General features: G+C 41.2%; 3 protein-coding genes across 3 annotated transcripts; 1 reads left to right on the forward strand and 2 right to left on the reverse strand.

Annotated features, from left to right (window-relative positions):
• The first annotated feature begins 5,018 nt into the window (after nt 1–5,018).
• Nucleotides 5,019–43,799, forward strand: INTS6 (integrator complex subunit 6). The gene is made up of 18 exons (XM_058824154.1): nt 5,019–5,387; nt 5,637–5,714; nt 6,439–6,588; nt 21,658–21,747; nt 28,750–28,933; nt 29,893–30,018; nt 30,844–30,998; nt 33,753–33,905; nt 34,042–34,174; nt 34,674–34,768; nt 35,161–35,271; nt 36,856–37,071; nt 37,180–37,306; nt 38,572–38,714; nt 39,283–39,517; nt 40,255–40,626; nt 41,075–41,168; nt 43,248–43,799. The coding sequence occupies exons 1-18, from the start codon at nt 5,277–5,279 to the stop codon at nt 43,339–43,341; spliced, it is 2,667 nt and encodes an 888-aa protein (XP_058680137.1). The 5' UTR covers nt 5,019–5,276; the 3' UTR covers nt 43,342–43,799.
• A 1,566-nt stretch (nt 43,800–45,365) lies between these two features.
• SERPINE3 (serpin family E member 3) lies at nt 45,366–61,649 on the reverse strand. The gene is made up of 8 exons (XM_058800386.1): nt 61,391–61,649; nt 58,499–58,726; nt 57,660–57,857; nt 52,772–52,970; nt 51,622–51,722; nt 49,496–49,582; nt 47,440–47,523; nt 45,366–45,409 (listed from the first exon to the last, which is right to left on the reverse strand). The coding sequence occupies exons 1-8, from the start codon at nt 61,647–61,649 to the stop codon at nt 45,366–45,368; spliced, it is 1,200 nt and encodes a 399-aa protein (XP_058656369.1).
• A 25,110-nt stretch (nt 61,650–86,759) lies between these two features.
• Nucleotides 86,760–124,021, reverse strand: FAM124A (family with sequence similarity 124 member A). Its single transcript, XM_058800409.1, has 4 exons — nt 123,963–124,021; nt 112,642–112,673; nt 96,488–97,227; nt 86,760–87,557 (listed from the first exon to the last, which is right to left on the reverse strand). Exons 1-4 carry the CDS (start codon nt 124,019–124,021, stop codon nt 86,760–86,762), a joined length of 1,629 nt encoding a protein of 542 aa, XP_058656392.1.
• Between the last annotated feature and the right edge of the window lie 20,158 nt (nt 124,022–144,179).

Below are 144,179 nucleotides of genomic sequence, written 5' to 3' on the forward strand. Positions count from 1 at the left end.
AGTACCTACACTCAGTCAGCACAGGTAGCAAACAAGCTCTATCAAACTCCTGTTGTACCCATTTCCTTGCATTTCCACATTAACTGTTCTTCCCCTGGATGGTACACCGTTCTTCACTGTGGTTCCCACTCCCAAGCCAGGAAGCAGCAAGGGATTTGGATGACTACAGGGATGGTGGAGAATACAAAAATCCCTAGGAAGCTTCAAAGGCTATCCTCTGGGTTTCCCAATGGATGGACAACGAAAAAGAGGCTGTCTTTGAAGATGGGCCAAGAGAAGCCAGAATGCCACTTCTTTTAGAGGTCATTGTTCTGCAGGGAGATGTGCTTTTACTGTGTTCTGGTGTTAGGGAACCCAAAGTACAGGCTTCTAAAAGGTGCTAGTATCAAAGGAAGGCAGCTGCCTCTGCAAATCTTGGAAAAATAGGCATCCTGATTCAAGTCTTAAAATACACATTAAAAAAGTTTTCTGTTTACCTAGGCTACCTGAATTATAACATTAAATCAGTTTATCTTTGGTAAGGATTTCAGGAAGAGGAAAAAAAATTGGGTCAAACTCCCCTGCATTGAAACCACTAAAAAACCCCAACAGAATAAAACAAAACCCCCCAACAATGTATGCTGCTATGTATGCAAGACAAGTAAGCAATAAAATTTTATTTGTAGCATAAAGCAAGTGAGTTGAATGCACAGAGCATGGCCAAAGAAAGACTTAAAAAAACAGAGGACACAAGTATAAAAAGATAAATTGAAACTCAGAATGTTGTATAAAGAGATATGTTTTAATGATATGCAGTAGAATTAAATTAGGAAATGGAAAATGTAACTGCTGAATATGGGGGGAAGCATTTAATAATGACAATCTAAAAAGCTACAGAACTGTATTCTAAAGGAAGCTCCAAAAAATTTCCCTGTACCATTACGACCTGGGCCGATTAGGATCTGGAAATTTTCTTTGTGAAAATAATTCCATATTGTGGAGAATGACAATTGAAAAAAAGGTTAAACTATCAGTTTTAGTTCTCAGACCTCTTTGAAGGTGATTAACACAGCACCTTCCATTCAAGCCTGAAGTTTAGGACAAAATAAGGTCAACACAATGTGATAATTCAACAAAAAATCTCAAAAAGATCAACTTGGAGAAGAAGCTACTTAAGGAAAAAACAGTAACAGCAAATGATAGAAAAATGCTCTTCAGCTTTTTTCAAATGATGGAGGTTTTTAGGTATATTTTTACACTTATATTTGATTTTTGGTTTATTGACTTAGCATGCAAATGTAAAGTAAATCTGCACCTTCCATACTACCTTATTTGTCCCCAAATGGACAAGACCTATTCTCTGAAGATGAGACAACAAATATTCTTATACATATATATTCATGCTTCCTCATGGATGTACAAGAAATACAAACCTGTGTGGAAGCAGGTGGAATCTTTTGCATCACAAGGACAGCAAGAGTATTCCTCCAGCCAGAAGCTTGCTGAAATCATTCATCTTGACTCGGGAGCAAAGGTAGAACTGGCTTATTTGGACTTGTGCATGAGGTGTCACTTTGCCCAACATATTAAAAAAGTTAAAGATGCATCTATTTTCAGTGGCAGCCTCACTGTCTCTCTCTGCTCAGCTGTGTCAGCTCTGGGAGTAATGAGCATAAGCACTAATATCACTAGGGTTTGTTCCTTTGCAGCCATTCTCCCACACAGATTTATAAATGCGACTCTAATGGCAGTATCAGCCATTATGACTCTCACATCAAGAGACTGATGCACACTTAAGGCTTGGGTTGATTACCTGTCTTTGAAAGAATCTCTCTCAGTATTAATCAAATTGGCCTGCTCCCAGCAGCAAAGTAGCAATGCCTACCACATACAACACACACCCAGCTGTGATTCTGCCCTATAGTAGACTTAATATGGATCTAATGTAAGATGCATAGGAATGGGAAGGACTGAATGCTCCAAATGGCCTCAAAGATAACAGCATTAAGCATATAGAAAAGTACAGTAAATTAGTTTCTTTGTATAAATACCAGTGGAACTGTGTATAAGTTTTTTTCTGTGTGATTCTTCTACCAGTGACAATTATCAGGGCTGAGGGAACACGAGGTAGAGTGCAGCCAGCTGCTTTGGTCTCACTTTCCTCTTGTACTGGCAAGATAGTTACAGCATGCCTACAGCTTGCAATTTTCAAAGTTGACTCAGAACCCATGCTGGTTTATAACTGACTCTACCACCATGAATGGACATGGCTTTTTTGCTAATCTCTCTTCATTTACCGGCAACAAAACATAAAAATGCCAAATGGCCTTCTAGGATTTATGCAACGTCTTCATGGTTCCAGCTGCCTCTCACCATGACATTTTCTTGGTATGACAACGACTCTAAAATGCCTCTTTTCCAGCACTTTGGAGAAGGAACCATTCCAGAAGTTTCCCATTTTTCAGGCGTTCCCCAAGCAGATGCATGATGTTTTACACATAAAAGTGATGATGATTTTATTAGGATGGCCAGTGAAATATCAGCAACATACAAACAGAGAGAATATGGCATGTCTGAACAATGTGCATATCTCAGAAATTTAAAAGGAAGCCAATTAAAGGCCATCATGACACACTCAGTCAACATTACTCCCAAATGAAATTACTAATCCCAAGGTGTGATTTGCTTAAGCAGCACTGCAGCCTACAACTTGAATCCCACCACCTTAGGGAGACTGGCTGCTTAGAAGCTGCAGAAGGTACCTTTAACTTTCTTTGGAGACCTGAGGGGACAGAAGGTGTCCCAGAACATCTCTGTGGAGAGAAAACGACGGTGAACCAAGCCTCTCTGATAGTTCAAATGTTTTACTGCGTAAGAGGGACTGGCATGCAGCTGGGATTCCAGGGTAACCCAGCAATGTGGCCTCTGTGGACCTGCTGGTTATCTCCCTCTGACAGGAGGGATTCAGATTAAACAGCAGAACCTGTACCAGAACAGCCTTGCTGCAGGTCATGAGACCCAGCACCACTGCTAGAGGTCTAATAGTGAACTGCTGGAAAGATACAAGCAGCTCGAGGGCCACTGGGTACACATGAGCTGGGCCACTCTCACCAACAGCAGCATGATCCACAGCGAGAAATAATCATAGTAAAAGAAGTTACTGCCAGAGTTGCTGTATTTTGATCAGCACCAATTCCACAGATTCCTTCCCAGCTCTCCCAGAGTCCTTAAGATTGAAAATATTTTAATAGCCTTGAATAGTAAATGGGGCTGAAAGGAAGTGTCCTTGATTTCACCCCAAAGCCTAAGAAAGGAAGGCACAGGTCACAGGTGCAGCACCAACAGGAAAGCCAAAATAAGCTGCTTGAAGGCATGAGAATACATACCAATTTGCAATGGAAATGTGATTCTATCCCTCTCTCTTCCTAGAAATGCTAATCTTCCACTAGTCTTTAAAAAAAAAAGATAATAAAAAAGCCAAATCAAACTTTTGCCTAACAAGACACAAATCTTGCCTGCAAGACCAAGATGAATCAAGCCACAGCATTGCCAATTTTATCTTGGGAGAGGGAAGGAGCACAGTGGTTTTAAACCTTCTAGATCAGTAGCTATGGGAGCACATCAGTTGGATCAGGGAGAAAAAAAAAATCAGTCAGATAGGAAACAGAGCATTCTCCTGAACAGATTATGCTAAGAAATGGCTCTGGAGTTACTGCTCCAAGGCTGTGAGCAGAAACAGCTGACTCAATTGCTGGGAAAACAAAAACAAAACTCAAACCCTAACAAATTGCCAAAAACCTGAGAACAGAGATCTTCGTCATTAATTGGTTAGGAACAGCCCATAATGGTAAGATTTATAAGAAGTAAATTTGGAATGCCTTTACATGGATGACAGAAACCTTAGTATTAATCACTGCTCCTATGGAAGGGAAAAGGTCACAGCCAAGGCTAGCCAGTTTTTTTCCCCCTAAGGATCGAGTGAAAGGCCAGACCATGTCTCTGGGAATTCATCATCAAAACCGTACCGGACCGTCTTCTCCATCCTAAACCCAGTGGGCAAGACAGGCGACCCCTGAGGCGCCTGCCAGAAGCCGGAGTTCCCTGAAGGAGCGATATCCCCGCTCCCTCGTCACCGGGGCCGGCGGGGCTCCGCTGGCATCTGGCTGCTGCCCAGGTCACCGGAGCCCCTGAGCACTGCCCTGGTCCCGGCCAGGGGACAGGACCCGCCGCGGGGGCAGCTGCGGATCTGCCCGCAGCCTCAAGGAGAGCGGCGGCGCCCGGGGACGGGGCGGGAGTAGCGCCCGCCCTCTTCCCTCCCTCTTTCCTTCCTTCCCACCCCCGTGACTCACCCGCCGCTCCCGGCGGCGACAAGCCGCCAGCGCCGGAGTTACCGCCCCGGCCCGGCGCTCCATAGGGGCTGCCCCCGCCCTCCCCGAGCGCGCAGGTCGGGCAGGGCGCTGCCCCTGAGGGACGCGTCACCCCGCAGCCCTCGAAATAGCTCAGCGGGAGGGGCGGCGGCGACAGATCTCTCTCCCCGTCCGTCCCTCCCGTCCCGCCCGCGCTGCCCCTCCGCACCCCCAGCGCCCGGAGCGCACCCCCTGGGCGCGTCCCTGCGAGCACCGGCGCTCCCCGCCCTGCCCCGTGTCCCCCGGCCGGCCCCCCCCCGGCCCGGGCTGCGCCTGCGCGTCCCCGACGCCCGCGCCCGCTGCGGCCGCCCCGCCCCGCCGATTTGAATATGCTAAGAAGCGGTTACCGGGGCCCTATGGTGGAGCCGGGAGGCAGTCACGTGGGACAGGGACGTGTCCTTGAGGGGCGGGGCCGACCTACCCAGGCTGCCTTAAAAACGGGAGGCGAGCGAGGAAGCGCCTCAGTCAGAGCGAGAAAGTGCCGGGGTAGCGGGGCTGCGGCTGCTCCGCCTGAAACTTCTGAGTAACATCAACAGGGGGAGGGGAGGGCGGGCGGCGGTGGAGGAGGAGGAAGGTGGTGGTGGGGGGAAGGTTAGCCAGCAGCGCAGCCCTATCCGCCTCTCCCTCATAAACCAGCCTGTGTTGGGCTGAGCAGGCCCCTCACACAAAGGAGGGCAGGGCAGGCAGGGCTGCCCCCCCTTCCCCTCCGCCTCGGCAGAGGGGCAGCGGGGAGGCGCCCTTCCCCGTGCACAGCACTCACAGCCACTTACTCCTCTCCCGTCCCCCGTCTTCTTCTCTCTCTCCCCCTTCCCCTCGCCTTCCCCCACGGTTCTCCCCTCAGCCCCCCGCCCGCTGTCCATGTAGCCGTCCGGCCGCCGGCCCCTCCGCACTATGCCCATCTTACTCTTCCTGATAGACACGTCCGCCTCCATGAACCAGCGCACCCATCTGGGCACCACCTATCTGGACATAGCCAAAGGCGCTGTAGAGACTTTCATGAAGGTACCGGGCTCTGCCTTGCGAGAGGAGGCGAGAGAAAGCGAGCGAGAGTGGCTGCGCGGGGAGGGGAGGGGGCGGCAGGGAGCGGGGGGCTGCCTGGGCTGGGGGCGCGGGGCGAGGGCGGGCGGGAGCGAGCGAGAGAGTGCGTGTGTGTGCGGGGAGGGAGGGGAGGGGAGGGCCGGGCCGAGCCGGGGGGCTTCGGCGGCGGCGCCGCCTCTCGTCTCACCCTCTGCTTTGTCCCCCGCGCCGCAGCTCCGAGCCCGGGACCCGGCCAGCAGGGGAGACAGGTACATGCTGGTCACTTTCGAGGAGCCTCCCTACGCTATCAAGGTAACCCCCGCTCACCCCCCCCCTCCTCCCCGGCCTTCTTCCGGCCCGTCCGCCCCCCGCCCGCCTCGCCCCGGCTGCCGGCGGTCCGGGGAGCGCGGCACACACGGGCTCCGGCGGCGGCGCTGACATCAACATGGCCGACGCTTTTCCCCTGTGCGGTGTGTGCGAGCAGCAATGAACTGTGGGGGATATTTATTCAACTTGGGAGAAGTGACAGCAACTCCAAGGAGAGTTCGGGGCGAGCTGGGGGAAGGACCGAGTTGAGCCCGGAGAGCCCCGGACTCGGAAGGGGACGGCACTTCCCTGGCCCCGCCGCGGCGGGGGGGGACGCGCCGCGCGGGGGAAGGGGGCGGTGGGTCCACATGACACAGGACGGTGAACCTGTTGGAGGTCGCTGCAAGCGCAGTTGGCTCCCATCTGGGCTGGGCTCTGGGAGGGTGATGTAAATAACTCTAAGGCTTGGGCACCCGTGTCCTCAAAGAAATTTGTCCTATGGAACAAAGCAAAAATGCTCGTTTGGTAAATGGGGAGTTCTAAGGATTAAGAGAAGTGCATAATTTCAGGCTTTTTGGAGCAACATCAACTACTAACTTCTATGAACTTCTATGAGGTGTTTTATTAGCATTTGTAGTGAGCTGCATGCAGCAGGGGAGGCTTTTTGTAGCCTAACAGGAAAGCAGAACTCATATCTGCAGAATAAATCTTTTCACGTTTCCCTTTGCAGGCTGGCTGGAAGGAAAACCATGCAACGTTTATGAATGAACTGAAAAACCTTCAAGCTGAAGGACTTACGACTCTTGGCCAATCCCTAAGGACAGCTTTTGATTTATTAAACTTAAATAGATTAGTAACTGGCATAGACAACTATGGGCAGGTAGGTTGACTGTTACTAGGTGGAAAAATCTTAAAACACAAACTTCCTAGAATCAGCAATTAGCTAGTTGTCCAAAGTGGCATCTTCATGGAATATTCAATATGGGGGCTTCTTCAAAAAGTAAGCAGAGCTCAGCTAGCTTGAAGAAATACAGCCAGTGAGTTTGATACCCAACTTTTTTGTTCTTTAATTTCAGTCATTGCTCAGTTTTTAAGCTGTGATACAGCCTCCAAGTTGACTTTTTCAGTTCAAATTTTTCCTTTTTTTGTTGGGTCTGTGTTTGGTACCATAGCTGGTGAGCCTGATAGGGTTATGAAAACTTAGCTTTCTCCATACAGTGCTGAACAGTTTAGGAGATGAGCCATTTTTCTAACAACACTGCATGTCCAGAAGTACTGGAAGGAGCGCTTTTTCAAAACGCTTTCTTTCCAGTGAGTTTACCACAACATTTCTCTGCATACATGTATTTTTATGAACCTGCCTGTTGTATCAGAGCCTTGAGAAGCTGTTCTTTTTTAATTTCTCTATTTCAACTATCCCTTTAAAACAGGAGTTATTTGGTGTGGCCCAGCATTCTCATGCTCATTAGTATGAGCTGCTGAAATACAGACATTGTAGGTTAAATGTGTGCCTTAGGACTTAGAGTTCTTTCTGCTGCTGGATCAAAGCCTGGATTTGTTTCACATGAAGGATGCTACTAGTACTTTTCATGTGGGGCATACCAACTTGAATCTCCCCTTATTGTTTTTCTCATGTAGTTCTGTGTCCTCTGTCTGAGGATTAGTATTTATTACTGCTCTCCGTATTTAACATGGGAATGTGATTGTGAACACAAGTCCCCCTTCTTCCCCCACTATTTCCCAGTCTAAGCAGAGTTTGTGATAACATGCCACGTATGTTTATGAAGGAAATTTGTCATGCTGCATAGTATGGCTTTACTGTGAGATGATCAAGTCAGCCTAAACATTTTAAAAATGCCTGTTTAGTGATGGAACTTTAAAAAAGGGCTAGTTCCACACATGAGGTTTTTTCCTATGGTCATCTGATGTCCTCATACATCTGTGTGTAATTTTCTCATTTTTCTGGTGTTCTTGTTTAATTACAGGAGCTATATTCTTGAACACTTAAGCCCTGTAGGCCCATACACAAAATATTGTTCTTTCCGATTGCTAGTGATAACTATTCTAATTAAACCTATGTCAAATAATTTGCTCCAAGTGAGCCAGCTGTGCTCAACTACTCAAGTGGGCAGTTGAGTTGCCATTATACTGTTGACTCACTAGTAGTGTTCATTACTGCAAGAGCTGCTCTTTTGATTGTGAAGCAATGACTTTTTCTTTGTCTGATGTGTTCGGGTTATCTGTCTCTCTGGGCTTGAACCCCCTGTCACTTAAGCACATTTTTGCTCCATTCCACGTGTGGAGCTGGCTGTTGAAGAAGTATTCACAATGTGCAGTCAGGTGACTAAACAGAAATTCTAACTCTTTTTAGCATCTGCAAAAATAGATGACTCTATTGCAAGTGGCTGGTCATCTGCTGCTGAAGTCAAAGGTTCCCATTTTGGCTATTCGTACCAAAATGGCAATTTAAAAAAAAATAAATCAAATCCTGCAACATTTAACTGATCCTTCAGCATTTTCAGGATGAGCTCTAGGGAAGCTAATTGTCTTCATCTTCACATTGGTCTTTAAAACTATGGCTTGGTAGCCTGTCATTGTCCTGTTATTCTTGTCTACCACCTAAAATTTAGTCCAGACAAATCAGTGTTTGACCATACATAGTGTGAGAAACTTAAGAATCAAGGAAAGTAAAAGTGGTCAGAATGCTCAGTTGCATTTTAAACAGTTTTCACTCAGAACATAAATTGCTGTTTAACTTTTTTCTAAAGCAGCTACAAATATTAACACTATAAAAGAGTAGTTAGTAGTTAGTTAGTTAGGAGGCAGATATTTGAAGACTGAATATATTCTAATAAGACAAGATAACTTTACAAAAATAGCAACATTCAGACCATCTTAGGTGTGATATTATGTGACATAATAAAATCCAAACTTATTAATTTGTGGGAAGTTTCTCTGGCTAAACATCTTTGAACTATCATGCTTGTATTTTGGTGTATTGACAAACTTCTAAGGTACTTGGCCAAGATCCACTTGCTATACGAAAGTGAGTTGTAAACCAGACTTTTCCTACACATGCTAATGACAAGACATCATACAAGCCTGATGGGATTGTCTGGTTATGTCTCCACCAGTGACATCTTGTACCCCTGCTGAGTGCAAACTGTTGGTTTAAATGGCAGAGTGACTCAGTACACTCCGTTTCTTTCAGAGTTGACCAGAGTTCTCCATCAGCTGACCTTCTGAACAAGAATGATGGCTGAAGGGTCATTCTGGAGTTGGGGAAAATCTGCTTCATATTTTCTTGCTACTTAAATGTTTGGATTTTTATTATGAGTCTTTATTATACTGCATATGCAATGATTGAATTGCCATGTGATCAGCTCACAGGATCACAGAATCTCACATTTAGATCTTAAAGGACACTGTCAACGCACTTAAATTGTCAAAAGCCTGGAAGATTTTTTTCATAAGCTAGTTCTGATATAAATTCTATGATAGGGGCTTTATAAATATTTTGTCTTACTGAGGAGTTGCTAGATCAAATTTTTTTGGAGGCTTTTGTTAAGAAAAATTGGTTTTGAAAAGTACACATTTTAAGGTGGCTGTTCCTTTTGCAGCAAGTTCAGATTGATAATTTCAGTATTTTACTGCTTGGATCCAATAGCTTTTTTCCCCTTTAGTGTGCTTTGTGGTGATTATAGTAGAAGAATAAACCTTCAAATAGGGTGTCAGCTTTTAGCATTCACTAAAAATAGTGACCCTTTTCACCTTCTGCATTTTTATGGAGAGCTTAGGGAAAAAATACAGCATTTGCATGTCTCCAGGAAGAAATCAGTTTAAACACACTAACTTCAGTACATTTGTCACATCACACAAAATATTGTACTTCATTAGCCCAGTTTACACTTAGATAATTGACTCCTTATTTTCTCCAGTTCAGCTTTTTCATTATTTCAGGTAGTCTGAAATACCCAGCCTTTTTCTGGCAGGTTTTTTGTCCTCTTGAAGTACACTCTTAGCTCTTTTAACTGTGGCTTGTTCAGCAGGACATGAGTAGTCACGATTTAACCAAATAGTTTTGAGTATAGCAAATGTGCAGCTTGTTGTAGTTCATAGAAAGGTTAAATACTGATAGATGTTTCTGTGGAAACAGAGAGCATTCAAAACGTAGCTGCTGTTATAGTAGAGTGAAAATGTAAACAAATGGTTGAAATAAACCATCAGCTTCAGTTACTTGCAGTTTGTAGTGAGTTTCTAAGCCTAGGCACTGAATGTGAGGTAGTTAAAATATGTATCAATGGTGTTTTGATACTCACCTGCCAAAGACCAGCAGAGCTCTACCAAAGCTGGAATCTGATGGGTGTATGTAATTGTCAAAACTCTGATTTATTGATACCCTGTGTGTTTCATGTTGCCTGTTATTTGTGAAATGCTGAAAGTGTCTTGCTGTTTTTTTGGCAGTATAGCATAGAATAAGGTTTGAGAGGATAAAATACACTTAACTGAAAGGATTTCGAAGTATTATTTTTTCAGGGTGAAATTGCTTTAATACTGCATATAGAAAGTGCTTTTCAATAATATAAGCTTTTTATGAGTTTTTAAAATCTCACTAGAGTATCTTCCACATTTTTCAGCAGCATTACTACTGCTATGAGATGAGTTTAACTTTTAAATGAGTCTAATGTAAGAAAAGCACATGCTAACTTTGTTGCTCTGAAACAGAAAAGTCAGTGTGTCTAATACAAATGGATTTAGACTAGGCATTTTTCATTCACAGTGATAAGATGCTGCCTGGATTTAGATTAACACAAGAAACACTGGGTGACTTACCAGGCTGTGTACAGTCTTGGTGAAAGCCTTTTATTCTGTAGTGTATATCACATGTGAGCAGAAGCATAACTAGAATCTTGTGAGGAAAAAACTAAAATCCAAATAAAATTCAACTGATAAAGAATATTTTGGGAACGTAAGAATATACTCAGAGCTGGAAGTTGGAAGGTATCCTACATTTGTTTTTAAATAAGTTTTTTTGGAGTGTTGTAGTCATGCCAGGTATGACCATCAAACTACACAATCTTAGGTTAACTGCCACTTGATAGTTCTTTCTGAGTATAGGTCTAGACCCGTTTATAGCTACAGTAGCAGAATTGTTGATGTGTTCCCACAGTAGAACTTGGCATTGGCCTGTAGAGTTCAGGGTGTTTTTGCCACAATGGCATAAATACTGTAGTATTCCAACTACAGTGAACAGTGTACCTAGGAGGTAATTTCTAAGCATACTTGTGGACACAAGACAGATTTAAGTCACACATTCTAGGCTGACTGCTTGTTTACATGCTTGTCTAGAATCTCCTGAGGTTATAAAACCACAAAAAAAGTGAAACAAATACTGTTCCCTAACATGGACTACATTATGCTTCTGCAGTGATATGTTCTGTTTTTTTTTAAATTGTGGAGCAGTTTTATTTTCCCAAGAGAGTTTTGAGGATTGTTACTGGATTTTGTTACTCTCAAAAGTCAATAGACTTTGAAATACGGCTTTTGTCTTGGTATTTTGGGATCATAATGCACTGCACTGAAATGGCCTGTGCTGCATGTGCCTCCAAATTTGGAACAAAGTTTAGGTTAGTGTTTCCTGCTTTGTCATGCTGGCACAGTTGCACATGCAGTTTGCTTCTCATGTTGGTAGGGGCAGAGATTTACACTTGCAGAGTAGCTATCCTGGTCTTTTTTTTTTGTCCCCCTCGCCCAAGAAAACCAAATAGGAGAATTTCAGACAGTAGTAAACAACATCCCAAATGTAAGTGTAATAATGGCAAAAATATGAGGGGCTTTTGATATTTTCTGTGGAATGACAATGGATTTAACATGAACCTGGATGCCTGCTGATGTCAAAGATCTGTATGTAAAGTGTTGGTAAAAATGAATCCTTCTCATCTGCTGTGTGATGAAATGAAGCATATTGGTTTGAATTTACACCTTTTAGACCATAACCTTTAAACATGCTGTCCTTGTTTTAGAACACCCTCTAGTGAGAGCTGCAGCAGGCACTGTTTGGGTGTTTTTTTTACATTGTGATGTGGAACTGCTTGCCCTTTAGCACTCCCAGCCCAACAAAGTTCAGCAAAAGTCTTAAATGTTTTTAAAATCACTTGTCTAGTTCCAATCCAGTATGTTTTTAAAGAATTTGAACCTTTCATGAGGTACTTCATTTTTTCCAATGAAAACATTTTCATCAATCTGTTCCAGCAGCAGAAAGAGGATACTTCAAACAAATTTGATTTGGAAGGGGCAGTGCCGTAACATGTTAATTCATAATTTATTTGCGTACACTGTGCATTTTGTCCAGCTACATTGAACAAATACAGAATGTCACTGGACTCACACAGGGCACTGATGGTGTTTTCTGATGCTCAGTATACAGAATGAGTGAAAAGTGGGCATCTATTGCAACAGTTCTGCCCTCCCAGCATTGAATCCCAAAATGCCATCTTGATTGTGTGCATCTTCTGTGAGGCATACTCAGCCTAGATCTCTGCTCTGGAACTTGTGGCTTCTCATGGGTTCATAGCTGCACTAACCTTGCTTCAAGTTGTGTGACTTCATGTAGTAAAATAAATCAGTGATTGGTCAGTGAGATTAATAAACTGGATTGAACTGTGGTAGTTCAAAATTGGTTTAGAACAGCCAAGTTGCTCCTGCTGTTGTGGTGGTAAACTCTAGGAAGGAATTGTGGGGGAGTCTTTGGGAAGTTATTCTGAAGAATTGCTCTGTGTTCATAGGTCAATAAGCTACTTTTAGTCAGTTTATCAGTACTCTGGATTATTAACCCCCTAATTTGTGGGGAGATTTTTGTAAACAAGTGTGTCTCTTCTTCTCGGTGGTGTATATTTTGGTTAGGTTTTTTCCCTCTAATTGGTGTGTGGGCAACTGTAGGATTTGTTACCCTTCTCCAGCATATGGAGAACAGAGGCCTGGCTTAGTCTGTGAATTGCACTGACTGAGCCAGAACCAGCTGTGTAAGGTCATTGCTGTGATCAGAAAGGCTTCTCTAATTAGGGACTTGATCCAGGGCTTGGCAAGGTCAGTTATTTTTGGAATAAAAAATTCAGAAATATTTTTAGGAAATAAAACCAAAATCATCTTAAACTCAGAGTCATTGGAGCTGACTTTAAGGTTATGTTTGGTATGCATTGTGTTAATTTAGTTTTCTTAGGAAAAGTTTATAAAGGCTCAAATAGAACCTATTTTTAGCAGCTCATTACTATGCTCACTCAAATAACTTCAAAAACTCCTGTGACTTATTGGCTGATTATCCAATTTCAGATGATTCCAGTAGTGATGCTTTTATTAATCTGTAACTAACTGATAAGGTACATCTAAGTTGTGATCGCAGTTGATTTTGCTGCTTAGGTAAATAATTTAATTTCATTTAAGAAAAAGTTAAAGTTCTTCACCTTCTGGCATTATACATCTGTCGCATCAGTACTTAAATGTTTCAAATGTTAGTGGCATTTTGTGCTTCATTTTAATGTGGTTTTTCACTGTTTAGTTACTTGCTGGAATTCATTATGTATAAAATTGCTGTTCTATGCATGTTTTATTTTTTAACTGTAATGTAAATGTGAAAGATTGAAGGACTGAATTGTTTTTGAAACTTACCAAGGAACTAATCTAAATTGGAACACTTACAAGTTAATCAAGAAATTATCACTTATATAATGTGATATTTAAAACTCAATTAGATCTGTTCTTAAATGAAAGAGGACAAACCTATATATTAACCTGTGATTTTTGAAACTGTGACTTACTAATGTTGGGACCTCTCTGATTTAGGCACATGAAAGTATCTTGAGGTTTTAAGTTTGAGGTCTTAGTAAATCTACTATGTATTCATCATTCCTTTATTGTTCAACATGAACAGAGTCTTAAACTGCTTCCTTAACACATGCTTTCTGTTTTCACATGTGTAATATTCAGTATGGTGATTGTGTATGCCAAAATTGCATTGAAACTCATTTTCAGGCTGCTTTGAGTTGCCTCTTTTGTTTTCTTGCTGTTAGTTTTGATTTTGTTCTTGGCACAAACTTTCTGAGGGAGTTCCAAAGTGACTGAAGTTGCGCAATTAAATAGTCTTTAAGCAGTTCATTCGGTGCCAGACTTGGAAACTCAATGTGTAAAGTTATGAGCATCTATAAAAATGATACTAAGCACAGTGAATTTTCTTGTGGCATGTTTCAGGATGGATATGCAATGAAATCATTACCTATAGAACACAAACTCGCAATCTTTAGCAGAGCAAGCAGTTGATGTAAGATTCTGTGACTTTGTTTTTGAAAATGGGTTTGTTGTCTCTTGTGCAATTCAGATAGGTGTTTTGTCTCTAGCATTTCAAATTACAGAAGTGATATCTGACTGGATCTTTGGTTTTTGCTGTTCAGCTTTGACTGGACATGGCTAGTTTAAGGTGATGTGTTTGGAGGTTCAGTAGTTAATTGAAGTCATAAATGGCTATTTTAAAAAAGATTTTTTGGAGATAATGCCTAGGTCCAAAATAACAATGAGCTAATGACTTGCTTTTGTTGCATTTATTTTCCTCAATATCTTAAATTTCCTTTTCTTAAATGGAACTTAGGTAGCCTGTGTTATGGACATAATGGTTGTTTCAAGAATTCTTCCTTAGTTCTGTAACTGATGTGCTGAGGAGTTTGATCTCTGGCTCAGCCTTAGGAAAAGTCTGCTGTTAGAATTGTGTTTGGCTTTGAAAGCCTTTTGCTAACTGATTTTTCTTTAAATTTCTTTATATTTAAGTCTATAACTTAATTTGTTCCTGGTTGCCTGATGCAGAAAGCTGCATGCCACCAAACAATGGTATGTACAAACACTGTGTGAGCAAAAATTATTTAATTTACTCCTAATCTGTAGTGCTAGTAAGAAATGAAATTGAGACCATGTAACTGCCTTATAATCCTACATAAGTATTCCAGTTAAGAAACTGTGACTAGCCCATGTCTTGGGCATTGTAGTAACTCTCAGGTATTTGTTATATGGTTAACTAAAAAATTGTCTACAACATGGGAAATTAATTTGCCTTCAGTAACTTTGCTGTAGTCTATAGAGGACGACAGCTGAATTTAGGTTTTGTAGTCTTGCCTTATGGAGGAAAGATATTTTTTGGTAGCCATCCTTACTGTAAAATTGTTGCAGTTTTGTTGGCTTTTGGAGTATGAGTGCAGGAGAAATCATTACTGCTTGAAAAGCATTTTCCATTTTTTTTTGGGAAGGGGGAGAAGGTGTGTTAATGGAAGCATGGGTTCAGACCTTGATAAATTCTACTGTGCCTCCTTAAAACTCTATTTTTAAGGTTTTCTCCAAAAGACAAAATAATTTGAGATAGGATACTGAGGGAGGGGGCAAGGTTAGCTTCAAAAGCAAAGGGAATGTGTCTGTAATACAGTTCAGTGTTTGTTGCTGAGCCTTCTAAAGATGGGCAGTCTGCAGCAAAAAAAGGAAGAAGTGGAATGACAGTATGTGCTTCCATGGTGTCTAGAAACCATGAACCAGCTGTTGGATTAAACATATGTTAAGAAATTAGAGTTCAGTGAGGGATTGCTTCTTGTTTGTACTTATACAAGAATATTTAGGGGTTTTAGATACCTGGATTTAGACAGGAGGTATTAACTTGTTCCTTTGTGTTTTGAGGTAGTATGCAAATAGAGTGTGCCTCAGTACTCAAAACATCTATGAGGATAGATTTTAATAACTTGTGCCCCCTCTGCTGGCTGGTGTTCCAATTACAAAGTAAAATATAAGTTTGCATAGGTGAGGTACTCTCTGATAGGCTATTTTGGCCAAATAGCAGTTTATAAATGTTGCTTTTATGCAGCTGAAACTATGGCAAAAATTGTGGGAGATTTTGGGAGAATCCGTGGTAGTGGTGAGAGTTGGTGTTTTCACAGTACAATTACTGGTTTGGCCTCAGTCCAGACACCTTAAGCATTTGTCAAATCTATTTCTTTCCCTCATCCCTGAGTTGAAGAGGTATGATCTTTTTATTCAGCCTGGGTGTGCATATTGTTATATACACAGAGGAGCTAGATATTTGTGGTTTTTGGGACCACACTTTGGTCTTCTAAAACCTGCTACTATCACCTGCTTTTCTGATAGCAGTTGTTTTTCCCTTAAGATTTAGAGTTCTCTTCTTTTATATTATATTATAATAATATAATATAATGTAATGTAATGTAATATAATATAATATAATTATAGTAATTTATCATAATATAATATAATTTATATTGTAATAATCTCTCAAATTATCTTTATCAGGTGATGAATTTTCCTGTGTTCTTTGTGAAACCTGTCTGTTGGTGAGGTAGGATTCCCAGCTGCCTAGTGTGAACAAAAGGCAGAGCACAAGTCCTCCCATCTTGGGTACTGCAGGGAGAGCTAAATATGTCAGTATTATGACAGAGGATGCTTGTCCATACTGCAGGTGTGTGTGTGTGGACTAGGTCTAATAGAAAGAGTCATCCTGCTGTCCAGCAGCTGTTTCAGAAAAACACTGGGCATTTGTTCTTGGAGATAGTGTAATTTCTGGAATGGGGCTTTCATTAGATTATTTCATAAGATTCCTCTTTGTGGCTGGTGTTGTTGCCTTTGTCATTAATTAGGCATTAAGGGAGATTTCTAGTTTGTACTAAAATTTCTTTTATGGCTTGAAATCTTAACATATTTCAAAACACCCATCCTGTGTAAAACTCAAACTGGTTGGTGTAGCTCTCATTGAACTTACTTCTGTGACTTCTGAAAGTGATCTTGAAATACATCTGCTGTACAAATATCTGATCTTCTACTAAGACAGAACTGCTATCACTGCGACACTATATTATATTTTGAATAATCAACAGCGTCAAGGGAACATATTGGAATCTTTATGGACAGCAAGATAGATGAGTTAGCAACTTTCTTTGTGTGTGAAGTCCATCTTTGTCAGATCTGAAGCCTGTATAGAATTTGTGTGTTCTTCAGCTCTTATTCAGGCTGAAAGCACAGAAGTTTCTCTGACACTGAGGTGCTTCCACTTCAAAGAATCAATTTCAGTTCTAAAACATAGTAAATAAATACAATTGCAAAGTTATTTTTATCATGCAGGTTCAGTCAATTAGATAACAATGTGACAGAATTTAGAGCTGTTATATTTTTCAGTCTGGCCACAGAATTCTGGTACTGTTATGGTGGCATAAGATGTGAGATGTCAGCTTTATCGATGCAAATGTTGTAGTAGAATTGGACTGCCCTTTTTGCACTCCCCCACCTGCAGCATATTCTTCTTGTGTTCTGATAGATCAAAGTTTCACAGTGTGTTTGTGTTAAATATTAGGTGATAGATTAGCTTCATCTGGGAAAACTTCCATTTAAAGACATTTTGCTTCTTATCAAGTAATAGGAAGGAATTTACTGGTCTACCAAAGTTGAAAGCATATTCTTTCCCTAGTACTGTAGCGCATTGCTTGTATGTGCATGGTTGTGCTGTGTGTCTACGTACATTTAAAATCCTTAAAGGCAAAGTAATTTTTGTGGAGTTTAATTGCCAGCTATAAATTGACTGAAATACTGCTGTGATGCCAGTGTATTCAGCTGTGCTTGTGACTTGGGAAACAATTGTGCAAAAGCTTAAAATACACTTGGTTCTATAGGACTTGCCAACTACAGAGATTAATTCTGTGGGGATAATGGAAAATAGCCAAAGTTGCTGAAAGTGTGAGTGGGACAAGTAAGAAGTTGCACAAGATGCTGCAGTTCTTATGTAACTGATGATCAGAACAGTTGTTAATACCTCTGTGTACGTGACTGATAGTGTTCTGCCTTGAGCAATGAAGGGGAAAGTCTCCAATAAATGTTAATGTCTTAGACATTTCATGATTTTGCTAAAGCGTAACTGAAGTTTCTAGGAAACAAAAAAAGTGAAAACCATGATGGATTTTGACCATCTGTTTTAGTTTGAAATTCAAGCTTAGTGTTTTGATATTTAAGCTGTTTATCAGTTAAAAAATAGCTTTAAAGCTAATAATTTTTGTCATTCTGACTTTTAGATTTCATTTTAAGCTGTTTCTTTTGAACAATGGTTGCTCACAGATTCTTGAGAGCATTTGAGACTCTTGATCTTCTAAATTATAAAAAACTAAGACTGAATTAAAAAATTGATACTGCAATTTTATATTTCCTAGTCAGATGTCTAAATTTACTGAGAGTTAGGGCTGATAGTTTTGAAAATGGAAAGGCTCTGCTGAGATAATGTAATAAGAGATAGATAACAATACAGCTTGCAGAGTTTTGTGATTTACTGAAGTGGAAGTGTACCTTTTAGACATTTGTCGTGATCTCAAAATGCATTTTTTCCAGTTCCTAGTGATATGTTCTATTAAAAAATATACACTTAAGTTCTGTTCATGTCTGTTTTCAGCTTCCAACCTTTCTTGAGCTTCAAGTTTCTGTACTACTAAAAACTTATTTTTGTAGTAGTTGCTTGTTGTGTCATTTTTAGTCTCTGATTTGGTGTGGTTTGGTTGCATTTCTACCTCATCCATTTCTTCAGTTCTGCAACACTTCTGACTCTGAAATGAATATTTAAATGTGTCCTTTGAGATAACAGTAGTCTTTATCTTCTCTTCCTGCATATATAATATTGTATACTTGCATCTGTAAAGGTCACTATAGGTCTTGAACTGCTTTGCCTCTACACTTGGAAGAAGGAAAGAAAGTCATCTGTGTATTAATTAGTCACATTGAAATTTGATGCTAAGCTTACTTGCTAGTGGGAGTGAATTTTTAATTGTGAGAGCCTTAACCAGGCAATAATGTGTCTTGATAATTTGATACACTTTCTAGCTTGATGTGAGGCTCCCTCTGCATCATGCAAGCTGGTGTGGCATGGGATGCCTCTTTCTGTGACCCACAGTGAGTGGTGTGGAGCTCAGTGGTGCTCTGTATTTGGGTTATCTGAGCACAGAACTGCTTCAGCTGGAAACTAAGGGAAAGGCAACCAATGCAGCCGAGTTTCTTTGTGTTTGGGAGCAGTCATGAAGCTGTCAAATTGTTCAAATGGAAGTGTTGTGTAATATAAATTCATTTTAAGACTTTGAATCTCTTGCTTATTCCTTTTTAATCAAGCAAACTTTCCCTGATACTGATGCTGTTTTAAGTAACTTTGTTTCCAAAAGAGGTCTGTAGGGCTTTTTGTTGTCTTGGTGCACATCTGTCCTTGAAAATACAGATTGTGAATGAAAAAATCCTCCTTGTACATTGTTCGACAGTGGTCAGCCATTAAAACCGTAGGTGGTTCTTGCTTTTTTCACCACTGCTACAAACTTTCAGAAGGAAAAGCAGTGTGTTTCTTCTGAAATAAATAAAGCCTCATGCTGGTTAGCTAGTTATCAGAGTAAGTTGTAAGCAGGTTTATTATTTACACCTTGTTACCCTGAGATGCTTTCCCCAGTGCATTGCAGCATACCTGTAGGCTGCCAAAGAGATGGTAGTGTACACTGTCATTCACTGTTCCTCTGCATAGCCAAAATAATTGGGCTGGACTGAATTAATTACCTGTGCATTTACAGTCAATGATGTGGCTATGTATTTTGAAGAATGATATTCTCAAGATTTGTAAGTGCTGTGTTTTTTTTAAAGTGTATTTCTATGGAAAGAGAAATAGAAAGTAATTTGATTGCTGTAGAATTAGATTAATTAGGTAGAAATAAAGTTCTCAACCAATTGTTGACAGAAGTGCTGCAGTTTAGTTAAAGGAGTTGGTAAGTCTTTTGGAATTCAATTTTATGATGTCTTACTGTTGAGAGCTTAGATAAATAAGAGGGGGTTTTGTTGAAGGAACTGGTTTTGAATGCCTTTGTATAACTTAAGGTGGGGAGCAGGGTCAGCAGAGTCAGTGGTGGTCTTTAAAAAGTAATTACATGGAAATTTTTAGTCAAAAAGTAGTAAATCTCAGTAATAGGCTTTTTTACTGAAATTCTTCCATGATACATTTTAATTATCTTTCTGAAAACAATTGATTCTTAGTGTGTGAGTGAATATCCTTTGTATATGTAAAATGCTTGTGAAATTACAGAGAGTATCCTGAGGATGAAGACATTTCTCCCTCAGACATGTTTCATAGGGAGCTCAAGTGTAGCAACTCCTGTTTCCTTCCTTATAATTTCATGATCATTCTAACACCAGCTTTTTAAGGCTTAGATAGGAAAAAATTGAGAAAAAGTATAGTTAAGGAATAAAAAAGTTTTTCAAGGTGATGAGGATATCCAGATAAAAGGTGTTGTCAGAGATGGAAATTTTAATACTTGCATTTGAAATTGCACCAGAGTATTAACTTAGCATTGGTTATGACATCATAAATCTGTTATTTTTATCAGTTGTCAATTCATTTTTACAATAATTTATTAGCAATAGAATTCAAGTATTTTTATGATTAGTATTCATGAGAAATATCTGGTTACAAACCCTGCTTTCTGTATTATTTCAGTGCAATATAATTAGCTTCCAGCTGATGTTTTGCAGTTGTGGTAAACCATTGGCAGAATAACATACTGTAACTGTTAAGACTTAAATAAGGCTAAATATTCTTAGGAAATTATTTTAATTAAAATGGAATGTTTTGAGGGTCCTTAAATCCTTTTGAGTAATTGTTTAAATTAAATTATGAAGTAGCTTGGCTTTCATCGGAGAGATTGAGCTTTATTTTAATTTGATTTTTGCTTATTTTTTGTAGTAGTGGTATGCTATTAGAAAAGAAATCTTTAATCTTTTTTTTATGAAGGTTTGAAAAAATATTGGCCACTATAAATGTGGTGCTGCCACAGTAGTCAAATTGGATACCCTTCACCAAATATATGAGATTGTTAAGTAATAGTTCTGTTTGAAGCACAAAATCAGTAGATGATCTTTTATATTCAATGGGTTCTAAAAATGGGTTTAAAAGGTCTTTTAAAACCTGTTAGTTCTCTCTCTATGTTTTTAGAGTAAGTCACAACCATTCATGAGATAGTTTGTCTTTATAAGCAGAACTAGGCTGCAGGTTTAGTTACATTTTTCTTTGTTTCCTGAGGAAGAAAAACAAGGCCTTGATATTAGCAAGAGACGAACAGGACATACTAAACAAAATCTTGTGGTGACTTTTATTCAGTCCATTATTAACCCTAGGTAGAGTGAAATGTGTTACCTAAGCTGGAGTTGATGTATCCATGGAATGCTTTGGAGTTCTTTTTGGAGAGCTCCTAGAGCTGGCAGTAGATAAAGGAATACCAATAACTGGCCTCAGGTTTTTGCTACAGCTAGGCTAGCTGCCTGTCTTGCTGGGATCCTAGAATATCTTGCCTTGTATATGTTTGTCTTAAATGATAAATACAAAAAGTTTATCTATTTTTCAAGTATTTGTTTCTGAAGTAGATTTTGTGTATGCATGTTGAACCACTTTCATTAGAATGGAACCGGTGCTAATTTTATCGGTCTTAATAGATAGAGTAGTAGTTCTTAACCCAGGGGTCATGATCACAAGATACTATGTGAATACTTTATTTGGACACAAATAAATCACAAAATTGGCCCTGGAATAGGGAGAATTGGAAGTACCTTTGGAGGAGATGGTTGCTTCTCTAAACAGCTGCTTGTTTGTCAGAATACATTGCAAGCCCTATTCTTGAAGTCCTGTGTTAACCATTTTTGCTGTTTCTGTATGCATTCATTGAATACAGACATGCTAAGTGTCTGGCATTCCATGGTGTGAGTGTAAAAAGGCTAAAAAACTCCTTGTGCTGCAATATGTGGTACATGAGAATAAATACCTCAAGCATTGTTGTTTTGTTAGTTGGTATCAGTGGCTATTTAATGACTGAACAGAGTTTGTTACATTAAAGTAACTGCTTTTTTTTCCTCTTAGGGACGAAACCCTTTTTTTCTGGAGCCAGCAATAATTATAACAGTTACTGATGGAAGTAAATTAACTACTACCAGTGGGATACAGGAAGAGGTAAGATCTAACCTCTGGTTACAGTGATGTGTACTAAATATTGTTTTAAACATTGGTACTGTTTACAGTAGAAGCATAAGTGGCTCCTCAGAAAAATGCCCATTAATAGCTTAAATTTGCTTGTCTTGATTAATTTCAAGTAATTTATTTTAATTTCAAGTAATTTTATGCAATAGTACTATGAAAAACCAAATAACTCTTTTTCTGTCATGTAACAGAAACCTGTGGTGCAATTGTTGGTCTGTTAAATAGAAAATGAGTTTGCTCTGTCTAAGGAGTTCATGGCTTTTAAAATATGTTAGCAGAAGAAATTGATTTCTATAAAGCATATGTGTCCTTAATTGGTCTTGATAGAGGTTTTTTTTGTATAGACCCAAGTTAAAGTAATGATTTCCCAAAGGATGTTGCCACTAGGGCATATGTGAAACATGTTCTACTCTCACGCTGAGTTCTTAAAAAGATTATAATCAAATGAGTAGTCTTTATAATTCAAGGTAAGAACTGAAGAAATATATTCCAATTTAAATCTGTAGAGCAGTTTAAAATCAAGATCTTGGTATATGGAGTACCCAGTCAGACATCTGGCTAAACTCAGAGGTATGACAAATGCTGAGGCACTGAACTATTTTAACTTATTGGCCCTTTTGAATTCTTTTCTTAAAAAGATGGAAGTGGTAGGATTGGTCAGGCCATCCCAGTGCCCATTCCATGCAGTAGTAAAAAAAAAATAAGCCCAAACAAACTATAACAAATCCCTAAGTTCATTTCCTTTTCAGGGACAAGGTTAATATCCAAAGGTCCATTTTAAAACTTAAGAGAAGAATTCAGACTTTTGCCTGTGCTGCACCACATTTGACTGTACAGATTAACTTGTACTTTGCTGTTCATTAGTTACTCAGATTTCTCCTAATAATGTATTATATTGCATTGTTACAGCACTTACAGAATTTGTCTGTATGAAAAGTGGTATTTGAGTGGTTTTTGTAATATATCTAACTTGAAGAGAGTTAAATAATTGTGTAATTCTGTGTGGACTCCTAACAAGCATAGCTAGTAACTGAAATGGATGTCCTGGATCCATGGTAACAAGTAGGTTATCTGTATGAAATTTTACTTCATCATACTTTTTTTTTTACCCATTAAACTATTTTCAGATTAATTCTGTGATTGAATGTGTGCAGTCCAAAATACTGAGTAATGTGATACTGATTTCAGAGTCTTCTGCAACATACAGTGCTGTTAGCAGCAAAATACTGTTTTGGGTAATCTTTTAGCTGTCTACGTCCTTTCTTGAGAAGAATCTCTATTGTCAGATGACTTGTAAAATCTGGCACTGACATACTGGAGTGAGGAGCACCAAGGTGATCAGAGAGAAACTCAACCTCTGGATAGAGGCTGAGAGCTGGGTTTGTTCAGTCTTCTGAAGAGAAGCCTGGGGAGTGCTTTCCCACCCTCTGCAACAGCTGAATGGGACTGGGAGCTTGTCTTTTCCTGGAGGTACCCAGGGTTGAGATAAGAGGCAACAGCTGCAGGTTGTCCCATGGGAAATTCTGATGAGATATCAAGAAAATCTTTAACTGTGTGGGTGATCAAACACTGGACATGCTGACCAGTGGTTGTGGAGATGGTAAAAGCTTCATTGGACAAGGCCCTGAGCAGTCAAAAGCCTCTGGACTGTGTATCATGTGTTCCTTCTGGTGTATGCAGTGCTATGATTTTGTGTTACATTTCCTTTCATCTTTGTTATTCAAAACGATTTAGGTAAGAAAGCTGCATTAGTAGTTAAGCTCTTCATTTTACAACAACAATCAGGACTTTCATAGCCATCCAGTTTTGGTGTTTTTTTGTTCCTTTTCCTTTTAATGTGAGTGCAACTTCTTAGTCTTCACAAGAAGACATTTTCCTGGAGTGAGGCAACCATTTGGTCATACATTCACATCTTTAAACTGTTGAAACTTAGGTTGAGACAAGGGGTTTCCTGGTGACTGCATAAATCTACTAAGTTTAGACTTGGTTCATGAGCAGTGCTGACTGATAAGCATGTGTGATAAGTGTGTGCTACAACCAGAGTTTGTGTTGTGATGATGTCAAATCAGGCCCAATGTTACAATTTTGTGACTGTTAAATTGCATTGTAGAAATGCAGAATTTGCTCTAACAATAGTGAATTAACGTGGGGTTTTTTGTTATAAATAAGCCAATGTAAAGGTGTTCCGTTCCTCCAGGAGGTGAAGTGACCACTGTTCTTGCAAGACAAAATGTGAATGCAAACAGGTTTGAATGCTTTTCCATATGTGTGTACTGGGTGTTTCATACCCAGCAAAGGATGTGATTTTTTTTTCCCCTTTTTTTGGCCATAGGTGTGCTGGTAGAAACATTCTTAACGCTATCGCAGAGAAGAGGAACAAAGCATCGAAGGGTGCTACGACTGTCTTTCAGGGATGATCTTTTGCTTTTGTCAGTGTGTGTTCTATTGATCAGAATTTTTCTTAGTCTACCTTGAGTGTCCTTTACAGTTTCCTCTCAAGTTGGACATACAGAAATGAGCTGGAATTAGTACAGGAACACCACCCTGGAGATATGGAAGTTGATTGCTCCTTTTTGGTTCACTAACAAAGCTTTTTCAGTCACTTTGAAATGTCTGTCCTGTTCTTTGGGTTTGACTTCGGGGAGGCTGGGGAGGCTTTTCAGAGTTGGTGTTGGAAGTGATCATATCCCACTGGCTATAACAACGTTTTTACTCCTAGCATCGACTGAGGCAGTGTATTTTTAGTTCTTTTAAGGCATATATACAAGATAACCAACAGTGTTGGGCTTTGGTGTTTTGTTGGGGTTTCTTTTGGAAAGCCTGTGAAGCCAGCATGGGACCTGGAGGCGAGTTTTCTCAAAGCTTTGTCATTCAGATGAACATTTACATTCTTACCAATGAAATCAGTTTATCGCTATGGTAACACTGTCATCTGCCTTAGTGTGAAGCAGTCAAGCTTAAACCCTGTTTCAGAGCTCTTGCTGACTTCTTCAGATGTCCTGTTCCTTTGTGGATTTTAAAATGGGTGTTGCAGATAGAGCCTTGACCTTCAGTGAGTGCTGCTTTGTTTCTCATGGGTGTGGTCTTTCAGACTGAAAACAGAAATTATATTGTCTATGCAGTTTTCTCCACCTGCACAAGTCAGTAACACTTTCAGTTCTATCCCTTCTGGTGCTGCTTTTTAATGCATCAGTGCCAGTGAAAAGTGCCAGCATCAATTCTATGTTCTGCATGGCTTGTTTACCAGACCTTTCCCTGGACTCACTAGTTTGTCAGAATTTGAGGAGGGAATGGGCTCATACTGTTGGCAAGCCATCATTAATTAGTTAGTCTCATGTTATGGATTCCTTATGGAGTGGCTTTTGCTTCTGGCCTGATCCCTCAAATTCAGTCTTAGCCCTTTCTTCATCTTTCGTTAAGCAAATGTTTAAATGCTTGAAGGGATTTCTTATTCCTCTTCATATTATGAAATAACATATTTTTCAAGTCTTACAATTGCTGAGCTATGTTCTCTTGTCCTCCCTCAACATACTCTCTAAGTAGCATTAAACTTGTCTGCAAGACTGAAATGGAGTTAATAGCGTATTGATACATTCTGATAAATGATTATACAAGCAAAAAGCTTGAGCAATGCTGCTTGGTTTCTGTATGTTGCCATTCCTCTGATCTTCCAGTTATGAGAAACCCTTACAGGAAGAATCTATGATTTTCATGTGACTTCGTCCCACAGCTGTTTGGCATTGTCACATTGATCCTTCCCAGAGCTGATCACCTTGCATTGCACTTTTAGCAGCTGTGACAAGTGTCACAGCAAGGTTCTGCTTACTGTCAAGAATAATCAGGAACTCGAAATGCTCTATTATGTTTTTCATCATAGTTCCTCCAGTTTTGATTTCTAAACAAATTCTGCAAGAAATATATGGCAAATATAATTAAATGTATGTCCTCATTCTTTATTTTCTTTATTATTCCTGTTAGCAGCAGTTTTGGGGTTCGCAGCACTTGACACTGAGCTCCAAAGCTCTTGATGTGTAAATTCCTAATGTATAACTATCAGCTCAGTGAATACTTGGTGATGGCTAATGCTGGCTTTGGAATGGCCAAGTATATCATGTATTGACATGGTGTGTCAGTTGACCTTGATGCCTTTGGAATCTCCTTGAGTTGTCTCCCATGGAAGAACAATTTGTCTTTCTATATGTTATAACTGCATAGGATTGGATGGAAGAAGATGAGAAAACATAATGTTGTTGATAACTGTAAGTAGAGTTTCTTAGTCTGTCAAGAGCTGATGTTTTCAGCTGGGCTTGAATGGTTACCTGTCCTTAGTCGTTCAAGGATGAAAGGCTGCATTTGCTTGGTAGAATGTCAGATGTCCTGTCCTTTTTTTAGGTACCAGAAGAGCATGCAAGGAAGGTTACTTGCTGATAGATTTTTTTTCTTTCTTTGGAGCAAGAAGAGAAGTTGACTGTAGGCATATTTTTGCGTAGTGCCTAGTCTTCTAACACCCTTTTATGAGATGTCCCAAGATGGAGCTGCCTTTTATTACCTGGGTACTAAAGCTTCAGCAGTTCTATTGGTGCCCTTTTCTAGTGGATGAGCCTGTTCGTGCAGCCATTGCCAGAAGATCATTACTGTCTTTCTCAGACTGCCCTGCCAGTGCAGAGAGTTCTAATGCTTATCTAGCTTTTTTCATCTTAAGGTCTCTAGGATCCTCTTTCCCATCCCAGGATTTTAGATTGTGCTGCTTCTCATGGTTGCATAAATGTAGGTAGAAACAAGGACTCAGAAGAAATGAACCTGCTCACCCAATAACCTTGTACTGAAGAGATCTTCTAGAACACTCTTATCTTCTGCCCCCTCATAGTTCTGGAATATTTTAGTTGTTTTAAAGGCAGGGAGAGTGGCATAAGGCACACACTGATTGTGTAGTGGCATTATCATTGTGGCATTTGGGAATGGTAGGGCTTCTGTGTGCTCCTACAAGCCAATAATGAGACAAGACAGCTGGTTGCTAGTACTGAGCTGGGAGGACATGTGTTGTCTATGTGCAGTCACATGTTGAAGACCACAGCTGGTAAATAACCTTCCCTTAGTTAGTTCAGTCTACCTGTATCTTTCATACTGGTTGTTGAGAAAGAGGAAAATGTGTGCATGCCTTCATATTCAAATATGCATGGGGAAAGAAATGAAATGCAAGATGTGGAATTCTAAGCTCATCTTAGTCTCTACTAGGTATGCAGTTGCTATGGTAATACAATACCAGTTTAAAAAAAGGTAACTGGAGATGACAAGACCAAGTTACTAATGTCTGTGAATGGGGTGATTTGAATCTATAACTTCACCACTATGTATGTTAAAGGATGTTAAACTTAACTGGAACTAAATTGTTGGAAGGAAGGTGAGGACATTTGACTTGATGATTGCTTTGCATTTTGTCTTACAGTTTGAAAACTTTTCTGATAGTAATATGTGCATAATGCAATGGCCAGCTTCTGACTACTGTTTGGTTTTGGAGTTCTCTCCATATAACTAGCTGAGCCAATGAAATATTTTGTAGCTTGAGGTAAACTGAACTCAGGATACTGTTGGTGCAGGATCTAATGGGATACTTTATATGTATAAATATTCATAGTAAAAAATGTATATATGCTGCCCGAAGCAAAGCAATGCTGTTACATAGGTGTAACAGGTTTGTTTGCAGATCGAATGTACTGTTTGGAAATTGTATATCTTCAGTCAGATCTAAGTAGGAAAGCTTGGATGGCATTCCTTAATACCCCCAAGTGAGGATGGTGGAGTGCTTGCAAATCAGTCTTCCTACAGTCAGGATTCCAGGCTGTTAACTAAGAATGTGGCTATGCTTTTATCTTCTTTTAACTGAGTTTCCATTGTCAGGCAGTCCTTGGGGCTCTTTTTGTGTAGAGGGGAAAGACATGCATGTCAAGCAGTTAGTTATAAACCACTGAGTTCCTTCCTTTTGACCAGTTTAGTGTAAAACATGAAGCATTTGGAGAAAATAGTTCTATTCTTACATGTACTCTGTGCTTGCATAAGCAAAAAGAGAAATTCTAGAGGAATCATCAGGTGTGCTGAAAAGTGCAAAATATTCTGATTCTTGGCCACATTTTGAGTAATTTGTTCTTAATTTCAAGATTGTATCAATAAATTGATTGCTTTTCAAACAATAAGGTATGTGTTTTTCCCAGTATGAGATAATGCAATTGTAAATAGAAATAGCTGCAGGATCTGGTTTTGGAAATCAGGCTTTAATGTTTTCAAGCTATCTCTTAAAAATAAGCAAACACAAAACCTTTTTTAACAGCTTTCTGTAAATTCTCTAAGCACTATGAACTAGAAATGAATGCAATATGTAATGAGTGCTTGTGGGATTTGCATCAAGTTTTGGAACAGACTAGTACTTTGTTGCTAGCACTGGAGCTGAGGGTTGAGAACTTCAAGATTTCTTTGAACGCTGCATGAGAGAAAATGCGGACATTTGAATTTGCTTCAGCATGTGGACTTAACTCCCTTGTATTTGGTGTGCTAATGGAACTGTTTGCACCACTTGAGTCATTGCTTTGGGGATGTTTTTCCCCTTTTTGTTGCTGCTGTGCTCCAGGTGAAATGAGAATTTTGTTTGTGCTGACAGTGCTGTCATCAGCCAGCAAAATTTCTGGAACTTGAAATTACTTGTTGCAAATCTATATGTTCAGGGCTTCTGTAGTTAAATATTTGGATAAGCTTTCTTTTTCTCACCAATCTGTGTGAAGTATCCGGATGTAAAAAGAGCATCTAGGATCTTCTGAATGCCTTGTGCTGTCCTTTAGGAGCTTGTCTCAGTTTTGTTAACAAGGTATTATATGCGTGTGGAGAGAGAAATGTGCCTATATGGAGTGAATTGCCATTGCTATTAAACCTGAATTTTTGTTTCTTTTAAGAGCTGTGTATTCACAGATTTAAATCCCTTTCCAGCTCCATTTACCTCTCAATTCCCCTCTGCCTGGAAGTGAGTTGACTAAGGAACCCTTTCGATGGGATCAAAGGTTATTTGCTTTGGTTCTTCGTTTGCCTGGTATCACAGCACCAGAATCAGAACAGATGACAGGGGTGCCTGTGGATGACTCTGCTATCACACCTATGTGTGAAGTCACAGGAGGTGAGTGCTCTTGTTTCCTTTGATAAGTCATTACTTTCCAAAGTGTAAATTAATTCAGTTTGGTTCAATTAATTGTGTGATTCCATGCCATGGAATAAGGATTTTTAAGTTCTTGCAGTACTTTTAGAAACTCTTAAGAGTGTTATAATGAAACTAAAGAGACTGACAACAGTAAAGCTACAGACAATTAAATGTAGCCTATCTTGGAAGAATGAATCTGCTTTCTTCAGAAATGTTTTGTAAGGGAACTTACTTTTTTCTACTACACCTTGGTATTGCAATTAGAAATTGTTGTAATTGAGTCTGTTCTGCAGTAGTTTTGGTTAATTCCTGTCACACCATGGTCTAAAAAAGCCAGAGTGAAGGAAGTAAGTTGTTTTAGGTTTTTTCCCTCCAGAGCACACAGAATGCCTTTCAGAATGTATAATAAATCTGCAGAATTGGTACTTTTCTCAGTTACAGATCATATTGTTAAAATCTTAGCAATTATATTCCAGATCAAATTCAGGCATTGAGTTTATTACGTTTTAAAAGTATTCTTCTAGTGCATCAGAGAGGGTGTGATAGAGAGGAAATGAGGAGCTTTGAAAAGTATTCCAAAAGGATTTGATTCCACTGCTTTCTGACTATGTAGGCTGTACTGGCAAGTGCTTTGACTGAAATTTGTGGACAGTTTAAGTGTTGATGTCTGTCACAAGGGGGAGCCCATTTTCCACGGATGAAACCAAGAATTTGAGTTAGTCATTAAGGGTCTAAAATACAAACATTTCCAATGAGGCACTTGTCAGTGCTTCACTAGGCTGCCTTGCTGCTTAAAAAAAGAGGGAGTGTTCAGAAGAAGCTTTAAATCAATGATCCATACATGAATCAATGTGTGTGGTGCTTGAACAGTTTTCTATGATCCTAGTTAAAATAAGGGCAGAAACACTGAAGAGGTTTAACTGACTGTTTCGTTCTAGGTCGATCATATTGTGTGTGCTCTCCAAGAATGCTCAATCAATGTCTTGAGTCATTGGTGCAAAAAGTGCAGAGTGGAGTGGTAATAAATTTTGAAAAAGCTGGACCAGATCCCTCACCAATTGATGGTACTTGAAATTTTTTACACTATGGTATCAAATAACAGGGGTGACTGTCATCAATGCAACTTAGTGAACTTAATATAGTAGATGTCAAGTCAAAAGGGAAACTATTGCAATTTGCAACACTTAACTACAAAAAGGACTTACCTGGTAAGTCTGAAACTTTGTAGTGTCGCAAAATACTGGCTATTGCTGCCAGACATTCTGCATGTGGTCAAACCACTCAGGTAATCTTAAATGCATTTATTCATGTCAGCATAGTTAAAGGGAGTTATATGTTTTAAGCAGTTTTCAACCAGCTAGAATTGTAAATAACATGATATGGAAAGACCTCGGCTTATCCTTTTTTCTTCAGTGTATTAAAGTGGCTGTGGTAAGAGTTAAAATAGCAAATACCCCTGTGTGGCATTAATTACTCATTCTGAATGGCTTAGCTAGGTCTATCTTTGGATGCTACTGAGAAGTTTGTGAGTTCTTTTAAATTTTACTTTGCAATAAAAATTCTGGCAGTATTAGTCATGTATGACTTCTTTAATGCTTGGATTTGAAGGTTCTGTTAATGACAATGGAGGAAAAATAAACATTATAATGAAGGGCTCTAGATAATTGCCTTTCTAGGCTTTCATCCTGTAAACATTCAATGCTTATTTGGTTTCTCAGTTTGTGTTTTTGCAGACATGCTTACTGACAACTATCTGCTATTCTTAGAAATAATATTAACTGCAGGAAGGGATTCCCTGGGTTTATAAATCTTTAACTCTTCACAGAGGTTATGAAATATTGTTCTTGAGTTTTAACGCTATTTTGACGCAAAGCCCTTTTCTTCTGTAGATGGGCAGATGGAGATATCCAGACCCTTTGGACCCCAACCTTGGCACAGCTGTCACAAACTTATCTATGTCAGACCAAACCCTAAAACTGGGGTTCCTATAGGTCATTGGCCTGTTCCTGAATCCTTTTGGCCAGATCAAAATTCTCCAACACTGGTATGTACTGAAGATAAAGGGTTTGTGCATGCAGGAAAATGCCAATATTTCCTATTCTGATTTTTTTTCAAATCTTGATGTATGTATTGCATTGTAGCAAATGTGGAAGCAGTGTGATCCAGGGAGTGATGCATGCAAGCCTATAAACTACTGATGAGCAAATAACATGGGGTTTTCTTTTTAGTAACTTTGAAGCATTAGGAAACTGCTTGTAACAGATTTTTGACCCAGAACATGTATTTGTTTGAACCCTGTTAAATATCAAATGGTGGCACTTGGTAAAAGCCTATCAAATTCTATTGCCTTACAGAGGTTATTAATAAAAGATAGTATGATCTTGACAACTTGAATCCCTGTGGTAGTTCTACTTTCATTCTACCAAGTGAATATAATTGTGCAGTATAGCCACAACTTCAATTTATCCAAACTGAGAAAACCTCGGCTTTTAAGTTAATTTATTAAGGATTAATTTGTTTCTTTTTCACAAAAGAATGTATGCCACTGCTTTTTTGTCTGAGAACTAGTCATTAGTATAGTATAATGTGTTTTTGTGGTTCTGTTTATACTTGAAATCATTAAAGTAGAAATCCTGCAGTTGTGTAATGGTTACCTACATTTCGTGATGACTTCTGTTGAATTCTTCTGGGTTTTTCATATGAAATGGATGTGCTGACTAATACTCACTGAACTTCTTGCAAATTTTATCTCTTGGTTAGAAAACAGATGAAGTTGTTTGAAATCCAGATTTTTGAGGAGTGATTATGAAATTTTAGTCGTATTTACAGGTTTAGATATATTTGGCATCTGTGGCCACATTGGTTAAAGGATGTGGATGTCCTTCTGAACTGAAAGCATATATGAATAAAAGTAGATTTTCTGTAGTCATTTAAGAAACCAAGATGTCATTATGTAGTGAATATTTGAAGGCTGTTCTGTAGGAAAGCTGATTCTGTGTATTCTTTGAATCGCTTTCAGTAGCATATCTGCCTCCATTTGCTGTATAGAGTCTGTACAGTTTGCTACTCCAGATCTTAAACAAGATTGATAAAATAGATCTTGCCAAGTGAAGAGTTGTTGAATGAGATCTTTGAAAAGCCTGAAGTTGACTTACTCAAATGGCAAAAAGATGAGCTTTTTTTCTGTTGTAGTGTGTATAGCCCTCATAACTATAAAGCACTGTCGTGTACAGCTGAATTCTTGTTGACATCAATTGAAGTTCTGAGTTGTACCTTCCTCATGCAGTGTTGGGGAGCTAAGTTGCTGATAGTGTTTCAAGGCTTATATTTCAGTACTCTTCTAGCAGTAGTGTTCAAACACAGCATATGTTGCAATCAGTGTGTGTGTATGTAGCATATCTTGTCTGCCTAAGAGTTCATAGTTCAATACTTGACTTTGCCTGCCTGTTACCTGATCCAGTGTGGAGTGGTCTCAAACAGTTCTATCACAAGAACTGTGGCTAATGACACCACTAAGGCTTTCTTAAATGTATATGAAAGTCTGCTAATAATTATGCTAGCAGATCAACGTGTAAATGGCTGCTTCAGCTGCTCAGAGGTAAAAATAGGTCCGCTGTCCAGCAAAGGATTATTGGACTTCTCAAGTCTGAGTAGTCAATTTCTTTTGCAGCCTTTTTAATCGTAGTCTGACCTTGGTGGCTTGGTCAGAAACTCCACCACAACTATTTATTAGTCATATTCTTTGAAGAGCTGTTCTTTGTCCATTTGGTTGGGCCTCCTGTTTGGTGTCCAGTTGGAGAGCCCACCTTCCTCAGGGCAGAGACACTCAAAGCAAGACCAACTCTCTTGACAGATAACTTGTTTGGGTGGCTTATCTTAAAATGGAGAGCCTAGAGCTCAGACATAAAAGAATTGCTTTCAATGTGAAGTGGTATGATGGTCCAAGAGACCTTTTGTTTCTCTGCTTCGTCTTGTGTATTTGTGAGTTACTTTTTTGTAAATAGAGTAAATGGAAGGAGGCTTCCCAATTGAGCTCTTACTCAGATTCTAGTGGCCTTGGGGAAAGGCTCAGATCAAGTACAACAGCTTATATTACTCTCTTCAATGGAAAGTGTAGAGCTCCAATTTTCATCACACTGAAAATTGGCTCACCCTTTTGGCAAAAGAAATTTCAAGTTGTTAACTTACAGATGAAACTTGAAACACAAAGGTCTTTTTCCTGTGGTTAGTAAAAAGATTTAAAAAATCCAAACACTGAAATTTCTGGAATTGAATTTTTTTTTTCTCAGGTCTAGTTAAACTGTGAGTTTTTAAGGTTTGTTTTTTTCTGAATTGACTCTACTCTTGATCTTTATAATTGCTTGAATTTTGTAGCTGTTAAATTTGCCAAGGAAGAAAAGCTCCTGGCAAAGTCAGCAAATGAAGAAGTACAGCACCTGCTTCTGGTGGGGAATGAAAATGGACATGTCCTAGAGTAGCATTGAGGATGTTTTTTGTCCCCACTAGGGCTAGTCCCATTTGTTCACTTTTAGGTGAATGCAAGAAGTCTTAGTTGCATATTGCTCTAGACTTACTATGTGAAGTAATTTGTCATTTATTTAGAAAACAAGGTTCCTTCAGAATAAGACAGTACTAACATCATAAATTGCTTAGGACTCATTAACAGTAAATGAATCCTGTATTGAGTAGGTTCCCTAAATACATGTGTTTTCCAAGAATCTGTATTGCTTCAGTTGTCATAGCACAAATGCATTTTAATTGTTGTGCAGCCTTATTAACAGTGGAATGCTTTGTTTAGCCACCTCGCACATCTCATCCTGTGGTGAAATTTTCCTGTACTGACTGTGAGCCGATGGTCATTGACAAACTGCCTTTTGATAAATATGAATTAGAACCTTCACCACTGACCCAGTTTATCCTGGAAAGAAAATCCCCTCAGACCTGCTGGCAGGCAAGTAGAATGCATGCTGAATTGAAGTCTATGGAATGCTGTTTTTCATATATCTTATTCTATAATCAAAATAGAATGTAAAGTTTCAGAACACAATACTTGGAGTGTAAATCCAATGTAATGTGTTTTATTGCAGGTGTATGTGAGCAATAGTGCAAAATACAGTGAACTTGGTCATCCTTTTGGTTACTTGAAAGCTAGTACAGCGCTGAATTGTGTGAATTTATTTGTGATGCCTTACAATTACCCAGTCCTGCTTCCACTGCTAGGTAAATACCACTTCATACAAATTTGCTTATGTGGTAGGTAATTGAAACATTGATATAATCTAAATAGATTACTGCAGTTAATGCCAGTATTAATAACACTTGGAAAGTGAAACAAGCTACTAGAATCAGTAGCTTGTTTCACTTGTTTCCAGTTGTCTGGCCTTCATGACTCAGTGTGTAAGATGATTTACTCAATCATCACTTGCAGATATGTTTTGATCTCACTTTCATTAAGGGGTATTTTTCTTAATCTATTGTCTCAATACCAATTAAATTTGATAATTTATCAGGTTCCATTTTTGGCTGCAGCGTTAATCTTGTATGTGCTTGGTTTAGTTGTATATATATTGATTTGTAGAAAGTAATTTAATCATGGAGGAATTTGCATTTCTTCAGGAGTTTCTTTAACTAGAATTTTATTTTTTAGGAAAAAAAAGATGCAATGCTATCTAGACATGCCTTTCATTTTGTTTTGCTTTGCTTTTTTTATAACCATTAGATGACTTGTTTAAAGTACACAAGGCAAAGCCTACGTTGAAATGGCGTCAGTCATTTGAAAGCTATTTGAAGACAATGCCTCCTTATTATCTTGGGGTAAGATGACTGTGTTAAAATTTCTGGATTATTGTTGTCTTTCCACTATGGATGTAGTCTCTATTTTAAGTAGAATGAGTATTAATTTAGGAGAGAATAGTTAAACTTCATACATAATGAGTGTTTTCACTGGAGTCTTGTGGGGAGGCTTGAGACATGAATGCTATGGAATTTTCTTAATTTCATAATACACTGGGACTGGTGGCATATAAATGATATTTTTGTTAACTGATTGTGTATTAATTGAACTATTTTTAAAAAATTATGCCCTGAGTGTCTTTTTTGTTGTTCTTTTTGAACGTTCAGAACCTCAGGTTCTATTTGAAATGGGTACAATTAGTTGGAGTATGTATAAAGTTAAATATGACCATGCAATATATTCCATGTTTCAGCCTTTGAAGAAAGCTGTGAGAATGATGGGAGCACCAAACCTTATAGCTGACAATGTGGAATATGGACTTAGTTACAGTGTCATTTCATATCTCAAAAAGTTGAGTCAGCAGGTAATGTTGAAGCAAAAGAGCAGTAAAAACTTATTCTAATAGTAGGATAATCTTAAAATACTCAAGTTCAGTTGCTTTGTAGGAAAAAAGAGCAGAAAGATCAAGTTAATACTTTCCCATAAGCAATTACCAAAAAATAATTTTGGTTTTTTGAATTGAAGGAAAATGCAACATTTAAATACAGCCTTTATAAACGGGACTATATAGAGACAGGAAGTACAAGTTGAGGTTTTTTCCTGTTTAAGGAGCATTTTCGCTTAGCAGAGAGTAACATACTTTTGTCAAAAAAAAAATGTTGTCTTTAAAGATGTGTTAGTGTTTTTCAGGAAATAGAGATTTGTGCTTGATGCATCAAAATCAAACTCTTCTTTCTTTGGCTTGTGGCATGAAGTGCAAAGTGTTCAATAAATAAGATAACTGACATAAGAGAATATCAAGTAATGATACCTATGTAGAAATGTCAAGTTATTGTTTGAAATTGTTGAAATTGCTGACCGTGTTCAGAATAGTGTCCGAATCTTTGACTAGGCTCCTGCACCAGCTAAAGCATTTCTGCCCTGCTACCTCCACTTTTGAACTGTGCATGTTAAGCTTTGTGTTCAAGATGATAAAAAGTAAACTTGAAACTTCAAGAAACAGTAGTGCCAAGTACTTGTAACTTAGGTAATGAGTTTTTATGGACCAGCTTTTTCTTAAAACATGAATATAAAAGGTTATTTGAGGAAGCAAGTGTCCTAAAGTATAGAGCATATCCTGTTAAATCATAGTCATATTGCTCACTAATCTGTGATCTGGTGTCTCAGCCTAGGCATCTTTGACTCCTCTAAGATGTAATGACACGCACTGCAAGTTGTACTTAAAGCTTTTGTAACTTCTGATGGGCCCTGCCAGTAAAGACTCAGTATTCTCAATACATACTCAAATTTTTGAGTAGTCTATAAATTTGTGAAATTGCAAAATCAAAATTGGCAGTTGTATTACTAAATTCTTTTTGGCTCTTTTCACTTTATTCTGTCAAAACGCTGGCGTTTAATGAGCACGTTTTATTTTGGTACAAATCTAACGTAATGTTGGGGGCTAGGTCTCTCTGGTCAACCAGCTGGTTATTTTCATATGTTGCACATTTTTTAATGCTGTGACTATTTGTATTGAGCTTTTAAAAAGTTGGTGCAATTGGGTGACTGATTGCAACTACAGTTGTGGGAAAATCAGTCTTGTGAGAGTTTTGACTGTTCTCTACAGGAACAGCTGAACATCATACGAGTACAGATAGATCTGCAGAGAATTACTGGTCAAATAATGGCATTTTATGAAAATAAAAGCATTGCATGCATATTGGTGCTTAGATACTGTAATGGGCAGCAGAGGAGAAATATGCAGAAAACTGTTCACTATATTTAAAACTGTGGTAGGCATTAAGTGGTTATGTATTAAGCACTCCTTAAGCGCTCAGCCTGGTTATGGTTGTCATAGTGTGTTAGCACATTGTTGAATCTTGTAGGTAGGAATTTAAAATGAATAAGTCTGACTAATCCTTTTAAGAGCATATTGTCAATTTTATTTATTTATTTATTTCAAATTAAGGCCAAAATAGAGTCCGATAGAGTCATTGGCTCTGTAGGCAAAAAGGTAGCGCAAGAGACTGGAATTAAGGTCAGAAGCAGATCACACAACCTGTCTATGGCACATAGGAACGATTTTCAACATCTGCTACAGGGGATTACTGGGGAAATTCCTCATAGACCTCTAGACCTCAATATGAAGGAGTATGCTGGGTTCCAAATAGCTTTGCTGAATAAGGTAAGCACCACTGTGTGTAATGTTGTTATTTTCAATATACTTCCATTGAAATGCTAGATATTGTTTCTTACAAGGCATTAATTGGAATTTCATTTACTGGAACCATAGGATTTGAAACCTCAGACATTTAGAAATGCTTATGACATACCCAGAAGAAATCTTTTGGATCAGTTAACACGAATGCGATCTAATTTATTGAAGAGTACTTGCAAGTTGCTCAAAGGACAAGATGAAGGTTAGATAACAATTTATATTTTGTCTGCCTGTGATGTGATGTGGTCATTGCTATAAAACAATGTAACAAATAATGTAGTTCTTTAAAACTTGGTGGATGTCTGCTCTTGGCATTAAACTGCATGGATTTTTTAATATGCTTTATCCTTACCTTATTGGAAGAAAAAATGGTGAAAACAGAAGGTTGCTGATTCACTGCTTTATCCTTAGGACCATGTGAGGGGACTTGGGCTTTCACAGAAGGTTCTTTGTTCACTGTTTTTCCTGACTTTCATGGATGCATCTGATAAAATCAAAGGGCAGTTCTGAACATTATGATCTCTCTCAGTAGAAGTGGATTGTGAGCAGTGGGAAAGTAAGCTAGCTTACTGGGTGCTGCCACTGATTGTTTTTGCCTGTTGAGCCAACAGCAAATGGTTCAGTAGTCACTAATTTATTCCTTTACCTTTTTTCCTGTGTCTTCTGGCACTGCTTTGTGGCATTTAACCAAAGATGTTGAAATAAGTAGAGTGAGAAGGGCGATGCAAGTGAAAGCTTGTGCTGTGTTAGTGCTGCCACTACTTAGGTCAGATTAACATCTGTACATTTCACATTACATTATCACTTTGTGAGAGTAGCTGTTCTTCAGAGAGGAGGATTAACTCATGTTAGGAATTTTTTTCTGTATTTTTTTCTGGATGAAGGCTTGGCAGCTCTTGAACTAGAACAAGTTTAAAATCAGCCCCTATATTTTTAAGAATTTGTTGATTTACAGTGATCAAAAGTCACCCGTGCTCTGGGAAAACGCTGGTCTTGACAGTTAAGTTTTGGGTTGCTAAAATTGGACAAAGTTATCTCAAAGCTGTCTTCAGCATGGCATTCCTACTTTGCTTTAATGTATCTTCTGTTTGTAGTAATGTTTTAGTTCTAATTTGTTCCTAGTCTGTTTTGCCATGCTAGTCTGTTCTAACTAAGGTGTTCCTAGTCTGTTTTTCCATCCATTGCTCTGTTGTAAAGTTGGGACACATTGGAAAACTAATGTCTGTGCATGACAACTACGGCTTATCTGTTGTCAAAATGATAATCCCCAAGACATGTACTGATTCCTTTGAGCAAGTCTCCTGAAGTGTTATAAATACCAGTTAGGCAAGAAAAATGGTGAGCTTTGTACAGGTGTTTTGTTAATGCATATGATAAGTCTGAACACTGGAGGTATGAAATGGATACAGACTAAATTCTCATAATGTGAGCAGTACTGTGTATTAATTAACTCCTCTGTTATAATAGATCAAGTTCACAGTGTACCTATAGCACAAATGGGAAACTACCAGGAGTATCTAAAGCAAATACCTTCTCCACTCCGAGAACTTGATCCTGATCAACCACGAAGGCTTCATACATTTGGCAATCCATTCAAATTAGACAAAAAGGTGACTTTTCTGTAAAGCTTTTTAAAAAATGTGCTGTTGTGTGTCTGTTACTGCCTACATTGTTCTTTGAGTAGTCTATTGGAGAAACCCTTTCAAATACTTGTAAAAGAAATGGCTGCAAACTGTCTGTTTTTCTTTGATCAGTAGTATCTTATGGAGGGCAGCCTTTATTGGAACACCAGTATTATGTCTCTAAATTGTATTATAACTGAAATATTTCTCCCAAAGTTGAGAGTCTTGGCTGTCCCTTTTATCCAAATCTCTTAGAGTTGACCAAACTGCCAGTAACATTTAGAGTTCTTGTATTAAATATGTGAGTCTCTTTGCAACTATTGAAAAGGCAGTTCGGTGGCCCACTCCCTTGGCTTACTTGGCAGGCTGTTGGATAAGGGCCTTAAGCACATTTATCTGGTGTTGGTTGACAGTTTGGAATTCCAAACATAATGATATATTGTATGTAACTCATACACATGCTACACATTATTGTAATGTCAGAGCATTTATTGTACCTTATGTTACATGGGTTTGGTGTGAAGCTTAAGAATTCTTCCTGTTAAATTAATTTCAGGGAATGATGATAGATGAAGCAGATGAATTCGTATCAGGACCTCAGAATAAACATAAAAGACCTGGAGAACCAAATATGCAAGGGATTCCAAAAAGGCGACGTTGTATGTCCCCCCTTCTCAGAGGGCGACCACCAACTCTTCCAGTTGTCAATAACCACATTGGAGGAAAAGGGCCCCCTACACCAATTGCACAAGCACAGTCTGACCTTATTAAACCCATTGCTATTCACAAAAGTAAGTGAATCTTCAAAATCTTTAAAGTTTGCTTTTTAATTTATCTGAAAAAAACCTTTGTGTAAAAAACCTGAGGGTTAATTTGTGAAATATGGCAATTCTATCCCTCCCTCTTGAAAATAAGGTACTTAAGTGTGTGTGTCTGGGGCTAATTACAGAGTTCATATATTCCTTTGGATGGAAGTCTTCCATATAAAATCTAAGTATAAACAAGGTATTTCCTCTCTCCTGAGAAGACAGTGTAGACCATGAGAAGAGTTTTCTTCCTTTGCCTGGAAATTTAGATATTCTAGAAGTATCACAGCATGAAGTTAGTTTGAGTTTTGCTCTTGTGCAGTGAAATCATTATCCTAGGTGTGAAGCTGAGGAGCTGTATAACTCTCTTATTCATTGGTTAGTACTAAAGTAAATTTGGTTAGTTTGATTTAAAAAGAGAAAGACACCATGTCAAAAATCACTCTTTACAGGTGTTATTTCTTTTGTTGGTACTCCATACAGTAATTTCCTTTTCCATACAAAGACTATAACCGGGATTTTTTTTTGAAAGTCATTAATTGCCAGGAGATAGTGACCGATTCAGTGTTATAATCCACAAACAAGCTTTCTTATGCCTGGCATGTACAGTGGACTCTGTAAGCTGGAGCATAGTTTTAAGAGTCTAATGCTGATCTGGCTCATTGACTTGTATGAAATGATAAGGAATTTGAATGTAGCAAGTGTCATTTTTGTTTTTTCAGCATCAGAAACAAATAATGAAGTTGGAGTTGATGATGTCATTGAGAATCACAGTACAGACTCCCTTTCATCAGATGTTTTCCCAAATGCTGTGGATTCAGAGTTTTCACTGTCCTCTTCACCATTCAATTCCTTGGATCGACCAACAGCTCCTACAGAGGATGTAGGCCATGAACATTTAGGGAATAATTTGAATGCTGATGGGTTTTTGGAGAATCACGAGGAATCAGGTAGTAAAGAGCAAAGTCCAGAAGAGAACTTGACAATGTCTTCACCTAGCAAAGGGAAAAAGCCAGTGCACTGCAGGAGTTCCAGAGAGATTAATATAGAGCTAAGAGCACAAATTATGAAGGAGATCCGAAAACCAGGAAGGAGTAAGTATACTGAATTTCTTTCAGATAATTGGCATGAAAGTTAAACAAAGAATTCATGTTAGATCACTATTTTAGAAGTGTACTGGACCATGAGACTGAAGCAAAATTAAATTTAAAGCTGAAAAGATTTGTTTTAAAACCTCTGCTAAAAACTTACTGTAGGAGTAATTAAAACATTGCTATACTTAAGCAGTGTTCATGAAAGTAATGTGTTTTATATCAATACTAGAATTAACTCGATAAGTGTTAGTAATATCCTAAAGGTGTAATATCATGTGTTTTTTAATATTTGTTCTCATTAAATAAGATGTTCTTGCTCCAGTTGATAGGAGATAGAGCTTAAAAGTTTACAAACATTGAATGTTGCATTTCACTCAGATCTATTACAACAGATATCTGTATAGGCATCTTTTAAATAACTGATGTTTCTGTTCTCTTGACATTTAAGAATATGAAAGAATCTTCTTTTTGCTGAAGCATGTGCAAGGGAGCTTACAAACCCGGCTGATATTTTTACAGAATGTTATAAAAGAAGCTTCAAGGTAGGTAACAGGATTGTATTATTCTTACAAAACTGCACCATGTTGTGCCATGTATAATTGCTGGACAATCACACAATTGTTTGAAACAATGCTTTGCACTGCAAGTAAATAATTCCCCATGAAAGAGCAGAAATGCATAAGCTTCTTGAGGTGTTGTTTGTAAAAGCTTACCTTTTTCCCTTGGATTTTGGCTTAAGGATGTTAGCAACTCTAACTGCCAAATCCCTGTAAGTGTAGATGGACAATGGTGTAGAAAGAGAAGGTAACTTGTAAAAAATAATTCAAATTAAAGTTCAGGTGAGTGTACTGCTAATTTGAAAATGTAATGGAGCTGCCAGTTACTTGGAATTAGGCTTTCAGAAACACCATCAGCTTGAAATCTTGTCCTAAACTTAGTTTTTAAATTCAGGTGTGCTCATAAAGATATGTCTCTACTCTTCAGCATACTTCATTCAGAGATAGCGTAGTCCAGTCTGAGACTTTGGAAATGGAGGTGGCTTTTCTCTGAAGAAGAGTGACTTGATAAGGATTTAAACCCTGTGTTTTTCATCCAGGTAGAAACTGTTCCTTACAGTATCTTTAGACTGTCCATACTTAGCCTCCTACATGCTTACTGAGAGGAAAAAAGGAGAAATGTATTAGAACCAATAGTGTTTTTGAGTTGCAGGGGATAAGTAATTCCAGGATCTTGCAGGGATTGTAAATATAACCAGAACTTTGAGGCTAACTTTGGAAACCTCAAAGAATAGCTGCTTCTTAGTCTCTAATATGTTTTGTAGTAGTCAGCTATTTTCCTGTGGCATTAAGCAAATTTCATGATAAAATAATTTTAGGAGAAAACCATGCCTCTCAAGGTATGCTGAATGTTGGACATGGCTACAGATCCTCTAGCCTTCTATTGCCAGCTTGGTGGGGCATGTAAATCTATGTAGATCATGCTCTTCCTTTAGCAACTATGCTTCCTTTTGCTTGATTGTTACATTGCCTGTCAGAGTTGTTCTGTATGTTGCAAATTATGCATTCTTCCTCACTGTCACAGCACACAATAACAATACTATTGCTCTTGGAGGCAGCCCTTAGTGGGGTTCTCATATCTCTTGCACAGTCTCTTTATTCCAGCTATCTTTAGTTGACAATTCGACAAAATTTGGCAATGGTTGAGTGTTGCTCTTGGATGCATCAGGGATTATGAGAGGCTTGTGATCTGGAAATTAGGAGAGGGGTACCCTGTCTCTGTGAGCCAAAGGCATGGACCAGGATGTCTGACTGGAACTAGAGGCTTCTGCTGGAGTTTAGTGAAGTCACAGGACTGAACTTGGGATATAGTTCAAAATATTGTCATTGCTGCTTGTCTTTGAACATACATATGGCTACCAAAGCATTGGTCAGAAGTGGCTTCTCCGAAGTGCAGAAATGTTGCACGGGGGAGGGTTTGGCTGGGACCAGCTAGGAGTTGTACTTCCTGAGGTGGGGGTGTAAGCAGAGGTGACAGAATGGCCTGCTGATCAAATCTGTACAACTGATATGGAATAGGGCTGCAGAGACTCCAGAGATATGGAGTTTGGATGCCTGTATTTTCCTTTAATTTCTTTCTCAAAGTTTTAACTTGTGTTGTTTGTCAGGAAATCTGCTTTGCACTGTGTAATGGCTGTTCCTCCACCAGTACCAGCTTTGTTAACTTGGGTGAATGCATCATGAAGGCATGCAAATAATCCCTAAAAGCTGTTTGCCAGCTTTAGGATTATAGTTCTTTTGATGTATATTTTATTTCTGTGCTTCAGAACTTCACTTTTGGAAGCAACAAACTCTTAACTGTCTTTTTCCTGGATTTCTGAGAGCTGAGTGATGTTCAGCTATAATAAACTATTGTAGTTTTGTATTCAGCAAATGGAAAAGCAAGTTAGTGGTTTACCAGAATGTTGGGAGACAGTGTATGTATACAAATGAGGTACGTGTATACCTCATCATGCACTGCTCCTGAACTAATAACTGAAGTTTCCAGAATTCAGTTAAAGTTCTGTCAATGATGTTTTGTGTATTACTCTGTGCATCCATTGTAATGCTTTCTTTTAAATCCAGGTTTAAAAAACGAATGCTGATAGAACAGCTTGAGAGTTTTCTGGAAGAAATCCATCGCAGATCCAATCAGGTCAACCATATCAAGAGCAGCTAAGAAACTGCACATGAGAGAGCCACAGCAGGGCACTGCTGTTCTTACTTGCATTCATTTTTGACATGCACTCTTATCTCAAGTTCCTGTACCTGAAAGAATGAGAAGCTGCTCAATAAAGTGATGAGAAGTATCAATCATCCTTTTTTTTTCTTCACTTCTGTTATTTTTGTAATGTGAAATATACTACAAAAACATTTTTATTTAACTAAATTGAGAACTTCTTGCTTGTCATGGACATAAGTGTCACTTACCCTCAGGTTCTATTTTTCTTAATCTTACCTTCAAAACTATCACCTCTTAAGGTTGAACTTTGCCAAAAAATTGCTTTGTAATTTTCAAAAAGTAAAAAGCACATACATTAAACAAGGTAATGTTTTGTATATACAGTTATTTTGGATATATTATTGTAAGTTGTATAAATGTATTTTGAAAAATATTTAAGAAAAGCACTTTTGTTATTCCATCAATAAAATCTCTATTTTAATCTTTGTGTAGGTTTGAGTATAGTTTTTATCAAAATTATTTGTTTTGCCTTCCCTTTCCAGAGCTTGTGTTCTGGTATCTGTGTTAGAGACTGAACAGTGGGTATGTATCACTGGATGTTCTGCTGTTAATCGGAATGAGGAAAAAAGAGCTAATGCTGAATTGCAGCTACAGTAGGATATCTTGTGTACTTTGCACTTTTGGTGGCCAGCATAACAAAGTGATGTGTTGTAGGCACATTTGTAGCCACGACAAACCCTGTGGTTTTATTGGGGGATACAGTGCAGTAAGCAGGGGTCAGTAGCCTTTGAGGAAGGCTGCACAGAGGTTTTCTGTCTCAGAGGATTTTACGGGTTTACAAGTGTGGGAACAGCCACAGAGTGCTGCTGCCTGGACACAAAATATCATTGATTGCTTTACTGGCCACATCTTTCAGCTGTGCTGGGTGCTCTGGGTTATCTGCAAGGCTTTGTTTGATTCAGTGGGAGCTGATTAAAACAGTCCTCTCTAATGCTTTTCTTGGGAGTAGTGATTTGCTGTCTCCCCCCAAAATTATGGGCCTGGGTTTCTGATGCTTGTGCCATGAGTTGTTGAACACTTGCCATATCCCAACTTTTGTCAGGATGCTGAAAAGCAGCCCCCATTTTTCATGATGCCAGGAGTCACATTCAGTGTTTTTCTGGAATGTCTGTTCTATGTTGTGTGCTTCAAAGGCAGTAGAGGTAGTGCTGCTGTCTCTTTTAGCAGTATTTGTTTGGTCACTGAGTGGGTATTTCTGCTTCTTACCTGCTTTGTCAGGAGCAGGCTGCCCCTGGCACATGGTAGAATCACCATCCCTGGAAGCATTCAAAAAGTGTGTAGGTGTGGTATTTAGGGACTTGGTTTAGTGGTGCATGTGGCAGTGCTGAGTTAATGGATGGACTCTATGATCTAAGAGGTTTCTTCCAACCTTAATGATTCTATGATTCCATGTCAGTTTTGAAAATGCCTTTCAACTTCATTTTCTTTTCACAGCATTTTGCTGCTTGCTTGTTATTTTCTATATCAGCTGGGTTATAACTGTCTGAGGTCAGGCTGAATTTCAGTTTTATTCTTAAGCTTTGGGCTTCAGAACAAGGAAATGAAATTGTGCTTGAAAAATAACATCACAAAGCTTTCTTGTGGGTTGTTTTCACTCAAATCACCTACATAGTCAGCAACAGCCAAGCTGACTTTAGCCATGATAAAGTTGAAGAGAAGCTGTTGGCTCATATATTAAAACATTTAGGAGGCTAAACCTGTTCCATTTTTTTGCAGATGTTTATTTGGACACTGTGTTTGCTGTAGTTGTGGTACTGATGATTCCTAGACAGCTCTAAGTTTCAACAGTGTCTACAATGCAATAAGGTAGTGGTGATTCTTGGGATTGGATTGGAATTGGATTCTTGGAAAAGTGATATGCTTAAAACTGTGTTTTAATAAATACATACAATGTAGCCTTTAATTTCATTGGAGGACAGTTCATCACAGGAGGAGCAGAAGTCAGTATATGCATTTAGTGCTTATGATGAAGGATTTGTAACTCTTCCTATAAAAAGTACTGAACCTGTAAATGAAAACAGTATTAACATTATTTGAGTTTGGGGCCACATTTTCTAGGTGCAGTACAGTTTAAATACATAAGTTAGGCATGGAGCTAGCAGATCATAGAATTGTTCACTGTATGGAAAAACTGGCTGCAATTGCATGTTTGTCATAAAATCAAAACATTTCTGTATTAAAAGCACCTTTCCAAATAATTGGTAGCCCAAACCAGGAACCTGCCAAAATCTGAAGCTTACATTGAGCAAAACACAACCTAAGTTCATTGCTTTGTGTTCATATTTTAGTTACAGAAGAGAATGAAATGACTGTTTCAGATTGACTGGATTTGTTTGGTTATTTGTAACATTACCTTACCTGTACTTCAAAGGGAATGTGCTGAAATCTGAAATTCAGATTTAAAAACTCTAAAATTTTTCAATTATTTTGAGCAGAACTGTGCTATTTTTAGTATTGGAAAACATATTTCTCCTCTTACTTGAAAATTGATGCAACGAATACTTTTGGTCTACATAAAGATTCATGAAGAACTTTATGGGCATAGAAGTTTTAAGCGCTTTTAGACAGGTGGATGAAAAATAGATCTTGTTTATCTCTTCAAGTTTTCCATACCTCAAAAACTTGAATCACTAAGTCTGAGCAAATGAAATGACTGAATGTTTTCACTTTTTACATTAAAAAGCTTGAATTACAGAAATTATTTTTAATTTTGAGTTGATTGGAAGGTATGTAGTTTATGCTTCACATAAAAATCTTGTTTTACAGTCTGATTTCCTTCCTCTTTATATAATTTATATATATATTGTAAACTGACCATTTTATTCACCAAAGTAAGTTTGTTCTTAATCCTGAAGAGTCTGTGGCTCATGTTTCACAGGTGAGCTTACTAATGCCTTTTTGTTTTAAAATTCTCTATTTGCCAAGTAAAATACTTTTATTCATTGACTGATAATGATTGCCAAAGCATATTTAAAACAAAATTCCAACCAAGGCAGTAATTTTCTCTTTGTGTGCTTGCACTGTGGTCAAAATTAATGATATGGGTTTTTAAAACAAAATGTTACACAGATATTCACTGACTAAGAGAAGAGTGTGTGTTGCTTGGAAGCAGATAAGGGAGATTATTTCTGTCTTTGTGCTAGGCCCCAATGTGTTACTGAACCCTATAAATATCTGTATGTTCCTTGAAGGTCTAAATGACTGTGACCCCAGGTATGAGAGAAATGTGGTGGTTTTAATGATTTGTAGGAAAATACTTCAGGTGCAAAATTACTGCATTATTATATTATTTAGAATGGTAAGAGTTGTTGGATATTGGCCTGATGCTTCAGAGTGGCAAATACCTGCTAAATGGTGAATAATGGAGTTCTTTATTATTGGCAACAAGCTAAAGGGTGTTTTATTTTGGCAGACATTCTGGAGTAACTTAATGTGATTGGATGTCTGAAATGAGATTTATAATCCACTATTGAAGTTAAAGGAGCACTGTGATACTTCACTCTAAGACGTGCTCTGCAGTTCTGTTTGGGTTTTTGGGTGGATTTTGTTTCGGTGCTAGGGGAGGTCATTTGCAAGAAAAGAGTTAACAGTTGCAAAGACATTTTTTGGCAGAAGTCTGTTTGCTATCAGTATAAGTTTCCTTTATAGGGAAAGGTTTTTATTTTAACTACTTCAGATGTTAATCCAGCTGGTCCAGCCCGTTTGTAACTTGAATTGCTCTGTAGAGATCAGTTTCTGATGCTGGAATGTTCAGCATCTGTGAGATCTCTCTAGTGCCTATAATTTTGATGGAAATTTTTTCAGCACATACTGCCTGTCCAAAGAAGAGGCTAATCTGACTTCCTAGACTTATATTACTGTTATACATTCTTTTTAAGGAAATGAAAATCTATGCTTTAAAACCCCAATCCCACTGTTTCTGTGGTTATTTGAAGTTTCCTGGACTGAGGAATGGCATGCTATTTGTATTGATTTCAGTGCTACCTGTGTAGCTGGTAGCTGGGATTCTGCTCCTGAAAGGCAGAGCGTGCCTACCTGTGTTAGCTTGTCTCAGGAAGAATGTGAAAGGTCGGTCTGCTTTGAAAATAGGTGTTCGGGATCTTTTCAGTAAGACCATTGCTGTAATGCAACAAAGAAAACATCAGTAAAATGTATATTTTTTCTTTCCGTCTTCCATACAGTGCCCTCAAGCACTGGCTAGTACCTTGACTTTTGAGTTGCTCCTCTGCTTTAAGACTAAAACAACAATTTTATCTAAGTGAGATCAGTCTGGCAAAATTAACATGTGAGGAGTTGTGAGACTACATGCAGGTGATTCGTGCGTATTTCAATGCTGAATGGTGTTCTGCCTGGCATTGGATCTCGGGGTAATTTGTGTTGTCATCGCATTCCTAACTCTGCTGAGATCATACCTATTCCCTTACCTGTTAGCCAGTTCCTAGCTATGCTGTTCTGGTGAAAAAGATAAGCAAGGCACAAATGTGGTTCCTTATCCAATTGGGAGGCAAGCAGCAGAGAAATACCTACATCATCCTGGAATTTATCTTGTCAGAACTCTCAACAAAATCTCAAGTATCCTCAACTCAGTTTATGACTGTCTTTCCTCTCTGTTGTGGGTTAATTATTCAATTAAATAAAGAGTTTTTAAGACTTATGATGGCTCAGCTATTATTAAAATACATCTTGTTTAAATAAATTCTTCCTTTTAGCTATATACTATTTAGAATACCTTGTCAAAAACTCCACCACTAAACCCACCAGATCTAGATTATTTTTGAACCGTTAAAACAATGGAACTAGTTTGAAAATTCATTTAAGACACAATAAAACTAGTTTAAGAAGGCACTATTTTGGTGCTTGAAAAAAACAAAAAAGCCTAGCTTCAAGTCATCATGTGACTAGATCCAGAGCTTTTAAAGTAAACAATAAATGTAATTGCAGTTTTTAAAATTTGCTTGTCAGCTTGTTCTGACAGGAGTTAAGGGATGTTTTAGCATTGGTTTCAAGGGGATAAAAGTATTTTTCTCTTAGTTTTTCGTGTGTAACTGAAGTCACCTAAAAATATTTCTTTTGTATGGGCCTTACCACAAAGTTATTAAAAATATTACTGCTCCGATAGAGATTAAAACTGTTACAAAACTTAAAACTGTATGGCTCTGCAGAAAGGTTAACTTAGTTATGCCAGATGCGTTCTGCACACCATCATATGTACACGTGTGTCTTATTCAGGGCTGTTTATAGAGGAATACTGAATACATCAATTCAGGTGCCCAGGTTTCTTTTTGGCATTGCAGCTGTGGGATGTTGGAGCGAGGGGATGTGCAACAGTTTGGGCACCACAGAGATGCACTGCCATGCTCTCTACATGCCTCTTAATTCCTCCCTGGGAGCAAGGAGAAGTGATGGAGTGCCCTGGGCCCCAGCCAAGGACCCACCAGCACTTGTGGTGTGGAGCACATTTCTCCTTGGTACAGCCCAGGGAAGCAGGAAGGTGAGATGTGGTTAATGGTGAATGAGTCGTGTACTGACTGGGTAGTCCATGGCTGAGATTTTGCTCTGAGTCTCCCACTCGCCCAGTCCCATCTGCTCATGTGGAAGTGGTCTGTTAGCAGGAGCTACTGCACGTGAAGGTCACACTTCAAAGTATATAAGAATCAAGCTTGTCTGCATAAAACTTGTCCATCATTACCATTAATGCTATCAAAGAAATCATCCTCAAGTCCTATAGCAGTTCAGGGGCTGTAGACAAAATATTACTAACCTTTTTTCATTTTTTGTTCTTATGATCTGAACAAGTAGATATTTAACCAGCAGAAAAATAAGTGGTATATTTTCTCAAACTGAATTTTCCCTGAACTGGCAAAGTTGTTTTTTTCATTTCATCCATTACACCTTAATCGGACATCAAAAATTAAGGTTTCTTGTGAGCAATTGCAAAGGTAAAATGGAAATGTGTTAAATACAAAAGTTTGTTAGGCATACATGTGAATTCTACCTATGCTTGTTTGTTTTGTTTTAAATAAAAGACTAGTAGTTGGTTTTATAGTGGTAAGCTCCAGAAGTGAGAAGTTTGTCTAAGTATTTGATTTACCTGTAGATCCTGATGCCTTTATACCATCTTCTGTTACTTCAATCTCTGCTTTATGGATAGCTTCTGAAATATAAAGACTATCTTGCTCTGCAAAACCCCCAAAATTAAGAAGTTATTTTCTGCATTTCATTACAAACATATTTAAAAAAATAATTAGAATGCTTTTACCTTTTTTTGTGCAGAATCTAAGGATCACATAACTTAAGTATTTCAGCCTTTGACTGTTCTCCCACTATATGGTTAGAGTGGATTGAATGCTGAATGGGAGTTACTAGTTTGAGAGGTCACCACTTTGTGGTGGAAGGCAAGGTTACATAGTGAAAATAGAAACTTTAACAGAGTGAAGGCAATGAAAGAACTGAAGAACACTTAGAAAGGAAAATATAGAAAAAAATGTTCCTCAGGAAGAAACAATGGAAGTGACATAAAATGAATCTTGGAAAAGAATTAATTTCAGAAAGACACTGAAGAGAGTGTTAGAAGTTTGCTTTTCTCCAGCTGCCTGTACAAGGTAGAAAGCAGGAAAGGTAGAGAAGTTTCTTTTTTTTCTTGTTTGAATTCAAGGATCAAGTCCAACATGTAGGTCAAATCAAAGAAATGCTAAAAGAGAATTTTATCTATTTCTGTCTTAATTTTGTCTAGTCAGAAAAACTGGGAGGGAATCAAGCAGGACAAAACTAAGGAGAGGAAGAATTTTAAAAAGTAGATAAATCTTACACGTTGTTCAGGGGGAAAAACAAGCTTTCAAATCTAAAAAAGCTATTTCAGGTTTGAAATGAAGTAACACATGTATTTGCTAAATGTGATCTGAGAGTAAATATTTTTAAGCTTATCCTTCTCCTTCATACAGAAGAGGAAATGAAAACTTACCTATGAAAATTTACCTATTTTTGCCCCCAACTATCTATTGGTTAAGTAAATGATATATTTTCCTTGTGAACTCTGCCTTACATAACTCTTAGACCACATAGAACCCTACTGCTACAACATGGTGGTGTAAGGCTAGAACTAAAAAGGGTCTCAACATATCCTTTGTTCCATAACCCTGCCAGGGCAGGATCACATACTTCTACAAGCCTTATCCTGTATGCCAAAAGCCAAAGGGAAGCTGGTAAATTATATTGTTTATGGAATTAATTTCCCCAAAGTATTTATCTTATTTAAATAGATATTAACTTTATAAAATACATCCTTGTGTAATTTATCAGTATATTAACATTTGTTTGCAATAAGCAAAGCAGCAGTGAGCAGTAACCAATTATTTTAATGTTCATCTCTGTGCAGGCTGAGATCTATATTGCAATGGAACATTGCTATGTTCACTTTTAAGAGCAGCATTAAAAACTCCATGAGTAATGTGCCTTCTGAGGTTCATCCCAGGAAAGCAACTTTTCTGTAAAAGCAGGTTTGTCTGAATTGGAGCAATTTCATTTATTCACTCACATGCACAAGAATGTGAGCTGCTTGCTGGGCAGCTACACTCCCAAGTCTTTACTGTGAGCAGAAATGACTTAAGTTGAAATATTTTGTTGCTGGAAGGAGTCAAAAAGAATAAATAATGTGGATTCTTTATTTTTCATTTAATATTAAATGGGGACAAATTTTCCAAGGAGCAGAGGAATTTAGCCATTACAACAGTATTTTAGCAGAGGGAAAGTGTAACTTTGTATACTGATTACTGGATTAGCAAGACAATATAGCCTGGGCATAAACCAGTATTGTTTGCAGTGTCAGGAGTTGGACTATCCATTTGTTGGACCAGCATCCCTCTCACTGTTAAATAACTATTTGAAAACACAAACAGGAATGTAAGTTTTACTAAAGCATCCTAAATTTTTGAATAAATAGCCATTTTCCTAGGCCTACACTGTCTTGACAGTTTTAATTTTATAGACAAGAAAAAAGTAAGTTCAAGACCAAAACCAAACCTTTCCTTTTCAGGTTCCTCTTTCCTAGAAAACAGCTCAAAATACAATTGCAGTTAAGTGTGAATTGTGCTTTAGAGTTTCACAGATAAAGAAGTACAATCAATTCAGAAGAGCCAGGCAGGTCTAACAAATCATTCAAATGTAAGAATCTGCAACTATTGGGTCAAGGGTCATTTTGTATTCAGTCAAGCCTCTTACCTGAAATGCCTTTAAAATTAGCAGTGATGGGATCAAATGCATCTCTAATTCCCAAGGCAGAAAGAACTGTCTTTAGGTCAAAAAGGCTTTGAATACTGAACCTGAAATTAATATGATAGACTTTATTTAAATGCAGGATTTGTAGTGTTTTGTAGAATTAAACGTCATTAACAGATACAATTTATTTCAAGCCTTTGCATTTCATCCATGTCTTCCTGTATAAGCCCAGTGCATTGTCTGATGGTGTATTTGCAGAAAAGTAGCTCACTTTCACCTGAAGCCATTAACAGAAGGAATCCCTCTGTTGCAATCAGATTGCTACTAAATCTTCTTGACATGTGAATTCTGCATTTTCATGAAGTGTTCTATTTCTAATATTATTTTTGGCTATAGCAAATGGCCCTTGGAAATATTTCCCAAAAATTAGCTTGAAGAAAACAAATATAAATGTCCACACTGGTTTTCAGTGTTCTGTTAATGTGATGAATATCTTGTAGGGGACGTGTGTAATGAAGCCCTTCCATACTAATCCATACAATGGATACAGCCATATAAAGCCTTTTGTGCCTAATTCCTCCTGCTATGCAATTTTACTGGAGTAGATGATAGAAAATCCTCCAGCATAGGTGTTTGCTAAAGCAACAACCGACTAAAGCGGAAAAATGCATGAGTGAAACCTGCTTTGTGCATGGAAAGATGGTTATGGCTGCTGGAGGGAGGCCAAGCTCTTTGTCCCATGCTTTTTTAGTACTCCGACAAGTTTAAGAAAGACAAAATAGTGTGTCTTTAGGAGGTTATGTGTTTGTTCTTCCCTAAACAAAGAGAAAAATGAGTGTGGGAAAGGTCTAGCAACATTTCTCTGGTTTAGATCCTTAAAGGATTTATACCCCAAATTGTAAGTAAAAGCTGTAGGATCAACTGAAATACTTAGGGTTTTTTTAAACAGTACAGAGTGTAACCAGAAAGTCTTGTCATTCCTGGCTCACCTCTTTTGTGGTTTAAGAAAGGGTTAGAGCATCTCTGATCATGTGATGAATAATGAAACCAAAAGCATGTAATTTGATTTTGCTCACACACTGCTTGTGTCAGCACTGGTCACATGGAATTCTGACAGCTAAAGTAGTGAATCCATTGTGCTAACGTTGCTTACCTAGGCAGAAAAATGTCCATCTTTGTTCTCTTCAAGCTGTTGGCCCAGAGGGTTATGGTTTTGGTAGAAAGGTGAGACTCAATCTGAGACAAAGGTGTTCTTTTGTGGCTGGGAAGCACTAGGAACATGCTGAGTTTCTCTCCCAGGTAGGGTAACTCGACCACACTGAAAGCCTCCAGAGCTGCAGTCTGGAACTGGCCTGTGGGTGGGCAAAGAGAGATTTTATTTCATCATGCAAGTGGGAAGAAAACCCCGAACCCACAACCCATGCTGGGGTCAGCAGGCAGTTCAGAGCAGCTGTGGTGGGATGTAGGGAGTGGTTTCCAGCTCTTGGGCTCCTGCAGCCAGCTCAGGCTGCTGTGGACTCACCCTGAGTGTGCCAGAGACACAGATACCTTGGCAGAGCAGTGCCAGTGCCACTGATAGCCCCTGAAGAAACACCTCAACAGAGCATGGGTATTTTATTACTGTTCCATATAACAGCTGTCCTGCTTGCTCAGTTTGGGGATAAAAAACCCAGAACTACCAAGGCAATGACAGCAACTATGATGACTCTTCCCATAATGTATATTCTTTGAATGAACTTACAATTTTATTGTATTTTTCACTAAAATTTTACTACAACAGATAGGAATTATGAAAATAAAATGCAGTGTCTAGCTGATTAATTGAAACCTACTTTGGCTCATGTTTTCATCTTTACTACCTTTAAAATCTATTTTAATCTTATTTCAATAAAAAGATAGTTCTATTAAACAAGAGTTAGTATATGCTTATTTAAGCATTAACTATTTTTATTTAAGCACCAAATTTATAATTTTTTAAAATCTAGGCACAGAGATTTATAACAGTCAGATGAAGGTCATAAAAAGTAGTCTCAAAATTAAAAGAGAGAGAAAAAGCTGGAGAGCTTCCAAACTTGCAATTAATTTTACAGCGATTTGTAACAGCCATTTAAAAGTACCATTTTCATCCCATATTCCAAAAAAACAATTAATCCAGGCATTTCTAATGGATTCTGTTATACAATAGAACAGATTGGGCGGTCACAATTTTGCTTCCTTATGTTTTCATATAAGAATCCAGTAAGTAGCATTTCAGGAACACTCAGCAATAGTTAGTGGGCCAGGAGTTAAGTACAACTTAAGTACAAGGCACAAGTGAAAGTCCTACTGCCTTTACTGCAGGCCATCCAAAATATTGAATCTACACCTCCTTCACCCAGCTGTAGCTGTTGTATCTTCTAGAGGAGATGCTCACACTGTTTGAGGCAGTGGTTGTAAATAACTGTGTATGGGTATGTGTAGCTCATGTTCATATTACCTAAATATTTGTCAACAAATACATAGCTATAGGATGTCTTAAATATTTTGTGTACAGTGTTTGTTAGGTTTGCAGATATGGACTAGAAAGGATTCATTAAGTGTTGATTGTTCTGCTAGATTAAATTTTAGGCTCTTAGCCCTCCTGCCTTGCAATCTGGAGAGAGAATTGCTCTGTTAAAACCAACTCCCAGCATGTGGATAATTTGCTGGGAAAAGATGTTCTGGTTTTTAATGGGCAGGCACAGAAGTTTATATTTGCAGTGCACTGGACATGAGTGATATAATTTGTTGGCATGCTGGTATTTTGAAGTCAGCGCGTTCTGCACAAAGGTTATACAGTCCTTATTTATTAATTAGAAAGAAAATCAAAGACTTGAGATTATTGAGTCAGAACACTTAGTGTTTGTTGCTTGAAGTAATCCCATAAGGATTACACATATGCTAAATTAGAATTCAAACGTTGTTAACAAATTGCTTGGAAAAATGAATATGTAAAATGGTTGTGGTGTTTAAGAAGTTGTGTGATGTTGACATTTTCTTAGAGCAGTCTTACTTGTCCCCAGGCTGGTTTGTTCTGTTTGGCAATGTTAAAAGGATAAACAATGTTGTAAATGCTACAATTGATAACAGGCCACAGCTTATCTTTCTCACTCTGTGTTTCAGATCCTGGTGGGACACAGCTGCTATCGTTTAATAATGAATGACAGTCATCTCAGTCCTCTCTTTAGTTGTACTGAGCCAGTCTTTTGCATTAATTTTAAACTGATTTGTTAGAAATGTTTCTGGATTTTTTAGTGACAATGATTGAATCGGCCCAATCAAATCTGACAACCAGCAAATTTTAAATGATCCCTTCCATTTCAGCTTTGCTCAAAAGTCTCTCCAGCTGCAAAGAGCTCACACATTTCAGCCTGGATGAAAGGTAATATAAATATTTTGTCTTTCCTTTTCTGTGCAAAAATGTAGTGCTCTAGCTACCTACTTAAGGATGATAGGATGTAGTATCTTATGTTTTGGCAAGTGGTCAAAAGTGCACGACAAATTATTTCACATCAACTTTGCAAGGACTCTGGAGCAAATATATGGTCAGAGAATGCAGTTCAGCTGTGGAACTCCTGGTAATTGGCTTTACCTGAGATCTCTGCTTGTACAAGCAACAGCAGCATCCTGCCTTCTGTCATTTAATAATCTGAGGCCTTAATGACCACCCCAGAATATGAGAAGAACTTGGATGTGGAATTGCAAATGAGTCAGCAAAGATTTTTTATAGCCTGATGATTGTTTTTTCCCATGACTAGGGAGCAGGAGTACATTTGTAAGAAAAAGAAGGCAATCTCAGAAACTTTAGGTCTGTCTTTGAGAAGTTTTAAGACACTCTGGAGAAAAGAATAATCAGGTCACAGAGAGAAATAGAAAGTGAAATAAATTGCAATATTATGTAGACTGGCAAACAAAGTTATAAGCTTTTTTGACTTGTTAACTAATTTGATAAAAAAGCATAGATTCAGCCATCTAATTTTAGGTAAAACATGAAATATTGTTTCACCGTGCCACTATTTACAGGTAGAAATGGTGGCACTTAGAACCAGAAAGGCAAGGCAGCAAGCAGCAACTTGAAGGGGAAACTGCAATGAGCAAAGGTACAAGAGGTTGAAAAGGGTCACTAGTAGCTTTCCAAAGTATTGTCAATGCTCAGGACTTCTATCAAAGATAAACAGTGAGATTGCCATGGAGACTGGAGTGATGGAAACAAAATGGTGGGTCAAAAACACGCAAAGAATTTATATATCTCTGGAGATTTTTCTCCTCTTGATTTACCTAGGAAAAAATGCCAAAAGGAAAAAGGCCCTGGTGGGGCCAACCTTGGGTAACCACCCTGAGCCAGTTCTGCAATGCACTACACGAGGTATTTTTATCAAGACATAGAAACTGTAAAAGCATTTTATCAAGCATGTGTATCCCCTCATTGAGAGTTTTGTGTATATTTCTGGTCATTTTCAAGAAAGATTAATTTAAATTGGAAAAGTTCAAAAATAGAACTAGTAGAGAATTTGAGCATTTCGTTTTTGAATAGTTTAGAAGAGCCTGGCATCTTCCTCTTAGCTATTAGGAAATTGAGAGAAAACTTGGTGACTTGCAATTACATTTGGGAGTAAATGTCAAAGCTGAGGAGAAGCTATTTAACTTAAAGGATAAATCAGTCAGGATGTTAAGAGATATAAATCTGTCTTCAAAAAAAATTAGATTTGGAATTTGGACAGTTTTTATCCAAGTGCAGTTCTGAAATTTAGAGTAGGAGGGAAAAGAGCTTTTTATATTTTGAAAGAGATTGTGTAGCTAACTGGCATAATTCCTGGTGGCAGAAAATTAAGCCTGCAGCATGAGTCCTTCTGTCAGCAACCCACATACATCAAATCTTTGAAAGTAGCCTACACTGTATTCATATATTATACAAATAAAAGTTTGACCTATATTTATACTGTTTTAAGCTCATGCTGAGATCATCCACTGATTTGGTATACATGACATAATAATTTATTTTATATTTCTAGAATTTGTTCCTCAAGATCTGCAGTTTTTCCCTAAAGACTTGGAGACAGGCTGTGACCACATCTGCAGGTCTGCAGTGCTGGTGCTCCTGTTTATGCTCTGCTCCCTCTGGTGCTCACACATTCAAGGGGCGGTGATTTGGCTGAGGGGCCAGGAAATTTCTTACCCAGCAAATCAAATTGGTGGGGGCTTGATATAATTTTAGTCTTAATTGCCCCTCTGTCATGGGGTCAGAAGTGATTCCTACTGTAGCCCCTTCCTAGCCAGCTTTATTTGACCAGCTCCATGCTATTGTAAAGGACTTTGTATACTGCAGTGTGTCAGTCAGTCATGTCATTCATCAGTCAGTCATCCCTCAGTCTCTCTTCTTTCTTTCTTTTTCTTTCTTTCTTTCTTTCTTTCTTTCTTTCTTTCTTTCTTTCTTTCTTTCTTTCTTTCTTTCTTTCTTTCTTTCTTTCTTTCTTTCTTTCTTTCTTTCTTTCTTTCTTTCTTTCTTTCTTTCTTTCTTTCTTTCTTTCTTTCTTTCTTTCTTTCTTTCTTTCTTTCTTTCTTTCTTTCTTTTTCTTTCTTTCTTTCTCTCTCTCTCTCTCTTTCTTTCTCTCTCTCTCTCTCTCTCTCTCTTTCTTTCACTCTCTCTTTCTCTCTCTCTTTCTTTCACTCTCTCTTTCTTTCTCTCTCTTTCTTTCTCTCTCTTTCTCCTGGGACAATGTATTGGTGCCTTTTGACTGTTTCCTACATCTGACAAGTTTTTTATGGAGTAGTGGGAGGCGTTGGTCTATGAGGGATGGGACAGTAGACATTTTAGGAACCATTTTGAACCCAGGATCTGTTTTATTATTGCCTGGAATTATGAGGAGTCAATTTGGTCACCTGGGTGGTCTTTTAATTTGATAGGACCTCTTCTGAGACTCTCCAAGCTGGGAAAACAATACATCTTAGTGTGGTATCTGTGGAAATGAAATAAATCTGTTCCATATTGCACAGTAGATCAAATCTGGATCAAGGACAGTTACCATAGTTAACTTCAGCTGTGTGGTGCATGGTAGGCACTTTCAGGGTCAAGCCCTCTGGCGTTGTAAAAGGCAACATCTGGGAATCCATGAAGGAAAACTTCTTTTGCCACATGCTTCTGAAGTACAGGGTGCTCACCAGGGTGACCTGGCTGAGCGATGACCCAGCGCTCCCCGGTGCCATCCCACGCATATCCCCATCTGCATGGAAAAGAGACAAGGGAGGGGAACACATGCCGTCCTACGTGCCCAGGTCTGAGTGACTAAATAAAGCAAGCTGAGACCACTCTCCACCCCTAAGGCCTAGAGGCACAACTCACAAGGCACTGCCCACCCTCTACCTTCCCCTCCCCAGTTACACATGCACCTCCCTGGAGCTGCCTGTTGGTCCATGCTCTCTCCAGAGTTGAGATTGAGCTGGCCAGTGCTTTTATTCCCCACTGAGATTTTTTAAACTCAGAATCTGACTGCTGAGCTTACGCCCCTGTGTGTCCCCTGTAGCACCATGAAAGCATTCAGTGCCATGAATACGGTCCAAGGGGAATTAGGCTGTTCCTAATTAAAACTGAGAACACTGCAAATGATTGCCTTTTTAAAAATTAAGGGAACAAGGCAAAGTGGTTAGCAGCTTGACACTGCTCATAGATTCAGACCTATTCCAGCTCTTTCTTCACATTACAGATGAGTGTTAACACAAGAATTAGGTTTCTTGCCTTTCAGCCTTGGTTTGGGCAACATGGAGTGTGGCAAAAATCTTTATGCTTGGTTAAAATCTACTTCTCCCATTACTCTTATTTTATATTTCATTGGTGTGCAACCATTTCTGTGGGTCCCTATGGTACCTGCAAGGTCAGTGGTGATCCACTCCTGTGTGTGGGTGGTGTTGGGGTCGGTGAGGTTGGTTTGGAGCAGGCTGCTGTTGGCCCAGCGTGCAGCACGCTCGGCAAAGTCGGGTGAGAGCTGCACGCCTGCATCCACAAGGAGGGAACATCCCAGCTGGACCACTGTGCCTTGGCTGGAGTCAGTCTCTGCTTCATCCACCGTGTGCATGAAATCCTGCACGCTTTGATCTGCCAGGCAAGAGAGAAACTGTAATTGTGCTGAGGCTAAGGACAGCAGGGATTGCCCCAGAGCTCTGCAGCTCTCAGCTCCAGTGCTGACACCAGTGTCCTCTGACTCTTAAACCCCTATAACAACTGGAGCACTCCTGTCAAGCACTGCTGCCACGGGCAGTGATGCACTGGGCATTGGAAAGCTCCCTTCACGTGTCTGTAGAAATCACCCCAGTGTGGAAGTGCCAAGTGGCGGATCTCATGCCAGGCTCACAGTTTGTATGCAGACACAGTTCATAAGGTAGTTATTCTTTCTTGGTCACTCTCTGAGCTCCCACCAGTGAGAATTAGTGCCTCTGGCCATGACTGGCTGAGCTGCCAATGCCACAACTCTGCTATCTCCTTCTCCTGACCTTATCCACCTATCCCAGGAAAAGCATTTCCCTGATGACCCTTCTGCCACCCTTGGCCCTTAGATGTTGTTTGATTTCTTGAAGGATGGTGTCCCAAACTGCCCCAGTATTGCTGATGAGCCCTGGCTAAACTGAGCTGATAAGTTGCTTCATGTGTTATAAGTGACTCCTTTATTTATACAGCCCACAACAGTGGACTTTTTTCTTTTTAAAAGAAAACATAGTCTGAGTTGTAAAGTTCTTGTGTGTCTTGCATTAGTATAGGAGCACTTGGTGAGCTCTCTGAAAGATGTGAGAAGTCAAAGATGGTAAATTAGAGGCAGAGATGAATGTGAGGAGTGGTATCCCAAGCTTGTGACTTCACCACGGTGCTTAGCTAACCAAAGTCGCGAATTCTAGCTTGGACAACAGCTCAAAATTGCTTTAATTAAACAGCAAAGAGAAATAATTTTAAAGCATGTCTTTTTGTCTGTGCTATCTAGAGATACATTGAGATATCTAGAGATCCCATTATACATTGTTTTTGTTAGTACTAGAATAAAGGTGAACAAATTTTCCAAACATTGAGAGAAGTTTACAAGTGCATCTAGGAGCAGATTCTCTGTGAGCAGTGAATGAACCATTGATGTTTTCATTGTTTTCAGCCTGCTAAGGTTTTAACCATATCCTTCATAATTAGTTAGGGCAGACCAACATAAACATTAATGCAAACATCTACTGGAAGAATGGAATTTTCTCATATATGCATGCATTCACAATTTGTGTTTATTCATCTTATAGAAAATTTCATCTAAGAATTTAATTTATTTATTTGATTTAGACCATTTGAGGAAGTGGTTTCCTTCCCTGTTACTGGAAATACACTGTATACCAATAACAATAGATCCCATCCTACTTTATTTTCACATTCATGCATTAATATTGCTGAAAGCCAAAGCTCATGTGGTTTATGCCACAGACAGCTCAAATGGAGATAAAATGTCTGCTTGCCATGATGTGCCACATGAGAAGAAGAGATCATAAAAGAGCTAGCAGGTCATTAACAGCCCCTGCACTTCTCTGTTAAATTTTCTGTGAAGATCTGTGCTTGAATTTCACTTTGAAATGTTATTCTGTAAGGTCCTTTCATAATAACTGATCCCGTAATGACCAGAAGTGTCAAGCAAGGTATAATCCTTGTATGCATTAATGTTGTTTAGGAATTGAATTTACAAAAATAGGAGTCAGTAGGCAAGACTTTGTTATATCAGCTGCTCATAATTTAGATGCACTCTCCCTGTGTCAGTACATGCAGCTGTATCTGTATGGATCAGCCAGAGTTAGCTGTCACTGCTGTGCTGGGGTGGAATATCAATGCTGCTCAGAATGGTGCTGGTGACTGAGGCAGGTTACTGAGGCACAGGACAATGAAATTGCTGTGGGTTTTAGTTTTCATGCCCTGAAGGTAAATTTTATGCTGAGAAATAGCAGTGTTATCTCTATACATAAGTATTGTATGTAAGCTGCAAATTTTGAAGATGAGGCAGTCATCTGCTTTTCATAAACATTCTGCCCATAATGTAAAATAGTTTTTGACATGTGATTTGAGATGGTAGGATAATCCAGAGCTAAAATGAAAACAGCATCCTTAAATTCAGCTGACAATGCTGGATTTAAAGACATCTGTCTTTCCCATATCCCTTCCAAATTCCCAGTGAGTTTTATATTTTAGCCTGCTTTCAGGGAAAGATGCAATTGCACCATCCATCTGTCAATGTATATCTCAGTCTGCCAGTCTCCTTCTGATAACTTTTCATCTTTTTGGCCAATTGTAATAGTATTAGAAAAGTCTTAAATATAATTCAGCTTCTATAGGTTTCATGAAATTTTTTTAGTGGGATAGGAGAGAAAACCACTGTTCTCTGCCTGGCAGTTCTTTGCAGAGCACACAAAGGAGACCAGGACAGAGTGGACACAATGGACCTCTGGCAAACCTGGCGTAATTCTGCTGCTCAGGGAAGTAGCTTTTCTAGATGTAGCTGTATTTTGTGTCATAAGAGAGTAAGTACTGATTCAGAAAAAAAGAGGAATAATAACCTGTTTGTCAACTACTCCCTTGAGTTTCCTTTGTCCATCTGATACCTGGCTGTCAAAGACAGAGAAAACTACATCTTGCAGTGAGAGAGAAAGCAGAAGTTTAATATGATGTGTGCAATTCCTGTCACCTTTGTAAAGCTGTAACTTTATTACAAAAAGTAAGACAATAAGGATTTTTTTTAAAGTACATTACCATGAATGCTGTATCCTAGGACATCTTGCAGCTCTGTAAAGGTATTTCCTTGAGCTCCAAACTGCAGCAGCTCCAAAGAAGCAGCCACACTTGCTGGAGAGACAACCAGATTGGTCCTGTTCTCTGCTTCAGACACCTGCCGGTAAAGACTGATGGCAAATTCAGTCTTCAGCTCTCTCAGCTCATCATAGGAGATGCAGTTCCCCTTGGCTGTGCAGCAAGCAGACAGGATGAATGCAGAGAATAAAATGGGCAACATGAAGATGAGCTGGGAGCAGTCTCCACCAGCTAATACCTGCAATTAATGACATGGATATATTTAGAAAAGCAATAGGCTGAGGTGGCAGAGGAACTTTCCATCAGTGTTGAGATGTCACTTGCAATACTAATGATAATTGTTAAAATACTTGTCCAGGTCTACTCAGTAGCTACTGACATTAAAAAAATAAAAAAGAAAAAGAAAAGAAAATACATATGTATGGACGTGCTGATGACTCTGTTGACTAACAAGAACTGAATTTTCCAGAATGCTGTAGCATGTAATATGGTATTCCATTACAGAGCCTGGAGACACACAGTCTCTTGGTTAAAAATTAGCTACCTGCACGCATGATGGGACAACTCAGTGCAATCTCCATGCTGCTGAGCTCCTTTCTGTCCCCAGCAGAAGGGGGGTCACACCCAGCACTCCCAGAAGGAAGGCCACCCCTTGTGAAGTGCAGAAATCTAATTGGAGCCTCCAGGCTGGGCTTTGGATCCAAGTTTGCAAAAGGGTGGCTTCAAATTTCCCCCCCAGGTATTCCCTCTGTGAAATTTATGCCAGTGAAAGAAAAGGTGATATTTGCAAAAGGCTCCAGTGCTTGCAGCACAAAATCATCACATCAGATTTTTATGGGAAATCAAGCACTGGTCAACGTTCTATTAAGAGACACTTAGATTCATATTTGAAGGAATAATGTTAAAATGAGAGAATAGCTTTCCTTACAGAATTCCACATTTGAAGAATGTATGCAAGTATATTTTAAAAATTACTGCACCTTCTTTCACCTCAGGATTTCCTACAAATCTTTCTCCATGCCCTTTGCTCTAGAGAGCACCTCTAATGCTTTGTATTTACTCACAGTTAGCTCGGTTAAATTGTCTTGCCTTTCTGTGTCCTTCTGGGTGTCTGAATGGAAGCTGCCTATGAAGGTCTTGTCTCCTTCTTTAATAGGTAGTGGAGCAAGGACTAAGTCATGAGACTGCATTTAAAGGGATAGTCAGTGATCAGAGTCTCTGTCGGCGATGTCTGTACCACTCTGTCCAAATTCCTGTAGGCTACAAGCTCTATGGAGAGCCAGGCAAAGCAGCATGCCACTGACCAGCAAATCCAAGGCAAGGAACAAAAAGGTACACATGGACAGAGAGTCAGCAACTTCCTCGCAAGCCCTGCTCGAGCCTCATGAGGCTTGTGACCTGCTGGTACCGAGCAAGGCATCTCCTATCTCTCTTCCCACCCCCCTCCTTCTTTTATATGAATTCCATTGATTCCTCTGCCACAAAGGGGAAGAGAAAGGGCTCTCTGTGTACCAGGCACACAGCTAATTTTTTTACCCCCACTTTGAAACCTTATTCAGAAATCCCGTGCAATTAAAATGTCTTTATTTCCCTTTGTTTTTAATTAATGCTATCTGAAATAGCAAGACTTTCTTTCACTCTTTAGTTTCCAGAAGGAAAGAAACAACAAAGTGCTGCACCTGAAGGAGAGCAAATAAGGAAGGGGCCACTTTGAATGGACCAGAAGCAGAAGAGCTGTGGTTGTGACTGCTTTAAAAGCAGTTGCAGTTGTTCATGTCTTCCTTCGTGTGATGAGATCAAATCAGGCTCATCATATTCACAGGTTCAGCCTCACAGCCTCACAATGCCACCTAAGACAAGCAAGATTTGGCTTAAAAATTAATGAACAACTGCAACTTATTGATCTTCAGAGTTTGGTGTTGTACACTTGGCCATTTCACAATATACATTATTGTTGCAAGTGGGAAAGAAGACATTGGGAAAAGGGCATTGCAATCAAGCAATAATTCAGGTGCTGCTGCTTCACTCTTAGCAGGGAAGGAACAGCCACACAATGGAATCACAGCCCAAGTGAGAATGAAGCAGTGGGCCTCTCTTATTCTCTTCTTGTGCTGTTCCTCTCTCTCTGCTGTTTGGAGAATGTGCCAGAATAGATGCAGACACTGGGGTCTGTTTCAGGATCCTGGGATTTAGAGCACATTCCTGCAAGGACTGGTGAGATGCAACAGCTTGATCAGTCACAGTCTAACACAACAGGCAGAAATGTAATTTTGCCACAGATTTCAATATGGCAGTACCTTCAGGCTGTAGATTACATTTGGGCTTAGGGGTTTGGCTGAATGAGGACCTCTCTGCGGAAGTTATCATTAACAGTTTCCACTGGAGTGGAGATGTATTCAGAGGGAATGAAACAGAGGCCACCACGTGATTTCTCAAAGGTCTCAAAGCTGTCAATAGATAAATTAGCTCTGGTCACTGGTGAGGACTGTACACTGGATTTGATGTGGTGTTCCCAGAGGCTCTGGACCTGAAAAGACATTTCTTTGCCCTTCTTGATACTCCTCTGTGGATTTATTAAGATTTAAATGAAGGCTGGGGAACCCCTGAAGGTTTTAGGCATTACTGCCTGAAAATAACATTCACTTCCCACTTTGCAAAAATGTTGCTATTCAGATTTGGGGTAGGTATGTATTTATGGAAGACATAGTTGAAAACTAGACCTGGTAAAAATGTGGTGTAAGACAGCATAGTTTCAGTGGGAAAGGGAAAAAATTGTTCTGGGTCTTGTCTCATCCCAAAGGAGACTTAGAAATGGGAGTGTTTGTTTCAAATCTTTCCTCTCTGCAACTGTTTTAGGAAAGGAAAGCTGTGGAGGACTCTTTGCAGCAAGAGCAGTGTTTACAGAAAAGCAGGACTTAAGAAAACTAAAACTGGATCAACATTGTTCAAGGCAACCGTGGGGAATAAGAAAGGTGCTTTACATATGACAAATAGAAAAGAAATCCACTGGTGAATGATGAGAAAGTTAGGAGGCAGTGGAGTAAGAAAGAATAAGAGTCAGTGAAATTAGCTGTTGTTAAAAAATAAGTGTAGAAGCCTGGGGGAAGGTTATGAACATTTATCATAGTCAAGGTCAGAACCAAAATTCTCATGCCTGTTCAGTTCAGCAGCCTAAGTTCAAATTTCCCTGTGCCAGACTGGGATCCACAATAGAGAACTGGATGTCCAAGGAGAAGCCAGTGCCACATCAGGGTGAGTCTGAAAACTAAGGTTGTCAAGTGAGCCCAGGCAGCCAGAAACTGAGCTGTGCAGGTAGGGTAGCTCAGGGGGGTGCTGCAAATTAAATAGGCCAATTACAGAAATTCCCTATCAGAAATAGAGGGGTCTTGGACCTACAGAAGTGTTAGAATTGGGCTGCTGTGGAGAAAGGGAGTTTCTGTCTCCTTTAAGGACATTTGTTTAGAGCTTTCATACTTGCCTGTGTCCTAGTTTGGGCATCACAGCCTTCTTTGAGTCTTCATCTGGTTCTGCATCACAAGGTACTGAGAAAGTACTGATAAAATTTCTGGCAATATTTTTGTTTTTAAGATGCTGAAAATGCATTTTAAAAGGTGTGCAATTGACTGGTCCCCAAGATAACACTTCAAAGGCAGGAAGGGGCAGAGGTAGCATCTGTATTCTGAGAAGTGCTTCTTCACATTGCAATAACTTTGACTGTGAGGGAAGTGGGGAATGACACAAACCGAGGATGTCTGGAGAAAACACAGCACAAGGAGTGTGTGGGTAGCATTCTGGAGCACTGTGTCTCTGTGGAGCTCCTCTGAGCTTCCACAGGAGCAGCTGTGAGAGCTTCACAGGGAGCCCAGCCTCTCTGTTCCCCCACTAAGCAGAGCAAACCAGCACTCTTTGAGAGGGAAGACAGCAAAGAGCTTCCTGACGTGTGAGCACCTCCCCACACAGGGAGCCAAACTGGTGGAGAGCACTGGAAAGAAGCCATAAGTGGTGGCTGCATTCCATGATGGATTAGATCATGTCTGTGCCTGCAGTGTGCCACTGCTGTTCCTGCACAGCCCCTTGGTGTCCCCCTGTGTGACCACGGGGGTGGGCAAGGGGACAGACTGCTGACCATGCCCTGCTGCTCAGCACTGACAGGGCCATCACAGGCAGCTCTGCAGTGTCTGGTGTGAGAAATGTGCAGAAGTGGAAAAGAAGGATGAGGGAAAAAGAAACAGAGAGAGAGACCTGTCCTCCAGAATTACATCTTCAAGGTCTTCATGGCCAGATTCTGCTCTCAGGTACAGGGGTGTAAATGCAAACCATCGGCACAAACTTGGGGTCCTTGAGCAAATGAAGAGCTGCTGGAGGGCTGTGGGCTGGGACACTCCTCTGGGAGACAGGGTGCTCCATGACTCTGGAAAACAGACTCAGGGTGGAGCCTCTGTGGAGGTGGTGGCAACAGGGAGGAAGGTCAGGAACTTATTAGCCCTGGAAGCAGCCAGAAGTCACAGGACCGAAATGAGAAACCAGAGGGAAAGGCACAGCCTACATGGACACAATTGGCAAAGAAAGATTTCTTTGGAAACATTTCCCCACAAAATTTTTTCTCACAGCAGACTGGAGTTTTCTCTGATTTATCAGTGTGCTGAGAAAACTGAGCCCTAATTTGGTGTGGCTGCTGAGAGGAAAAGGAGAGCTGTTCTGCTTTGGGTTCTGGCCAGTTTGTGCTTCTGTTGCGTGCACTTTACACAGTGATCTGGAGTAGAATTTGGCCAAGGGAAAGGCTGGAAGAGAAAAATATGAGAGAACCAGTAAGAAGCAGGTTTTCCTCTTCAGAACTCTCCTGTTAGTTTTTCTGTGTCAGGTCAGTCTCCTGCAGTCTTCCTTCCACTCTAGCACAACCCTGTTATCAGCAGGGCTATTGTGCATTTACCCCTTCACAAATGAGAACAGAGTTTTACCTTCTATCTGCATCTGATTTTTGTGTGCTAGCTCTCCTTAACACATAGAATAAACCTAGGGAAATTAAATTGGATCCGAACCAGCTTCCCTCCTGCTTACATCTCTCCTCCAGGAGCAAGATGCCAGCACATTTGCTCAGTCAGGAAGGTGGTACTGCTGAATCTCAGGATAAGAAAAACTGGCATAATCATTTCATACAGAGCTTATTCTGTGGGGAGGCAGATGGCTGTGGAGCCACAAAACACCCAGATGAGCAAATTAAGTGAATTTGTTTGCTGCTGTCCCCATGCCATGTAAAAACCAGCACTGCCTCTGCCTCCCACTGGCGTGTGAGGACAAAATTGGCTCTTCAAAGGGTGACCACTTCAGAGGGTTGCTTCCAAAGGAGAAATCCATCTGCTCAGCAACGTGTCTTGGTTTGAGCAGATGAACTTGGTGCCAGTCTGGACCTTCTGGGGAGGTCATACAGTGTAGAGTACCACAGTGGAACTCCATTCTGCGGGAGCCCCCAGATCACTTCCCTCCTGGCCTGCTCCAGGTGGAAAGGAATGCTGTTAGCACCAATGAAGGCTTTTTGGCAGCTCCACAGGAGGAGGTAATCTCCCTGCCCATGGCTGCAGGCTGGGTAGCAGAGGAGCAGTGGCAAAGGCTGGCTATGACCAAAGTGTGCAGCACTTGGTTCCCAGTCCTCTTCAACCCCTGTGGGTCTAAACCATAAATGTAACATTTTGGTGGGTTCATTTTCCTCTATCTCTTAAAACTCCAAGTGGAATAACAGAGTAGAGGTTTCACAGCATCACCTTGGGAATTGGGGTTTCCTGCCCTGAGAGATGCCCCAAGGGCACACCTGGGTTGATGACAGAGGACTGTGTGGGATCCAGGCATTGGCCAGGCTATGCCACAGGAGCTTTTGAGCTGAGTACGGGAATAAACGAGACCTGGACTTTTCCTGGGGGCAGTTCTGAAGACAGCCAGTGACAGCAACCAAAAACTGAGCCAGGCAGTAAGTTAATAAGTGGTGTGAGAAATTGCTGCTGGGGTTAAGTTCAAGTTGGCAGGGTAGGTGTTTCTAACATGTTGTGTGATGTCTTCTGCCGTGGGAAGAACAGTGCCTTTCTTTGGTGTGAAGCAAAGCAAAGCAAACAGGAGCTCCACTTCCACTGGATGAGGTTAATGCCATAACACTGATGAAATGACAGCTGTTCCACACACAGAAGTGTAGGCTGAATAAGAGCCCAAATCAAGCAGTTTTCTAACTGGCAGTGACTGTTCTCATTATGTATTTTTTAATAGAAAAAATTCAAGAGCGCTGAGAAACTACAAGAATAAGATCACTTCTTTTTTCAGGTTGATAAAATTTATTTGAATTAAAAAGAAAGAAAATAAAAAGAAAAAAGGAAGACAATCTGGCTGAGGGAAGAAGACTATAGATCTTGTACATCCTTGTTGCAATGCAATAGTTGTCCTATGCATGTGTCATAGGGAGGACAGCTTAAGGAACACCAGGAAAATGATGCATGAGGTCCGAAGAGATAATCTCACTGTGTATATATTTTCTGCAGTGTTATATGAAGATCTTAGCAGTACAGCCTCTTCCCTGTGGACTCTGAATGTATGATAAGAGCCTGCCTGTGTGCACAGCTGACCTGTGGGGGCTGCTGTCACACACCAGCTGCTCAGCTGACTGCAGTGGCTCAGAGGTGCTGCATCAGCGTGTTCAGAGTTGACTTGCCAGTCTGTGAGATGCCACCTCTGTCCCCAGACGTCACCCTTTTAGTATCCGCAGACCTAAAGTTCTCCTGAGATGGAGTCAGTGCCCTGCATGGGGCCTGGTGGAGATTCACACTCAGACATGCCAGTGAGACAAAGCAGGAGTGGGGAGCAGCACTGTGGCAGCATATTTTCCTCCCAGACAACTCCATGAAACAGCAAATTAAATGCATTTGCTGTTGACATAGAATACAAAGTAAGTTAAAAACTGATGCCCCCAAATGCTTGTCTAACTGTCTATCACAGGCTCTTACAGTGCCAAGTGAAAGATGCCAAATAAATGACATAGGAAGAGGTCCTCATATAAGTACATTGCCAGCTGAAATTTCTGCTGCTGATCTGACTGAAATGACAGGGAACCAAACAGAAGATGAAAATATAAAGATGTTTATGGAGTTGCAGTGCTGACTTCTTATAAGAAGTCTGGTTTTCAGAAAGAGTGGTGTGTTTGAGTAGGCAAGACAGTTGAGATGAAATGGGAATTTATGGAGTGAATGATGTAGAAGAGCATGGCTTTGCATAGGCCACCCCAGCTTGTGATGTGCCCCCAAGCTGGGCAGAGAGGCACAGTTGTGTGTGTTTGCACATGTTGCACATATTTCCTCCTGCATGCACTTCCCTGCACACAAGTTCACCCAAACTAAGCAAACCCTCCTACCCAGGCAGCCCCACTCTGGCATTCCCTGTGTGGTGAAATGGTCCTGCTCCACCATGACAGGCAGGGATAAAGGGTGGGGGTGCTCCCATGTCCCTCTGCTAGCAGGGCAAAACAAAAAACCTTTATTCTTTGGAAAAACCTTTATTCTTGGGAAGCTGATCTGCTCTCACAGCTTCAGGTTATAATCCCTTTTGGTGACATCACAGGTACTGCTGAGGCCGCCAAGGTGATGTCACAATGAGGAGCTTATGACTGTAAATGGGGAGTAAGTCACAAGAACAGATGACCTCAAATTAAGCTAATATCCTGCTATTATATAAGTGTTCCCAATACTTATATAAAGGTGCCAGTAACAAAAACTAAGAAAGAAAAAAGGTCCAATGACCAATCAGGATATGTGAAGATGTGTGTAAAGCTGGCACTTCTCACAGACCCACAGATCCTTTATTAGTGTGTCTTGCCTCTAAAAATCTTCTTTCTATCAGCTCAGTTTTTAAATCAACCTCAGGATATTTCCTTGTTTAAAGACAAAAACACAAATGTTCTCCATATATTTCCAGTTCCCTAAAATAAAATAATCACATACATGCTTAGGCATAGCAAAGCATCTCAACCAAATATAATCTACATTTTGGTATCACAAACATGTTAAGTAATTTGAGCATATAAGAACATGGAAATGTGCCTTTCCTGTGAAGCCCTCTGGGGTCCTTGGGGAGTACCATAGAATGGGGGTATATCTGAAACTATCTAATTATTACCTGCTGTATTGTTATGATAAATAGGAACTAATAAAATTGAAAGCTATGTACAATTGTATCATAGAAAAGCTTTATTGCAGCTATAAAAACAATACTTTATACGCTAAGCTAAATTCTTTGAAATTAGAAATAATGTTCAGAATCTCTAAGGCACTTTTTTGTAGATGTCTTGTCTCAACTGTTCTGCAGGTTTATTATTTTCCATGGTCAAGTATTTATTACATTTTATCCTGGAACATTTTTAATGGATTCTTTTGCTTTGATAGGATAAGAAGCCCATTTAAATGCCTCTAGGGGTAAATTATTTCACATCAACACTTTCAAACACAAAGTCTGGATCTTCAGTAAGTTTTTACATTATGCAAGTAGACATTTAAGGTACTTAATACTTTCTAACCTCCAGTGCCCTTTTTACACAGAGACAGGCAGTCAGCAGGGATTAATCTGATCCTAATTAACCACAAACTCTTCTGATGTTTGGTCAGTGCACAGTAGCGTGCTGCCAGGTACGCAGAGGTAAACTGATCTGGATTATCTGCCGGTGTATGTGCTCCGCGGAGGGAGGTCTGCGCTCCGTGCCCGGGGCACACACGGCTCCAGTGCAGCGGGCAGGCTGCTGTGCAACCCTGCAGCTGCAAGCGAAGGGGAAAGCACTCGTGGGGAGGCCTCCTCCTAATGCCTTTCTAGCAAGATTTCGTTCTCAGAGGTGGCACTTGTTGGTGTGGCACCCTCCCAGACCAGATCCCTGCCTCCGCCCTCTCCTGATGCAGGTGTCGCCAGCAGAACAGAAGGTCCAGACGAAGTTTGTCAGAGAAGTGTTCTCATTGAGTCATGAGTGCATAAAGAACCCCCTTGCTTTCTAAACTCCTCCTCAGAGAAGAATTTAGGTGCAGATGGATCCAGTCTTTGCCCCAGACTTTATGTTTATAGGGTTATATAGGTGTAATTGAATCTTTGTGTGAATTTGGACCGCAAGATTAAGAAAGGAAAACCAAATATATTTATGTGAATAAAATAAATTATTTATTTTATTTATGGTGATAATTATAATGATTAGACTAAAAGACCTTAATCAGAATGATTTATTACACAGTACAGATTGTTATAGCTACTAGAGCAGTGCACTATTTATTGAAGCAATATTGAAACAGCAATATTGAAGCTAGCAAAACAATTAAGTAGAGATTGATGTTACTCACCCATACCAGCTGTGGGCAAATTTATTCTGCTCAGCCTTGGGGGAGTCCTCAGCCAAGGGAGGAGTCTCCACACACACTCCTAGAAGGGGTATGTTAGATGTGCCTGCCATTAAAAAGTGGGATTTCAGTCCCATGGGAACAGTTGCCCCCTCTGAGTTGCTGGTGTTGGGAGGTGATGGTGCTCCACTCTGCTGGGGTTGATCCATCCTCTGCTAAGGAACCAGAGGAAACTGGAGACATGAGGTAGCAGGGAAACCTTGCTGCAGAGCCAAAAGAATTCCTACCCAGTGTTAATGCTGGGCACTAACAGCTCTGGCTCTTGATCTCCCTAAGAGTGTCATGGCCAGCCCACCACTTGAATAGGGATCCAAGATACTAACATAAATTTCTTATGGGCAGGACAGAATAGAACTTGCTGTCTGCAGGCTCTTCACAGATGCTCAGTTCAGTGGGACCGTGGCTTGTGAAATGTTGTCGTATTTGTGATGGTCACCCAGGCCTTATGCATTAGATCAAGGCAGGCTGATAGGATCACCCTTATAGCTCAGGGAAACAACTTTTAAAATTGAACTTTTTATTCTGTATTGTTGCAAATGCTCATACAGATGTCAAGAATGAGGAAATAGCAGATCAAAAGTCAGAGGAGGAGAATGTCCCAGAAATGGGATCCTGAAAAGTTAACTTGCTGATCCTGACTTAGCTAATACAAGGCAAATTCACAAAGGAGCTACATGGAATTTCTTCAGTTAAAGTGGTGATCAATGCACCTGCAGTCCTCTGAGAATAGTGGGATTCACTGCTTAGGGTTTATCTTTTTCCAGACTGCTCCAAAGAGTACAGCCAAAGGCCAACTCCCATGGGAGCAGGCAAGCACGTACTCGCATGGGCAAGTGTTGGTTTCCAGGGTAGTTTGTTTGCTTTCCAAGTTCATTCTCCTCTTTTCCCCCTCAACTCTGAAGCATTCCTCTCTGAGGCATGATAGTTCTTGGAGATCAAGAGAGTTAAAATAATCCCCAAAGAGGCAGTAATTTTGGGAAGCTGACCTCCCTTGTATCAGTGTGCAGTCTGCCTGGTGTCCAGCCATTAGCTCTCTCTGACACAGCTGGAAACAGGCAGGAAAAGAGACCTGACTCCAAGGTGAGCTCTCAGGGCTGTAATGCAGAGCCAGATCCTACAGAAAACAAGCACTGCCTTCTCCTCCTTTAAACAGAAGTCTGCTGGAATAGGTATTAATAAAATAAGATTATTTTGCTTATGTCTGTAGTAAGCTGGACTATATTAGAGCTATGCTTGGCGACACAAGGTTATTCTCAATTTTTCCTTGGGGAGACTGGAACACAGCATGGTTGAACATCTTGTGGTAAGCCACACAGAAGGCATGTGCCATTCACTACAGGATGGCTGCTGATCTTCCATCTACAGCTGTTCCCTGTGCACTTCTGTCCAGAGATGCCTTTCACACTGGGACCCTCAGCACTGCTGTGTTCCCAGCCCCTGAGGTTGTATGTTTGGAAACAGTAAATCTGTTTTCTGGAACAAAACAAAATTAAACTGTAAAAATATCTTGTTTCATCTGACACACTACTAGTAACAGAGAAGAAAAAGTGTTAGAAACCTAACTGGTCTGGTGAAGGTTGCTTCTTCAAGGGCATGACAATTGGGCATGATTCTGCTTGAGATGTGGTACAGCACATATGATCTCTGCACGCCTGTTGTAATTAAATGTAAAACTTCCACCCCCTCCCCCCCATGCTTAGTGTCTATTTGTTGCTGCTTGGTCTCATAACAACTCTATTGATTAGGAAAAAGTGTCAAAACACCAGCTGATGAATGAATGAATGGATGGATCCTGAATTAAGAAATTTTTCATCTTCATTGTTTCCTTTCTTTTAGAAATAGAACAGCTACAGCCTTCTGTAAGTGCTTTTGTCAAATATGGGGACATTTAATGTTGCAGTTCCTTGGAAAATAAGACTCTATACTTCAGCATTCCAAGAAGAGAAAGAATATTCATAGATTGTTTAAGGGAAAAAAGAAAGTGCGAGCCGTTGTCACAGTGTCAAATGTAATTATTTTTGATTGATCCATTTGCCTTGATCTTTATGACCCTCAAGAATTTCAAATACTTTCCAGTCAATCATTTAAATTCCTCAGTTAAACTCCATACCTCATTAAATAAAGAAATAAGAAGGGGGTCTTGATATGCTTTTCTTCTGGCCTGTCACTCCAGAGTCTGAAAATACAGATCATGGAATCTTAAAGTATTCTCAGTTTTCTTTTCAAATAGGAAAAAAAGTTTCTCTATACAGTTCATCGCATTTTCTTCAGTGACACTTTCTTGCTGGAAATTCTTAGGACTAACTCCAAGTACCACCTTCAGTGGTGGAAAGAGACTCTGAGACACTAAATTTACTGGTGACTGTGCTAATGTCACCAAACAACAAAGGGCTGTAGGGTGAAAGGCAAAGGGAAGGAAATGAGTGGTATACTTAGAAGACATATATAGAAAAATTTAAGATGTGTATGAACATTTTTGGGTGTGTACTGACTTCTTAAGGATTGAGGTCTAATGGAAATATTGCAGAATGGGAAGAGGACTCAAAGCATCAGACTACAGGATAGTGTATATTATATAAAGTGCACAGGTGCTGCACTTTTTCAATGTTAAAATTATGCAAACAGATTAATTTCATATGCATCATTTATTTCATCCCATCATATATCCCTATTGATACATAAAAGCCAACTCTTTCCCTGATCAGTGATTTCCCATGAAAAATCATTTCTCATCTGAGAGTTCAGCCTACTTTTCCTCCTGCTTCTTTAAGATGACATAGCTGGTTTGTTTTCCATTTTCAGTTTTTCACCTTTCATCTGTTTTTCCCATTCTCTCGTGGTGCGACAAGAAAAGAAATGCAAACCAGAATCAGGACCTGGAATGCTGTCACAGGGGAAGCTGAAATCAGAAGCAAATCAGAGCCATTTATAAATCAAACTTGAAAAGTATTTTGCTGCAATTTTTGTCTCACGTTATTGTGCACTGTGATAACTTAAAGGGGAAAGGCATCAAACAGTCAGGTTGTAAAAAGACTCAGAGTGTTGGCATTTGAACTCAGTCCTCAGAGAGAGCCCAGACCTCTCAAATTTCTCTTCTCCTAGCAGGTAAGGCCTCAGGCAGCGTGGTGGCCTTGCCCAGGTCTGATGGGCTGCCCCTGCCAATAGCCCTGCTTGCCCAGGGCAGCAGAGCAGCGCTTCACTCCTCTGGTGTGTCACATCACACAGCCTCGTGTGGCCCACGGGCACGTCCCTGCCACAGGCACACACATACCGCTTGTGTGGAAATGGGCTACAAAAGCAACAAAATTTGTGCTACAAAAGCTGCAAAATTTGCAAGTCTTCTTTCTTGTCATCCTACTTGCCTCTCAGGCAGCACTTCCCAAGCTCTGGGATAAAAGTGTCCCCTTGGAGAACATCAGGGGAGACACCTTGCAGTGCCACGGCAGCTCCTGACCTCAGCCAGTGCAGCTCATGTCCTTCAGCAGAAGCTGCACTCTCCTACCTGTGGTTCTGCTCTGTGGAAAATCCAGATTGCATGTGGCATCTCCAGTGAAGCTTCCCAGAAAAACAATTATTATTTCAGTGGAAAGATGTTGCTCAGTCCCTGAGACTGCTGTTCCCCAGAGCCTAGTTCTGAAAACCAGCATTAAGAAATAGGATTGACTGTTATTTCTATTACCTTTGGGAACATTCTCTTATGTAATTTAATTTATTTTAATTTAATTTGATTTAATTTATATAAATCTTTTCTCTAGGTAACATTTTTTCATGTACCCAGAATCTTAACTCCTGTATCACAGATTGCAGTCTGCTATCTGTATGTCTCATCAATCCATATCTTGTCTTCTTTACTTTTTTTATGCCAGCCCTTACATGATTGCACATCATTTTCAGAAGATTTCACACTTCTGAAAGTCCATATGGTTGTCAACATCTTTTCTGATGCCACTTGTTTAAGGCTTCAAAATAATCAACATAGATTCACACATCCTTTTTTCACCCCCTGTTCCTTCTCCCAGTCTCTTTTGTACACAACTCCAATGAGATTAATTCACTTTTTTTTCTCCAAATGATGCTGCCAAAGTTAACACATCAGTAGAGACAGCTTGGAGCAAAAATCTGTTCCATCTTGCTATGCTCTTCATTCATGTCAGGCTGTGATCTAGCTGTCACTTCAGAGAGCAGCCAATTTTTTTTTTTGGGCCATCTGCCAAAAATGGCATCATCAGAAAATGCTCAGGAAGGAAGGAAGGAAGGAAGGAAGTGTCGGAAGGAAGGAAGTGTCGGAAGGAAGGAAGTATCGGAAGGAAGTGTCGGAAGGAAGGAAGTGTCGGAAGGAAGTGTCGGAAGGAAGTGTCGGAAGGAAGTGTCGGAAGGAAGGAAGGAAGTGTCGGAAGGAAGGAAGGAAGGAAGGAAGGAAGGAAGGAAGGAAGGAAGGAAGGAAGGAAGGAAGGAAGGAAGTGTCGGAAGGAAGTGTCGGAAGGAAGTGTCGGAAGGAAGTGTCGGAAGGAAGGAAGGAAGTGTCGGAAGGAAGGAAGGAAGGAAGGAAGGAAGGAAGGAAGGAAGGAAGGAAGGAAGGAAGGAAGGAAGGAAGGAAGTGTCGGAAGGAAGGAAGGAAGGAAGGAAGGAAGGAAGGAAGGAAGGAAGGAAGGAAGGAAGTGTCAGAAGGAAGTGTCGGAAGGAAGGAAGTGTCGGAAGGAAGGAAGGAAGTGTCGGAAGGAAGGAAGGAAGTGTCGGAAGGAAGGAAGGAAGGAAGGAAGGAAGGAAGGAAGGAAGGAAGGAAGGAAGTGTCGGAAGGAAGGAAGGAAGGAAGGAAGGAAGGAAGGAAGGAAGGAAGGAAGGAAGGAAGGAAGTGTCGGAAGGAAGTGTCGGAAGGAAGTGTCGGAAGGAAGTGTCGGAAGGAAGTGTCGGAAGGAAGGAAGGAAGGAAGGAAGGAAGGAAGGAAGGAAGGAAGGAAGGAAGGAAGGAAGTGTCGGAAGGAAGTGTCGGAAGGAAGGAAGGAAGTGTCAGAAGCAAGGAAGGAAGTGTCGGAAGGAAGGAAGTGTCGGAAGGAAGGAAGTGTCGGAAGGAAGTGTCGGAAGGAAGTGTCGGAAGGAAGTGTCGGAAGGAAGGAAGTGTCGGAAGGAAGGAAGTGTCGGAAGGAAGGAAGGAAGTGTCGGAAGGAAGGAAGTGTCGGAAGGAAGTGTCGGAAGGAAGTGTCGGAAGGAAGTGTCGGAAGGAAGTGTCGGAAGGAAGGAAGGAAGGAAGGAAGGAAGGAAGGAAGGAAGGAAGGAAGGAAGTGTCGGAAGGAAGTGTCGGAAGGAAGTGTCGGAAGGAAGGAAGGAAGGAAGGAAGGAAGGAAGGAAGGAAGGAAGGAAGGAAGGAAGGAAGGAAGGAAGGAAGGAAGGAAGGATCATCTGTGGGGACTGGCAGCATGAATCCAAAAGAACCCATCAGCATAGAAAGTGGTTGGAAAAGCAAACCAACCTGGAGCAAAGATTATCCTGGAAACCTGGAAAACACTGTGTCCTTGGGCTGTCCTGGCAACCTGACAGCATCATCATCCTTATCCCCCAGGGTTTCCCCCCACATTCCCTCTCATCCTCAAAGAGTGGGATATTGCCCAGCCCCACATGCCTGAAGCTAGTTCACCACCTGGGGCTAGAAAATGGGAGGAGGGTCCCAGATGGTTCCCATCTTTCTGCTCCTCTCCTGCCCTGTGGCTTGTCCCAGCACTGTTCCCTGCTCTCCTGGCCAGCTGTCTGGCAGCAGCATTCCCAGCAGTGGGTGCATCTGCTGCAAAAGTCCTTGCTTCAAAACTTCTGCAGAGTCTTTACACACGTGGCAGGGCAGCAAGTGGCATCCTCACCCGTCCTGGGAGAACCACGGGACAATCAGCTCTTGAAAGAGAGAAAAGCAGCAAAGTGGCAGGGAGAGGGACTTGAAGGGCAGAGGCTGCATTTCTGTGGCTTTATATGGCACAACAGGGGAACACTGGCATCTAGTCAAATTCCATAAGCAGGGGAACAGAGTAATTAGTTATAGCTTTGCTTTCTTGTGACAAAAAAACCCTTAAAAGTAGGAAAAAATGGGAGTCATAACCATGTAATGGCAAACCATGTGAAAAAAACTCTCTTGCTCCTAATCACAGCCCAGTTTAAAAAAAAACACATCCATGAAACAGTACATGTGAGCAGCAAAAAAAGGCTGTTAATTCATGGAAGCAAGAGGAATTATAAAACTGGTATTATGTGTTGCATTCTTAAGGAGTATCTGTCCCGGGCAGCCCTGTCCCCAGTTTCATTACACCTAAGGAGCAGGAGCTCTCCAGTAGCACTGCTAACCTCACAAGAAGCATTGTCTTGGCAGGACTCGGGTCATACTTAGCAGATTATCTCCGTACCAGGAGGGCTGAAATTTTCATCAAAGTAAACAGAGGAATTCGTGACAGGCAGCCGGCTTACCGCGCCGTGCTCGGGGGCTCCTTCCCAGCGGATGCTCGGCTCCATCCCAAGAGCAGCCCCGTGCACTGTGGCCGCTTCCTCGGCACACGGCAGAGCCCTTCGGGTCACTGGGTGGTTCTGCTGCACAGCTTGGCGCTGGAAGGGAGGGAAGGAAGGCAGAGAGGAAGGGAAGAAAGGAGGGCAGAGAGGCAGAGCAGCGGGCTGGGAGTGCAGCACGGGCACTGCGGGCAGCTCGGGCTGAGCTACGGGGCACGGAGGCTGCGGGGCAGCGGGGCACCGAATCGCGGGGCACGGAGATGGGGCACAGCAGGCACCAAACCGGAGCCGGAGGGTCCCGGTGCCACCGCCCGGCATGGCAGCTCCGTGCCAGGACCACGAGATGGCACCAGGCCCCTGTGCGGGCTGGTGGCTTCCCGGCATCGCTGCCATCCCGTCACACGGCACGGGCACTCCCGGTCCCGCAGCTGGGGACGGCGGCGTTCTCCCACCGAGCGATCAGCTTCGGCATTATCCGTTTCCATCGCCGGTCCACTGTGCGCCGCTAACTCGGCAGTTTTCATTTATGACGGGCAGATTGGATTAATGGCCTCCACCGACCAAGCTATTTTTCCATTTTATGCACCACATATTCAGGAGGAAAGGGATTGAAAAGGACATCTGATTAAAACGGCTGTCATGCCTTAATGCAGGAGGCTTAATCCTTCACCTGCACAGCTGTGAAGCCCTCTAAGACTCCCTTTCTGTGGCCAAATTGAATCAACACTACCTATCTAAAAAAAAAAAAAATAGCAGCATTTTGAATACTGTTCTTGGGCTCCAAGACCAGCCCAGCACTGCTTGAGTTGGGTCCACAGGCTCCAGAGATGCCCCACAGGTCACCTGGCTGGCCTGGCTGCCCTCCTGGACTGCCCCAGGACCAGCTCTCAGACACAGCCAGCCCACTGTGCATGGGAGCTGTTATCTGAACTCAAGTGAGGACTGCACTGCAGCCCACTGAGAGGTGTTTTTGACAGCATGACCCCGAGAGGTGGAGTTTCATGCTGTGGGATGTCCAAGGGAGCGTGGGGTGACAGGAAGATGCAAAAAGCCTGGTGGGAGAGTGTTGGAGACAGAGAGGCCAAAGTTTGACCTCTTCCATAGTGGGAACAGTCCTAGGGGTGAAGGGCACCACCAGGAAGGGTCTTGGGGAAAGCTGCTTGAAGTGGTCCAAAACAGAGACAATAAGCAATCAAACAATCCAGTGTCTGAACCTGCCCCCTGTCCCACTTCCCTTTACCACTGGAGACATATTCCTCCACAGGATTTATGCCATGGAAGGCTGCAAGGCTTTCCAAAGCAAGCAGATTCCTTCACAACTGTCTCCCAACCCACTGGTTCCTGAGTTCATGGAGACAAAATCCTTCCCAGCTACTGAGGCAACATGGCCCAGGAGCCTGCACTGACTTCTGGAACAGAAAGTGCTCAGTGAAACTGTCTGGGTGAAGGCTGCAAATAAATGTGCCTCTCTTCTCATGCAGGGAATGAATTCAGTGCTGTTCATGGCCCTGAGCTGCTGTGGAAACCCGAGGAATTAAGAGAGATTCAACAAGAAATCTGACAAATTGAGGGAGGATAAATCCATTGGTAGCACAATGTAGCAGTTGGTCACACAGTGATCTGAGCAGTTTCTGGCTCAGCAGGTCTGGACTCAGTGTAAATTTAGCAATTTGCACTATGCCGAATCCTGGAAGCTGGGATGGAATGCCACAGGGAGGATGGCTCTGTACTCAAATGACACCTGGGCTCAGATCAGAGATAAGTCACTATCCAAACAGAGATAAGTTTGAGGATTTTTTTTTGGAAGGAGTCAACATGGTTTTACAAAAGAAAAATCACACCTCTTAAATCTATTTGGGGCTGCAGAAGGCATCAACAAAGAGGTGTAGAGCTAAGAGCAGTTTTCCAAAGCCCTTCATCAAAGCCTTCACAAGAAATCCTGCTGTGATGGTTTAAGAGGTAAGGTTATGTGAATACAGGGCTGATTAAAAGGCAGGAAACAGAAGGTAGAAATAAATAGCCAGCTCTGACAGTGGAAGGAGGTTGGCAGCAGAGTCATGCAGGGATTTGTACTCAAGCTTGCATTGCTCAGCATGACTTAAACCTGGAAAAGGGGGGGCTTTGTGAGATGGGAGTTTGTTGAGGTTATTAAGCATCCAAGACAGCCAAGATGATGAACAACTGGGGAAGCTACAGAAAAACATCACAATAGACAGCAATTGGGCAATAAAAAGGCAAATGAAATTCAATGTAGTTTATTCTAAAATTAATTAAATTTCAAAAATATCTGATTTTTCATACATGATAATAGGGTCTCAACTGACTTTTTCTACTTGGGAATTAGATTTTAGGGTTATGTAAATATCTATGAAAAGGGTAGCTCAGTGCTCAGCTGCAGCCAAAGTAGCAAGTTCCATTACTAGGAGAGAAACAGAGAATAAATTGGAAAACACCTTTAAGCTGTACATTCGTACAGTACATCTAAATCTCCAAAAATTATAGGTGTTTATGGACCCTCTAGTTCAAAAAGCACACAGCACAGAAAGGTAACAGAGGGGTAACAAGAAAGAACCGAAGCATGGAATGGTTTTCCTATTAAGAATGAGTTACTGGTTTAAGACTTCTCAACTTGATAGGAAAAACAATAATCTGATTTCTGCAGTAGTTAACATATGCACTGTTTGAAACTGCTTCCCAAGCCCTTGGTGAAGTGGAACTCTCTTCCCAACACCTGGGCAGCTCCATTCTGTTGGGCAGATGGGATGGCCAGTGCCAAAGCTCAGGCTGCTGAACCTGAAAATCACTCCTGGAAGACCTCAGCACTCTCAGGATGTAAAACCAGATGATTTAGATATGATGAGGCAGTTTGGTCCAGAGCTTCCATGGCTAGATACAGGTTCTTTATAGAAGGATGGAAGATGGTGATGAGGTTTGTGCTCTAGGCAACTGAGTGGGACGAATTTGTGCATGTTTGTGGGGGAGCAGAGGGTGAGAAATTCAAGAGCTCATGGGCCAGGAGAAGCTAACAAAAGGGATATTGTTTTGGGCATCTCCCACCACCCAATCAAGCAAGAAGGAAAGACAGATAGAACCTTCCTTAAACAACTCAGGAGTTATTCAAGACAGACTAGAAAATTTTCTGTCTTCTGTAACTGGAAAAATCTGCCAACTGGAAAACCTCTGCCTTCAGTCACAGGGTCATCACTCACAAGATGTTCTGTTAGGCCTGCCATGTGTCTTTATCTAGCAAAGTTCTGAGGAGAAAATTACTAATCACACTAGAAGACTGAGTCAGGGATGCAGAAAGCTGCACTTGCACAAGTGGCTACCCACTGACAGCGCAACAGAAACTGGCCAATGTGATGGCTGTGATTGATACACTGAAGGGCAGGGCTCCCACTCACAGAGACCTTCACTGGCTGGAGAAAGGTGCCAATGAGAACCTCACTGAGTTCAAAAAAAGCAAATGCAAGCCCAGCACCTGGCATGGACTAACCTGGTACTACCAGCACAGGAGGAAGCATCTTCTGGCCAGGGAGCAGCTCTGAAGAAAGAGACCTTGGGGTCCCAAAAACCAGCAAGCTGAACATAGTTAAGCAGGGCAACCCTGCAGTGATAAGGCCAACAGGATACTGGGTGGTTTAAGCAAGGGAGCTGCCAGCAGATTGACAGAAATTCTTCTTCCTGGCAGCTGAGCACACTCATCATCCACATCCATACCTCTGTGTAGAGTTTTGGGGTCATCACTACAAGAATGGTATTGACAAACCTGAGAGAGTTCAGAGGGTCAGGGAGTGAGAAGACCAAGGCTGCAGGAGCACCTGCAGTCTTCCAGCCCCTTAAATGGGATTATAGAGAAGACAGAGCCTGGATTTCCCACGGGTGCTCAGTGAAACAAGAGAGAAAGATCACAATTTCGGACATGGGAAACTGTCACTGTAGATTAGGAAGCAATTCTTCACCATTACAGCTGGTAAGCACTGGCACACATTGCCCAGAGACACTGTGAAATTGCCACCTTTAAATACTTTCAAATCTGACCAGACAAGGTCCTGAACAACTTGATTTAACTCTAAAACTCAAGGCTTGAGCAGCCTTGTGCCTGCTTTCAGCAGATGCCTTGGACTAGATGACCTCCAGAGGCCTCTTCCAACTCCTGATGTTTCTACAGCTCTGTAAGTGCCATAAAAACATATATAAACCCCACAATGTTAAACCATAAAACCATAAAAACCAATCAAAGCCAAACCTACACAGCTTTGCATATACAATGTAATGCTGACATGTAGATGTGTCCCATGGGGGGAATAAAGAAATGCATAATAGGTAACACCACACACTGATGAAAATAAGAGGAAAGGATGATTATGGAGACCAATGTACATCAAACAAGCCCAGATGGGATTTGAGCACACAAGATTACCAATATGTGTCACAGCTCCTATTTTATCATTCACCTTTACTAGAGAAAATGATTTACAACACCACAGTGAGAATCAAAAGACTCAGTCTGCAGAGGAAAAACTAAGTCCAACAAAAAATATTTTTGCTGTGTTTTTTTGTAATTATCCCACCAACACATACCACCAAAAGCTGTAGAGCTTGTGGCACTGCAGTCATTTTGGAAGCCTAGTTAAAATACTCTGTAAGTCTGCAAGACTTTATAAATGAACACACAGAAGTTTACGTGCAACTGACTTTTCATCTCTATTTTATTTCACAAAAGAAGTGCATTCTGGGGTGAGAAGGAGAAAAAGTTCAGGAAAACCTGCAGTTCTCAAAATACACTGTTGATAATTTAACCAAATCAATAAGTAAATGGCATGAAACTTGTGCATATTCAAGTCTCTGAAGAGATGAGCTCCTTCTTCAATAATGGGAAGAGAATTAATGAAGCCTACCTTCAGTGAAACACATTTCATAATCTGGCTTTCTTTTTATAGACAGAAAGTTTTCTGTACACTATCACCTCTCTTTTTCCTGACAGTAGGACAATAATTTTTTACAAGATTTGGTTACAAGCACCATCAATGTAAACAATTAAAACTTTAATCTCTAGTTAGGTATCAGTAAACAGAACAGAGACAGAACCAGTGGGGACAATACAAATGCAGAGTCTGTAGACACTCATTTGGCTCTCTTCCCATCAGGATTAATATGGCAAAATCTGGAGCTGAGATGCTCGAGGAGCTGCTGGTTAATAACACACACAAACTTCATGGCTGAAACTTGAGCTGTCCTGTGCTTCCCTGTGGATCTCCAGTACCAGTGCTCCCTGCTGCAGCAGGTGACAGCCCCCAGATGTGATGGACTCCTTCTAGAGGCATGCCTTAGCAGAAAAATGGTTCAGAGCTTTCTCTTCATTAAAAATCCCAATCAGCTTTTTGTCAGGAGTGTTGGCATGATGCCAGGATCAGACAGCTACATCAGCTCAAACGAGTTTTTTATTTCATGTCCAGATCAAATGTTTTCTGCATTATTAAAATACCATGATTATGGACGGAAAATGATGAAGCATAAATTTAAACCTGTGGATGCTGACTGTCCTAGGCATCACTGTTTGTATGGTGAAATGCAAGCTGATGGAAAAAGTGGCTAGTCTGACTTCATAGTGGTTTTTTATATATATTTTGGCAGGGTACAAACAATAACATGGGAATACAACTTTAGATAAATCAGGTTCACATGTTCCAGGGAGGGATTTGATCTAAAGGTCACAACAGTCAGAGGAAAGACTGTGTGGGGTCTGAAGGAGCACCGAGCAGGTAAACACACCATGACAAATTCTTCATTAGTGCTATTTTTGCTCCCAGAAAGAGAACAGTTTACCCAAAACTGCAATAAGCCTAAACACTTTTAGAGGGCAGGAGAAGGCTGATAATCTTCTGTGCTCTTTATTTTGAATAGATTTCCCTGTTTATTTACTGCGTTTAGCACAAAAGACAAAGTCTACTCCTGGTAAATGCTATGACAGCATCTCACAGAGAGGAGACTTGGACTTGAGTCTGTTGCTTTTTTTCCTGTGTGAAGAAAACAACAGCAAAAGGAAAAAACCTTGACTCTGGCCTCTTCTAGACTCGGGCTGCAGGTTCCTCCCCTAAAAACCTGCACTCATTTTCCTCTAGACTTTCTTCCAGAATTGTTTGTAAAAACCATGCACTTACCTAAATGGGCCAGGGGAGCTGTTCCACTTTTTGTGACTATTATTTACAGTATGTGTCTGCTTTTCCGCCCTTTTTCCCCTGCCAAAGCAGAAATTCTTTTAATTAAAATTACCTGGCGATACAGCAAATATCTTTCTCTGAAAATGAGTTTTTATTCCACACACCACAATGCCATCATGGTAGGTCTTCAGCATTTACACCTGTATATAGGCTACATCCAGCATTATACACACACCTTTTAACATGGTCATTTCCCCAGTTGGGAAATGGCTTGACCAGAGCTGTGATCAGTGACACTTGTCAGCCAAAAATATAACTTTTCAGAACACACATAATAAAATTTGTTTATATGACTCAAATCCTGGTGAAGGTACTTAGCTGTCATATTAGCAGTGTTTCACTTACTTTTTTTTTAAAACATCAATTTAATTGGAGCAAAACAGGTTATCAAAAATGCATATTTTAAAAACATCTTCTGAAAGACAGAAAATTTGACTTGTTTTCCCTTTGGGGAGAGGTATTCAAGAAGAAACAAGTTTCATCCAGAAAGAAGCATGCTTGGAAATACAAAGAAAAAGTTTCTGCACTGATTATTTCTAACAGAAAAATAACAACCCCTTAAAAAACAGGGAGCTGTCTTTTATTTGGGTCTAATGGTGTAGCAATATATAAAAATGCTGGGTTACCTTTCTTGGTTTGTATTCCAAAAAGGTAAGCTGTATTGCCTGAGTCAGGAGTAGCAAACATGATTTACTCAGGTTATCACTGTCTGTACAGGTGGTTCAGACCACAGCCCAGAGGGCTCCCTTCTAGCTGAACAGGATGGGCTTTCTGGGTGAGGGGGCTGAAAATGCTTTCTAAGGTTTCTCTTTTGGCACTTTCTGCATCCTGGTCTGTCAAATTAAAAGATACAGCGGAATTTCCTCTTCCCTGGGGAAGGAGTGACACTTCTTCTGAAGAAGTTTCTATAAAAACATTGGCAGCAAAAGGAGGGCTAAAGAGACTCCATTCTTTGCTGGATGCACAGGGTAGCTCAGTGTAAGGGATGAGGAAAATGCTGAGGTACCTAGTGCCTTTTTTGTCTCAGTATTTAACACCAAAGCCAGATGCCTCCAGCATACCCAGCAATGACAGCTGGAAGTTAGGGATAAGGAGCTGAGTGAAGTCCCCATAATGTGTGAGGAAAGGGTTAATGACCTTCTGTCCCAGTCAGACACACATCCATGTGTCCTGATGAGATGCACCTGAGAGTATTGAGGGAGCTGGCAAAAGATCTTGCCAACCCCTTTCAACCCTTTTCCAGGAGTTTTGGTTTCCTGGAGAAGTCCCAGTTGACAGGAAATTAGCAAATGTGATGCCCATCTACAAGAAGAGTTGGAAGGACGATCTGGGGAAGCACAGGCCTATCAGCCTGACCTTGGCACTCGGGAAAGTCGTGGAGAAGATCATCCTGAGTGCCATCACGTGACATGTACAGGACAACCAAGAGCTCAGGCCCAGTCAGCATGGGTTTATGAAAAGCAGGTCCTGCTTGACCAACCTGATCTCCTTCTATGACAATGTGATCCACTCAGTAGGTGAGGGAAAGTCTGTGGATGTTGTCTATCCAGACTTCAGGAAATCATTTGGAACTGTCTCCCACAGCACTGTCCTGGAGAAACTGGTTGCTCATGGCTTGGATGGGTGGATTCTTAACTGAATAAAACTGGCTGGATGGCCAGGCCCAGAGAGTGGTGGTGAATGGAAATAAATCCAGTGGGTTGCTGGTGACTGCTGCTGCTCCCCAGGGCTCAGCAGTGGCACCAGCTCTGTTTCACATCTTCACTAATGATGTGGATGAGTGGATTGAGTGCATCCTCACTCAGTAAGTTCACAGACGACACCAAGTTGGGTGGGAGTGTTGATCTGCTGGAGGGCAGGAGGGCCCTCCAGAGGGATTGTGACAGACTGGATTGATGGTCTGAGGACTGTCTTGTGGAGTTCAGTAAGGTGATCCAAGTGCTGGGTCCTGTACTTGGTTAAAACAATCCCATGCACTGCAACAGGCTGGGGGAAGAGTGGCTGGAAAAGGACCTGGGGTGGTGGTCAATAGCCAGCTGAACATGCTCCAGCATGTGCCCAGGCGGCCAAGAAGGACAACGGCACCCTGGCCTATATCAGGAATAGCGTGGCCAGCAGGACCCCTGTTCTTGGCACTGGTGAAAGCTGCACCCTGAATCTTTGTGCTCAGTTCTGGGCCCCTCCATTCAGGAAGGAGATTGAGGGGCAGGAGCACATCCAGAGAAGGGCAATGCAACTGGTGAAGGGTTTGGACCAAAAGTCTGATAAGGAACAGCTGAGAGAACTGGGATTGTTTAGTTTGGAGGATTACCTCACTGATCTTTACAACTACCAGAAAAGAGGTTGCAGTGAAGGGGGGGTTGGTCTCTTCTGCCATATCTTGAGTGCAACAATGAGAGGAAACAGCTTTAAATTGCACCAGGAGAGGGTCAGATTGAATGTTTGGAAAAAAATATTCACTGAAATAGACCTTAGAATAAATTGTCCAGGGCGTTGGTGGGGTCAGTGTCTGAAAAGTTTAAGAGGTGTCTGGATGTGGCACTTGGGGATATTGTTTAGGGGTGATTATGGTAGGGCTAGATTGTCACCTGGATTTAGATGATCTTGAAGATCTCTTCTAACCTTGATGTTTGTGTAATTCTGCCCCACCTTACCACTGCCAGCTCTCAAAGTATGGAAGGAAAGTGTTTCCTCACAAGAAACTTCTTGTCTGACCCTACTGGAGCTGTGCTGCTGGGACCTGCTGTGCTTAGAGCTGCCTTTGGAACCTGTGAACGGGAAATAAGACCCCATTTCCCCCCCACCTTTCCTGAGTTAAGGGAATTTCTCAGAAAAGTTAAAGTAGTTTGTTTTCACATATTAGTCTTCATTGTCTGCCAAATTAAAATGGAATACTGTGTGCCTCTTCTGGCATTTCCTTCACCATCAGTCCAAGGGCTGGTCAGAAACATCCACCTTGCGCCGCTGTGCAAAAGCCTCTGTGCTGATCATATCCTCCAGTACAGAGACACAGGGTGCAATCTCAGACTTCTTTACCCAGTTTGGGAATGCCAATCTCAGAGGGTTCTGAATACTTTCTTCACATATTTAACAAACTTCTGCATCACCTTCTCCTCAGCAAATAACCTGTAAGCTCAGGGTGGACCCACCGCTGTTATTCTCAAGTCATTCCCTTTTCCTCTGGAAGGTGTAAGTTTGAGAAGCCTCAGATGTAAAATTCTTCTTCATTAACTGGCGAAGCTGGGCAAACATGATCATCCAGAGAACAGGGAGCTGCTCTCAAGGGCTGTTTGTGTTGCTTGGAGAGAGATGCTGACATGAAAGAGCTGGAAGACCATTCTGAAAGAGAAGGCAGTGAACCACCAACTGAATCAAAAGTATTGCACACGGCTGATGCAGGCCTTCCCCTGGTGCCTGCCTGTTTAGCCCTACTGACACTTTGTTTCTGTGATGGAAGAGAGTCTTCCAACTCACTGCAAAACCCATTAAGGGCAGAGTATGCAGAAACCACAGACAGGTCTGAGAAGGACAGCTTCATCCCTGTGTCCACATCAGTCTCTTGGGCATGCTCTAAGTCATCAATGTTAAGCTTGGGGCTGCATTTCCACGTTTTTAACCTGGTTGCAGGTGACCCAGTGTTTAAAAATTGAAATGGTTCACTGAAATGAAATGTCTCTGATGCTGAAGAGGAGTTCACTGTGGGCAAGCAGAACAGAGACTTGCTTCGTTGAAATGACCAAGAAATGCTGGAGGCACTCCTGGGTCTGCGTGTGAAGTCTCCTAGATTGCTGTGTCTCAAGTCCTCCTGGGAGAAACCAAGATAATGACCAAGGCCATTTGTGAGATGTACCTTTTTTGGACCCATTTCTTGTGGCAGTTCAGAGACAGATCGGTGGCTCTGAGGAAGGAAGGCTGGCAGAGTGGTGAAGTGGGAATCTGTAGACACAGATGGATATAGTTGCTTGTTCTGCTTTGCAGACTTCCTACTCCAACTGTGTGCTTGCTGCAGTAGGGAGAGGGAAAGAAGACGATCACGTTAATACAGAATTGGCAATTTTACAACCCTGAGTCTCCATTGCTGAGTTGCTACTGCAAATAATTATGAAGCAGACTTCAGTCAGTGTGCTTGCAGCAAATGTTTCACTTCAATAACAAAGACAAACCACCCTGCCAAAATCCCAAATATTTACATAAGGAGCCTCAAAGACAACAAGAATAAATGGTAGAGAAGCCTTGCCTTGTGGGCTGAATTACACTAGCTTGAATTTCTCACTTCCTATTGACTTACTCAGATTCATTCATATTCTGTCTTCCAACATTACTACTTTAGTGGACAGCTTAAGAAAATAATAAATAAATGGAAGAAGTATATTATATAATTGTAATTTCTCATTTCTTCCTAACGTTTTTTTTTGTTGTTTTGTTTTGTCCTCCTTTAAAACATCAGAAAGCCTTCAGCAAATTCATTCTGTCTTCTCAATGGAAATTTACTAATTCTTTCAACTCCTTCACATTTTCTTTCTTACCTAGTCAGCTCTATCAACTAGCTCACAGTGACATTACAGACACATGTTCAGTTTGCTTGTAGACACCTAGACTGAAGACCCAAACTCATGGTTATGACCCAAATCTGGAGCTGAATCCCAGTCCCAGGGCAGGGTTCAGTTGCCTACCCATCAGATACTCAAGCATTTGAACAGGGAAAGCACCTGTGACAAATGATGAGCCAACATCCTTTTCTTATTTCAGTGAGGCTTTTAGAAATCAGCCTTTAAAAAAGTTTAAGTCTCCTTAATGGAATTTCTTGCATAATAAAAAATGCTTGATCTCTGCTCCAAAAGGGACAGGAACTAAAGGGACAAAGTGCAAGATTGTACCCTTGAGAATAAACAATAATCTCAGCTATGGGACTTGTCAGTTGGAAACAGGAGAGGAGAAAGAACTGGGCATCCTGATCCCTTTCTGCTATTAAAGCAACAAGGCTGTGACAACATGGTACTGGGCAGTCTCAAGTGAGTTGAAAAAGCACTGTGGACAACACTGTTCTGGTCTCATCTAGAATACGCCACATTATTACAATCACACCTATGTGAGAAAGAATAAATTTGAACTGAAAATGACAGAGCCACAGAAAAAAAAAAAAAAGAACTATCCATTAAAAAACCCAGAACCACAAACTAATAAAAAGTTTCTTTAACAAAGAAACAAAAATCCCTTTTTCTTTAACAAAAAAAGGTTTCTTTATTTCTATAAACAATAACAGAAAGAGAAGAGTCTTCTGGGGTGAGTAATGGATAAAGACAGAGCCTGCTCATTTTACCAAACAGATTATATGACATGACAGAAAGAGCTGAGACCTGGCAACCAAGGAGGTTCTTTGTACCCAGTCTCTAAGAGAGCTCCATACATTGCTGCTTCTAACATCTTGCTAGTGCACATCACATTGTCTTAGTGACCCAGATCTGTCATAGCCATATTCTGGTTTTTATTGAAGTGATTTTATGGGCAAAAAAAGAATTTCCACATCTGCAAAAAATGCTTGGTTCTTTCATGATTTCTTACTAGAGATTATAGGACAGCCAAACCATAGAAGTAATTTAGATACTGTAGATGAGTAAATATACATATGTATATTATATATATATGTGGATATATATATCTGTAATAAGGTGTGTTATTTCATAACCTATTTCTGTGTAATATAGTAGGCTGTTTCCCCTTAATGTCATAAAGAATTATATGAAGGAAGAAATTGAGGACAAAAGACTAACTCAAAAGACTCAAAGGACCCAACTGACTCAAATGTAATAGTCAGTTGTCAACAAAACATTTGCCAGAAATCACATTAGACCTCTACAAATAACACTATTTTATTAGTGCAATATGTGAGCCAATTTGTTTAAAAATTACTCTGTAAGACAAAAAGCTTGTCCACTAGCTGTTTCTTAACTAAATACATTTTTGGATAACGCAGAAATAAGAATCTGACATGCTGAAAGTCCTGCACTTCTTTGATGTATTTGACCAAGAAAACAGTCCTAAATTTGTTAGCATTAACAAAAGCTACCTTTTTTTTTTTTTCTGCAGTAACTCTGCTATGAGATACGCTACATGAACTCAGCCACCATGCTCAAGGAATCAATTCCCAAAATCATTTGGGGAACAGATCTATCCTTGCACTGCAGAGAATTCTGGGGCCAGTACCTTTACCTTGTGCAGGCCATGCCACCTGTCTACCACACATTTGCCAGGCAGAGTCCACAGACATCATAAATGAGATTTAGCTGTCTACTTAATACAGCCAGCGGGGTCTGGAGAGCAATTCAGCTTTCCCTGAAAAAATTCTTGTGTGGGGTTGGTTAGCTGAATTGTTTTCTATGTCCTTGGGCTGTACTACAGTGAGAACACACACTGTAGCTGGCAATCTACTTTAGGTAAGATGTTAGATTTAGGGTTTTGCTATTTTAAACCTTTTTGTCCCAGTTCTTTTTCCTAGTTCCTAGTTTCTGCAGATAGATGGAGGCACTTCATTTTATACAAAATATTTGCTGTTAATCTTGCTCCTGGGTCATAGCTCCTGGTCAAGCCCAGCTGGCCTGGCAGGAGGCAGTGGTGGGTGGTGAGGAGAAGGGAGCAAGCACATCCTGTCCCCAGAATGGTTGCCTGCAGGGCAGACTGAGCGACATCACTAACACAGCTCATTTCTGAACAGCTGTTTATAGGAGGAACTGCTCACCTCAATCATTTTTTTAGACGAGTTAAGATTTAAAAGACCTATTTTCCAACGCTGCTCTTCATTATATGGGCAGAAATGGGGAAATAATGGGGAGATATTATTTTAATACTTTAATCTTAAAAGGAATGTAACTGAAGGCTTTCCTGGCTGTGAGAACACCAGACAGGAAAAGCAGCAGTGATATGCTACAGGTAGAAGAGTGTAGACACACAGGTAGTGTGTCAGAAGCTCCATCCCATGAGATACTAGTGAACAAAGATTACAGGCTAATCCTGTATTGTAGAGAACTGGATTATGTGGACTAATAAGACTTTTCTATATCTACATTCTCTAGCTTGTCAGAGATCACAGAGGGGATTCAGTGATTTAGCCAGGATTAAAAGTCAGGTAAAACTAGCTCCTTGTCCTGTGCCAAGGCCATGACTGCGCTCCCTGTGCCACCTTGGGATGGCACACCGAGTGCTGCACACAGCCTATGAGCTCATGTGACTGCTCCTCTCTTCAGCTTCTGGAGGAGCCTTCTCTGCCCCCTTAATCCTGCCACTGCCTTTGAAAACAGCTGCATCTTTTCTGAGTTATTTTCTTTTTCAGTTCCTCATCATCAGCCTTCTCACAGCTTGCTAACACTCTCAGCATTGCCTGTTGCCTCCTTGCTGCCTGGCACAGCCATGCTGCCTGCAACAGGCACAAGCACAGGGCAAGAGGGCATCAGTCATCTGAGAGGACAAAGGCACAAGGCAAAGTGGCACATTGATTTTGACAAAAATTCCAAATGCAGGGAGGTGGATTTGTCAGACCTTGCCACAAAGATGTGCAGCAAACCCGGCCACTGACTGAACAGATTAGCTCTCTAACAGAACAGATTTTTTTCATCTGGTGCTAATCTGCTGCTCATTTATAATCTCTGCACAAATCTTTGTGAAGCCTGGAGGGATTTAGAGTCTTTGTGTTTTACAATGGGCTGCAGAAGAATTCCATGATGAATATCCGGGAATGCCATAAACAACTTGGGGTGAACCTTTCAGAAATGCACTTTCAGCTTGGGCTGCCAGGACCCAACTGAATGTCGCTGCAATCTATTTTAAGTTATCTGCTTTTTAAGAAAGCAGATAGAGATCTCCTTAAGCATTATCTGCATTAAGAGCTGCCAGCAAGGCATTGCTGAGGTCAGGACCCAGCAAGCACAGCAATGACATCACCATCTCGAGCCCTGATTTTGCCTGCCTTGCTCAACAGGAGTGTGATGGTGTTTGTTTAATTGTATTAAAACCAGTGGAACTGATCCAGGAGAAAAAAAATCAACACAAGAAAAAGTGGCAGAGATTAGTCCTCAGTATCATCATAATAAGTTTTACTTGAGAGGCAAATAGTCAGAAGCACACCATTTCAAAAAGGCAAAATGCACAAATTTGATTAAAAATTGAACCTATTTGAAAAGCGGCTTATAATGTGTTTACAGAAATAGAAAAGCTGAGTGCTTTGTAACATAAAATATATTCATTCTCAAGAATTTTTGCTGCATGTATAGATTTGTAAGAGATCCTAGTATGCCATAGAACTTAACTGGATAAAGCACCTTAGGCTGAAGAAAAACAAGTAAAAATCTCTTATAGGAGTTAAGGGACTGATTCTCCATGCTCCCCAAAAACCCAGACATTAGCATTAAGGAGAACCAAACACTTATGTCACAAAAAGGAAATGAAAAAATAGAATAAAATATTTTGTAAAACAGGAGACTAGTATTAGATTTGCAGATTAATTAAATCAGTTCGTGGCACCTCCCTAAACCGAGTAAATTTTTGCTCTAAAAGTGTGTCTTTTTCATCATCTTCAGAAGAAGATAAATATAATTTTTGTAAAGGTGCCCTGTACACATTCTTGCCTATCATAAGACATAGAACAGTTTGGTTAGAAGAAACTTGAAAGATTGTATAGCTACAACCCCCCCTGCCATGGGCTGGGACACCTTCCACTAGACCAGGCTGCTCAAAGCCCCATCCAACCTGGCCTTGAACACTGCCAGGGATGGGGCATTCACAACTTCTCTGGGCAGCCTGTGCCAGTGGATGCTTTTCTTGCCTTTCTTCCTCTTTATGCTCAATTCTGCTCTTTCTGAACTATTATGTATAATAATTCAACAAGCTTGAGATCTTTTCTGACCTCCATTTTCCTTCCTGCAGACTGAACTGTTCTCTGCAAAAGTGCCCTTTCTTTGCCTGTTTTTGTCTTTTTGCCTTCTCTGACCTTGCTTTAGCTGCCTTTATTTCTCTTCTCCACTTGTACATAACTGAGTCCTCTTGTCCCAGCTCCTTGTGCCAGTTATGGCTGCTACCTCTGCTCCTGAAGCACTTGACACCAATTCTCAACTCAAGATTACAGTTGCCCATACAGATAAGAACATTGGCCGATTAATTCAGCAAATCAGCTAAAAATAGAATCCCTCTACCTCCTCATAAGCTGTGATCTGTTTACATTTGCAGTGTTATTTCAAGGATGCCTTAAAAAGCAGCAGTAGGCAGAAAATAGCATTCTCATAAACTGCACAGGGACTCTCTGGCATGTAAAACAGCAGCAGGTCCTATGCTCAAGTGCTAAGTCTCTGCCTAGGTAAGATATTAATTTTTCTGGTGTCCACCTTCCTTCTGGGTCTGCATGTTCCATCTCATGCAGAGTGGCTAGGAAATCCTGCCAAAATATTATTTTACTTTCCCTACTCTATCCAGAGATGCTATCATAATTTAAAGAAGCCATCTGTGCACTTTCTCCTCTCTGCTCACTATCCTTGCTTCCCAAACATGCATGGCCAAGCCAGTCCAATCAGTTACCAACCTTTCCTGCTTCCCACACTGCATTGCCAGGACTGCAAGTTGATTAGCACTTCATCTGTCTCTGTGTGGATTATGCCCAGAGGCAGCCAAGAATCTGGACAAGACCTATAAACCCAGCAGTGCACTCAGCATACTATTACATGGCATATTCTTAGCTCCATTATTTACATGTTCTTCCCACTGCTCTGCCAAAAGCTCCCCAGAGCTCCTGCTTCTGGGCTGAGCTCTGGTGAAGCACAGTGGGTGTCATCCCACAGGATGCAATCGTGTTCCTAAGCCTTGCTCCTGCTCCAGCCAGCTGAACCCTGTACCTCAGCTGTCATATGGCTGCACCCTTGGAGCAACTTGCCAATGTGTAAAAGCTACTGTGACAAAATAATTCTCAAGGGCTTCCCTGCAAATGAGGGAATAGTTTCTTGGCATTAAACAGATTTATCTTACCCATGAATAACTTTGTTGTCTCTTGAACTGACTTTATCTAAGCCCCCTGATAATTGCATTTGCAAAATGGATTAAGAACATGGATCAATCTGGCTGGCAAGTATCCAAGTCCCTGTCAGGACAAGCAAGAGGTCACATTTCATTAGCTTAAACATGGAGGTATACTCAGACTTCAAACTTTAAACACTGCCTGCAATTTAACAGGGATGTTAACCTATAATTTTTGGTACAATTATAATTTTAAAAAGGTGCAGTATCTGTATAAAGTAAACAAAACCATTCTGATGATTACTAATTATCAACTGATATGGAGACTGAAAAGTACTGAGAGGTCATTGTTTAAGTTTATATAACTGGGAGGAAGTCAAAGTTATCATCAATGCTGTGGCATGGAAAATATTGCTAATAGCAACTCTGTGAGAAGTCAAAATGTAATCTTGTTACTTTCAAAGGCAGATATTATAATTGCTTTAAATTAGAATGAATTAAATTAGTATAAGGAGTTCATGGATCACCAAATCCAGTGTTTCCTATAACCCATGCTCCATCATTTCCTCTCCCTAACTGACCATCCTGCCTTAAAGTCAGGTATTAACCTGCTTGCACCTGCTGGCTGTTATGCAGTTAACTATGAATGTGTACTAAAATCTATTTATTGGTAGATTCTTGTTCCTGTATCAAAACAATAATTGAGTAAACCAGCCTTTTCCTGCTCCTGCTGTTTATCATGTGCTCTGTCTTCAAGCCAGAGCTCCCTTCAGACTTACTTTGATTGGGCTTAGGTGACCCTACTCTTCCAGTTTCCCATTGCAGGGCTGTTTCTCCATTCCTCTGCATGTGAGGAGAGCCCTTCCCTGTTCCTGCACTTTCTGAGGTCACCTTTCCGGAGTCCAGAGCTGAAGACAGGTGTGGCTCTTGGGATCCTGTGCAACCTCCCATGCTTCCTATGGCACAGTCACTCTGGTACACACCAGGGACTGCGATTTTCTTTTCATGGTCATGTTGCACTGGTGGCTGTAGGGATCTGAGTAACAGGAAATTTTCCCTTTGACTTAGCCTTAGAGCTCCACTTCTTATTGTACAGACTTGCTTAAAACCCATACACCAGGACCTAGTTTTCATGATTTTAAAATGGTATAAATTAGATCCAAAGTCTCTGTTTTCCTTCCACTTTGCATATACTAAACTTCTTTTGCTTCACCAAACTTCCAGAGTGATAAATTCCATTTATGTAACTTCATTCTCATTTGCCATTTTGTCCTCCTGTTCAGAGTGATCATCCTCACCAAAAAGAGAAATGAAAATCAATTGTATTTGCAGGCCATACTTAGGCAGGTGTCTACTCCTCTCTTTTGGTTCATATGGCTAAAATCTTATTCTGATTTTCTTTGCTCAGCAAGTCTCACTTTACCTCTGTACTGCCTGACAGTTGTTACTTCTGAAAATTTGCTGGCTTTAAACCAAAAGCCCTATTAAGAAACCCTATTTTTTTGTTTGTTTTTACCCTTCCCTTCAATTTGCTTGAAACCAGTGTAAGGTCCCATAAACCAAAGTTGTACCACACAGCAGAAACCTCCTGAGAAAGAGCAGGGAAAAGAGAATATAGATGAGTGTGGTTACTGTGTATAAGTTTGGTGATGACATGTCAGATTCAGTTTGCAGCTTATCTCAGGCTAACACAGATATGCCTGAAGTGCAATCAGCAACCCTGACAAATTGGTGACTGGCTTGCCATATGGGGAAGGAAGCTGGCCTCCTCAGCCCTTTAGAAATGTTATTCAGCTCTGGCACGGGATTTCTGATGGTGGCAACTGCAAAACAGCATTGAAAGGTTCCACTACCACCTGGATGTGACTCAGTGGAACAGAGATGCCCTGTGTACCTGGAATTTCAGTCCCAGGAACTACAAACCCAGAGGCACTGTGCTACAGAGGGTTGCACACACCTCTCTGCAAGCCGAGAGGTCTGTATGGGGCAAGGATGGCACCCACAATGTGTCCTCCACAGAAACGAGGTCAGGCAACTGGACAAGCCACGGAAATGGAATTCACTCCAAAAGAATACCCTTTGAAATCTGAACAACAGCCTTATAAAGGTGAAGGACTGTGCTCCTTGACTTGAATGTAAGCAGCAATAAAAACCTCTGCAGTGCAAGAATGCCCATTAACCTGGCTCTGGATTGCCACAGTTACCCCTCTGCAGGGTAGGCAGCTGTTAAGAGTTTGCTGCTTATCTTTTATCTCCCTTGGATGTGGTGGGGTGAAGCAGAGCATGCTGACATATTGCCCAGATATGGTGCCTACAGATGTCCTGACAAAAAAACTCCCAGGATTTGGTTATGAGCACTTGAGGTTAGTTCAAAAAGAGAGTCAGTGGGAATGTCTCTCTTAGGTTGCTCTTCAGAATGCATTTCTTTTCCTTCATCACCTCTCTCTTCATCCTGATAATCACTGTGCAAAAGAGAGATGCAGTTTGTCTCTCAATGATGCCAGAAAATAATGAGTACCATTAGGACTTCTGCTTGTCTCCCATAAAAATCTCATAACTGAGGGCTATTTTAAAACTCCCTGTCAGTTCTGTGCCCATACCGCTTATAAAACTACACTCACCAGCTATGATTTCTCCACTTGGGCTCATAATTCCTTCTCTCTCATTTTTTAAAACTGCTATCTCATCTCACATCACTCTTAGCATAAACTGAGGTTGACTGATATCTGGCTAACATCATTCACTGCTTTTGTGATCAGTTACACAACACAGCAAGGGGTTTCAAATTCTTTTTTCAGCAGTACTGTCCTGGCTCTTGCTCCAAGGATAAAGCAAAAAAACCAACCAGCCAACCAACAAAAGGGCAACTGTCAGTGCAGGATAAGCTTTCCTGCACAAAACCAAGAAATATGCTTCTATTTCCCTGTATACTGAGTTTACCTGCAAAAGGATCCTATTTCCATCGTGGTCTTCTGTCTGCCACCTGCCTTCACTGATGGGGCTGCAAGGGTTGGGCAAGAGAGGCACGAGCTGCCCCACATCTCTCACTCTGAACTCCAGCACGGCTGACTCTGTCCTCACTGGAACTTGTCCCTTTGGGAGTTTTTTTAAAGAAAACTGAATGTCTATTTCCAAGTTAGAATAGACAGGAAAAACACAGAAGTCTGCTTTTTTCTGACACATTGGTCTTTTCAGTATTAACTCATACAATTTCAAAATGTCCACAAAGTTCTCATTCCTGCAGTATATGGTGAAGCGGATCATTTCCTTCCCGTAGTGCACTGGGCGGATGGCCCACAGAGGAGTCTCTGGAGCCAGAGTGTAAAAGTCTTGGCTGCAAGGCATGTAAGGGAGGAACTTCCCATGCATTAGCTCTGTGTGGTGGTAATGCCAAGGTGGCCGCTGAAAAGTCTCATGGAGCTGCAAGATGGGCTCTTCCCCGTACTCCTCCTGCAGGAACAGGATGACAGCGAGGGCTGGCTGAGAAACGCCGGCCTTGAGTGGCTTCCTGCGCTTCCTGGGCACCCGCCTTTCTGAGACCCGAAACAGCTGCAGGTCTGGGTGGATCCAGGCTAGAAGCTTATCAATGGCCTGCTGAAGAGTCCTGGATTCACCTGGGTCTGTGATAATATGGACACTAACAAGGAATGGGTCTTGTATGCCTTCCACAGAAAGTTCACCTGAAATGTTAAAAAACAGAAAAAGTCCTTTAAGATTTGCAACCAAGTTACAACACTTAGGTGACCCTTAAAGGAAAAACAGTCTACTCAGCCACAGTGGGCTTTTCTTTTTCTCCCGCTCTCTGAATCTCACTTGTAGCAAACAACAACAAAAAATGTACAGTGATATAGCAACCAAGAAAATAATCAGAAAAGTTTCACTAAGCACACTGTAAGACATGCTGTTTCTCCAAGACAGCATCCAAAAGACGCTAGTCAACATGCATTTATTTGTTGGAAAAGACCTGTTCCATACAGGAACAGGTAGGAAGAGGTAAGAAAGACAAAAATACTGGTGTAGAGTGGGGGTGTAAGGGACATTAATGATGTGCAGAATGATAAGGGTGGAAAGTGTTCATCCCACCTTACTTTCATTTTTGCCAGCTGGCTCAGGACATGGAAATCACACCATTGAGCTCTATCACCCTGACACTGGAGTTTTACACACAGTTAAATGTTTCATGTCCTGGAGGCAACTATTCTACTAAGTAAGGCAATGATTGTTGGGAAAGGTAGTATCTTTTATTAGACCCACTGATACAGCTGGTAAAAAAAAAAAAAAAAAAAGCAGACAAGCCTTCAGGCATATAGGTCCTTCTTTAGGATAATATAGTACTTGTCCCTATAAATCCTGCACTGTTTATATCTTCAGACTGTAATACTACTGCTTCAAGGTTTTCTTAAGATTAGGGAAGACTTGTGAAGGGAGGAGGAACAAAAAGTTACACTTACTCAGGGGGAAAAAAAGACTTCTAGTTAACCTTGGCAATGTTCAGAGGGGCTCTATCTCTTGTTTGTGCCTGGAACTTTGAGAGCCCAGCAGAGCAATGGCTGGTTTGAGGGCTAGGGAGAAATTGTTGCTTTTTCTGCTGGAGTTACATGCCAATAAAGAGGCATGGTGATCCAAGGCACTTTAATAAATTACTCAAGTAACCTTGATATTTTTGCTGAAACGGTTCCCCTTGTGTGGTATTCTGAAACCACCTCCATGTCTGAGACCCTGAGCTTGGGCACAAAGCCTAAATGTGAGAAGCCTTGGAAAGGCTTCCCAAGCTTTTCATTGTGCAGACCACATTTAATAAGGGGATTGTCTCAAAGGCTATTCCCCCTCCTATTAGCAATCAGTACAAACCTCTCCCTCCTCCCTCCTGGCATCAGAACAACATTCTTGTGATACTTCACCAATTGCTTTAATGGAAAAGCAGCTTTGTGCGAGTAGTGTATTTTAGTTGTCTTTCAATATAGAATAGCTGCAAGACCCAGAGAAAATTTAGATGCAACTGCACAGCTTTGCAGAGAGGGATGACTGGTAAATACAATGTCGGCCTCAATTTAGAACTGCAGAAAGATATGGCATGCAGAGCAAATAGCAAGTGTGCATCTTGCCTAGGGGAGATAAAGAAAAACCAAGTAAGTAATCAAAAATACAATTACAGCAGAGTTCTGGTATCCCTGCATGAAATGGGTGATGTGGAGTGACTTTGTCAGATGGCTAATGGAAGAAAAAAAAATGGAAGCAAAAAGAAAAACGGGGTCAGTATGTGGCAAGAGGCTTTGCTGTGGCAATCATTACTGGTAGGTAATTCTTAGAGATACCCCCTGTGGGGAGTCACAGCATGGGAGAAAGACAAAAGGGCATTGGCGGGAGGTCCTCTCGTGGTCCTCTACATTGGACAGCAGAACAGGAAGGAAAACAAATTGCAGAGGACAGCGATCTAATAAAACCTGAAACCTGATAACGACACAGCCATTCATTTTCTAAGGCTGGAATAGAAGATGTTCAGCTTTTTTCTCTCTCTGATTCCTTTGTTACACAAATGCTATCAAAGCCTGCAACAAGTGACAGGCTTGATATTTATGCATATAAATGACTGCAGCTCTGAAAGAAGCCTGGGCACAACAATGTGAAGCACAGAGCCATCATTTCTGTCAGCTTCTTGCTCTGCATTAAAAAAAAAAATAAAAATCCCTGAGCACGGCTTTTCTAGCCTCCTGTTGCTCAGCATGTTGCATGGACACTGAATGGCTGAAGCATTTTTCAGAAGTGGAGCCTGGTGGGAGCCAGTGGCAGCATTAGTATTCTGCAGCCATCGCTGCCTGTGCCCATCAGCACCAGATGCTCGCAGGAGCAGCCTCAGAGGCACAGCACAAAGCCATCCTTAGGAGCCAGAGATACACAGAGCAGAGCAAATCATCTCTTCTTTTTGAGCTATCAGCAACTATGTGAGTGCAGCCGATCAGTACAGAAGGAGCTTTAGTCCTATTTTATGTTAGCACAGATGCTTTAACATGTTTCATTATGTGGCTTCTGTGCCTCTAAAATGGCAGCCCTTTCTGTTTGGGTGAGAAAAAGAGAAACTTAAGCAGAAATATGAGGCAAGGACAAACCTTCCCTGAAATGACAACAAGTTGCAAATTGTTTCTATGTTGCTAACAAGTCTTTTTCCTTCATCTGACAAAGAAGGAGGGGAAACAACACCATTTCTCATGACACAGTTCAATTTGCCCCGGGGCAAATTGTTACAGAAGCTAATGAAAGCTCTGCATATGTATTAGCCTTCCTGTGTTACCAGTTAATCCCACAGAAAATATCAAAATGCTGAGGCATCTATTTGAAAATAAGCTTCACAGTTCTCACAGCTATTACATTTTTTCTCTTCCTATGACAGAAGGGGATTAGGTCTCTTTGAGTTGGCAAAGCACTAACTTCGCTAAGAGGTAATTACTAACAGGATTCAAAAAGTACTTTACAATTCTAAACTTTCTACTCCTCTGCTAGGTACTGTTAACCACCCATGAGAGGCTAAAGCAGCCAGTCAGCCCAAATGCTGTGGAGCTGTTACACTTGACCTCTTAAGGCTGGGAGTGGAAGGTGGCCCTGATATTTTATGATGGTATGTGTCCTTCTGTACATGTTATTTTTATTTTGTTGCTGATGCAATATTGCTGAGCTGAGATAAAAGAAAGTCCTGCAAAGCAGAATGGTTGTCCAGCCCTGTGGCTCTTCCTGCCCAGAAACCAAGACATTTTCGTCAGTAAGACAATCTGAAAGAAAGCAGTGGGTCCTGTCAAGTCTGCCTGTGCCAACTACCTCCTTTTGGTGACTTCTCTGAAACTGCAGCTGCCTGGGCTTGGGGACAAATAGGACAGGTGGATTTGACAGTGCTGGGTTAATGGCTGGACTCGATGATCTCAGAGGTCTTTTCCAACTTCAATAACTATGATTCTATGATGTAGTGACACAAATACCCATGGGTGAAGTGGGAAACAATGGGTTCAGTGGCTGCGGAGGCAGCCACCACCCCTGAGAGGTGCCATAAGGACTCAGGTATCACTCTTGCTGGCTGGGAAGGCAGGGCTCCTGACCTAAGGCAGGCACATGTGGGTGTAAGGTCAGGAGAGCAACCCCAGCAGCTGGGAAGCAGCCACTTTCATCAGCAGATATGGAGAACTGGATCTAAAACTCCTCCCTACAGCATGTATGCATTGAACTTTAACCCACACAAAAGGCAAAATGTGCCATGAGTTTTCTTCCACACCACCTGCATAATCCTAGGTTAGAGAAGTCCCCCTTTTTCATTTCCTTTTTGGCCCTAGGTCTCTTGCACACCTTGCTCAAGCAAAACTCTGACCATGACCTGGGAGTCTGGTCCCTCTTTTACACTGTGACATACCCAGGTTGCTTTCCCTCTGGAGAAGGTGCCCTGAGCAAAGACCCATTCCTTCTCATGGCAGTGTTCCAACTACTGTTTTATTTCAGGAGAAGTCACCATCACCAGCAGTCTTGATGAGATCTGATTTTCCAGGCTTCTCCAGTGAACTAAACTCATCCCATAGCAGAACTTAGGAAGGATATAATACCTGGCTCCCTGAAATGTCTCTCCTCACCCTGTCCTGGTGAAACAAAGGGTGAATCTAAAAACCTCTCAGAATTACCAGGAATTATTTAATGAAGAGTTACCTACAGGGCCAAGGAAACCTGGTAAGTTTCATAGGATAAGATTGAATTTACAATGAAGTGAGATTTTAGGCAGACTGGTTCCTGGTCCTAGTTTGTGCATGTGAAAGAGCATTTCCAAACTGTGGCAGATAAATTCAATTTTCTAGCTATGTATATTTTCAATCTTCTATCCAGGAAACACAGAGGAAATATCCAACCTAAAAATACTTGACAAATTTTTTTTTCTTTTTTCTTTTTTTTTTCCCTGACCAGCAATATTGCATTGAGAATCAGAACACTGGAACACAAACTTCCATTTTTTCCTCTGCAGCACACTGCTTCATGAGAATCAACACCTGAACCTGCCTTATGCCATACAGAGCAGATTCCTCCATTGCTACATCAGGCAGTAAGACTTCAAATTCCATTTGACCAAACTGCATGATGCAGTACCAGAGATGTAAATCAGGCAACGGGAGCTGTTCAGGGTGAATTTGCCAAGCTTCTGAACTGCAACTCCCATCAAGCAGTACTTCATTATCAAGAAATTACTGCTATTAGGAAGTAATGAAATAATTCAAAACCAAACATTACAAAACAGCATATTTTTTCACTGTTAATCAATCAAAATATTTCAACTGTGGGAATGTAAAATAATCCCAAACACTATATAAATAATGTCAGAATAAAAAGGCACTATAATGTTTCCAATTAAAATTTCCCAGGATTACTGTTGCACAGAAAATATCAGTACCTCCACATTGCAAAACATAAGGAAATGTCAAACTGCAGCATTTCTCAGTGAAGAGGACCTTCACATTTTATCTGAGTCCAAGGCAAGAGTGATCCTTTTAGGTGTACTAATTGAAAGGCTCATGGTCAGGCACAAAGTCAGAGGCTGCTTTCACAAACAAGGATCACTGCTTCATGGGCAGCTGCAACAGAAGCAGTAACAGGACACCTCTGGCAGCAGAACCCACCCCTAAGTCGGTCATGCTTTGATGATTTATGCACCATCAATAATCTTTAGAACAAGCAGGATGTGGCAGATTCACCAGCTCCTCCATTCCCTTTCCCTGCTGTTTAATAGCATCTGACAAATGCAGGGCTGCTGGATGATGTGCTTCTCAGCATGCCCTGCTTTGCACACCACCTCAAACCCAGGAAGGCTGTTCAGAAGCAAGAAGAAGTGGGATATTCTGCCCAGCACCGTGCCAAGAAGAGAAGCCTCTTTCACACTCCCCTCAGAGCATCATTTTCCTGAGGAACTGCAGTTGGATGTTCTACAATGAATGTTCTACTCCTCCATCATGCTAAGGAAGCACAGACAATGAACAGAAGACCAGCACATAGACAAGCACAGCAAAATGGTCAATCTGCTCCTCCAGTAGCTGAAAAACAATTACAAAAAAACCCTGAGTAAAAAAAAAAGTTCAAAATTAGGCTCATTATTTCTCTGATGAAGATAAAAAGCCTTCTCTGGTACATTAATATGAACATCCTTACAAGGAGTCATTATTACCCTTAGAGTACAGCACTGCAGCCAGTCCTGAGGGAATGAATCTTGTCAACAGCCAACACGAAATGCCCACAGAGCCCCTGCATGACCAAGCAAAGGCAATGGCAGATCTAAACAAGTGGTACCTTTGCTGTTAGATGGTAAAATGTCTTCTAAAACTACCCACTGTGCTCCAGCTCCAGTGAATTTTCATCCCTCCCTCACCAGATATCTTCTCCTGACCTGCCTCGGGGTAACTTTTCATGATCAATTTAAGCTGCTGTTGAAAGGGCCCATCTAACACCCTTCACCTTACTTGCATAGCTACATTTCTTAATCTGATAATGCAACAATACCTGGCACTCCCTCTTCCATTTGCAGTCAGATGGCCTCTGGTGCCATCTAAGCCCTCTTCAGAGCCATGTGACCCTCATCTCCTTCACGGGAATCACAACTTTTGTGGCACAGAGTCCTCCCATGGAAGGTTATGGGCCTGATGGATGTCCCTCCAGCACATGGCTGGCTGTCCTGGGCTGCTTTTGTAGCCCAAGGTAAGAAGCAGAGTCAAACCTCAGATAAGGCCCATCACTCTCTACTCCCATCGTGGATGCCTCATCTGTGTGGGCCGCATTACCTTTTTCTAGCACATTATCTTGCTGTACTTCTTGTCCACAAATGAGAAGTGGTTTTGTGGTGTTATGGAAGAAAAGCCCTTGAGCTACATGATTATGATGTCTTCCATGACATCCTCCAGAACTTCTTCGACTCCTTTGGTATGGCTGCTGACTGTCCATACAAGGCAAAGAGTCAGAGTCACTCCATAGGTCACAGATATTTTCTCAGCCCCCATTTCCCTCATCTCTTCATTCACAGTGCTGCAGATTCCTCACCTATCCCCTCACTAGCTGGCAGCTAAGGAACAGCTCATGCTTGGTATAGAAGGATGTGTGGGTTTCCTGTGGGCTGACTGTCCAGCTGCAGGTTAGGAAAAGGGGAAACCTGAACTCCTATTAGTACTTTTTCTCCCTCTTGTCCCAGTGCATTTCATTCAGTTCCAATGAAACCTGTGGGAAGTTAGTGTCTCTGTTAAGAAAGATGGCACCAGTTCACATTATGCTTCCCTTCAGAAACAGGCTAAAAGAAAGGATGAGAATGCCATATTGTGTTTCTGGATGTGTAATCCTGTGTCCCTGACACTTTTTGCTGTGTGTGTGTATTCCACCCAGGCTTTATGGAGCCTGGAGGCATGTCAAAGCAGAGGCTGTGCTCATTGTATATTGAGCACCCAATGAAAAAAAGGACTCCCAGCTCTGAGAAGACAGTGTATGGGTTCTTCATGCAAACAAACTTAGGAGTTTGTTTGCATGAAGAACCTAAAGTGAATGCTTTCACACCATGGTTACAAGCAAGCAAACTGCTTGGCAATTCCTTACAAACACCATGTAAGACAATGATTTTTCTGCCAATGCTCTAGGCTTCTCCATAAGCTGTTTATTTTGGCTGCCTGGTGTTCTCCCTCAAAATGTGCTGCTTGAACATTATGTTATATTGTTAGAAATAATCAGAATTTCAATTAAAAAACCCAACAGCCTTATCATCTACTTATCCTCTGGAGAGCACTGAAGTCTTCAATACTCTTCTCAACCACAGATAAGGATCATAGTTCTTGGCAAGAACCGAGACACTGGTATTTGGTATAAATACCAGATTCTGTAGAGAGCTGCAATGTGTAATTCAATTACAAGTTGTGTGTGTAATTAAATTACTATGTAAATAAATGTAAATAAACTACATAATAAAACTCCCATCAGCAACCACTAGTAAATCAAAAGCTGTAAAAAACTGCATCCAACACCATAATTTCCAAAGTCCTCTGATTATAGGCATTGTGTTTTCTTAAAATTCCACTCCTGTGAAAAGCTGAGATTGTCAAAAATGTGTTTTTTATAATAGGGCAGAAAGAACACTGCCTTCAAAAAAAACCCAAGAAACACTGCACACTTGAGTAGCTAACAAATTCAGTCCAACAATGAGGTCCATACCACACACAATGTACTTTAGTTAACTGAAAGTGTGATTTTATGATGGGCTTAAGACAATTTAAGACTTTACTCTTGGCACTCTTCCCCCTACTATTCTCAGCTAAGTGTTTCCAGTGCTTCCCATGTGTCAGATCTAGATGCAAGTTGAAAGAGCTTGCTGAACTTACTGAAAAGAAACTCTCAAACTTCAGGAATAATAAGGATTGTGTCTTCTGGTGGCAGTCAGAAAACTAGCTTGGCTAAAAACGTTACATTTCAGACTGTGCTTTTGCACATATCTTCCTGGTATCACAAAGATGTGGCAGGGAAAGCCAGCCAGAGAGGAGGCAGAAGTCACACCAAAACATCTGCACTGAAGACACAACCAAAGACAATGTGGGATCAAACCCTGGGGCATGGCTGAGCATTGCCACGTTTGTGTCTCTGTAGACAATGAACAATATCAGCATTACAGCAAAGGACCCATTTGGACTTGGCAGGTGTGGAAAACTAGTTTGAATCTCATAATCCTTTCAGCTGACAGCAGCGTGTGGCTGAAAATATCTACCCCCTACCAGCTGATGGAAAAGGGAAGCAGGAATGGAAAGCATGCTTCGCTGTCCGTGCTCCATCCTGGTCCCCTGTGATGGCAGCCAGGAGTCACCTGGTAAACATTTCATGAACATTTTACAAACTAAAGGTACAATTATTTTTTTCCCCCAAACTACAAATCAACAAATTTTGTACCAACTAAAACAAGGCAGACAGAGGATATCTACTGCTCTAGAATGTGGCATGCACTATTACCAAATGCCCCAATTTCCACTGAGTGCTCATAAACAAATGGTATTTATTTATTTTTAAAAGTTCAGATGAAAGAAAGTACCCCACGACAATGTGCTGTGGCCATGAGGAAACTGATTGTTGGCATTGGCAACATTCAGTAGAAACTACCTTAATAGCTCCAGCCTCCACAAGTGTTTTGTTATTTGACTCTGTGACTCAGATGGCTTTTCCTGTTCTCCCCCAACTAGTGCCTCTGAGTCAGGAGTTGCCATGGGACAGATTTATTTTTTTAGCTTCCCTCTTTGGGCTTTAACAATTCAGACAGACATAGCAACAATTTCCAGATCATTCTCATCACTGTACCAGCTGAACTTAGGAGTGCCAAGATCTTTCCTGCAACCCATTTCTCAGGGTTAAAACACCCACTAAATGGCTGCCTAGCTCCTTGTGGTTTTCTGGGACAGCAGCAGTAACACTTCCACAGGGGGAAATTTAACCCACAGCACCAAATAATCCAATTTAACTTTCTCTGACATATTTCCTGTAAGATTTTACTACAACTGTACGGCACTCGATAGCTCGGTGTCTACCAAAGATTTCCTACGCTTCTGAAATATGCTTGGATTATTATAAATGAGGATGTATTTGGTTATGTGGTTTTGATTATGACTATGTGGCCTTAAAAAAAGGAGGTGGAAAAAATTTACATTGTCATCCATACACATTATTCTAGTCCACTAAACTAGTCCAGTTTTCATCTGCTGTATCTGTATGACAAGGAAAAAAAAACCCAACCTGACTGGATGTGGTCAGAAAAGAGTGCAAAAACAACTGCAAACAATGTTTTGATAATTCTGGTGCAGTAATTGTTTAGGATAACGTGCGCATCCTTGATACAGAAATCCCAATCTAGCACCAAGCCAGTAGAAAGTAATTAAGCCATGGAACACACATCTTGGTGCATGCTAAATGATCCCAAAGAGTGAAACTGAATTTTACAAAAACCAGAGATACACAGGTTACTCCAAGACAGACAAACCTGAACAGGAACCTCAGTCTTAACAAGGGCAATGCTATGTTTGTGGTCAATGCCACTTGGAATGCAAAAATCAAATCTAGGTTTGATTTCAAGTTGCGCATTCTTCTGTGCATGTCCTTCCACATGGCTCTGCCTCATCTCTAGAGGTGCCTTCCAAGCTGAACTCTCTGTGAATCAGCACTGCACTCTCCTATCCTGGATGCAAGCATTTGGTCCTTCAGCACAGTGGAATCTGATGACAAGCAGTTACACAAATGGTTTGCACAGCCAAAGACTGCTAAGTTGCACGTACCAGTGATATTTTCCCTCTTCCCCCTGCCAGAGTGGGAATCAGCATTGCATTTTACCCCTGGCATCATAACATGAGCCAGGCAAGATATGCAGATGTATCATATTTTACATAGCTTTATTTTCCACAGGAGCTGACACTTCAGATTTCATTACTACATAAAACACCTGAATTTGCAACACTGACAGATGCTGCAGCCTAAGGCTTTACATCATTTGGGTCCAATTTCCTCTTGCATTTCTCCTCATACTTTAATTAGTCTTTGTTTTATAATAACACCTTCTGGAAATGCAGTATGATGCTGGCAAGCCTGTTGTAAATTGTTTTTATAATTGTATTTAATACAGTTTATTGCCAGCCATTGTAAAAGCATCTCTGTTCTCTATGGAAATAAGAAACAATATACTACAGTGTATCTTTGTATAGCAATAAAAGAATATAATTATATCCTTACACTCATTAAATTATGTTGTTTGGAGAAACAGACTTAGAAGATACCCAGTCCAGCAGTGCCTGGGTCAGAATCAGCTAGAACTAACCTAACTTAAAGTTGGCAACTATATTATGAAATTCAAGCTTTGTGACAGATTTTTCAATGCCAAAATCAGACCCCCTCCCCTTCCTGCTGCCGGTTAATTTTCATCACCTTTAACAGTTCATTGAAGACAGATTTAGAAATGATGCACAAGTAACAGGAATCCATTTCTCCCTGTGCTTTTGTTACAAGCCATCTTGTGGTGGGCTGGCCCTGGCTGGACACCAGGTGCCCACCAAAACCACACCATTGCTCTCCTCTTCTGTTGGGCAGGGCAGAGAAAATTTAATGAAAAGGTCATGAGTTAAGGACAGGTGGAGATCAATCATCACTTACTGTCATGAGCCAAACAGATTTGATTTTGGGAAATTAGTTGAATTTATTACCAATCAGAATTGAAGTAGGATAATAAGAAGTAAAAAAATCTTAAAAACACCTTCCTCCACCCCTCCCTCGTTCCTGGTATTAAATTTATTCCCAATTCTCCACCCCCTTCCCTGAAGTTGCACATAGGGATGGGAAATGGGGGTTACAGTCAGTCCATCACATCGTTTCTGCTGCTGCTCCTTCTCAGGGAGAAGAGTCCTTCCCCTGCCCCAGGGTGGGGTCCCTCCATGGGAGAGAGTCCTCCATGAACGTCTCCAACGTGAGTGAGTCCTTCCCGCAGGCTGCCGTTCTTCCCGAAGTGCTTCAGCGTGGGTTCCTCCTGTGGAGCGCAGGCTTTCAGGGACGGGCTCCAGCACGGGCCCCCCATGGGTCACCAGCCCTGCCAGCAAACCTGCTCCAGCGTGGGCTCCTCTCTTCAGGGCTCTGCAGGGCCTGGCAGGAGCCTCCCCTAGTGAGGGCTCCCACAGGGTCACAAGCCCACAGAGCTGATGCAGATAACACTGACAAAATGTTGACCAAACCGTGACCAAATCCCCAAACAACGATCTGAATTTATACCAGTGTAGGAACAGAATATCAAACAGAGCATTTATTAAAAAGAAACATGTGCAGTAACCCACATATTTTATACCTGCCAAAACAAACCTTCTTGTGTTCAATTTCTAGAACGAAAAAGTGGGTGAAATTCCATGGGCTGGGAACATGGGTATGTGAAACATGGAAATAAAAATTTTAATACCTCAGCTCTCAGGTTTACCACAAAAGAATATGAACACCCTACAAGGACTTGATTGTTTCCTAGCTGCTGAAGGAAAGGCAGGGGAGCAGGGGAAGGTGAATTACCAGCTTTCCAACTGCAGAGCAGGTGAGTGACAAGCTCTTTACCTCACTAAGAAGCACAACATGAACTACAGTATACTGCTGGGTTCTACAATTTCAAATGCTCTAAACTCTTCCAGAAACTTCATCTTATCCCATAGGGCCATTTTTATATTTAACTTACCAACTTAGCTGGACCAGCACAAATGTGTATCCAGGCAGTTACCTGACTGTCAGGCTAAAAATGGTTAAAGAAAAAAAAATCATTCACTTCCACAATTATTTCTAAGACAACATACTTATATTGGCTCCAAGGCTGACTAGGTGTGGAATCCTTCAAATCACAGAATCATTAAGTTGAGAAAATACCTCTAGGATCATTGTTAACCAATGATCCAATAATTAACCCAGTACTGCCCTGCTCACCACTAAACCACATCCTCAAGTGCCACATCCACACAGTTCCAGGGATGGTCACCCCACCACTTCCCTGGGCAGTCTGCTCCAATGCCTAATCACATTTTCAGTAAATAAATGTTTCCTAATATCTAATATAAACTGCCCCTGGTGCAATTTGAGGCCATTTCCTCTCATCCTTTGTGAATGTTACAAATGACAAAAGTCATGTTTCAAAATGTCCATTTCTGGTTTGGGTCTTTCTGAAGAGCCATTTTCATCAATGCAAAAATTAAGCAGAAGAGGCAATAAGCATCCTCCATCAAAACTCCTCCTCCCTAGCTGAAAATCGTCTCTGAAACACATAGCTCAAAGCAATCTGAAGATAATTAAAATTATGATGTATGGAGACTGCTGTTTATTGTGCCGATCAACACTAATGAATTATTTCTTTGTGATTCTGACTGTCTGTATCCATACGCCACTAATGGTCTTTATATTTTGGCATTATGTAAAGGTCCCTTCTATGGGTGTAAAGTGCCTAGCCCAATTCTCTCTCATATAGAATTAGGGATCCCTAATGGAAATTGAACACCATAATTGAAAAGGTAATTGAGAATACGAGGAAAATGAAGGTTAATACGTTTCCTAGATTAATGAAGAGCACACCAGAAGGCATAATATCCCAACAAGACAAAGCACTCTTCTTCCTAAAGAACAAATGAAAAAGGAACTACATACACTGGCATTCAGGTAAAAAAAAAATGAAAAAGCATTCCTCTTTACTGAAATCATACTGCTGAACCTTTGAAAGCTGTAATACCTCCAGATGCATCATTCTGCAGACAGGTTTGTGTGACCTTTTTTTCCAACTCATAAGACAAGGCCAAGTGGCACACAGTCACCCTGACAACACCCTCAGCACAGCAGGCACCCGCTGCCTTTTCTTGCTGAAATACACACGCTCTGCAAACTTTGGTACTCTTCCCCACATTACCTGCTGTACAAAACCACAAGCATTAGATGAATGCTGCCAGCAAAAAGCATTTTTTTGCTGTCTGAAGCTGGGACACAAGGGCAAAGAACAAAAGAAGTGAGAGGCTGCCTAAAACCCAAGGTCCAACCAATCCACAAGGCAGGGCTTTGAACTGCTGGAGCAGTACACTGACCACAATAGCTGCTGCTGCCTTGTGCTCAGGGAAAAAAAGTACTAGAAATAGGCACAGAATGATCCTGCCACTGCCATTTAGCAGCCAATGAGGTTTTACTTCCGACCTGGGGGATCTGCAGCTCCTGTACAACTCTACATTGGTGCAAAGTCCTGCAGTCTGCTCAGCTGCTGCGATAGAAGCTGTAGTTGATCCACCTGCTAAGTCTTTCTTAGCCTTTTCTTGGCATGTCTGTGGAAAATCATTGTCCAGGGGAGTTAATCCAGAAAGTGAAAAGATTATTCATTTGTTAAACACTGAAATTGGAGCCTCACTGGTACTACCAAATAGGACCCCTATAAAACCAAATTAACCTATAATCCTTGTTGTAATGCTTCTGGTTTAGAAAAACACCATTAGAACAGGAGCTTCAAGTGAAGCAGCTGCAGGTAATGGAGATTCTTTCCTTCATAATTTACAACAGCTTACTTTGCGCTGCACTAGGGCCTAACAGCATCATTGACTAGACTGCTTTTTGTATTGTGAATGATATCACTTATTGAATCTTTTCCTCAAAGAAATTAAAAGGTCCAAATCACATTTTTTTTTCAACCTCTCTTCTCCAACATTCATTCTTCAAAATGCATTATATATCCACTACCAGCCTCTGACATGAAAGTATTTTTATTTTACCAAAATTCTTTTATGTAACTGCTTCTGTTACTGTTGCAAAGTCTGACCAAGCCAACCACACAAACCGCTCAAAAGGCAAAGCTAAATACTGCTACTTGTGAAGCTGTGTCACTATAATTTGCCTTGGAGGCAGAAAAGAGAAAGGAGACTTTTCTGTCTCCTGAACTTGTGTGTCTTTGCTGGAATGATAATACCTCCTTGCACTGACAAATTACTGGTGTTGAAACACAGCTGCAATGGCCACATACACAGCACAGCAGGGGCCAGCAAGTCACTGAGCAGACCAGACATAACAGGACACACTGTAGCTGCCACGTAACAACAGCTTCATCCCCCTCAGAAATACTTCAGTTAATAAAAACCAAGGCTTACAATTGGAATTTGCTACCTTTATTTGTAAAATGTGCAGCAGCCATGCAAAGTTTTTAAGGGATTCAAACCTAGTTTTAAAATGAGAAATACTCTACTTGCACCTTTTCTTTTGAATAATCTGCCTCCATTAATCAAGTAAGTATGAGTCACCACCCAAAAAGTGGAAGAAGTTGGCAGCATATTCCCCAAGCCATCATCTGAAACTGAGAGCTGAGAGGGTGGTGTGCCACACATCTGGTGCAATCAGGCAAATCCAATATGCTTTCACTAGCACAGAGAAGCTGATTGCCTGGATTTTGCCTCCCAATAATTTAAAAAACTATGCCCAACAGTGAGAATCCAGAAATCAATTTAAACAACAGAATTCAGGAAAAAGCAGCACTAAATTCTCTCTTTCTCAGACACACACACAGAGTGAGCAGATGGAGGGAAAGCAGCGAGTTCCTTGCTAGTCACATCAGCTCAGGAGTCAGACATTACGAATGCTGTCTCATCCAGCTCTTGTTGAAATCAATTAAAGCCCTTCAGTGAAGACCACGGGAGATCGAAAATAACCCTCCCCACACTTCAGCCAGAATGTGTGAATGAGAAAAAAACCTGACAGCTTTCTTCCCCTCTGATTTTCATGGTGCTTAAAGATCCAGATTATAAAACACATCTTGTCATCTTGGAATTTTTGATGTGCTTGCTTGGCATAAATAAAGTTCATGCCTATGTGTGAATCAGGAAGACAGACATCACTTTGCACTTGGACAAGGAGAGATACCAGCAGTCATGCATGAATTAGCATCGCTGCATTTCAAAGTGCTGTGGATGCAGTGTGTTCTACAACTAAGGAAGTAGATGGAGTGAAAGTGCTCCTCGTTGCTTAAAAAAAAATCCTCATTTTGCATTGGTGAAAAATAAAGAAAAAATAGTCCAGACACGGGAATTTGTCTTTTATCAGTTGGATAACCTGAAAATCAACTGTCATTGTAAATATCTAGAGAGACTGTGGCACTTACTAGTGCATTTACCATCTCTGAAATAAAAAAACTACTTCACTGGAGTTGCTCTGAAGTGCTTTGTTGGCATCAGCTCACAATAAACATTCAATTATTCCTGCATTCCCAGCTCCAATGACATTAATCACTGCAAACTCCTTTGGCCTGAGGGCCCATTCACACTGGCCCACACTGTGTCTATAGATTTTGTTCTCATTTTGCCTTGCATCCCTGCAAACACCAATATTTAGGTCTTTACACATGGTTTGTGTTTGGTCATAAATATTCAAACAGTTTCATTTTCTATACTCTTTCTAGACATAGATCCAAAAGGAGAAGGAATGGAGGCTTTACTGTGTCAAAGTGAACTCTGTCAGTAACACCAGTTTGATGTTAATAAATATTAGCAAGCAGAACAAAAGAAAATATAATAATCCACTTTAAAAAAGAATCTCAAAGTTATACTCACTGCTAGTAGAGGACATTCGGCTGTACTCAGACCTGCAAGACAAAGATTTTAATTAGAATGTATTAAATCTAAAAGAGATAATGAAAAAAATACCAAAGCTGACACACTGTGCTTATTGAAAAAGTTTAATGCCCATTAGCACTATTTTTGTGCTAAGAGAATAACTAGAATAGGTTTTGAACACTGCTTCAGAAAAACTGGCATCACATGTGAATTTTGAAAACACATAAGTAGAATAAGTAAATATGTAAGTAGAATGAGTAACTATGCTTTTATCTAGGGGTTATTCATGCTACCTAATTCTAGATGTGAAAATAAAAGCTCAGAAGGCTTTCCATAAGGAAGAAATAGTCTGCTTCAGACACAGTTGAGGAGTAGAAGTCTACTAGACTTTGACTCAGCTCCTCTCCTTCCTCAGTTTATGTCCTCTAAATGCTGCTTTCCAGATAATGCTTTTGAATTCTTTTAAAGAGAACTCTATTTGATGAGCAGAATTTTTGTAGTTCTACAGTTACAATTGTCAGAGAAGGGAAAAAAAAAAAAAAGAATGCCAAAATACAAACATTTAGATGACAAAGCTTTTTGATTTAGTAGACCATTTTTCTCTTGAAGACATCTCAATAAAACTATACAGCCGTTGGTTCTAGTTCAGGGCATACTGGATTACCTGTGAGAAAGCCAAAGAAATTGAGTGTTTTGAGCAGCAGTGCAACTAATTTTTTGGCTGCACATAACACCAAACTCCTGAAAACCCCATTCTGAGATGATTAAAACATACCCATTAATGCCCTGAGGATTCAGAAATAATAAGGTAAAACAAACATGCCATCACTTAATATTTAAGGGAAAAAAAAAATCATTTCCACTGCTGAGGCCTTACCTATGACCTTTGAGTGTTTGGGTTTGGAGTTCACAGCCACACAGCTCTACCCTCATAGTTACTGGGTCCCCAAAACAGACCCCATGCACCAGAGCCCCCTGCCACCATAAGCGCATGGCATGTGTGCCCTGCAGTGCCCTGAACAGGCAAAGGGCTCAGGGAGCTCTGACACAGCTCTGGGATTCAAACCTAAATCCTTGTTTCATGTAATAGTTGCAGCAAGTTTGCAACATTGCTTTAAATTAAAGAAACCACACCAGCCTTGACTCCCAAGAGATGTGTGGGGAAGCAGATACCATCTAAGTCTGTTCTCAGGACACCCTCATACTCTAGGCTCTCAGGCAACCAAGGGAATAAAGGACATCAATCCCACATATCTATAGTATCTGCTTTTGATTTTAATGTAGAAATGTCTCTGCAGAAGAAAAAAGAATTACAGTCATCCCCATATTTCACAGCTGTGCACTCAGCACTCTGCAGGGCAGATGCCATCTTCTCATACTGGTTAGGTGAGAAGATGATGAGGAACCACCCCCAACTCTTGCCAATCCTGCTGGACTAGTGAAAGATGACACAACCCGAATGCTTCAAAAAACTCATAAAAAAAGATTCACCAATACCATCAAGTGCCATGAGGTTTTCATAGTTTTTGGAAAAGATCTGGGCAATGCTGGGGAAAGAGTTGCTGGAGGGGGCTTGCAGCTCTCCCTCCTCTTTGCTAATCCTGTACCCCCAGCCACTTCGATAAGGCCAGGGAGCAAGGAAACATCTCTGTCCCACTGGCAGAGACCACAGGTCTAGGTCATTAGCAGCCACCCTCAGGCACCCCATACAGAGCTGCTCCACAGCACCTTCTCCATTAATCAAGAGCTACCCCTCAAACAATCGCCCCCAGGACCCCTATGGAGCTGGGAAGGCAGGGGCAGCAATGACATTGGTGTCCCAAATGTGGGCTCACTGCCCTGTGTGCAGCACCAATTTACACTCCAAGATGAGGTATTCCCATTCCTTTTGTCCAGTTTGTGCAAAGCAGGGAGTTGGCCCACAGCAGGCCGGGTCCCCAGCCATCAAAGCTCCACACCACTCATAGTTTAGCAAGCAAAGAAATCAGGGCTCATTGGCCACCAGCCAAACAGCTCTGCTACTGATCAGTATTCCACCTGTGCCTGGCTACATGATTCACTTGCCATGCCAATGACCAGCCTGTCTCTCGAGTCAGCAGGCTGGGAGTCAATGCTCACCATCTCCCCCAGTGAAATTGTTTTCTACCTAGTTAGAGCTGACTTCAGCACAATTGCTGAAATTAGTTGGCTTTATTTGTTTCATCCTTATCTTGTGAGTTCTGCCAAATGTCCTTGTGGCTCGTGAATTCTGTGTTCTTTGCGCCCACTATCAGCAGCACATCCCTCTCCCCAAGCTTGGCTAACCTCCCCCTAGATCTGAGACCACTGAAGCACATCAAGCCTTTCAGGATTTTTTGCTGGTCGCCGTGACCCCGAGAGATGTTAAAAGTCTCTTTTCCCAGCCCAAGCGGTTGAAGAAGGAGTCAGAGCTCTTCATTTCTTGGTCTCAAGGTTGTTTTTTGTATCTTATCTATAAAAATTTTTCTCCTGCCCTGCTGAGGTCTGCTCAGCAGGACAGTCCTGGCTGCCCCCAGGGTGGTGTTATGTCTTTATATTAAAACCTACATCCACAATGTTTACAATTACTGTCCAATACCTATTACCTATGTTAGACAGTGAGCTTCTACTCTAAACCAATCTAAAAGTGCCAGCATCACAGCAGAAGATGGAGGCCAAGAAGGAGAAAGGCTGGACATGCCCAGATTCCTCCATCTTGCCTCCCCCATTCCAGAAACCCCAAAATTCACCCTGTGATAACTTCACTATTATTCTACCTAAACTGTTGTGGCTTGCTGATCTTCATATAAGGTTGGTAATTTGCTCCACGGGTCATAATCAAAACCACAGGTGTTTCGGGCTCTGTGCCAGGGCTTCTGAGCCCCCTGGCAGGGTCTTGCCACTCTGGACAGCCAGAGGGATGTCCTAGGTTCCCACACAAGCCCTAAAATGTACCAGGGCAATTCTACTGACAGCTAAATTCTAATTTATCTACTAAAGCCTGGACATCAGCATGAGTAGAGAAGGACACCTTCTTGTTCCTACTGCTGGGCAATGTACATACTGCTGGTCTGGCGCTGGGCAGGGACCAAGGGGAAGTGATGCCAGGGGCTGGCTAAGGTACTATGCAGGCCATAAAACCACTAAGTATTTTCAGCAGCAAGTCACACCAGTGTCACTTGGCACCATGTATATTTGAAAGGGTGTGAAAACTGTGTAACATGTCATTCTTCATAAGCCTAGAGGCAAGCAATACACATCCAGCTGCCTCCAAGCAGCCCAAGCAAGAATTCATTTAGTCTGCACTTCTGTTTGAACACAGCCTGGGGCTGTCCTTCAATGTATCTGTGTTCAGCAGTTGGCAGCTAATTCAAAATGAATCTGCACTGCTTGTATTTCGGATGGAAGCGAGACAACATTTTGCCTTTTGCTTACTGCAAGTTGGAACAGTATTCTATTACTTCACACTGTTATTTTATTATCCCAAAGTGCTGCAGGCACATTATAGGACATGGAGAACTAATGAGTCCTGAACTTAGGGAGTAGCAGACTATGTACATGCAGAACTTAAAAAATGAAACAAGAGGAAAAATGAAATTATGGGGGGGGAGAAAGGAGGAGACAACAGCATGCTTGGAGACAAATTGCAGAGACATATTTTAATAGGCTTTAGAATAGTATTGCAGGAGCTTTTTTGTAGGTCTAATATGGTTCAAGCTAATAATTCATGTTTGTTGCATAACTGACATCCACAAATTTAAAAAAAAAGGGCAATTAGGCTCAAAGGCTTATGTCAACCTCAGATACCAAAATGAGGGCTGTACCCTCCCTAAGCACCCTCTATTGTCAAGGAAAAGAGAGGTCTGAAGTATCTCTCCCTAGCTCTTGCCTAGACAAGAATCCTACAGAAACTACATTTCTAATGTAGAAATACAACATTTCTAATGTAGAACCCTAGTCTGGGTGTCTAAAACCAAATGGGATGAATATGAGTCTATCTGTGTGCTCTCAGGGACAACCTGGATCACTTTTTGTTCTCCCTCCAGTTTCTTTCCTTGTCTTGAATCTAGTCCTTGGGAACAAAAAAAAAAAAAAAAAAAACAAAAAAACCCCCCAAAAAACCAAAAAAACCAAAAAACAAAAAAAAAAACCCCACAAAACAACCAAAACCAAAACAGTGCTAGCAAAATTATTATTGTTCTTAAAATATTAGAAGAAATCATCCAGATTCATGGCATGCATTGGTAAGTGGCTCATAAATTAAATTTTTTTCTCTACAGTCATCTATTTAGGACACTAAATTCTGAAGTTAGTATAAGTCTTTTAAGCTTTTTAGACTGGCACACACAACCTTCCCTTTAACAAAATCATGCATTAGAAAAATCAAGTACTGAAATAAACATCTCCTGGGGCATACAAGCTCCGTGGACATCAAGTAACTGTGTTCCTTTCTGTTCTTCTCATTCCTCTTTTAAACATCCTGAGTATTGGCTTCTATCATTTCCCTTGGAAGAGGATTTTCCCAATAGGATAACTCAAGAGTACAGCACTCATGTGCTTTAATGGTGACACCTGGGACCACACTGGGGCCAAGAGGTTCCAGGTCTATTATGTGGTCTTGCAGCAAGCTATTTCCTCTGATAGATGTTAGATTATAGATAAAAAGGGAAAAAACATCCGTGACAGAAAGTGAACAAATAGAGGACTGTTCCCTTTATAGGCACATAATGAGAAGAAAAATTATCGAACAGGGTATTGAAACAGTGTGAGGTACTGAAAAGGAAGGCTTATAGCTCAGTCAAAAGACACATTAGTCTGCAAAGAATGTGTGCTCAATGGTCAGCCCACCAGCAAAGAGGAGCTGTGGAGATGTCAAAAGACATTAAAATGGGAATGTAGAAGCTTGTGATAAAGGTGAGACCTCAGTTCCCATTACCATCATTGAAGGATCAGACTTGTGCATTATTAGACATGCTAAGAGCATCAGGAGCCCAAAAGATATTGAACAATCCTCTGAGATCTGCGTGCACCTCTCACTGCTGATCAGTGATACAGAACCTCAAAATATCCAAGAGGGGGAAGCATTCCACTGAATACCAGCAAAAGGTGCTAGTGCAACTTGCAGTTGCTGAATATGGTACCTAAAAACACTGTGAGCCCGTTTCTTTGGCTGAGAACATGGCTCTCTCACAGCTCTGGCTCACACAAGCAATGCAGCTCCTCCAGCACCACACTGTGCTTGGGTTCCTTGGGCACACTGATCAGCTATAATCACACAGCACCACGTTAGCACAGCTACAGCCCTGACAGCTGCAGCCATAAACAAACAGTCCCAAGGGAACTGCCTGGGAGCCGGGCCAAGTGCTGTGGAACAGTCTGCACCTGTACCAGTAACACCTCTTGCCTCCCAAAACATCCTGGCTAGTTGTCTGCTGGGAATGATCCCTGAACCATGGCAACATGGCAAAACATATCCTGGCCCATGGTAAAACACACCCAGGAAAGACATGGGGGACAGCTAGATGGCCCCATTCCAACTGATCCCATCAAACCATTTTAATGATTCAGCAACATGGACAACTCCATCCTGTGCTCAGGGACACCCCTATGTGCTGTTCAATGCTCTGGCATGGCTGGGACCAAGGTCTCTGAGCTGGTCATCCCCAAAGGCAGCCTGCTGTGTAAAACAAACACATCTCCAGTAATTCTAACATAATACTACACCCCAATATGCCCATGGTCTCCATTGCAAGGGCTCCTTAATCCCACTCCCCAAAATGAAATAGCGGAAAGTTTACAATCTCTTCTGCTCTCTGCATCCTTTGCTTGCCTAGGACTGATGGAATGGAACCTGCTGGATTTATATTTCCCAAGCCTTCTCTACCTATACTTGTGGCACATTTCACTGTTTCATATTAAGTGCTGTATTTAACAGCTTCTTCTTCTTCCCTCCCACAGAAAATACTCCACAAGGCACAAGGGAGTATTTTATAGTCCCATTAGAAGAATTAGAAGATTTGGCTTTATAGCTCTGTCTTGGGTTTCTTCTCACCAAATTCCTGCAGGTCAGATTACAATCTGCTTCACTAAAACCAGTCCATCACAAATCTGTTACCCTCATGATACTTCTACTTGTGCAGTCAAGATGACTGAAATGGAATGACTCACAGCAACTTGTCCCTATACTCCTTGCTTTGGATTTCTAGGAAAGTGGCAAAGATTCCCATTGAGCAGCTCTAACCACTATACTCCAGAGCTCATTACCAACAGCAATGTTTGAGACACCATATGAGAGACACCACTGTTGTATAGGGTTTGAAAAGCTGTTTGTCATCTTCCAAAAGGCACCTGATGAGGCAGGAACACCCTGGGATTTAGTGAGCACACCTGTCTGCACACCCTGCTCACCACTCCCTCACAGAGCACTCCCAGAGGGACACATCAGGTGCCATGTATCCACCCATCCCAGGCCAGGGGCTGACTTATCCTCCTGAGGTCCTGGTTCTCTTAATTAACAACAGAAGAAGCCTGATTTATACCAAACATCAAACCTTCACACAGCTACATTTAGCTGAGGTGAACCTTGCTTCTGGCTGGGACCTAAAAATTATGGGTATCAGCACAGAGCTCATGGCCTCCAGAATGTGATCTAAAGTGTGTTTCATCCTTGCTGTCTGTGCCTTGCTCCTGTGCCTGGCACTCTCAGGTCTGCCTGCCCCGATGTTCAACCAAACAGCTTTGCTTCACTGAGTAAATCTGTTTGGAAATGGTGCCTCAATGCCAGTTTGTGACAAACAGCTCAACTTCACATGTCAAATCAGAGACAACTTGAGTATCAAGACATATCTGGACTGATGGGTCTATACATGAAGTGAAAGTGTCAGCAAAATACCCACAGCAAAACAACCCCCCAAACTCCAAACCAAAACAAAAGAAGCCCCAAGGTAAAAATAGGCCTTAAAATAGCTTTCAGCATCAGTGGTTTATGTTTCTGAGAGTTTCTCATAGATGGATGAAATACGTGACAAGAGACTGATGTGTCAGTTTGAAGGACTGCCATACAAAGTCCTAAGTGAGAAATTCCTTAAAGCCAGAAACATGAGACATGAAAGCAACTTCTCACCCCAATAAAACATTCAACTATTCATTTGATAATTTAAGTGATCCTTTCTGGCTCAGAACACACATGGATTACAGCGTTCTTGATATTTTACCTCTAAGAGGCATACAACTTCATATATATACATATATATATAGGTATAGGTATAGGTATAGGTATACGTATATGTATATGCTGCCTTACCTTCTATTAACAAGTGTATTTTCTACTTTAGAACCTCACACCTTTTACTGAACTGCAACAATTAAAGAAAGGCTTTTTTGATCTGCTTAAGAGATAAGTTAACAGAGGTTCAAATAATTTGTGGTTTGGCCAGGATCGCACATGCAGCTAGGGAGTGCCATAAGGAAAACCAACAAACAAGTATAGAACACTCCAAAAATGAACATAATCTCTGCAAAATTAATTTGAGGAATGAGAGACAGGACAAAATGTAGAGGAGGCAACAAGCACCACAAAAATTAATTGCAACCAAACATCACTGGATTTTGCTAAATATATGTTACAAATAGCCGCTGCATGGTACAGTGTCATAAAGTTCAAACATCCCTTGTTTCTCTGTTTTGCAATGGATTTCTCTATATCTTGTTGAACTGTTTTGTTGCAGTTGCCTACTACCAAAAAATACTATAACCATTCTTCCGAAAATTCATCAAATACTCAACAATTAACCACTGTTTAATCCAGTTTGTATCATCAATATTTACATTTTAAACTTATACAAAAAACTTCCCCACCTGGTACTTCAGCAATGTCTCCCCACTTTCTCTACGTAGATTAATAATTTATTTGAAATACAAGCAGGTAAGTTGCAAATGCAAAAAAATTAAAAGTTATAACTTCTCAAAACTTGAAATGACTTTAAGGTGAGGAAATATTACAAGTTTAGGCAAACTTGGAGGCAATCAGTAAGTTAATGATTGAAGTGTGAACATTTTAAGACATGGGCTTTTACAGCTGTCTAAGTGAACAAGTTAACTTCTGCTGGGAACTATCATGGATGTTGAAATGTTTAGAACAGTGATGTTTAGAACAGAGAAACCACGTGGTTTTCCACATTCATTTGGGATATTGGTCCTGCATGTAGTGAATTCAGCTGATGCTCTGGCCTGGATACCAGTGGTAGCCAATCTGTATCATTGCCTCAAAATCAGGCATGCCTAACAACTTCCAAAATTGTCTTAGTTTGTCATCTTTGCTCTGCTGGTCAAAGACAGTGAAATAACAGCATTTGCATGGCTTGTAAAATGAAGAAAATATTAAAATTAATATTTCTACAATTTATTTTAAGTAACTGTTATTTTTCTCACTTTTTTGTTTTTCTTTGCTATTCAACTACAGTTCTGTAAATGTGTACATTTCTCCTCCTTTCAATCTTTCTTCCACCTGTTTTTGCCCTTTGTTTTCTTTCTAATAAAAGACTAAAGAAATACTATTTTATTCTTCCTAAAATGTCAGGTTTTATAGTACAAACCTACTACTGAAACTATTACTAGAGAAAGCTTTGTGTCCCATAATTCTGGACTAAAAGTTTTCAGTAGCAGATTAAATAAGGTTCTTATACTAAAACTTCCCAAAATATGTTTCCTGAGAAGATACAACTTGTATAGGCAAAGTCTCTCAGATCAAGGATGGTCAAACTATTTCAAATCTCATTAATAAACAGCCAATATAAACTAATTGGCTTATATGTTCTACATCCTTTATTTAGGTACTTGACAACACCAGCTCAATCCATTCTTATTGGATTCAGGAACTCCAAATATGCTATTTCTGTTCAGCAGACTCTTTGCCAACCCTATTTACCAAGGCAAATGCAGTAAGAGGAACATATTTTCTAAAGGATTAGGAAAATGAAGGCTTTGAATTGTAATTGATCTTGCCTTTAGCAGAGAGTTTTGCCTGCTTTTGTAGCTGGCAGCCACAACAAAACCTTAAGCAACATATGCCCTGCGGAGTACTTGATGTGTTCAATTTGTTAGCTGCTCTAAGCAGCTTCAGCAGCCCGGGCTCCGTGCAAGAGCTCACACATCATTACGTGCCATCATTGAGATGACAAGGGCGTGCAGTGCCTGCAGTTACTACAGTCACTATCCACTATTGTTCCCTGAGTGACAGAAAGCGACCACTCCATGCAAAACTGGGCCTGAATCACTCTGACAGTTGTTCCTCCTTATTCTTTCTTATCCTCCTGCTGAAGCTCAGAATAGATAATTTTTTTTTTTTTTACTATTGAGTAATTGGTGAAAAAGGAATATTGTTCAATTTAGCAATAGCTGTGATGGGACTGAGACAAAGCAAATAGCAGATCTGGTAACGGGGAAAAGCAAGTGCTGTGAACAGTTGGTTTGGTGAGAAAGCTGAAATATAAACATTGTGAAAGAGACATACGCAACATGTTTATCAGAATTAAATAGCTGCTAAACAAAATTAAAATAATAATTGAAATGCAGAGACCCATTGCCTTGCAATATAAACATCAGTGCAAAGCACTGCAGCTATTAATTGCCATATGTCATTGTTCAAATTCCTCAGACAGACTTTTCCACCAACCTATACTTTCCAGTGTCACGCACGGGACAGAGACACTTGATAAAATCATCAGCTTTAGCACCTCATCAACACCAGACTCAAGCAGCTGTCACATTGGTCCCTGAGGTCTAAAGGCTAATGTCACCAGCTGGGTCAAATCCTTCCAAGTGCCTGTCCCAAGGAAACCCAGGTTTTTCCATTCCAGATAAACACAGCAAATTAAGAGTGACTTGACCAATCAACGGGTTTTTGAGCTTTGAACCAGGCATGAGTCCACGGATTACTTTGTCTTCCTTTTACCCACATTCCTAATGGGGACTAGCCTATATCTGGAAAAGAAGTCTGGATTTTTTCCTTTGAACTTATGTCACATAAAATATTTTAAAGCTTTTACTGTTAGGTGTGCCTACAATACAAGGTAATGGGAAAAGTCCTTAACTTCTCAGACTACAGAAGAGATTAAAAAGTTATTTTAATTACTAGCTGGATGTATGAAAAAGATTACTATATGCCATTTTCACATTTTAGATTTATATTTGTAATGTTGCTAGTTCAGTTTTTGTGTGGTGCACCTGACACCACCATGCAAAGAATTAGCTTTACAGTTTTGCAAGAGTCAGAGTACAGGCCAAAGGAGATGCACCAGGCAAGGACCTTGGAGAGAAACAGCTGGAGGAGCAAGGAGTGAGGAGAAGGAAGAGTCGGGAAAGAACGGCCTTAGCAGGAGTATGCAACCTCCCTTTGCCCTTCTGGAGCCACAGGAGGAGCAAAGGCTCACTGCCATTCCTGACAAGATCCCAAGGCGGCAGCATGTAGGACAGGCTTGAAAACACTTCCCTTTCCCACAGAGATGGGCTGAAGGTGTGAGCTGAATGGGAGATCCCATGGATCATCCTTGCAGCTCCATTAGCTCAGGAGAAGTCATGCAGCTAACAAGCAGCACACCTCTGGCAGCATGGTCATGAAATCAGGGGGAAAAAAGTCTCCTTGACTGAGATGACACTCCCAGCAAAGTTTACAGCAGTTCACAGGCTAGCATGGAGAGTACCACAACGAGAATCATGACAACAGCAACCCACTTTCAGAGTGCCTGCAAATCAAACTTGCTTTTGTAGAAGGCTCTCAATGGTCCTTCTGAGGAGTCAGCTCTCTCTGCCCCATGTTGTCTGGGTGTCACCGCCAGAAGGAGAGGACGGGTCCTGGACACGCTCCCAGACCATCCTCAGCCTCACTAACCTGGGATACAGGATTGGTATACAGCCCGCACCGCCGAGCCATCGCCCCGTGCTTTGGAGCTCAAGCTTAAAGCCCACAGCCACGACCTGTCCGTGGCTCCCTCCCCGTGTGTAGACCCCGGTGGGGTCTGCTTCACCGCAGGGGAACGCGAACTCCCGGGGCAGTCGGAGCAGGGTGATGCCTCCCCGGGGGTCACGCCGGACCGGGTCTCAGGAGGGCAGGAAAGGCGAGGGAAGGGCGGGCAAGGCAAGGAGGCTCGGCGCTGAGCGGGATGCTGCCGGAGGGAAGCTCTGCCCGGGACACGAAGCCGCCGCCCCAGCCCAGCCCCAGCCCCGCCGCTGCCGGGACGCGCTTGGGACGGCTGCCGGCAACAAGTGCAGCCCCTGGGGCCGGGGGAGCCGCGCCAGAGCCCGGCAGAGCCGCCCGCACTCACCCGCCCGTCTCCGCTCCCGAGTCCGCGCACTCCTCCTCGCCGCCGGGCTGCTTCTCCATGGCTGCGGCGGGGCTGGGGGGGCTCTGGGAGCGGCGCTGCCGCCTCTGCCGCCCGCCCTGTGCCGCAGCGAGAGCCGCGACAGAGAGAGAGAGCAGCGACAGAGAGAGCAGCGAGAGCAGCGCCCGCTCCGCCGCCCCGGCCCGGCCCGGCCCCCGCCCCGCGCCGCGGGAGGCACCGCCCGCCGCGCCCGCTCCCTGCAGCGCCCGGAGCCGGGACAGCACCGCGGGCACGGGATGTGCCCGGAGCCGGGACAGCACCGCGGGCACGGGATGCGCCCGGAGCCGGGACAGCACCGCGGGCACGGGATGTGCCCGGAGCCGGGACAGACACCGCGGGCACGGGATGTGCCCGGAGCCGGGACACTGCGGGCAGGGGCTGTGCCCGGAGCTGGGACAGCACCGCGGGCACGGGATGTCCGGCCCCCGGGCACAGCCTGTGCCCCGCGCTGGGACACCGCGGGCTGCTGGCTCACAAAGCACGTCAGCACCTTCACGGTGACACTTCAGTGCTCCCTGGGCTGGAGGTGCAACGCCCCATATCCAGTGGAAGTTAAGAGAGACTGTTGGATGTGTGGACGTTCTCGCTATCCATCCGGTCTTGGAACATCCGCTGTTACAGCCTTTTATTTGAAGTATCTTACTGTTCTGAGCTTTCTCCAGCCTCCCTCAGTGCTGTCTGGCACTTGTTCATTACATTGAATGCAATAACTTTGAAATTATGCACAGAAACAGGGTGGTTTCCAGCTTGATGAGAATTTCTGTAACGATGCAAAAGGAGGGTTAGAAGCATTTTGAATGCTGCCTGTGAGGAAATGCTGATGTAGGAAAGCTGAATGGTGGTGTCTGTAAAGTGAGAGTGAAGGGAAAAGTTGTGGGTGCGCTCCTGTTGTCTGTTTTGTATTTGGAAGTGAACACCAATCTCTTTCACCATCACTTACAGAAATACAAATATCCATCCATGTAGGTGTGAACCAAGATCTCGCCCTGCCAAAAAAAAAAAAAAAAAGAAGAAAACAAAGAGTCTTCCCTTAATCTACTGAGTCCATTCAGTCTGTGGCAGATTTTACAAGAGGAGAGGCAGAACTGATTTGTTAGCTCAGCTCTCTAGAGACCAGCTCTTTGTCTCTTCTGAATCAGGTTCAAAGGTTCAAGCATAAAACTGGAATGGGGTGCTCTGTGTTCCCCACAATGCAGACATTGTGGGACAATTAAATCTACCCCATAACTGGAGGCTCCTTGCTTTAATATTTTGTGGAAGATGCTTTGATGAGTTGGAATTTTCTTTTGGAAAATCTCCAACAATCACCAGGTTTCTATCAGCTGCAGGCTCTTGGAGAAAGTAGTTGAAAGTAATAAAAAAAGGTTTTTTAATTAAAAAAAAATTTCTTAGACCTTTTCTTATTTATTTCTTACAAGAAATAAGAAAAATAGTGAAAATTTTGTCATTAAAAGACATAAAACTGACCAGACTATAAAAATATACCACACAAACTAACCTTCTGTTGGTCTAAGAAATGCTAAACTGGTTTGGTTTGCCACCAGTGCTTTTATATCCATCTCTACATTGCACGGCACTGCTGTCCTTTATGTCAAGCCTGCCAGTGGTCTCCCAAGTTTTATCTGGCAGCACAAATTAATAGTGGCACCTAGCATTGCTTAACAGGCTGGGTGTGGTTCATGCTACTGTTGTCTCCAATAGTGCATGGTCTCAGTTCTCTGAAATAATCTGGGTGTAGATAGGACTCTTGTGAAATAAAAGGAAAGGAGAACACCTTGGTTGGAGCTGTCAAGGTGGTGTTGCCTTGTAGGAACAACAAGTCAGTACCAAACCCCAAAGTGCTTATCATGAAACTGGAGAATTCCCATTGCTCCACCTTGGAGAGACACTGAACACATGTGCTGTCCTGTGGCCTCTCAGCATCATAGAAGGTCAACCCACTGAGTGCCTTCAGAAGTTTTTAGAAGAAACTTTTAGCTTCTACTATTCATCCAGAATTAGGAAAAAAATAAAAGTGGTATAGGAAATTTGGTGTTTGATCTGTTTTGACAGTCTGGTTGCATGCATGCATGGGCTGCATGTGTGTCAATTTGAAAGCAGATAAATGATTTCTCATTTTATGTGGAGGTTTTCACATTAACATTCCCATAAATATAAGGATTTAGGTATGGAATAAGCCCCCTTAATAATCCCTCTTCCATTCTCCCCCCAGCAAGTTGTAAAAGCTAGTTTGGACAAAATGCTATTAATGGGGCTCATACAGAACAGTCCTGTGCAGGCACCTACACAGTAATTCAGAACACATGGAAACAACCTATTCCATGCTCTGTGACTGGTAAACTGCCATCCAAAACAATTTACTCACAAAATGAAATTTATACAATTTCTTTTAGGACTGGGACCAAAATGCTGTTCTTGTCTGCTTCCCAGCTTGCTAAAATCTGAATCACCACGTTCAGGTAGGAGGCATTAATATTGTCAGATAGTCTGTGTCATTAGGGGATTCCCCCAAGGCTGGACAGAGGCAAAACTGAGACAACAATTCTTGATTCCTAACTCAGGGCTCTGTTTTGGGTAAGTGTTTTATTATCCATCACTGCAATGGCCAGGGATATCCCTGGGCCTCACAAACATGATGCTGGTAGTCTCTGTTACCAGGATTGGACAGACCTGCTTGTCTCTCTGATTCTTAGCCTGCACACGTGCATTTATTTAGCTAGTGCAACTGTGCTTAAAAGCAGGTCACTTTTATTTGCTTTTAAGAGTGGTTTCAAAGTGAAATAAACTGACTCTAGCCACCATTGAACTGATTTAAGGTGTAACCAAACCTCCTTAAATGTTTAGAAATAGGTTTCGTTAAATTGATACATTTCTGTACATAAAATTTTAGGTGGTCAGCTAATAGATCTTTTCCATTTCTGACTTTTATTATTCTAGTTAGTTTTGTTTAAACACTGGCATATGAGGGGATCTGGAATAGATTTTATGCTGCATTTAAGATTAATTTATTCCATCTGTCCCAGGGAGGGAAAAAAGAAACATTCAAAGGAAATATATAATTAAGATAGTAAGTAAAGCTACCGCAAACTGTAGGTTCTCTTATTTATATATTTGCCCCATTTAACTCTGTTTTATTCTGGTCTTTCACATAATTATGGTGAAAAGGAGACTTCTCTGTATTAAATTCCAAGCATTTAAAAAGGTTTTAATGAATGAGGTGTTAACTCCTGCCCCTTACTTAGATTTTCTCTGTTACCTGTACTTCACATTAAGTCCTCTCTACTATTTCTTGAAAAAAGAGGCGTTTAAATTACTTTATTATACTTCTGATGCTGTGATATCAGTTTAAAGACAAAGATAATGGTGAAAATATTTCTAAGTTAAATTTCCTCAAATTTCAAGCCTTTCATTTAATAGCAGTGGTGGTAAGGACCCAGACACAAAAGTATCAGGAGACTTTGGATCTTCAAAGATGCCAAAAAAGTAAAGTATTCTGTTCTCAAAACCAAACACTGAGGATGTGAAATGAACATTAGTTCTGCAGGAAGCTCTCTTGCTCCTACTTGCCCAGATCCAGATCTGAAATAGGACCTAAGGTACTTAAAAGAGGATGTAAAGCCTGGTTTTATGACTATGTTCAAATCTGTTATCATGGTAAGTCCTGCACAGTGGTAATTAGGAGGTATCTACCTTCCAAAGGAAACTTCCAATGTATCTGGGGCTCTGTGTGCAATTGCCCAAGGTTAACCATTTTAGTTTGCATCAGCAGAGTGAAGCACCACCTAACTGCACCCTCCATCTGCTATAATCTCTGTCCTCACCGAAGCAAATGCAGGCAGCAGATCCTCCTTCATCACACAGTGGCCTCATAAGCTGAGAGCACAGTGCAGGAGAGCAATAGCTGCAGCCTCCAGCTGAGGAAAGGCAGGTTGGGAAGCTGAAAGATGATCATACGCCGGATCATACAGGGACTGAAAGAAGGGGAAGCAAAAGCATCCATCTCCCTGATGAATCCACACTTGGATTCAAATTTCAATATCTTTTCTGCTCCCTGAGTTCTGTCTGCTGGGATATCAACTTTCCTGCACCAGCTGGGAGGATGGAATGTAAGCAAAATAGTGCAGCAGGGCAGGGAGAGAGGAGAAAAATGTGTCCCTTTTCATGTGACTGAAATTCTGGTGGTAGAGGTGTTCTGCTGGGGGAAAAACTCTCAGTTATTTTCTTTTCATGGAGCATTTGGGATCTCTCCGTTTTCCTGTGCAATTCCAAAGCAAAAGGGGACCAATGCTACTGAAGTTCCTTCTGGCATTATGCTATAAATTAGAGAGCCCTCTTATCTTTTGAGAGAAAAAGAACCTAGCTTAGCAGAGGATTCAGTACCATAGACAAAGAAATAGCAAAGATGCCAAATGATGGGATTTTTCATTCCCACCTACAACCTTTCAAATTGCTGTCTTCACCCTCTGCTACCTGACTCTGGAGGCAGAATCTCACCCTCTAATAAGGGGTTCTGGATTCCATTCCTGACACTTTCCACACTACTCTAGGTATTTCAGTGATGAACTTCTCAGTTTACAGAATCTGGCATTTATAGAAAAGTTTTTCTCTTTTAATGGTCCCTGTGGAAATTAGCCCTCTGCAGGTCAAGGCTTTGTTAGCATTCACTGCTGGACTTAAGACACGGGGTTGTGGTTAAAAAAAAAAAAAAAAAAGACAATTGCAGTTTTGGAAGGAGGAGGAAAATTATGGCTTGGCATGTGGTTCTCTCTTCATGCTAGGTCAGCCCTAAAAGGCTGACTTTTAGACTGGTAAATGTTGCCAAAATAGTTGTGGCAGTTTCTCACATAGACTGTTGGGTTGTTTGGATTTTTAAAGGTTATGATAAGGTCAGTTTCATTTGTGGTAGGTCTCAAGCCAGACACCCAACCTCCTAAAATTATACAATTTTGAGGTAAAATACAACTATGCAATAAAAAGCTATTTCTTCAAAGCACCAAGGTGAGGGTTTTCAGTGAAGTTTAAGGGAGCTTGGTTCCCAGGTCCCACTCTTTTAAGTTTCATTTGAAAACTGTAGCACACACACACTCCTACCCAAGTTCATGGTACAGTACAACAAATGCTCATTTTATAAGCAAATTGCTCTTTTTTACTTGAATTCTAGTATATTAATGTTTTTTATGGAAAACTTCTAGCACTCCGTAACAACTGCTATAAAAACTTGACTATTTGGAATCCTTTTCAGTATCATCCTAAAGCCCAGAACTCTATGGGGGTACAAGGGGAGGCAGAGCTGCACCCCATTGCTGTTCAGGCTTCTGGTTGGAGGCTTGATCAGTGTGAGTGATGAAAAGCCCTTTCCAGGGGAAGTAAAGCCAAGGTGAGTCTGTATTATGGACATTAGGAATTAATCTTGCTCTTACATTGCAACGATCCCGTTCAGACCTTTCCAGTGGATGTAATCAGTGGTGCCAGGATCAGCACCCAGGACTGGACTTTGTGGCAGTGGCTCGGTGCCAGGCAATGCTGGATCAGTCCCCAAGCTCCGTGAGTGCACTGACCAGTCCTGACATCCCAGATAAAGCACCAGAGGGGAGCCTTTGCTGCAAACTTGGACGCAGCCCTTACTGGTGTGAGGGGCCTTAGAAGGGCTTAGCAGCAGCTTGGGCAGCCCTGAAGGTGGGAAGCTTGGTACAAGGGCTGCGTGCTGCAGTCGTGTGAAGGCAGGTGGAGGTCATGCACTTGAATTCTCTTTTTTCTGGTAGTGTTACACTGCACCCCTTCTTTGCTGCTCCGCAAGAAGGCAGAGCACCAGCACAACCCACACAAAGCCATCTCTACTTTCTCTAGGACTAGAGAGCTGCTTTCAAGACATCAGTGGATGGGTAGAGGCCTAAAACTTTGCACATTTCCAGGTTCTCTTATCCCAGTTGGCCAGAGACTACTCTGATCTGTGCTGGCTGATAGGGTAGGGAGCTGTCTTCCCTGGACTCGCTGAGGTAGGGAGGCAGTGCTTGAGCTAGATAGAGTACGAGTCTGGTGATGCTTGGGTGTTTGCCTTGTTTCTCTGCTGATGGAATGTTAAGAGTGTGCTGGCACACATCCACTAAAGCACAGTGGAAATGTTTCAGTTGACACATTTGGAGAAGTGCTAGCCAGTGTCATGGGGTGTCACATGTGTGAAAAGTATACCAGGAAAGCAGACAATGGACTTGCTGCCACTTTTATGAGGTCAGTGAGACAGTTCTGGCTTCTGGTGAGTGTCCTGAATGCTTCACATATACTCAGTGAATGATCATTATATTCAGAAAAGCACTCCTATATTGGTAACCATGACAACTCCTATTAAATGAAGTTTTTTCATGAAATAGTGTGCTTTACAAGGCAGAGAAAACATTTATTTTCAAGGGCCAGTCCTGTACCCATTGATGCTCAAAGAGGAAAGATTAAGCCCCTATGGTAGCAGCAGTAAATACTACAGCAGCTTTTACATGTAGACTCTTCTGAAACTGAAAATGATCTTCAGGTTTTTTTCCTTTGCAGCTGGTCATGACAGTAAAAAGTTTTACTCTGGAAAGCAGCTACATTTAAAACACTGTTGGATCTCCAAGGGAGATTTTATTTCCTAATTGTTCTACCACATTTTTTAAAAAAAGTTTTGAATTACCTGTGATCAAATTTTTAATCATAAGATTGGCAGTCAGATGGTTCTACTAGGTTTAAATGTTTTTACTAAAACTTTTCATCCAGTAGCTGTGAATTTTAGCCACTGATGTATCAAATCAACATCAAGAATGCCTGTTTTATGGATGATATAAACAATGGTAAATACAGTGAAGTAGATCACTGAAATAAAATGTAAGCAATTTTTTGTGAGAAGATATTTGATTCCATTTCCACTTCTGACATCTGTAAGCAGGAGTAGGTTTACTGCTGTGCAGGGAGATGTTAAAGTCCCACTTGCTCTGGCTGGTGTAGGAGCTCCTGTGTCCAGTGGCTTTGTGCAGCCTTCCCTTCCCCTCCCTTGTTAGACTGAGGCTGTGACTGCTCTATCCCTTCTCTCATGGTGAAAGCAGCCTTGAATATGTGATGTCTCTGCCTATGCTGAAAACATTAGGAGGTAATGATGAAATGTTCAGGGCTGGGTTGGATGGGGTTTGAGCAACATGGTGCAGTGGAAGTTGTCCCTGCCCATGGCAGAGGGGTTGGAACTAAATGATCTTTAAGGTCCTTTCCAACCCAAAGCATTCAATGATTCTACCAAAGCCTGGCAAGGAATGAAAGCAGAGTCTTTAGGAATGACAGGAAGAAAATCATTGGGACTTAAATAGAAACACTCTGCCCCAAAATACTGGCCAGACAGTTTTTAAATGTCTTATCAGAGCTGGTAAATCACCGAAAGAATGTAAAATTTCCCAATTTTCTGGTTCATCCATTTGTACCAGGTTGGTCTTTTCTGAGAGTTTATGGATCATGTTAAAGGTCTCAACTAAACCTGCAAGCTGCATCATCCAGTGACCCACAGAGCCAGGAGCTCTCATTCTTGTGCAGCAGAGCCACTCAGCAGCTAACACAGCTAAAGGCAGGAGGCACATCTGCCCTTCTCTCCTGTCCCTGGCTGGGCATGGGCACCTCCTCATCTCCACACCACCTGGAGAATTTGAAGGAGGTGATCTGACTGAAAACCAGCCTAGCAAAAGAAAGAAATGGTTCATCCTCAGAAACATTACTTTCCCGGACAGACTCAACTTCTCATTGCACCAAGTCCAGCAGCAAGACAAAAGAGAGGGACAGAACAGCGTGGTTGTCAGTGGATGGCTCCTCCATGGCAGAGGACAGGATCCCAGAAACCCAGATTCCATTTTACTTCAGCTGCTGTTCTCAAACTGCACTGAAAGATTTGCAGAATTGTAACTGGGCCAAATAAAAGTATAAAGGGCAGAAACTTGGCCCGAAAATCCATTAGGCAGAAAGGATTATTAGGAAAGAAATTTGGATGCTATTTCTGTGGTCTGCAAGTTTTAACTGAAAATTACATAAGTTTTTTTGGCTTGTGTAAATCAACTTTAAAAAATATCTTTGATGTTTAAGAAGCTCAGACATGTAATAGCTGGCTCTGGCATTTTGCAAGAAGTTCATAAAAAGCCCAAGACCATTAGTGTTGGTTGTAAACTCATTCTGTAGCCTGAGAGCCATCTGCTTATCTCCAGAGTTTATTGCCTTCCATCTACCTTAGTGTTTTGGATGGCTGCCCATCACTGAAACACATGAGTGCCTTTCCTTCATACTGCAGTGCCTCCTGGATTCCCTAGGTGCTCTGCAATCTTCTTTCATTAGTCTATTGGAATAATTTTACCAGGTCATATCCCAGATCCATCTAGCCCAGCATCTATCTCATCCAGTAGCCAGAAGCAGATATTTAAGAAAAGCATAAGGACAGGACAAACTTCTAATGATGTTTCTGTGATTTATCTCCAGGTGCAACTTTGATATGTTACAAGGGCAGGGAACAAAAGAGTGTACAAAGTGCATCAGAACTTATCCCACTTCTTATTGTCCAGTGGTTTGGCTAAGAGAAAATGATTTTATGATTACTACTCGTTCTAGCAGCATTCTAGGGGCATCACATAGCTAGTAGTGAGGAAAAAAAAAATCTTAGTGAAACAAGAAAGCTGCCTTGGTAGCAGTCACTCTGTGATTTCACTCCCCTTGGAATTCTGCACTGAGTAGGTGATGGGGAATCTAGTGGCTGCTGCTGTCCTCAGCTCTGATGTGCCTCAGTCAGGGGTTTTGATGTAGCAAAACTTGTTGGTGAATCTGCCAAAACCTCCACACTGGTGCTGCTGCCAGGAGCTTCGTTTTATAGGTATCTGGTGTTGTATATGTATCCTCCCCTACACAGATCACCATAGGAAAAACATCAGAGGCAACATCCAACTATCAAAGCTGCCGATTGCACCTCTCAGCTCCAAGCTGTTTGGTGCACAAATCAGAGTGGAAGGAAGCCCATCTGTATTTAAATGTTCTGTCTGTCAGGAAGGAGAAGGCCCTGTTCATGACAGTAGGTTGAAATGTGTCCTCTCTCCCTCATGCTGCACGATTGGCCTGGCTCTGCACAGCCCTGCTGGTCCCACTGGCCCTCTGCCTGGTTTCCCTCGGGCCACAGCTGCAACAACCGTACCAGTCTGGCTCCTCTGTTGTGGGGAGGGGAGGAGGAGGGCTAAACTCTCATTTCCCTGCTCACCAGTTATTTTACTGGTTCCTATAAAGTTTCACATGGCTGGTCTGCTGGGTGTGCAGGGGCTGCGTGACCCAGGCTGGGAGGGGTGTGCTGACACAAAAAACCCATAACCCATAGGAAGCCTCCAAAATCATAGGAAGCCTCCTTAGCCCAGGAGAATGCAAACTGCATTCAAGCTTTTCAAACACAGCAGCTCTCAAAGCTGAAAGGTCTGACTGTAATTGTGCCTGCTGCTACACCCACTGCAACAGATCTCCTGTGAGAACAGACACTGCCAGAGTATAACAGGTAAAGTCTTCACAGGTGAACCTAGAAATAATGATGCAAATAAAAGCATTTACTTTATTAGTCAGGATCAGATCCTGCAATGCAGATGGACATGAAATTGAAACGTTTCTTTCTAAAATTACTCCTTTTCTCTGCTAGATTTTACCCAGACTTGGGCCCATGAAGCTCAGTGGCAAATAGATCCTTTCAGAGAGCCAGATGGGCAGTAAAAGGATGGCTTGGGAAAAGGTTTCCAAAAGCTATTCTCAAGGAACCTAGCATGAGGCAGCTAAAAGAAGGACAATAACATGTGCAAGACACTCCTAATCCAAATCCTAATAATGGAGTTATACGATAGGCTGCTGCCTCTTGCCTCTTAATTTATGAAGGATCAAGTGGTATTAGAGCCAGTCTGCTATCCATCATAAAGTGCTCATCACAGCACGTCAGCATGGAAAAAAATGCCACTCCATGGAGAATAGGGAATAAATTCATAATCTCTCTTTAACTTGATATTCAAGGAAGCTGATCAGCATGTCCCTGACTGAGGAATGTTGTTTATACTCAAAGAAATGGGGTGTGACTTACATTAAATGGTTTAGATGTGGATTCTGGACAAAACAGAGTTCATGAAACCAGTGGAAGAGTTATGATCATTGTCTGAAAATGCAGCATTGATCTTAACTCTAAGGCAACACTATCCATTAGTTTTATCCATCCAGAAAATAAACAGTTCATTTCCATCTATTTTCCATGATAATGCTATAGATATGAAGACTACAAAAAGTCTTAAGTTTTTCTTAAGACTAAAAATGTCTAATAACTTATAAATATTTTATTCCAAGTCTGCCAAAGGAAAAACTCAAATAGATAATTTTAAGCACTTGTCTTCGCTTTAAGGATGTGAAAATAAGTTTTACAAGTTATTTCAGCTTTTCCAGAAGTTTCTCCCATAAATACTCTTCAGCAATTCTGTTCATGGAGTGATGATAAAGATGCCAAGTTTACTCATCTGGGATTTATCAAATAAAATCTCATCCTACATGTAGACAATCACTTTCAGTCTCATCTATTAAAAGTTTGGTGTCTACATCTGTGCTTATGTTCCCACATAAAACTGATTGGATGTTCAGTGAACTGTCCACAGACAATGCAGATGCTCAGTAGTCCTCGAAATCTGCAACTCTTTTATTGCTCTATATATGAGCCCTTAGTTCAAATGTTGGTTGCAGAGGATAAGGAAGCTCTTGAGCATGTGAGAAAGGGATGGAGCGGCTGATTGAAAAGCAGAGAATGCTTTTATACCATCCAAGGTTACACCATTCCTCTATCTTCTCCAATTTAAATATACATTGCCATCTTCTGTCATTTATTTTGAGTTGCGGCCCTAAGGAGATTACTTTTTTAACAAGTATATTTTTTTTAAACTGACACACCTTGACCTCCTTTATCTCATCTTCAGTGTTTCCACCCTATTTGTTCATCTTCCTCAAAACTCCACTGCTTCTCTTGGTGCTCTCAGGAAGACACAGCAGAAATACTTCTTACTATGAGCTCCACAATCTGCATGTTGTCCTCATAAAGCTGGCTGAAGTTTGGAGAATATTTAGTATAAGGCAGAGCTGGAGCAGAGGACAATCTGTACTTCCATCAGCAAAGGTTATGCCACCTTCTTCTTCCATTGTCCCTCTACACAAGTCTGTGCTGGACACGCGAGAGAGACAGGTGGGTTTGGTGCAAAGAACCAAATAGTGTCAACTTCTAGGTAAAAATGAGAGAGGCATGAATCACCAGCCCAGAGGACAAGCACAAGATAGAAGAGTAGTCTACATCAAGAGAATATTTAAAGGAAATTACTTGTCTGAAAGAAGATTTGAAAGAGAAGAAGTTTTCTGTCTGTGAAAGCAGGGAGCCATTCTCTGCACGAAGATGTGTGTGCAGCTCTATTTTGTATTCAAGGTATACAGTGACCTTGCTGAAGAGGTATTAGACAGAAAGAATTTTGCTTAATAATAGACATCTTCTGAGCACTCTTAAGTGAAGGAACTAAGCAGACCTGGACATTTTCCTGCCTTAGTTAATAGAGAAAGACAGGCACCTTCAGGGTGATTCAAATTGCATGGTGTCTCTCGTAATAATTTAAAAAGAAGCCTACACATGGGTGATAGGGAAACTGTCCAGGCTTATGATAGTACTCTCTACGGATACTTAAAAATTCCTTACTCTTGAAGGACCCTTATAATATTTCCTATAAACTGCAGTGAATGTAACTACTGCCTACTTCTGCTAGATAAACATTTCTTGTGGGATAAGATCTTTTATCTGAGGAAGAAAAGTTTCATTTAGTAACCACTATAGTTACTGTGGTTGCAGTATCATGAGATCACCCACATGAAGAAAATGTTTATTGGATTGTTTGAGTGATTGCTTCCTTTCCTGTGTTTTTGGCAAAGTTTTTGGGCAGTGGAAGAAGTAAATGGACCAAAAAAGTCTTATTCACCTCCCCACCCACATTGTCACCCTCGATTATATCAGCCATGATATAATAACATGTGTTTAAACATTCTGTAAGTAAGGAAGAATTTTAATGGCTGATAATGGTGGGAGCTCATAGTGTAGCTTGTGACTAATTTTGCAGTGGTTGTGGAAAGTGTTGTAGGTGACTCAGGGAGCCAAGTGTGGGCTCTGGAATATTTCACCAGCCAATAAAAAAATAGCAGTGGTTTACTATCCAGTATCTACATAGTGGTTTATCTGCTGTAGCTTCTCTTCTATTGTGAGTGACCAAAGAGCACAGGCGTATCTGTCCACCTTGCAGGGGAGGCAAAAGGCTGGACATAGGGATGACAACCTTCCCACAGAGCAGGTGCCTGGGTAAAGTTTGATCTTGCCAGGGTGTTGAAAGGGTTAATGGCTTTGTTGAAAGGGTAGGTGTGGCAGCAGCTCTCTGGCCACAGAGAGAAACAACTTTCCCAGGCATTGTCCCGGGGAAAAGTCTGTGAGAAGATCAGAGAATAGAATGAGAAACAATTCTTATCTTAGCTTGCTACACCTGTTGTTATGAACATGTGAAATGTGTTACAGAAATTTGTTTGCCAAAGAGTAGCATCTTAATTAGCCAATGATGATAGTATTTAAATTAGTAGACCAATTAAGTCCAAGTACATGGTAACTGTCTGAAAACCAATAAGTTTCTTAATAATGAAATAATATAATAAAAAAACTAATCAACCTTCTATAAATCATGGCATAAATGCTAATTATTACCAGATCAGGGATGCCTTGCAACAACAGGTAGGTAAAATTTACACAGTACTAAGAAGACAGGAAGAGTTGTAAGAATGTTGTCTTTGTTGTTTTGCATATGTTAGTGAAATCTAAAAGACTATGAATCCTGCTGCTAATCTGATACCTTTATTTGAACAAAACACCTCGGCTTTCCACAGCATCTACATTAGCAGAATATTTACTTAGTCTATAACAAGAGATATAGCTATTTGCTTTTCTCACTATTTGTACAGATGTGGTTATAAGAGGAAACCTTTCTATGACATGCATCATACTGTTATTTGAACTAATTTTACAACTGCTCCTCAGTTACAACTTGGCTTTCTTTTCTTTTCCATTCAATTTAGAACTGTCTGAAGTCCAGCCCTCACTCTTTTGCACCGCAGCTTGGCAAAAATCCCCTGCACAGAAAGGAGCTCCCCTGATTCCGAGTTCCCTGCCCAGGGAACAGGGAATGGGGTATTGCTGTGGCTGCTGTAGCTGGACCCTTGGCTTGGGCTGCCTGCCTGCTGCCCTGAACAGTGCTGGAGTGTCTGTGTGTCGGGAGATCTCCCTCTCTCCCATGCAGCAGAGGTTCTTGGAGAAGATTCCTGGGCAAGCAGTCCATCTGATGAAGTTTAGACACACAGAATGTGACACATATCCCTTTGGACTTCCTTCAAAGCCAGGGAAAATGAATAGGTCTTCTGAGTCATCTGCAGAGGGATTTGTTCTCTTCCAAGTAATAGGCAGCACGCTTTTGGGGAGTAGGCGGCATCTTAAACAACTGATATCACCACTTAGAGTTAGTGAAACCAATACCCCATGTATGTACCTGCAAGATGGATTTTGTGCCCTGAACCAGAAAATTAATGTAATTCTAGATGACAATGACCAAACAAGCAGTTTGTTGGAATGCTACAAACACTTGTACGTACACATACATGTCATGGGATTACATGAGCTTTAATTGATATTTAGGGGTCAGCTGACCAGTTCCAGCAGGGTGGCTGGGGACATGGAAAGCAGCCACAAAGAAGGCAGATGTTGTGTGATGAGGTGCTACTGGTGTTTATCTGAATTTGGTTTTACACCAAGATCTGTAGAAGTCACATGCCTCACATCTTCTGGAGGCATTTGAGTTCCATCAGCTCAAGTGATATTTTGTAAGGATATAGCTCTTTAAGTGATGCTTTGAAGTTACACTTGGGCATGAGAAGAAAGGGGCTACTTTTAGAGAATTAGAAATCCATTCTAGTGGGATTCAAAGCCTGTCTACTAAAAAGCTATCAAGTGCTTCCTTTCCCACTCCACAATTAAGTGTCATTGATGTGACTTTCAATCCTGTGGTGCTGACAGAACCACAAGGTGTTGTCTAACACCTTTTCACCCATGTCTGTGGAAGGAAGATGTTAGAAGGTATGTCTGTATGAAGGAGTGGAGCATAGTTCTGAGATTCCAGAGCTGGTGGGGACACTCCCGGGCCACGTGGGAGCTTAGGTCCCAAATCCTGCTGGCTGGAGTCATGCAACAGGGCATCTGGAACAAGGTTTATAAAACTAAGTGCAGTGCCTTGTGAACACAGACTGCTGTGGGACCTGAGCCATATAATATCCATTTACCTTCCTTCATCTTCATAGCATTTCTGTGAACATAATGAATTATTTTCAAGCTGAAACCAGGGTAGATTTACATTAAGGGGTTCTCTCTAGTTCTCTCTTGCTCCTTTAAGGCTCTGTTTGAAATTTTTTCATGCTTATGCAGCAGGGAACATCCCTAACATTCTGGATAATCTGGCTTTCAGTGCCAGTGAAAAAGCGGAGTCTGACCCTTGCATGAGTGGTCACATGGTGATCATTCATCTCTCTAATGAGAAGAAGAACATTCCCCCTAATCTGCTGTCTGTTTTCCATTCCCTCCTGGTCACCTCCTTTTCTGCATTGCACAAGAGCAGGATTATGGCTGAAAGTAATTTCTTTTTAACTTGTGGAAAAGAGAAAAATCTAGAAGCAGTCTATAAGTAGCTGAAATCTGACTGACTCAGGGTAATGGCTTCATGTGTACATATACATACACATGAAGTTTGATGGCTAAAGTTTGATCTTGCCAGGATCACACATATATGTATCTGTGTGTGTATGTATGTACATATACACCTCAGGCTCTTTTGCAGTAACACTTTGTAAAAATTTCCATTTAATACACAGGCAGGACCACATGACAGAGGGTGTAGTTCAAGGCAGAAGCTCCCTTACACCTCTGTCAAAGAGAAACCTTTATGGTAGGAGTGCACAGATATGTCACAGATATCTGTGACATTGAACTTGGTGTCTTTGATCTTAGTCCCAAATGTGCATGGTGAGTGAGATAAGCCATTATATAGCCAGAACAGTGGTCAGGGATGACAATTAGCCAGTCATTCCAATACTGAGGTCGTTACAGCTGAATTAGAACACAGCTTGGAAGCAGGTGGATAGAAACTAAGAAAAAACTTCATTAAAATGGAGGAGATGAGCTGGGAAAAAAAAATGGGGGAGAAAACCCCCTTACTTAGGAAGCTGCTGCAAGAAGTTTAACAAGTTAGGGACTTTTCCAGGAGTGTGAAAGTCATTTGAGGTGAGTTCTCACTGAGAGAGGCCTCATTGTGATCTCTTCTAATGTTCTCATGCTATTGCCTACATAAGGAAAGACTCAGACATGGTGAGCACAGCATTACACATCTTTCATTAGACCAGATTGTTTCTATGGGATTGGGTTTTTTTAGTGTGGGTGTGGGGTTTTTTTTGGGGGGGGGGAGTTGGTTTCTTTATGTTTTATTTTTGGATGTTTTTGTTGTTGTTGTTTTTGGGGGGTTTTGTTTTATTTTGTTTTCTGAAAAATTCTCTGCCCACGCCCAGAAAAGCCTGCTGAAATTTCTAGGAAGTGTGAGCACTTTGTAGGACAGCTGCCTACGGGCATGAGAGAGCAAGGAGAGCCTGCCAGTTTTTATTTCTAGAAAGATCCTTCTAGCTACTGTTGTCATTGCTATTCTCTTCTCTTTGACAGCAAGGGCAAATATGACCATGGCTCTGACTCCTGGGCACAGAGCAGTCTGCCTGCATCCCCACACTCCAGTGGCTTCATGCCATTAACCTAATTGTATCAGACATTGGAACCAGTGAAGCCTTTAACTTATATCTCTGGCTGATAAAGCAACATTAAACTTTGTAAAACTCAGCAAGCCAAAAAAGTTTTCTGCAGACACCTTTATTAGTAATTAGATTAAGGAACAGATTGTGAATCTACTGAATCTGGTGCATGTCTAGGCAGCAGTTGTCTTATAAAAAGAGGAAAAAAATCAGCAATTTGGCCCATTAAATGAATGTTCACATGACTGTCTTATAACTATAGATTAAAATAAAACTGAAATAAATTCTGGATTAAAGTTATAGTTATCAGACTGGCATTCTCATCTCTTCACATATAGCAGCTTCGACTCTGTCTGTGTGGATTTTCCACTTGCAAAATCTCAGCCATCTGCAAATCACAGAAAACTGAAAATTATTAGTATGACAAAAAAGGTGCTGTATATAGAAGCTCAGTATATATTTATTATTTACAGTTTTCCATTCAATGAACACAATTCCTACCACAACAGGCAGTGATGCAATAGTGACATCATCCATCAATCAGTACTGATACTGCTGAGAATGAGCCTTTTGCTTTTGCCCCCAAATGGCTTTCAGAGTAATTGGCACTTATAGAGACACTGGCAATCTGATGTGTGTTTCATTTCAGATATTAATTCAGAGTGTTGTCAGATAGTGCACCTACTCATGATTCCTATCAGTTGAGGTTTTGTGTTTTCTTTCTTTTCTTCCATTCAGCTATAGCTTCTTCCTTTCCTTGTTACCATATAAACTGTGATATATATGAGCTGGATAGCTGGATATTGTCGTTTCAGACTATTGTCCTGTAGTGCTCAAGTTCTGTCAAGCTTAGCCATAAGCTCCAGCTGGTGTGGGACCATGTTGTAACCCAGGGAATGAATGGGAATGTGTAGGCAAAGAAACCATGACCAAGTCCAAGATTTTTCATCCATTTCAGTTATAATTATCTCCAGTGTAATCTCTGGTTACATAAACCAAACCATTTTCCAGGGAAAGTAAAGTTTTTGGAGTGTTAGATACACTACCTGTAAACTTTAAATAGTTTATCCCACAGGGAGAACTGCTATGTGGGGTGGTCTAGCTCATAAACATAAGGCATCCCTCTTCCTGCAATGAGCAACAGTATTGCCTATCATAATGCAATTGCTTCACAGAGATGGTATTTCTTCCCTCTTCCGCCCAAATACCCAAAAAAGACAACCAATAAAACCAAGCAGCACTATAAAAAATATTGACTTAAATGAACAGAAGGGATTAATTACATCTAGAGCAAGGACAGCACAATTCTTATCCCAGGCAGAGCTCTAGAGGGAAGAGCTGCCACCCAAGAGAAAAGAGCTGCTTGTGAAGCCTATAAGAGTATTGATTCTGCTCTCTGTGTTACACACAATCCATTTACAAATGGCAATATGAAATTTCCAGCTATTTTATAACAAAAACAAATCCATAGTGGTTTTTTTTCCCTAACCTGTACCAATATGTGCTAGTGTGTACCAAATCCTTGACTTCAGTGAATGTGAGTAAATCTCTTGAATTATCTTGTCCATACCAGCTCAGGGCCCAGCCTTTAAGAGATGTGCCTGGACTGTTGGATGGAACAGGACCATGTCCCTGTGCAATCATGACCAGATTGTGACAGCCCACACCGGCTATGTGCTTTTTGGCAATTTTGGCTTGTACCCTCTGGAGCCCCACTAAAGAGTGCAAATCACAATGAGGGCAAGAGCACAGTCTTTCCAGCTGGCTTAAAAGGTAAACTCAGATATTCTGGGGGGAAAAAGAGAATTTATTTAGGTAGATGTAATCCATGTTACCCTCAGAGGTGGGGGTGAGACCTTTCACTATCTGATGCTCCTGCACAGATGTAGATGCATAACATCTAATGTAAACTGAATGCTAATTCTAATTCTGAATTCAGCACCACTACAGAAATTACAGCTGTGACATTATGTGTGGAAACAGTTGACATACAGCAAGATTATGTCAGATACCTGTGCTTTTATTAAAAAAATAATGAAGAGCAAGAAACAAGGAGCTTTCTGTGGGGTTATAAAACTAAGGACTAATGATACATGAACATTAGAAATTCTTCTCACAAATGGTCTTCTGATTCTCTAAGCAAATTTCTATAAACTAGGTTTTCTGTTTGCTCTGTCCAAGTATTGAAATGAATTTGCTGTCTTCTACAGCAGTGGAGTTCTCAGCATCTGGCTTGGCATTAGAGAGCAGGAATATCTGCCATTGATCTCATTGATATTGGCTAAGAGCCAGCAGGCGTTTTCTGCAGAAGCAAATCCTGAGTTCATAATTGTGAGTATTCAGCAGTTCATATCCCATTACTGAGAGCTACTTCCTCAGTTAGAGAATATTCCCATGAGAGCTATGCATCCTAAGCACCTTGAATCCGTAACATAAAAATTCACATTTCGCTTCTCTGAAATAAGACATAAAAAATATTCATTCATGAGAAACATTTTGCGAGCAATTTCTTATAGCAACCAGTGAAAACTCACTCTTCGTTTTTGTGGTGCTTGCAGACAGAAACGTTGTGAGGAAAATTGAGTGTATAGCTCCTGTTTATGTTATGCCCTGGGAACTCAGGGCTGCTCTGGGGACTTCAGTGCAAGCCCAACTGGGAACCACCAGGGATTGCCTCCTGTGCTGAGACTGGAGGGAAGCAGTCATTTTGTTCTCTTCCCTTTTTTTTATCCATGGCCAATCCTATCTATTTCATATCACCTGTACAGATACAGCTGTAGTACTCTCTGCAGTTTTGTCTAAGAATACCACCGCACCTGGGAGGTTTGTACAGTTTTATACCTTCCGTGTACGAGCTAAAGAAATGTCTTAGCCCAGGGAATATTGCTATTAGTGCAGGTAAAGACCCGCGTCCCTGGGAAGCTCGTGTGTGCAGTGGTGCAGCCGGGAGTCAGACGCGGAGACTCCGGAGGGCGAGGCTCCCATCTAGCGGTGAAACTGATCGGCAAAGGAGCCGATCTCGGGAGCGAGCGCTGCCGAGGCCTTGCGAGCATCCTCCCTCGTGTTCCAAACCATCAGGAGACTGACTCAGGAGAAGAGAAAAACAGTGGGAAAAGCCAGGCAATCCCCAGCATCTCTGTAGTTTGGGACAAGCAGCTCAATTCTGGCAAGAAGGGAACGCAGCTCTCTAGGGTGGGTGTCGTCTTTGGCTGATGGACATTCTGCAGATGTTCTGGCAGTAGCTAAGGTGCTGTGGGCTGACCCGCAGGCTCAGGAAAGGCAGAAAGCAAAGCCTGGTCTCTGCACAGTAACCTTTTTCAGAAAGAAAAAAAAAATTGTCTGTCATGTAGAGCGAGGAGAAAACATAATCACTTCTGGCAGGATGCGCCAATGAAATGGAATAAATAGAGCACTTCTTGGAAAATATGACATTATAAGCTCCACAACAGCAGTGAACTTTGCAAAGAGGTCTGTGACCTTGTGAAGGTTGGTTTCATGAGGGTGGCCTACCTATTTCCCCTTGAAACCACCTCAATTTTCCCCCAAAGCCTCACCCAGACACCACAGAACAATTTTTGATATCCACAGGCACACATCCAGGCAAACTGTGAAGAAATTTAAGTGCATATTTCATAAGCACATCAATAACCATAACCATATTGACTATGCAAAAAAATGAAGAACAGTGACACTTGAGTGATAAAAGATAGTGTTCTGCATACTGTTGAAGTCAATAAGGTGAACTGAAGTGAATTAAATTGAAATATCAACTCAGTTTCTGCTGTCTCATGTTTTCAGACAATTGGATTTCTTTTTATGCAGGGAGAATTATAGATGATAGATTGCAGCTCATTTCCACTGCAGCAATTTTTTCTGGATGTTCCTGCTGTATCTGCTTAGCCCCAGTGGATATGTTGAAGATCCTCCATGAAGTCCTTGCTGAGTGTTTTGACTCACAAGAGCAGTGACCTAAGCTTGCTGCCAGCTCTGGCAGCTATTTGATCTGTAACTTTGGCCTGTGTGTTTCTGTAACTACCACAGTTTCCTTGAGATGTTTTTTCTGAATAATGGTTTTAGAAAAAAAAATCACAAGAAAAATGCTGGCTGCCTCAGTCCTTGCCACTCTGGCTGTCCCTTTCATTTTGTGCTGATGCTCAGATTACAGACCTGTACGACTCAGCTGTTCCAGTTCACCAGTGTTCACATGAATATTTCCTTCTGTTTCAGTTAACCTAGTTTCACTCCCTCCTGCCTGACCTG

Source organism: Ammospiza caudacuta, chromosome 2 (assembly GCF_027887145.1).
Source record: "Ammospiza caudacuta isolate bAmmCau1 chromosome 2, bAmmCau1.pri, whole genome shotgun sequence".
Lineage (NCBI taxonomy): Eukaryota > Metazoa > Chordata > Aves > Passeriformes > Passerellidae > Ammospiza > Ammospiza caudacuta.

Excerpts from the sequence above, each read along its gene's own strand:
- FAM124A (XM_058800409.1), bottom strand. The coding sequence starts at position 124,021 with ATGGAGAAGCAGCCCGGCGGCGAGGAGGAGTGCGCGGACTCGGGAGCG. Across the intron at positions 112,674-123,962 it reads TCGGGAGCGGAGACGGGCGG|GTCTGAGTACAGCCGAATGT; the intron begins GTGAGTGCGGGC and ends TTTGTCTTGCAG. Across the intron at positions 97,228-112,641 it reads CCGAATGTCCTCTACTAGCA|GTGAACTTTCTGTGGAAGGC; the intron begins GTGAGTATAACT and ends TTAACATTTCAG.
- SERPINE3 (XM_058800386.1), bottom strand. The coding sequence starts at position 61,649 with ATGTTGCCCATTTTATTCTCTGCATTCATCCTGTCTGCTTGCTGCACA. Across the intron at positions 49,583-51,621 it reads TAATTTTAAAGGCATTTCAG|AGCAAGATAGTCTTTATATT; the intron begins GTAAGAGGCTTG and ends GGGGTTTTGCAG. Across the intron at positions 45,410-47,439 it reads CCTGAGACAAGCTAACACAG|GTTCAGTACTTTTTATAGGA; the intron begins GTAGGCACGCTC and ends TTTCATTTACAG.
- INTS6 (XM_058824154.1), top strand. The coding sequence starts at position 5,277 with ATGCCCATCTTACTCTTCCTGATAGACACGTCCGCCTCCATGAACCAG. Across the intron at positions 5,715-6,438 it reads AGCCTCCCTACGCTATCAAG|GCTGGCTGGAAGGAAAACCA; the intron begins GTAACCCCCGCT and ends TTCCCTTTGCAG. Across the intron at positions 30,019-30,843 it reads AGATCCCTCACCAATTGATG|ATGGGCAGATGGAGATATCC; the intron begins GTACTTGAAATT and ends TTTCTTCTGTAG.